We start from the raw sequence: 143049 nt of genomic DNA, 5'->3' as shown, positions 1-143049 counted from the left end.
ATTAGTCCCGAATTGAATTTATGTTCATATTGGACCGCGAGGGCCCATTAAAGGGACGACATCTTAAAACTAGGATGTGTGTAAATATTTATTTTAATTAATGACCGAAATTGACTGCATCTTGTTGGTAATGTCTCGTAACCTGTTAGATGACGGTATAGGGTTAGGGGGCGTTACATTTAGTGGTATCAGAGCTATTTAGGTTTAGCCGATTCTCGGACTAAATCGAACTCGGAATTAAGTTTAGGGGTACATGCCATAATTGAGTCGAAATTGAGTCAAGATCGGATGCTGATATATTTGTTTGGTACTGTTTTATAGTGAAAATGTTAGACAAAAATATCGATGGTATTGATTATGAAATGTGTCTTTGAGACGAATAGTCTCGTGAATTAGATGAAAACTGAATCAACAACACTGGATATAAACTCAATAGGTAATTAATTATTGAATAATGGTGATGAAATAATAGGAAAAAAAAAAGGATACATAATTATTTAGAATTATAACTGATGTTTTTCAGTGAATAGAAGAAATTGTATTTGTTATGATATCTACCCTTCCTGTTTCTCAATCGGTTCCCGAAGTGCTTCAAGGTATAGAGCTTGTCTAAACGGGTAAGTTATATGCTGTTAATGATATGGACATGTATATATATGGTGTGGATGAATTGAGAATTACAGTTGAGAATGATCTTGAAAGAAACTGAAACCTGGTTAGAGAATATTATCGGGATTATGGCGAATTGTTACGATCACCGATTAAATGTTAGAAGGGTATGATATTTCTGTTAAAAGATTCAGCTTACCAGTGGTAGAAAATATTGATTATGTTATGATTAAGAAAGGGTTATTTGAAAGTTTTCTGAGATGAGTTCTGAAAGAAATATATATATATATATCAGTCAGAGATTTCTTGATCAGAAACGTATAGAATTCTTGAAGCTTAAACAGGATCATATAACTGCAACTGTGTATGAAGGGAATTTGTTTGATTAAATAAATATATCAGAGGGTATATTCCAATAGAAACTGTATGATACAAATGGTTTGAAGATGGTTTAAATGAAGACAGAAGCTGAAGAATATAGAATAAGGAATGGAATATGTGTTAGACATGATTCTCCTGATTATTATCTTAGTGATTACTTGAAGAAAATTGAAAAAAAAAAAATTATTCAGAGTTCAAGACCGAGTAATGTAGTTAACAGAGGTAGGATACCCTGTAATCTCAAAAATACGAGTGAAAGCCGAAGTGTGACAAATGACTTCACTGTAAAATCTGGAGAATGAACATCAGCCAGGGTATATGTTAATTATACATGAGAAGATTTATCTCTACCGGATGTCATTACAGGTACTTTCTTCTTTATCGACACTAATATGATTATTTTAAATTGATCTTGGTTGGACTATTCCTATGATTACATAAGTTCAATATCTATTAAAGATTTGCTGTTGGGTTTCTTTGAAATTTTTGGGTTGAAGCATTAAATTTTTCAGATTAGTATTTATGGGTGATAAGATCTGCGAGAACTGTTTGATAATGATACTACTTGTTTTACGAACGATTTGATGTTCTTACTGTTTGATATAATCTCAATAATGGAATGGTTAATTCGCATGATATGGTGGTAAATTATAAGCGAAGTATAATATGTTGCAAGATCAAGATGATGAAATGTTTTGTTGAATCGAGAAGATTGAGCTAATTGTCTATTGTGATATTGAACATGCCAACACGGATATATGCCGGAAAGGGTCATGGTATTTACCTTGTTTATGTATTGAATATTAAAATATTTAAGTTAAGGTTTAAATCGGTGGCAATAGTGCAAGAGAATTCTAATGTGTTTCGGAAGAGTTACCCGAACTCATCGTTGATCGAAGAAGTTGAATGTGCTATAGATTTTGTAACTGAAATGATAGTGAAAAAATATATTTGAAATCAGAGGTTTTCTAAAACTAGTCGGTTATTATAGTAAGATGTGGAATTGGAATGATCTGATAGACGTTAGCAAGGTTCTGATTAGTTGAAAGCTCGATTAAGCTGAAGCACTAGTTACGTTCGATCGAAATCCGATGAAGAAACTTGTGGTTTACTGAGGATAGCAGTGTTTTGATGTAAAAAAAAAAAAAAGTGAAGTAATGGTTTATGTTACGAAATGTTAGAATCACATGGGAAGAATTATTTGATACCTGCTTCGGAAGTGGTAGTTATTGTTCTTGCATTAAAAGATCAAGATATGATAATTAATTATCATCTGAAAAGACAATGAATGTATGTATATTCAAGTTGAAAGCTTTGTTTTGTGTTATGAGCTATGAACATCTGACTGTTATCATTTGAAGATGGTTCAATTTTGGTAGAGATAAAACAAAATTAAACCGACTTCTTTACAGCAGATCTGCGAAGCTCAGAAATGTGGTAATGAGTTATCGATTAAATGGATATAGTATCTGATTTACGATTAAACATTTTGATTGGATATGATGGTTGTTTGCTATTTAGAAATAAAAGTTGAACAGAGAGATTCGAATTTATCTGGGAGAATTTGCATGAAATTATAGTAGTACTATGTCTATGCATTTTGGAAGAATAAGATGTACAGTGATTTGAGGAAGATGTGTTGAAGACTGGAAAAGAAAAGTAGTACTTTGAAATTGTATATAAATGTTTATATCGATCTGAGATATCTTGAAGCTATTCTGACTAGAAAGGATATCATAATGGAAGTGGGATATAATTTCTATGGGTTTGAATTGGAATTATCTCGATCTTTGAAAAAGAAAGACGGTATTTGAGTAATCATCGAAGGTATGGTGAAGCTTGTATATTCTATTCTAGTATGAATAAGTTTCTTACTCAATAATTGTTTGAAATCTAGGTTTCTGAGATTATCAGATTACATGGTATGGTGGTTTCTATTATTTCGATTGAGATCGTGGTTTATACTCTGATTATAGAACAAGTACAAGAAGTTCTGGGTGCGTAATAATAGTTTTCAACACTGTATGAAGTTCTGAATAATGATTGATGTAAAACTGCATGGGATTTGATTAAATACAGTGAGAAAAAGAATATGCAGAGTTGTTTAATTCGTGAAATTGAAGAAAAGTGGAAGTGATTCGAGATAGATTGAAAGTAATTTTGACAGATAAGAATCATATGTGGACTTGAAACGTTGGGATATTGAGTATTTAATTAGTGATATGATATTTCTTAAAGATCCACCTTGGAAGAAAATTTTAAAGATCAGGTTGAAAAATAAATTGAGTTCTTGTTCTGTTGGGCTATGTGAAGTTGTAGAAAAGTCAAATTGGTAAAATATTGCTTGGTTTTGCTTCTAAAGTTACGGAAAGTTTATGATAATTTTTCATGATTTGAAGCTCAGAAGATTATAGAGATCAAATCTCTTGCATGTTATACCGACAAAGGATATTGAGATTAGATGTAATCTATAGTATGAAAAAGAGCCGGTTGAGATACTAGCCCGAGCGGTAATGTCATAATATTGAAGAAGCAATATGGGAACCGAGAGGAACAATGAGATCTTTGTACTTATACCCCACCTCTCTCGTAAATTTCGAGGCGAAATTATAAAAGGGGAGAATTGTAACGACCGAATTTTACGTTACCGAAAAAGTGTATTTTCGGTATCCGTTTGAAAAATGGATTCGTAAATATTTATTAAAAATATTTACGAAGTCAATTGAGTGGTTAATTAGAGTTTAATTAAGTAAATTTAGTTTAATTAAGAGTAATTAGGAAAAATGACTAAATTGAATAAAGGATGAAAGTTGAATTGTAGATTAAAAGAAAATGAAGAGGACCAAAATGGCAATTATGCCATTTGTCCTAAGTGAGGCGGCATAAACATAAAAATCTGAGATTTTTATGTGTTAAAATATATATTAAATTATTATTATATTATAGTATATTATATTATATATTATATTATATAAATAAGTAAAGAAACATAAGAAACAGAATGAAAGCAAACGAAACAGAGAAGAAACAAGGAGAAAGAAAGAAAGAAAAGAAAAAGGAAAATTTGGGTTTCAAGGCTCAAAGTTTAATTTGGTAAGTCAATTAAGTCATTTCTTCTTAAATTTTGATGTTTTAGAAGCTTTGGAACAAGACTTTGATGAAATTAAGTTGATATTTTGAGAGTTTATAGATTTTCAAGTATAGTTCATGTTGAATAGAATAGTGAATTAAGGGTTTAATTGAGTAAATTTCAAGCTAGAATTGATAATAGGATCAAATTGTAAAGTAAGTTATAAGTTTTATGTTGTAGGGACTAAATTGATGAAATTTTGAAATTAGGAAAGTATGCTGGAAATTTAATATTTAAATGAGAGTATGGATGAAATTTTAATAGAAATAAAGTATGAATTAAGATAGAAAAGTAAGTGAATTTAGTTAGAATTAAATTGAAATTAAAGTAAATCAACATTTTGTACTAAGACTATTTTGAACAGCAGCAGTAATCTAAGTTTGAAAAATCACCAAAAATTGTATAAATTGAATTAGAGGATGAATAAAACATGAAATTAAATATTACTGAGTCTAGTTTCTTATAGAAGAAACGATATAAGCAATTGAATTGTAAATTATGAGATATAATGAATTTTGTGAGACAAGGTCAGAATGAATTCGGGTTCCCCTGTTCTGACTTTGGAAAATCACCAAAAATTGAATAAAAATAATTAGAGGCTTAAAGTTATATGTTTAAAATCCCTAATGAGTCTATTTTCATTACAAATCAACAAGAATATTATCCGAGTTCTGTACTGTGAGATAATTAATTTTTAGTGAAGAAGGGACGAAACTGTCAGACAGCAGAATAGGGTGAATTTAAAGAATAAACTGTACTTAATGGCTAAACCAAAATTCTGAAAATTTTATTGTAAGAAAATTTGTGAGTCTAGTTTCAGGAAAATTAGCGGATCTTAATTTAGAATTCTATAAATCAAGATATGAATTAGTAATGTATTAATGATTATGAATTGTATTAATTTCAGTAGTCAATGTGGTACCGTAAATCTTGGCTAAGAAAGGACAAGACAAAGTCAACGGAGTTAGCTCGAAAATTACGGTTTGTATTTCTATAATCCGAACCTAATACTTAATTGTTGAATTTATTTCTTAATATGTATATTAAGTGTTTTGAAGTAAGAATTATTGTGTTTTGCAAATGAAATGGATTGATATAGTATGTGATGAATTTATTGAATTTATATTGATTGAATTGGCGTATATATATATAGATATATATATTGAATATTGAATATATATTGATTATTTGAATTGAATTGAAATATAAATTGTTTGAAGATTTTAAATATGAGATTTGTGATATTTGGATATTTGTTATTGAAAAGTGAATTGAATTGTATTGAATTATGAATTTATGTGATTAATTAAAATGTGTATTGATTAAAAAATTGAAAGTGAATTGAATACCCTATTAACGATATCGGGCTGAATCGGATATAGTTGGCATGCCATAGGATTGGAAGTGTTCAGGATTCTTCGACCTCGAGTCGATGAGACACCGGGTGTCACTATATTTATTCGGATAGATTCGATGAGGTCTTGGGTACCAACTTTACTTGGCTAGGCTGATGAGACACTGGGTGTCAAATATTGCTTGAACTATCCGATAAGGCTTTGGGTGCCATATTGGTGTGTTTGGTTGGATCCGTGTATCCGCCAAGGTCCGAGTCTTGTTAATAGGGGTAAATAAGTGAAAAGATAAGTCGAGTGAATTTGATTGATTGAGCTATTGGAATGAAATGAGAAATTGAATTGAGAATTGAAATTGAGATATGAGATTGAAAACATGAACCAAAAGGTTCATGAAATGAGTGAAGTTCAAATGGATGATGATTGATGATAGAATGAATTAAAATGGTATATTGTTAAGAAGTAAAGTGTGAAAACAAGTGAATTGTGAATATATTGTATAGAATTTATACGGTAAGTAAATAAAAGAATTGAACAAATATGTTATTGTGTTTGTTATATGACTTGTATAGAATTTATATGGTAAGTAATTGAAATTTTATCTATAAAACAAATAAATGAATACTTAAAATTGTTATTGTGATTTTAAGTTTAATTGTTATATTATTAAGTGTTCGGATTATGGAAATACCACTTGAGTATACCATACTCATTGTACGGTTTGTTTCGCATGCAGTTTAGTAAAGATAGAACGTTGAATCAGCATCCCGATTCGATCCCGAATTCATTAAGGTAAAGTGTGTTAATTATTGGTAATGGCATGTACCTAGGATGTTTTATGAGAGTCATTTAGGTTGTAGATGTACTCATGAAATGAGTAAATTATGGTTGGCAACGGTATGTAGCATGAATTTGAAATTTACTAAAATTCGTAGTGATTCTAAATTAGTCCCGAATTGAATTTACTGTTCATATTGGACCGCGAGGGCCCATTAAAGGGACGACATCTTAAAACTAGGATGTGTGTAAATATTTATTTTAATTAATGACCGAAATTGGACTGTACTGACTGGTAATGTCTCGTAACCCTGTTCCGATGATGGTATAGGGTTAGAGGGCATTACAGGTACCCAGTACCTCATCGAATCTATCCGAAGAAATATAGTGACACCCAGTGTCTCATCGACTCGAGGTCGAAGTATCCCTGAACACTTCCAATCCTATGGCATGCCAACTATATCCAATTCAGCCCGAATAGTTAATAGGATATTCAATTCACTTTCTCAATCCTATATCACTTTCAATTCACCATTCAAATCACCAATCATTTTTCAATCAATACACTTTTCAAATAATTACATATTCCATAATTCACTTATTCAATTCAATTTGATTCAACTTGCATCACTTTTATTTTCACTCAATATTCATATCAATTTCACATACTTACCTCAAGTCTTACTTACCATACATAACAATAAAAAAATTCAGCAATCAATAATAATTAAAATTCGAATTATAGTAATACACACCGTAATTCTCCCGTTTTAGTCCTCGATGAATTTCTCCTTTCCTTTCGATGCTGATGCTTCAGGTTCTTTGTTGGCTACGAAAATAATAATTTATAATCATCAATACAACATGATTCAATTTAATTCATGAGCCTAAACATGCAAATTTAACCATTTTTAATGTATATATATATATATATATAATTTCACCATTAAGCTGTCTACATGAGTCATTGTTACTAAATTATTTATATCTTGAACTACGAAACTCCAAATTAATATCCGTAAATTTTCCTTAAAACTAGACTCATATATATTCTAACCATGAAATTTTCAGAATTTTTGGTCTAGCCATTTAGTACAGTTTATTCGTTAAATACTCCACTGTTATTTCATTTGACAGTTCTAACCTCTCTCTACTAAAAATAAATTATCTCATTTTAAAGAACTCGAATAAGGTTCTTGTTTATTTATTTTGAAACTAGATTCATTAAGGAGTTCACATATATAAATTACACTCCATAATAATTTTTGTACAATTTTAATGATTTTTCAAAATTAAAACAGGGCATCTCGAAATCACCCGAACCAGTATTACAAAATTTCAAATATCTCTTGATTCATCAATTAATTGCTTACACTGTTTCTACTATAAGAAACTAGACTCAATAAGCTTTAGTTCCATATTTTGTTCATCCTCTAGTTCTATTTATAAAATTTTAGTGAATTTTCAAAGTCAGACCATTGCTACTTCCCAAAATTGTTTTGATGTAAAATGTTAATAACCAAATTTATAACACCAATTCACACCTTATTCCTATTCAAATTTCATTTAAACTCAAATTTAACTATTAAATTTTCAACATATTTTCTTAATTCCGAATTTTCCTCAATTTAATCCCTAAAACACAAAACTTATAGCTTACTTTGCAATTCAATCCTTATATCTATTCTAACTTGAATTTCATTCAATTAAACCCCTATTTCATCATTTTATTCAACATGAACTTTGTTTAAAAACCTAAGAACTTCCAAACTAACAACTTAATTTCATCAAAAACTTGTTTTAAGACTTCTAAAATATCAAAATTATGAGAAAAGGACTTGATTGAGCTTACCAATTAACTCCAAGCTTCATAAACCTTATTTCCCCTTTTCTTTCTTCTTTCCTTTCTTTCTCCCCTGTTCTTCTCTGTTTCGTTTGCTTTCATTCTGTTTCTTTTAACTTATTTGTTTCTTTTATATATAATAATAATATAATATAATATAATATAATATACTTAATTATTAAATAAATATATATATATATATTTTTAATCAATAAAATCTTTGATATTTTCCACGTTAAACCGCCTCAGCTATAGGAAATGGTTTAATTTCCTCTTAAGTCCTTCTAATTTTTCTTTAATCTATAATTAAACTTTTACCCTTATTCAATTTAATCCTTTTTACTAATTACTCTAAATTAAGCTAAATTTACTTAATTAAAACCTAATTAAACACACTACTAGACTCATAAATATTTTTAATAATTATTTTCGAACTGATTTCACTAAGACGGAGGCCCGATAACACACTTTTCTGGTGCCCACGGATTTTGGGTCGTTAATTTCCTCCCCCCTTAAAAAAATTTTGTCCTCGAAATTTTACCTGAAAATAAGTGAGGATACTGTGATCTCATAATTTCCTCTGGCTCCCACGTTGCTTCTTCTACACTATGGCTTATCCACAGTACTTTTACCAGAGGGACTCGTTTGTTTCTTAATTCTTTCACTTCTCGAGCTAGTATTTGAACTGGTTCCTCTTCATATGACAAATCTGGTCTAATATCAATGTTTTCAGTAGAGATAATATGAGATGGATCCGATCGATACCTTCGTAACATGGAAACATGAAAAACATCATGAATTTGTTGTAATTCTGGAGGTAAAGCTAATCGGTAAGCAACTGGTCCAACTCTCTCTATAACTTCATATGGTCCGATAAACCGAAGACTTAACTTTCCTTTTCGGCCAAATCTTAATACTTTTTTCCAAGGAGAAGCTTTGAGAAACACTTTATCTCCAACTGAATATTCAATGTCCCGACGTTTCAGATCAGCATAAGACTTTTGTCTGTCGAAAGCAGCCTTCAATCTGTCTTTGATCTTCTTAACTGTTTCCTCCGTTTCTTGAATCAATTCCAGCTCAATTACTTTCCTTTCATTCAACTCCGTCCAACATACTGGTGATCTACATTTTCGACCATATAACGCTTCATACGGAGCCATCTGAATACTAGATTGGAAACTATTATTATAGACAAACTCAGCTAGTGGTAAATATCGCTCCCAACCTGCTTCAAAATCGATAATACAAGCTCGAAGCATATCTTCTAGTACCTGAATTACCTGTTCGGACTGTCCGTCAGTTTGGGGATGAAAAGCTGTACTGAAACTAAGTCTAGTACCCAATGACTCATGTAACTATCTCCAAAATCTCGATGTGAACCGAGGATCTCGATCTGAAATTATTGATATCGGAATGCCATGTAGTCTAACAATTTCTCGAATATACACGTCTGCAAGCTTCTGCAACGACCAATCAGTCCTGTCTGCTATAAAATGTGCTGACTTGGTAAGTCTATCAACTATCACCCAAATAGCATTTTTTTTGCTTGCTGACAACGGTAATCTCGTAATAAAATCCATCATGATGCGATCCCATTTCCATTCAGGAATATTAATAGGCTGAAGCAATCCAGTAGGAACTTGATGTTCTGCCTTTACTCGTTGGCAAGTCAAACATTTACTTACAAATTCTACTATGTCTCTTTTCATCCCTGGCCACCAGTATAATTCTCTTAAATCTCGATACATTTTCGTGCCTCCGGGGTGCATAGCAAATGAACTATCATGAGCTTCTCGTAGAATCAACTTTTAAGCTCGAAGTATTTGGAATACAAACCGATTTTGAAACCTCAAGCATCCACAATCATCAATACTAAAATTTTTTCATTGTGCCATTCGTACCATCTCTTTTCTTCAATAATTTGTTATCCTCCAACCGAGTGATCTAATCTGATCAAACATTACCGGTTTTACTCTCAATTCGGCCAAAAGACTCCCATCATCAGTGATACTAAGCCGTGCAAACATTGCTCTTAATTCAATTATAGCTTTTCTGCTTAATGCATCAGCTACAACATTAGCTTTTCCCGGATGATAGTCTATAACACAATCATAATCTTTCAGAAGCTCGATCCAACGCCTTTATCTCAAATTCAATTCCTTCTGAGAAAGAAGATACTTCAAACTCTTATGATCAGTATAGATGTAGCATTTTTCACCATAAAGATAATGTCTCCAAATCTTCAATGCAAAAATCACAGCTACTAACTCAAGATCATGAGTGGGATAATTCCTTTCATGTGGTTTCAATTGACGAGATGCATAGGCTATTACCTTCTCATCCTGCATCAATACACAACCCAAACCACTCAAAGAAGCATCACTATACACTACAAAATCTTTACCCGATTCTGGCAATGTCAAAACTGGTGCCTCGGTTAACATTCGCTTCAATGTTTCAAAACTTTTCTGACATTGATCATCCCAAATAAAAGGAACATTCTTCTGCAGTAGTTTAGTCATTGGTAGTGCTATCTTCGAGAATCCATTTACAAACCTCCTGTAATACCCAGCTAAACCAAGAAAACTGCGTACCTCTGATACATTCTTTGGCGTCTTCCACTGAATAATTGCTTCGATCTTTTTAGGATCAACTCGGATTCCATCTGCAGATACTACATGTCCCAGAAATACCACTTCTGATAACCAAAACTCGCATTTACTGAGCTTTCCATATAGCTGTTTCTCTCGTAAAATTTGTAGAACTATTCGAAGATGCTGATCATGTTCTGCCTCTGTCTTCGAATATACCAATATATCATTAATGAAAACCACTATAAACTGATCTAAGTACGACTGGAAAATGCGGTTCATCAGATCCATGAAAGCAGCTGGGGCATTGGTCAATCCAAATGGCATTACCAAAAATTCATAATGGCCGTAACGAGTACAGAAAGCAGTTTTAGACACATCACTTTCTTTCACCTTCAGCTGATAATACCCGGATCTCAAGTCAATTTTTGAAAATACTGAAGCTCCCTTAAGCTGATCAAACAAATCATCTATACGAGGCAACGGATACCGGTTCTTGATCGTCACTTTATTCAACTGTCGATAATTAATGCATAACCGCATAGAACCATCTTTCTTTTTAACAAACAACACTGGAGCTCCCCAGGGTGAAATGCTTGGTCTAATAAATCCACGATCTAGTAAATCTTGTAACTGCACCTTCAACTCTTTCAACTCAGTGGGCGACATTCGATACGGAGGTATAGAAATTGGTGTTGTACCTGGATACACCTCAATAGCAAATTCAACCTCTCTATCTGGCGGTAAACCCGGTAATTCTTTGGGAAATACATCTGGAAACTCACATACAATCCTAATTTGACTGCACTGACTCCCAACTGAATCAGGATTAATAACATATGCCAAGTATGCTGGACAACCCTATCACCACATCGTGAGCATCACCTTCTTCTCGTTTTCTGACCACATAAGCTCTAGCTGGTACTCTGGCTTCAGACTGCTAAGTAGCAATATCACTGCTCCTTCTACTAGCACCTCCTCTGGAAGCCAAATTACCTCTACCTGACCCTCTGCCTCTAGCAATAGATACTGATCTTTGTGACGATACAGGTGCAGCACTATCAGTATTCAGACAATCTCTGATAAAATGGTCTGTAGAACCACATCTGAAGCAACCTCTAGTTACTTTCCAACATTCTCCTCTGTGTTTCTTTCCGCAGTGCTCACAGTCTGAAATTTCTACACCTCGAGATGGACCTCTCACATGCTAGTAGTTACTGTCATCTGTTTACCTCTGCTTCCACCACCTCTGTCTGAACTAAAACTAGATTTCCAGTCACTTCTTGATTCTTTGAATCTCTTCGGTAATGGATTAGAACTAGTAGTTCCTATCGTTTCCCAAAGTGATTTACCAATTTCGATTTTTATCCAGCCCAAGACTTGTTCTATCATTTTGCTCGCTCGACCAGATCAACAAGTTCAGTAATTTTGAGACTTACCAATTGAATATTGATTTCAACTCGTAGTCCCCGTAGAAATCGTTTACAACTATCAGCCTCGGTTGGAACATATTCTAAAGCATACCGCTCAATCTAGAGAACTCTCGCTCATAATCCAATATTGACATATTCCCTATTTCAACACTAAAACTCTTGCTTTTCTCTTCGATGTACAATTCCCCAATATACTTCTTCGAAATTCTTTTGAAACAAGTCCCAAGTTACCGATCATCCGCAAATGTCTAACCACGATTCCCACCGAGATACGCTTCTCCTTGTAAGTTGATACAAACACATATCGACTCTCTGGGTGCGGTCTAATTGTTGCAAAACTCTTTTGTTGTTTCTATCCAATTTTCAAAGAACAGATGGATTAGCTCCTTTTAATCCTCAAATTCCGTGGCACCATATTTTCGTAGCTCTTTAATCGGGGCCTGTCTGACAGTAGGTACAGATGTAGTAGCAGGTATAGCTCTCACTATATGCTGTAATGCATCAGCTATATCTCTTAACACTTGTGAGGTATTTCTTTCTCTCCCTACGTTAGGAGATTGATTATTTAACGGATTCACACTAGGTGTAGCAGATTCAGTTTCTTCTAATTCTCGACTTCCAAAGATACATTTCTGCTCAACATTATCCATTCTTTCATCTGACATTTTATCTATAAAACAAAATCAAATAAATACATTAGCATCCAAAAATCCCGACTCAATTTCGACTTGACAGTGGCATGTACTTCTAAACTCACTTTTGAGCCCAATTTAGCCCGAGAATCGGCTAAACCTGATAGCTCTGATACCAATAATTGTAACACCCCCTAACCCCAAACCGTTACCGGAACGAGGTTATGAGGCATTACTGGACATATTAGACAACTTACGAATAATTTGCAATTGATATAACTTTCATAGTATAATATAATAATTAAGTCCCTATCTTGAACTCTCGAAGTTCAAACACGTATTAAAAGTAGAACGGGACTTGTTCGAGTATTCCAATTTTTTTTTTTTTTTTTATAAAAAATTTCGGCAGCATTTCTGCTTATTTTTACCTAAACCTCCTGCAAATTCAAACCAAAACAACCAACACCAATATTTCACATTCATATAACTATTATTTATATCATTAACAAAATTTTAACTTAATAACTATCATAGCATCATTCAAAATTGATTAAAAACTTCATTCATTTAACAACTTAATGTTCATATATCAAAGTATCATGTACTTTCCTTACTATTTCATTTAACCATCTAAATTTTATAATTCATCCTTCACTACCCAAAGTAATATACATATTCAAGTGACTAAACAACACCTATGTACATGCCACTTTACCCAAAAGAAAAATATACATCACCAAGTTTGTGTTGGAGTCGGGATTGTTCTGGATGCTGAACCGGGACACTTGACTTCTACTAACCTACGCACGGAAACAACCGTACGCTGAGTATGGATATACTCAGTGGTATTACTATAAATCAAATTATATCAACAATAGTAAAAACATGAATATTAAAATACCTAACAATTAATGTCATATGTACTAATTCATAAATCAATGTATTTTCTCAAACTTAAATTTATATCACTTATGAATATACATTTCATACTTTTCTCATATTATCACAATTCCAATTTCAATTCGTAATTCTTCTCATTTCAATGCCTCAAATTCACATTTCAATTTTTCACCCTATTAACGTAATTTCGAACTTTGGCGGATACACGGATCCAACCAAACACACCAATATGGCACCCAAGGCCTCATCGGATAGTTCAAGTAATAGTTGACACCCAGTGTCTCATCGGCCTAGTCGAAGTAAAGTTGGTACCCAGTACCTCATCGAATCTATCCGAAGAAATATAGTGACACCCGGTGTCTCATCGACTCGAGGTCAAGTATCCTGAACACTTCCAATCCTATGGCATGCCAACTATATCCGACTCAGCCCGACTAGTTAATAGGGTATTCAATTCACTTTCTCAATCCTATATCACTTTCAATTCACCATTCAAATCACCAATCATTTTTCAATCAATACACTTTTCAAATAATTACATATTCCATAATTCACTTATTCAATTCAATTTGATTCAATTTGCATCACTTTCATTTTCACTCAATATTCATATCAATTTCACATACTTACCTCAAGTCTTACTTACCATACATAACAATAAAAAATTCAGCAATCAATAATAATTAAAATTCGAATTATAGTAATACACACCGTAATTCTCCCGTTTTAGTCCTCGATGACTTTCTCCTTTCCTTTCGATGCTGATGCTTCAGGTTCTTTGTTGGCTACGAAAATAATAATTTATAATCATCAATACAACATGATTCAATTTAATTCATGAGCCTAAACATGCAAATTTAACCATTTTTAATGTATATATATATAATTTCACCATTAAGCTGTCTACTTGAGTCATTGTTACTAAATTATTTATATCTTGAGCTACGAAACTCCAAATTAATATCCGTAAATTTTCCTTAAAACTAGACTCATATATCTTCTAACAATAAAATTTTCAGAATTTTTGGTCTAGCCATTTAGTACAGTTTATTCGTTAAATACTCCCTTGTTATTTCATTTGACAGTTCTAACCTCTCTCTACTAAAAATAAATTATCTCATTTTAAAGAACTCGAATAAGGTTCTTGTTTATTTATTTTGAAACTAGATTCATTAAGGAGTTCACATATATAAATTACACTCCATAATAATTTTTGTACAATTTTTAATGATTTTTCAAAGTTAAAACAGGGCATCTCGAAATCACCCCGAACCAGTATTACAAAATTTCAAATATCTCTTGATTCATCAATTAATTGCTTACACTGTTTCTACTATAAGAAACTAGACTCAATAAGCTTTAGTTCCATATTTTGTTCATCCTCTAGTTCTATTTATAAAATTTTTAGTGAATTTTCAAAGTCAGACCATTGCTACTTCCCAAAACTGTTTTGATGTAAAATGTTAATAACCAAATTTATAACACCAATTCACACCTTATTCCTATTCAAATTTCATTTAAACTCAAATTTAACTATTAAATTTTCAACATATTTTCTTAATTTCGAATTTTCCTCAATTTAATCCCTAAAACACAAAACTTATAGCTTACTTTGCAATTCAATCCTTATATCTATTCTAACTTGAATTTCATTCAATTAAACCCTATTTCATCATTTTATTCAACATGAACTTTGTTTAAAAACCTAAGAACTTCCAAACTAACAACTTAATTTCATCAAAACTTGTTTTAAGACTTCTAAAATATCAAAATTATGAGAAAAGGACTTGATTGAGCTTACCAATTAACTCCAAGCTTCATAAACCTTATTTCTCCTTTTCTTTCTTCTTTCCTTTCTTTCTCCCCTGTTCTTCTCTGTTTCGTTTGCTTTCGTTCTGTTTCTTTTAACTTATTTGTTTCTTTTATATATAATAATAATATAATATAATATAATATAATATACTTAATTATTAAATAAATATATATATATTTTTTTAATCAATAAAATCTTTGATATTTTCCACGTTAAACCGCCTCAGCTATAGGAAATGGTTTAATTTCCTCTTAAGTCCTTCTAATTTTTCTTTAATCTATAATTAAACTTTTACCCTTATTCAATTTAATCCTTTTACTAATTACTCTAAATTAAGCTAAATTTACTTAATTAAAACCTAATTAAACACACTACTAGACTCATAAATATTTTAATAATTATTTTCGAACTGATTTCACTAAGACGGAGGCCCGATAACACACTTTTCTGGTGCCCACTGATTTTGGGTCGTTACATTATGCAAATAGCACACATGAGGTACATAATTCCATAGTTAAGAATGAACACATTTATCAAACATATTCCACATTCATATATCAATGTCTTACATTTCCATATATTAATAACCGTCATTTTTCTTGTTTTTCAGATAATTATGTGTAACCATTGATAAACATGTAATTCACTGTTTCTTCCTGTCAATCACAATTTCAAATGACAAATTCGTGTGAATCAGCTCAACCTCATTAGGTGTTTAAATTCTGTCACTTTGATTCACATACTCATAATTTACTAACATATCATGCCAAACACAACCTTTAAATGATAAAATCATATAATTGAGCTCAATAATAATAATGATAACATTACTTACATTTCTTTTTCCATATGTTACATTTACGACTTACCAACTTGTCCATCCAAGGAACAGCTTACGGATTTGAGTACTGTAATATCTTGATTTTGGGCCTAGTCGGAATAGTGGTTTCGTGACCACAAAATCCGAGATAGAAATAATTATTTTATGATTATTTTAAGGTCTATGATATGATTGCATGATTGTGTGAAAATTTCGTGAAGAAATTTTATGCATAAAGTGCCTAATTTGAAATTTGGGACTAAATTGAATAAATTGTAAAACTTGTGTTCTAGAAGTATTTTGCATAAAATTGAATTAGATTATTAATTAGAGGTCCTTAAAGAGTAATTTTACCAATTTCTAAGTCTATGGACAAAAATTGGACATGGATGGAATTTTGGAAAGTTTAGTAGTAAGGGCATTTTGGTCATTTAGGGTAAAATGAATTAAAATACAAAATTAAAGCCAATTTTGCTCATCTTCAACCCCATGGCCGAATATAGCAAGGAGAAACCATGGCTAGGGTTTTTCAAGCTTCCAAGCTCGATTGTAAGTTCGTTCTAGCCTCGCTTTTAATGATTTTTACGTTTTGGAGTCCGTAGCTCGATTTAGCTTATGCTAGCAATAATTTAACCTAGGGTTTATATTTGGAAAAATACCCATAGGTGAAATTTGTGTATTTTGGTGTTTTATGATAGAATATGAAGTTTTAAATTATGTTAGACAACTTGTGCTACTCGGTTTTAAGTGAAAACGAGCAAAAGGGCTTAATCGGTAAAAATACCTAATAGTCATAAGTACATGTTAGAGTGAGAATTTGATGTTGCCATAGAAGGAAAAATGATCAGCATGTCATAAAACATAAGAAAATAGGCTGAATTTTAATTTACGAGCTTTGGGGCAAAAGTGTAAATATGCAAAAGTTTAGGGCAAAATTATAATTTTTCCAAAATATGATTTTGGGTCAATTTGAATAATGTGAGTCCTAATTAGACTATATTTTAAATGATAGAGCAAGGAAAACTGAAATTCGGGCTAAAATAGGAAAATACCAAGTGGTGGACGAAATGGTAAAATAGCCATTTTCGCATACGAGGTAAGTTCATATGTAAATGTTGGTAACATAGTTATTATTTTAAATGTTTTAATGTTTTTAAATGATATGATAATTATTATGAAATATTATACTTGTGATAATTGTTTGATAATATGTCAAATTATGTGATATACTTGGAAAATATGAAATACTACCGAGTATCGGTATCGGCATTCCGTAGAAGATGGTTGAGACACATGATTGGGAAAAAGGTCCGTTGAACCTTAGGAATGGATAGGATACAAGTGACATGTCTTTGGGATATTTGGGCATCCGAACTCGTTGAGTTGAGTCCGAGTTCACTTATGGATGCGGCGTCCCAACTCGTTGAGTTGAGTCCGAGTTCGTGAGATGTAACTAGGCATCCGAACTCGTTGAGTTGAGTCCGAGTTCACTTATGGATGCGAACGCCCGAGCTCGTTGAGTTGAGTCCGAGTTCACTTATGGGCGGGTTACATGGTAGCTTGGCTACATATGTGGCACTTATGTGCAAACTTTCCATGTATCCAATTATATTCCGATGTGTTCAACGGGTAAAGTTCTACTCAAATGGAGGAATACTCAAGATGAAAGGGACGTATTGGTAAGTGTTGTGAAATGGATAATTTGAACAGGTATGTACTTAACCCTCGGGTTGAAAACTCGATATAACAACAATATGGTAAGATGATAAATGAAAAGGTGATATGAATGTCTTGGTGATGATTATGCAAATGATGTTTTATGTTTGCTTATATGGTTATGTTACTTTCTATTTGCATGTGAGCTTACTAAGCATTTATGCTTACTCCTCCTTTTCATTCCTTGTAGTGTTGACAAGCCAGCTCGAAATCGAAAACGGTCGGAGGCACGCTCACACTATCCGTATACCATCTTGGCATAATGGCTTGTATATTTTGAGTATGGCATGTATAGCATTATAATCATTTTGTATATATGGTCTTATGATATGGTTATTGAGTGGTATGGAAATAGAAATGCTTGGTAATGATTAGCCATTGGAATGGCTAATCATGATCATATTTGGTATTATGTATGTCAAATTGCTAGCTAATCCATGGAAACCATGAAATAGGTAAAATTTACCATAAAATAGATTCAGACAACAGCAGTGACGTGAGTTTGAAAAATCACTAAAAATAGTAGAAATGGAATTAAATAATGAATAAGTTATGGAATCGAAGCTTGATGAGTCTATTTTCATATGGAATAAGCGAAACAGGTATATGAGCTATATTTTATGAGATGTTTAAATTTTTGTGAAACAGGGCCAGAGCGATTTCTGGATCCCCTATTCTGACTTTGGAAATTCACCATAAATTTTACAAAGATAATTAGAAGTCACGCTTTATATGTACAGATTCCTTATTGAGTCTAGTTTTATTAGAGACAAACGGCATAGTCATTGAAGCTCTGTACAGGGAGATATCTGATTCGTAATATATAGAGGTCAGAGTAGTTGAACCCTGAAACAGGGGAGACTTTAACTAATAAAATGTACTAATTGGCCCAACCAAAAATTATAGAAAAAAATTAGTAGATATATATATGAGTCTAGTTTCAGGAAAAATTTACGGAATTGGATTTCGAGTTTCGTAACTCGAGATATGATTTTTAAAGCGACTGTGATGCAGTTAGCCAGCTTGTCTGGAAATTTTAAAATGAATTGTATGAGCTGTTTAATTAATGAATTAAGTTCGTTAACACCTCGTGTTCGACTCCGGAAACGGTATCGGGTATGGGGTGTTACAAGTACATCGTGATCTGAAGCCCGAAATCTAGGAGGCTAACTGAAGCACATAAGTGCTAAACGGAAGCCCGAGGCTAACTGAAGCACATAAGTGCTAAACGGAAGCCCGGAGGCTAACTGAAGCTCATCAGAGCTGAACTGAAACCCCAAAAGGGTTAACTGAAACTCATATGTGTTAATGGAAGCTCGTAAGAGCTAAACGGAAAGCAAACACGAGAATTCGCAACAAATGCTGAATCTCGGTTTACTTGGGTAATTTACCGTCAATTCATCTTTTTCTTTGAAAGATTGTACTCATTTCTGCGTTCGTTCCTCCAAAATTCTCGGTTTAATTTCATAACTTTTGTACATAATTTAATTATTTTCAACAATTAACATACATAAATATTAATCACCATTCATAAAATAATATTGAAATTTAATAATATTAACAAATGGGCACTAAATTTAGTTATATAAACTCACAAGTTCAATTTTTGTATTATAGCGATAATCATAATTTCATAATAAATATTCCAAATAAAACATTATATCGTTTCTAATTCAACACTTATCGATTATAATCGGGCGTGTGATCAGTTTATACACGAGTCATTCATATATTTTTGTATATTTTCCTCCTCCTCCTCTCCATCCATATCCTTAGTATAAACAACACACTTGTAGGTAACATTATCTATAATTTTCACTATCTACTTATGTGAATATTCAAGCTGTCCATCTGTGTCATAGTCACTAAATTATTTTTATCTTGAGCTACAGAACTCCAAATTAAGATACATAAATTTTCCCAGAAACTAGATTCACATATCTTATTACCATAAAATTTTCATAATTTTTGGTTAGGCCAATTAATACAGTTTATTCATTAAAGTCTCCCCTGTTCTGCTGTCTGACAGTTCCGACCCTTCTTCACTAAAAATTAATTATCTCCTCGTACAGGATTCGAATAATGTTCCTGTTTGTTTCTCTTGAAAATAGACTCATTCAGGATTCTAAATATATAAATTTAAGCCCCTAATTATTTTTATCCAATTTTTTATGATTTTACAAATTCATAACAGGGAAACCCAAAATCATTCTGACCTTGTCTCACAAAATTTATCATATCTCATGATTTACAATTCCATTGCTTACATTATTTATTCTATAAGAAACTAGACCCAATAATCTTTAATTTAATAATTTATTCATCCTCTAGTGCCATTTCTACAATTTTTGGTGATTTTTTCAAAGTTAGACTACTGCTGCTGTCCAAAACAGTTTTAGTACAAAATGTTGATTTCCATTTTGCCCCAAATTTCACAATCCATACAATTCAGTCCTTGCTCAATTAGCCCCTCAATTAAGATAATTTTCTCAATTAATACTTTTCCTAAACATTATAAGTTATTTCATAACTATTTAATTTCAGAATTTCTACATAAAACTCTAACTTTAAACTCTTTTACAATTAGGTCCCAAACATTCACTTTCTATTCAATTCTTACAATAAAATCAACATATAAACAATTTAAAGCTCTAATTCCATGCCAAATCATCATATACTTCCAGCACATATGTATAGAAACTTTCAATTTCTTTCATAGAATCAAAAACTAATGAATTCAACAATAGGACCTAGTTGTAAAAGTCACAAAAAGTTCAAGAAATAATCAAGAATTGAACTTAATTGAAGTAAAAATATGAAAAACCAGCTTAATAGAACTCTTCCATGGCGTTTTTCTGATGAGAATGCAGAAAAATAAAGAGAAACCTAGATAATTCCACTTTAGTCCTAGCTTTATTAAGTAAATTTTGCAATTTTCCAATTTTTCCCTTAATTCTCCTTATTTTCTTGCTGATTTCATGCCCTTGCTGTCCAGCCCAAATAGAATTTGGGTCTATTTTCCTTTTAAACCCTCTTTCTTTTATCAATTAAGCTATTTAATCATTTCCTATAATTTTGCATTTGATACAATTTAGTCTTTTTTGTTCAATTAACTATCATAACTTTAAAATTTCTTGACGAAACTTTAATACTAACATATTAACACTCTATAAATATTTATAAAAATATTTATGGCTCGATTTAAAATTATCGAGGGCTCGATTTAAAATTATCGCTCGTTTTCGATTCTAATTATTTTAATATTTATTTTTAGTACACTATTCATTTAATGTACCAAATTTTTAAGGTGGTGTCGAAAAGCGGTGATTCGAGATCACTAAATCCGACAGTATGTTTAGAAATTTTAACAAATAATAATTATAGGCCAAGTGCGAACTTAAAAGAATTATTTTAATTAGTGAATTTTGCGATTTTAAAAGAATTAATCGTAAATTTGGTTGAAAATGAGGTATCGAGACCTTGGATTTATAAACCGAGCCATAAATATTTTATAAATATTTATGGAGTGTTATTAAGTTAGTATTAAAGTTTCAGTTAGAAAATTTTAACGTTTGGTTAGTCAATTAATTAAAAAGGACTAAATTGAAAATAGTGTGAAGTTTATTAAATTGTGATTAAATAGTTTAAGTGATTAAAAAGGAGGGATTTAAAAGACAATTGGACCCAAATTGTATGGGCTGGACGGTTGGGCAAGAAAATCAGCAAAAAAGACAAGGAAAAACAAGGGCAAAATGGGAAATTTTGCAAATTAAACATATAAAACAAGACAAATTTGAAAAATCTAGAGATATCATCATTTTTCTTCAGCAAAAACGCCATGGGAGGTCTGAAAGCTGCTGGTTTTTCATACGTTGACATATGTGAGTTCAATTCTTACCCTTTTCTTTGAGATTTTTATATTTTTGTGACTTTTACAATTAGGTCCAAGTGTTTAATTCATTAGTTTTTGATTTTATGAACAAAATTAAAAGCTATCATTGATAAGTGTTAGCTGTTTATGATGAAATAAAATGAATTTGAAGCTTTGATTTTGTTGTTTGATAATTTTATCAAGTAATTTCAATAGAAATTGATTTTAGGACCCAATTGTGAAAAAGTTGTGAATTAAGGTTTAGTGTTAAAATTATGATTTTTAAAGATTGTGTAATAGTTTATAATGATGGAATAAAATGTTAATTGAGAAAAATTAGCTTAATAGATGGGCTAATTGAGCAAGGACTGAATTGTATGACCTTTGAAATTTAGAGGAAAAATGGTAATAAACATCTTGAACTAAAACAATATTGGACAGCAGAAGTAGACTAACTTTGAAAAATCACCATAAATTGTAGAAATCGAATTAGAAGATGAATAAAATATGAAATTAAAGCTTATTGAGTTTAGTTTTTCATAGAAGAAACGGTGTAAGCAATGGATTTGTAAATTATGAGATATAATGAATTTTGTGAGACAATGTTAGAATGAATTCGGGTTCCCCTGTTTTGACTTTGGAAAATCATCAAAAATTGGAGAAAATTAATTAGAGTCTCAAATTTATATGCTTAGAATCCTTAATGAGTCTATTTTCAATAGAAATCAATGGGAACATTATCCGAGTTTTGTACTGTGATATAATTAATTTTTAGTGAAGAGAGGTCAGAACTGTTGGATAGTGAAACAGGGGAAACTTAAATGAATAAACTGTACTAATTGGCTAAACCAAAAATTCTTAAAATTTTATGGTGGAATGATATGTGAGTCTAGTTTTAGGGAAAATTTACGGATCTTAATTTTTAGCTCTGTAGCTCGAATTATAAATAATTGAGTGACTATGACTCGTGTGAACAGATTGATGTGAGTATTAATAAGTAAATTGTGAAATCGTACTTACAAGAATGTTATATACATTAAGGATGTGGAATGGAGAGGCGGAGGAGGAAAAAATATATATGAATATTCAGTTAGCATGGCTAATTTGCATGTTTTAAGCTCATGGACTAAATTGAATAAAAGTAAAACTTTAGGGGGTAATTTTGTAAAAATGTCAAAAATGACTAAATTGAAGGAATAATTTTTTATTATCTAAATTAATAAATTAAATGAAATTATCAATTTAAGATTGGGTGAAATTTGAGAAAATGGTAAATTACCAATATGCCCCTAAATCTTGGTATTTCTGCAATTTAGTCAGGTAGGTTCGGATACCCTGAATGAGCAAGTAAATATGACAATTTAAGTATTGTATCGTATTTTATATGATATTTTGAATTGAATATATGAAAAGGATGTTACATGAAACATGAAAATGAATACTAAATAATATAAATTAATTGAAATTATTCTGAAAATTTCGGTAATGCCTCGTATCCTATCCCGGTCTCAGGTACGGGTATGGTGTATTACAATTAACTATTTCAAAATTTTTCCTAACTTCACATTTAATTTATACTCACTAAATTAATAATATTTCCTGCTCATTTGTCAGATTTAGTGATCTCAAATCACTGTTCCGACACCACTGAAAATTAGACTATTACATGAATAGTCATATTTTTAGCAATAAACATAACTATTTAATAAATATCTACTTAAATAATTATGACTATTTATAACTATTGAAATATTATTTGAAAATTTGTGAGGTTGATGTAGGTCATCTGGTAACTTAAATTGATCCCTGCCCCCTCAATTTTTTTTCTTGTATATTGCGGTTATGAATAGGAAGGAAAATAATATTGGAACCAAGTGAAGGGTAAATTTAATCCCTGATGCCAAGACACCTTTCTCATTTCTGGATTGCCGAAAATCTCAGTCTGAAGGTTCAACATCATCAAATTTGTATCCAAGAAATAACTTCTCCCCTAATCTGTTGAAAAATATTAGCATGCTGAGAGAAAAGCACTCCCTACAAGAAAATGAAAAGGATTGAAAAATATTAGTATTTATTAGATCCCAAGTCGCCGGTCCTACATACACCAAAATTGAATTGAATGTAAACAATCATAATATACGTTACCTAGCTCGGTAATCACCTCTATATCCTTTACACTGTTCTCAACATTGATGAATCTAATAAGATTCCATATCAAAGCCAGTCTATCTCATGCTGGGGCCTCCTTTTCGAAACTTTCTTCATGAAAAATGGAAAAAAAAAATGTTGGAACTAAGAACAAAGATGAATGAAGGTTTGACAGAACCTTGAGCTTGAAGGCTCGTTGCTTGGTGAACAAACAAAACAGAATTTGCTTGAATGATAAATGAAAGCAAAGGAAAAAGAGTTTTGTGATGAATTCTGATAAATTTCATTAACCTTTTCAAAGATGGCATAATGCCAATACATATACCAAACATAAGCTAGTAAAAAACTAAGCAAATTTTACCTGATCACTTACCTACCTCCACTAATTACATTGAAACATGATAACCTATACTTGCACACTTGGTAAAGCTGATTTATCAGCTCAAACGTCAACAAAATTACATCAAGTTGGTAAAGCTGATTTATCAGCTCAAACGTCAACAAAATTACATCAAGTACATTACCAACCTAGTTCTAATCAAACTAAGTTACAAAATATCAATTTGAAGTAACAAAATCAGCAGCATTGCCTTTAACTGCAACATGCATAGCTTGGGCGGCTTGTTTTGCTTCTTGGCTGCTTCATGTGCTGCATGCAGGTCAACTTCAAGAAAAAAGCATACCCTTTCAAATGGAGACTAAAGTTTTCTATTGCTCTTTCAACTCTTACATAAAACGAGGGCATCTACGAAATTATGGATATTTCTATTTTGGCGATAAAATTTAGACCAAGTAAAGCTCCGAGAGATTAAGTCAAAGCTATTGACTGTTGCAAATCCTTGGAAATATAAAGGACGGAAAAGAACTCACAGTTAGATTCTTGATATAAACAAAAATTGATTTTGCCATCTTTTTTTTTTTCTTCTATCAATGGCTGCTACTGCAGTTCTTCGATCAATCCCTATTCTGATGACATTTCTTATGTTGTTAGAGCAGTTTGCGCTATCCCATTCCCAAGTGGAAAACCAGTTCATCTTCAATGGCTTTAATGGAGCCAACCTGCATCACAATGGGATTGCTGAGATTCAACCCAATGGTCTATTACAGCTAACCAACACTTCAAAGAGACAAATCGGCCGTGCTTTCTTCCCTTTTCCCCTCAAGTTCAACAAATCCTCATCTAACATCTCTGATTCCCTTTCATTTTCGACCAACTTTGTGTTTGCCATTGTCCCAGAAGAGACCGATCCTATTGGTGGCCATGGTATTGCGTTCATTATTGCACCTACCATGGAGCTGACAGGGGCTATTTCAAACCAATACTTGGGACTTTTTAATTCTTCAAGCAATGGCCTTTCTTCAAACCATGTGTTTGCTATAGAGCTAGACACAGTTCAAAGCCCTGAATTTGGAGACATCAACGGGGGTCATGTTGGCATTGACGTGAACAACTTGAGATCTTTGGAAACAGCTTCGACAGCATACTTCGTCGAAGATGAAGGGCAAAATAGAAGCTTGGAACTCTTAAATGGAAATCCAATGCAGCTGTGGATCGATTCGAGGAAGTGGACAAGTTGCTGAATGTAACACTAACTCCTATGGGAAGCAACAAACCGAGCCAACTGCTTTTATTAACAACCGTTGATCTTTCTAATGTTTTATTGGATTCTATGTATGTTGGTTTCTCTTCATCGACTGGTGAAGTGGTTAGCAGCCAGTATATTCTGGGGTGGAGCTTCAGTAAAATTGGGAAAGCTCAAAGCCTAGACTACTCAAAGCTTCCTTCACTTCCTCGGAGAAAATTAAAGGCGAATGGAGATTTACAAATTATTATCCCTGTAATAGTTGTGATTGCTTTGCTTGTGACAATCTTTGGTGGTGCATTTGCATATGTTGTAAGAAGGAAAACATATGAAGAGATACGCGAAGACTGGGAAAAAGAATATAGCCCTCAAAGATTTTCTTTCAAGGATCTCTATAAAGCAACAGAGGGTTTTAAAGAGAAAGAGCTACTAGGACGTGGGGGTTTCGGAAAGGTTTATAGAGTAGTGTTACCGTCTTCAAGCCAACAAGTTGAAGTCAAGAGAATCTCCCATAATTCAGAACAAGGAATGAAGGAATTTGTTTCAGAAATTGTGAGCATGGGAAGGTTAAGGCATAGGAACTTGGTGCAGCTCCTCGGCTACTGCCGGCGAAAAGGAGAGCTTCTCTTGGTCAATGAATATATGCCTAATGGAAGTCTAGACAAATTCCTATTTAACAATTCAAAGCCAAACCTTAGTTGGGATCAACGGTTTCAGAATCTTAAAGGAGTAGCATCTGCACTGCTTTACCTTCATGAAGAGTGGGAGCAAGTTGTTCTTCACAGAGATGTATGTTCTTAAATACCAATTTAAGCCTTGAAACCAAATTGAAATAGCAAAATATATGTTTAGTATTTTTTTTCAAACACAAAATATTAATTGTAAGATCATTTGAATTTATCATTGTGAGCAAAGCTTTGATCTTTTAGTTTGTTTATTTATCATCCTACCCTTTAGTTACCATCACTCTTAATCTGTAATACGAGTTATTATTTGATTGATCCAAAACTTACCCATCATCAATCTTGGTTAATGACCAGATTAATCTGAATAGTAGTTAAAATGTCACTATATTTTGTAAATTAATTAATTTTTTTGGTGAACTTTATAATAGGACAAGTTTTAACAGCAACGTAACTAACACGACTCAAATCCAGTCATATCAAAGGCGATAAATATTCTAATAACCATTAAATCAACACACAAACTATCACAATATTAATTAATTTCAAAAAGCTACATATGCAGCTACTCTATCATTTACTTTTACTTTCTCAAATGATGTTGTATTTAATGTTTAAACTCATTGTTCCATCTCACGTCAGTTAAGAAATAAAGAAAGGTGGTTGTTACCATAATATAAATCTAAACAAATATGTATATTTTTATGAAGAATACGTAATCTAACCTTTTAAAAAATAAAGTTGTAAAACTTGAAATTTAATCAATATTTATTAAACATAACCTAAAATGATTGCACACAGATATTTATATTAAAATACGACTTGACAGAAAAAGTAAACAATGTGAAGTGATAAGATTGAAGTCGTTCTCTTATAATCGTCAGCTGCCAGAATTGACTATTGAATTCCAAATTTTCTAGCTCTCATTTTGTTGTTTGACTTAAAAAAGGAGAATAAATAATTGGTGTTTTTTTTTAAAGATTTAATTATAAAATTGTTTCTCAAATTATATCATTTTGCCCCCAAAATATAATACTAATCAATAAGAACACAACACCTGACATGTTCTTGTTGGACATACACATAATACCAGCTTAGATAAAATGAGATGAAATTGATTATTTAGATGCCACTTTTGATTAAAAAAATTTTAAATATAGTTTAAAGGTTAATTTTATATTCAAACCTTTGTAATTATTGTTACTTAATCGAGAAAATTAGGAAATCCAAGGACTTCAAACACATTGAGGATAGGTTTTATGGAACATTAAGATCACATGATTAATTTTATTTTTGTTCAATAAGATCACATAATTGAATTTAACTTAAGGGTTATGGAATTTTGATTACAAACAGATTAGAGGGAAATTTTCTCTAATGTTTCTTTGCATTTTCAAGCAGTTACTAAAATTTTCAGTTAATACAGGGAAAATTCCATTTTCGTCTCTCAAAATATTTATAATCCTAAAAAAAGAAAAAAAAACAGAAGGAACAAATTTCCATTAAAGCACTCATCATCGACCTATATGAAGAACTGTATCTGTACTCGACAAGGAATTCACAGAAAGACCCGTCCCAACTGATGAAGAAAAAGAAACTATACAATCTGAGGCTACGTTACTTGCTAAAGATATGTTAATAGCAGTGCTCTGAGGAGATAATGGTAAGGTTTGAAGGATAGAAGATGGATTATTTTGGGCATTGTCAAGTGGTATGTCAGGCAAACTGGCAGTGCCTTCCAGATAGCTCACCGCTTCTTTAATGGTGGGTCTCAAATCTGGTTTGGGGTTGGAACAAAGCAGGCCTAGTTTCAGAACCTTCTCAATCTCCTCCACCCCGTAATTGCCTTGTAATCTTGGATCGATAACATCAACAATGGCATCTCTTTTCCAGCACCTATTGACTAAATCAACTAGAAAAATGTCTTGGGGTGGTGCATTTGGTTCAAATGGCTTCCTCCCACAAGCAACTTCAAGAAGAAAAGCCCCGAAAGCAAACACATCGGCAGCTTTAGTAGCCCTTCCCATTCGGGTGAGTTCCGGATCGATATATCCTAGTGTTCCTACGAGGCGAGTCGTTTGTGGATCGCCGTCACGGTCGTACAATCTGGCAAGACCGAAATCTCCGAGCCGTCCATTTAGATTGGAATCTAAGAGAACGTTGCTGGCTTTGACGTCTCTATGGAGCACAACTTGTTCCCATTCTTCATGGAGATAAAGAAGAGCCGATGCCACCCCTTTGATGATTTGGAACCTTTGAAACCAAGTAAGGGTGGGTTTATAATCGTCGAAGAGGAACTTGTCAAGGCTGCCATTTTCCATAAGATCATATACCAAAATGAGTTCTTTCTTACGCCTGCAATACCCAAGAAGCCGCACCAAGTTCTTATGCCTTAGCCTTCCCATGCTAACAATCTCTGAAACAAACTCCTTCATCCCCTGATTTGTTTCATGGGATACTTTCTTTACTGCAATTTGTTCATTGGAATAAGGGAGTGTACCTTTATAAACTTTCCCGAAACCTCCCGATCCAAGAAGTTGCTTGTCTTTGAAACCTTTGGTCGCTTTGTACAGTGTCTTGTAAGAGAACCTTTGAGGTCCATATTCCTTTTCCCAGTCTTCATGTACTTCCTCGTATTTCTTCATCCTGTAAACATATGCTGCTCCAATGATTATTAACAGCAAAGCAACAGCTGCAATGATCGAAATCAATCGAACTGTATTTCTTTGTCCACCATTTTTGGGAAGCTTTGGAAGCTTGGATATGTCCAGGCCTTGTGCTTCTCCGCTTCTATTGAAGCTCCACCCTAGAATATAATGGATACTACTAGCGCTTTGAATTGAACCAGTCGCAGCAGAGAAACCAACATACATGACATCCTTTAGAATACCCGAGAGATCGATTGATGTCGACAAGAGAGGTTGGTCTGGTTTTGGGGTTTTATCTGGTGCCAAGGTTACGTTGAGCATTTCTTCTTCACCATTGTAGTCTATCCAAACCTGTATTGGATGTCCATTTTTGAGGTCCAAAGTCTTATTCTTCCTTTCTTCATTGGAAAAATATCCTGCTTTAACGGATTTGTTTGATTTCACGCCATTCAGATCAATTCCTACATGATTGTCATCTATGTCGCCCACGTCAATACTGAAGATGGTATCAAACTCCACAGCGAAGAAATGGTTGGAGGAATTGCCATTGTTTGACTCATTAACGAGTCCCAGAAATTGGACTGCCTGAGCATGGCTAAAATCCGTGGATTCTGATATGACAAAGGCAAGTCCATGGCCACTAGATTCTTTGGATCCAGGAACGATGGCGATTACGAAATTCGTGGAGAAGGAAAGCGATCCAGCTGAACTTGAAGACGAAGAAACATTGAAGTTTATAGGAGATGGGTAGAAAGCATGGCCTTGCAGCAGTTTTAAATTATTGGTGAGCTGCAATAGACCATTGGATCGGATTTTGGCACTCCCATCAAGTTGTAGTTTCGCATCACGGAAGCCATGGTTATAAATGAATTCTTCAGTTTCTTGAGCCTTTGCCATGGAAATCACAGCCACCAGGCACGAAAACGGCCAAAAATGGACTGATGTAAAAGCAGGAGCCATTGTTAAAAGACTGAAAAGCTTCCTAGGTGTTACTGTTTAAGAGAACAACCTGCATAACATATACTTTTTATTTATTTCCTGGACCAACAACTTGCAGCAATTTATTAAATGAATCTGTCATGAATAATCTTATGCATAATAATTCAACGATTTTAATTTTGAAAGATTCAATAGACAAAATTATCGAAATCATGCATGTCACACCAAAGGGAAAATTTAGGTTATATTCACCTAAACATTGGGTCAAACTTAATTGCCCGCTACATGGTTTAAGAAAAATTAAGCTTTTTTTTTCTTTCTAAAAATTAAAAAATATATATATTTGAAGTTTACACTATACACTACCAAAGAACTTCTAAAGGGAAAAAAGTCCAACAATTGCCAAACATTTTCGTGCAATTTTCGAAATAACAACACATTGCCGTAGTGACAAAAAATATATATGTTTGACTTTTGAAAAAGTTTCCTTTCCACTCATCCGCGTACCTGGGAATTTAGATTTTTTTTACTTTAATTTCCACTACTTTTGGGTTTAAAATTTAAACTACAAGTTTTATTATATTTTATTTTTATTAAAAGATAAATAAATAAATTTTTATATGTTATATCAATAAGTAAATTAATTATTTTTGTTAAAATTTTCATCTATTTTATTGTTAAAAATCAATGTAATTGATAGAATAACCAAATAATTACATGTGATGTGTCGTGTATTCCTCATGTTAACATATTTAAATTAATTTTAATTGTAAAATAAATAAAATTTTAGTTTAAAAACCTGTTTACTTTTTTATTTAACATATAGAGACAAAATTGTCTATTTTTGAGCAAATAGACAAAAAACAATCTAATTCTTAATACAATAAACTCCATAATACTTTTATCGTGCAAGCAATAAACTTTTATTTATAAACCTTTAAATAGATAAAAGACATTTAATTGAGACAACTTCGTATCATTGAGCCTAAAAGCTTATAATTATTATTTATATAATGTCAAATTTAACCCACAATATTTACATTTTTTGTCAATTTAGCTGTTATTATTTTTAATTAAATTTGATCTTCAACCTTTTAAAAAATAGTCAAATTATCTTTTTAACGAAGATACTAACTAAAACATTGATTTTTTAAACAATATTGGTGTAACGCCCCTTACCCGAGACCGTTGCCGGAGTCGAGCACAAGGCACTACTAAACTTATTTGAGCACTTAACCAAATTTAGATAATTTATATAATACTTTTCAGACAAGCTGTCCAACTGTGTCATTATTGCTAAATAATTCATATCTCGAGTTATAAAACTCGAAATCCAAATCCGTAAATTTTCTCTGAATTTATACTCATATATATACTTACCAATTTTTTTCTAGAATTTTTGGTCAAGCCAATTAGTACAGTTTATTATTTAAAATCTCCCCTGTTTCAGGGTTTGACTACTCTGACCTTTGTGTATTACGAATCAGATATCTCTCTGTACAGAGCTTCAATGACTATGCCGTTTGTCTCTAATAAAACTAGACTCAATAAGGAATCTGTACATATAAAGTATGACTTCTAATTATCTTTTTAAAATTTATGGTGAATTTCCAAAGTCAGAACAGGGGATCCAAAAATCGCTCTGGCCCTGTTTCACAAAAATTTAAACATCTCATAAAATATAGCTCATATACCTGTTTTGCTTCTTCCATATGAAAATAGACTCATCAAGATTCGATTCCATAATTTATTCATTATTTAATTCCATTTCTACTATTTTAGTGATTTTTCAAAGTCAAACTACTGCTACTTACGAAAACTGTTTTAGTACAAATATTGTTAACTAGTTTATAACATCTTTACTTCAATTCATTCAAACTCTATACATGCCATATAAATCTTTAAACATAAAACAAAAACTACCGAATTGATCTGAATAGTGTGCCCTGTTGTGTTGATCCGATCTACCCACTTCACTTCAAGTCAATCTACATAAAAATATTAAACACACACAAGTAAGCTTATTGAAGCTTAGTAAGCTCATAGGCATATAAACACAAATCATATCAAATATCGTACACAATCATATATCTATTAGTTTAACTATTTCATCCTCCAAATCACAATTTCATTAATAACTCATTGGAATAATTTCCATATGGCAACTCACAATTTAACTCCCTTAGGCCCATTTCTCATTTACTTCATTGTCAAATTAGGGAACAATAAGGGAATTGAGTGCTTCATTATCACATTGCCATAGTAAACTATGGACTTTCACATTGATACGCATCACACACCGAAGCCATAGCCTTGCCATGGTCTTACACGGTTCACATATCATACCGAAGCCATATCCCAGATATGGTCTTATACGGAATCACATTATCACATTATACCGATGCCATAGCCCAGCTATGGTCTTACACGGAGTCACATTATCACATTGCACCGATGCCATAGCCCAGCTATGGTCTTAAACGGGCACACTTGTCACATATGTTTCGTCAACTCATCGTGGTCACGAATAGAAGCACTCAAATCCATTGTTCCTACTAATTTGTACTTTTAGTTACACATTATTCATTAGTTAATGCAAATTGATAGTATTCATCAACAATAAAATACTTTAACAATCATAATATTTTCATATCAAAACATTGAACTTTGCCATATGAACTTACCTGGACTAATTTGTAAAAGTCGTAGAAATTGTGGACTATTCTTGAATTTTCTCCTTTCCACGATTGATTCGTTTTCTTGATCTATAATTATAAAATCATTCCTTCATTAGCATCCATTTCAATTCTATTTCACTTCACAATTTATGCTGTTCAAATTTCGAAATTGCACTTTTACCCCAAAATTTACAATTTTCACAATTTAGTCCTTCTCAATTCACCCATCAATTGAACTAATATTTCTCAATTAACACTTTATTTTATCATTATAAACTATTTAAAAACCTTTTATATTCTTAATTTCAACAGAAACCTTCAATTCACAACTTTTTCACAATTAGGTCCTAAATATCATTTCCTATCAAAATCACTTAATAAAACCACCTTAATATAAAATTAGAACTTAAATTTCATAATAATTCATCATAAAATTCCCTTATCCATCTAGGGTAACTTCCAATTTCACCCATAAAATCAAAAACTAATGAATTCTACAAGTGGACCTAATTGTAAAAGTCATAAAAACATAAAATTATCAAGAAAAGTAAGAATTAAACTCACATGATGTAAAATATGAAAACCAGCTTTCTCCAGACCTTCTATGGCGTTTTAGCTGAGAAAATATGAAGAAATGTCTAGATTTTTCAATTACATCATTATTTAACTATTAACTTTTATGCTATTTCCAATTTTGCCCTTGTTCACATTGTTTTCTTGCTTATTTCATACCCAAACCGTCCAGCCATTAACCTTTGGGTCTAATTGCTCTTTAAATCCATCTTTTAAATACTTAAGCTATTTACTCACAATTTAACAAATTTTGCGCTATTTTCAATTTAGTCCTTTTAATTAATTAGCTATCCAAACGTTAAAATTTTCTAACGAAACTTTAATACTAACTCAATGACACTCCATAAATATTTATAAAAATATTTATAGCTCGATTTTCAACTTTGAGGTCTCGATACCTCATTTTTGACCCGTTTGACCTAATAAATTCTTTTAATTCACTAATTTCACCATTTCACAAATTCTTCTAAATTCTTACTTGACTCATAAATATTAAATTACTATCTTGTTCAATCTTATTTGTCGAATTTAGTGATCTCAAATCACCATTTCCGACACCTTTGAAAATTAGGCCGTTACAATTGGTGTGACAATCCACACCGTAGTCCACGTGTATTTTTATGTTGACATGACATTATTTGTCTCAATAAATAAATTTAAAATATAAAAATAAAAATATTTAAATTCAAAAATAATTAAAAGATTCATAAAAGTTTTAAAAAATAGCATGAAGTACATGTATATTATTGTTCAAGCCATCATGTTTAAAAAATAATTTTTAATAAATATTTTCGTTAAAAGAATAATAATTTATTTCTTTTAGAAATATTAATGGTTAAATTTAATTTTTTTAAAGTTAAGAGTTAAATTTAGCTAAAAATAATGGTCAAAGTGACAAAAACAATAAGCATTAAGAACTAAATTTAATATTATATATTTTTTAAATAAAGCTTATTAATTTTGAAATTGGAGAGTTTGAAATAAGCAAATCGATCTAATAACGTTTATTATTTTTATTTACACGTGATAAAAAACTATATTTTCTAATTAATTTTTCGTTTTTAGAATATTCGTATTATTTTATACATATTTAAATAGAATATAAGCATATTTTTAAAATGTATAAAAAATAACTACACCAATATAAAACACTCACCAGATTCCGGCTGCAATTCTTTATGCTATATTATCATTATTATTATCATTATTAAAGTTGATTTAGTTTTTTGTTTATGTGTCAAAGCTCAAAGGCATGAGGCATGCAATTAATTTTTTTCTTCCCTCTAATGGATTTTTATGTCACTGTCAAAGCATCTTCCTAATTCAGCCACCACATAGTTTACATTATTATAGATAGATGATGTCATCAATTGGTCCATTTTTTTCCAAAGTAAATCAGCATTTATTCAAAATAATTATCTTCTAAATCACTAATTAATTGTTTTTTTCCGAAAAAAGAAGGATAGAATAAAAGAGTAATGACCTTAGCATATGTTGAAGGGCCAAGGGCGGCTTGTCTTCACTTCTTTGGTTTCTGTTCTGTTTTGTAAAGCTGAGGTATAAATATGGAGCATTGGACAGTAACTAGTCCATTTATATTTTCCTTTTAAAAATGTCTTCTTCTTTGTCATATATCATTATCTAAGATATCCGAATATTTTTACATAAAAATGAGAAATTTTTATTTTTATATCAATAAATTTAAATTAATATGATATATTTTGTATTTACTTTGATTTTTTTAGCATAATATCTAAAATTATCTATAATTCATCTCTAATGTATAAATAAGAAGATAATGCACTTCAAGATACATCCTTCTATATTGACAAAAATAATATCCATACTAATCGATTAAGACTCAATTGATAATATTTTTTTAATTATTATATATAATATAAGTTAATAACGTATTTTTGGCATGGATTTATAGAGGAGAAATAATAATTAATTTGATGTGAAAAGGGGGAGTAGAGAAGACACAAGTAAATAATTATTTTTGTATTTAGGAAATAAAAACATTGACCTATGTAGAGCAAGGGGGGTTCAATAATTTGAACACACTAGCCATCAGGATATTGACAAATTCAGGCATTCTTTACAGATTCTCAACCACCTTAATTATATTAATATAGGAAATCCTCGAATCCTTATCTCACTAACTTGCAACCTTCGAGAATTTGTCAGAACATGCATGCCATCATTGCCTTGTTTACCCAGCTCAACAAATACTTGCAGGTAGATGTTTTGCAACCTTGACTGGGGCATGCAAGTAGATATTCACAAATTTAGCCACTTCCTTACCATAATATTTTTATAAAATTTCTACAAATAATTTTCAATCCTTATTTAGCTAGTAACTTATTGAGAAATAGTCTGTTATACAATCTTGGTTGGTACATGCAAATCGGAATATTAACAATTGAATTTTATTTTTGAAATTTGAAAAATAAAAGATTATATTCTTAAAAATAAAAATATAAGAATTAAATTTTAATTTTGTAAAGAGTTAGGGACCAATAATATATTTAACATTTTATGTAATAATTGAAACAACAATCTCAAATTTGTCAAAGTTAGCCAACTTTATTGTTGAGCAGTTGAGATACTGTAAAAAGGTAGAAAAATGTTGGTCTCCTTTGAGTGGGGAATTCTTTTTTCTTCTTATTATGAACAAAGTTTCAGAAAAGGAGGCCTCACCATTATTGAGTAACGTATATTAAGGTAGTTGACGTTAAATTCAATTTTAGTGAATTTTTTTAAGATCAAAAGTTTGAGAGTTTTAGATTTGATGATGTTGATATTTGTTGATACAATTATACAATAAGGAGGGAATATGGATGAGAGAGTGATGATTGTTATGGAAGCTGGTTTTTCCAGTCGGAAGTTACAAAGAGTGGGGGAATATGAATGAGAGAATGATGGTTACTATGTAGGCCGATTTATCCGGTCAGGGTGAAGAGTCAAAGGTTACAAAGAGTGAAGATAAGTGGAATATGAAGGCTAAGGGCTAAAGGTAAGTTAGAAGAATATAGATTTGATTTCTTGGAGAGTCGATCTCTTTTTCCTTATTCCAAGAGGCATTTATAGGGAAGGATTCGAGTAAGGTCACGTTAATGTGTTGGACTTGCATTAAGCCATCATTACGAGATGCATGGGGTGGATGTCTTCGATGAGACAATGATATATGTGATAAGACAGATCTTATCATTTATTCTACCTAGATGGTATGGAACAGTTAAACCTACGTAATATTTGGTGACCAACAATTTCATATTTCCAATGAAGCTTAGGTATTCGGATAGTGCATGGCTTGCACTTGTTTGAATGGTCATCTCGAAAAGAAAAACTCGTAAGTGACCTTCCAGTTTGTTAATAATAGTCTAATTATTTGGACACCTTTCTAACTTGTCACGTGTCTTGACGCGAATGAAAGTATAACAATATTTTAAATTGAAAACAAGCATAAAATTAATTTATGAAACTATTAATTAGAAACTTCAAACACTTAAATAGCATGATACTTGGATGAACAGACTAACTTTTAGCTTTCAATGTACTCGTTAGTACACAACATAAATTACAAGACAAATAAAATCACCATTGGATATTCTAGCTTGTCGAACCTAAGACAAAAGTTCTCCACATACCTGCAAGTCGCGAGCAACCCTAAGCTTCGCCACTTTAATTTATTTGGCATGTTTAGAATTAGTGTTTAAGTTGGTAGTTAATTTTTTCAATAATATTACTTTTAAAATTTAAGTTTATTTTTTTTATTAAAAAATACACTATATCTTACCATTATTCTACACACTTATTTATATCTTTCTTTATTATCTAACTACTAAAATGCTTAATTCCCTCCACCATTATAATATATTCTTTATTGATTCTTTAAAAAGCATCCTAAAACACAGGTATCGCCGCTGCCTTGGTTTACATTTGTCTTGCAAGACATTAAAAAAAAACACAGAGAGAGAGAGAGAGATCATTGACAATAAGAATATTAGAATTGAAATTTATCAGTATCACATTTTAAGGATGGTAAGAACCAAACGAGTATCACTATGTTGATTAATTAATGAATGGAGTTCTGTTTCTGTTTGAAAGAAATCACAGTACTGCAAGAACAACCAGCTTGAGCATTGGTAGAAACGTGAATTTATCCGAGGAAGAGAAAGTTGATTGTCACACTGTGACACCATCACCTGCTTCAATAGAGTCATTTTTAAGATTTTATTGATTAAGCTACCCATGTCAACCGATAAGCTAATTTAGTGACCCACACACTGGCCAAACAATTTTTTACCCTCAACCCCAAAATTCCACTTCCCTCTTCAAACCTCTCGCGCTTGCCTCTGCATCACTCCCATTTCCACCCTTCTCACTGGCGGTGATAGATTACCAGCCAATGTAGTTCAACTCAACAAGGTAAGTGAGTTCAACAAGTAGAAGGTTTCAGATATTTTATTCTTCGACCGACGGCAACGGACCACGATAGGAACTGAAGATTCATTCTTTGAAATGGTTTCACTGAGACCAGGAGTGATCTACACATAAACAAAAGGAGCTTGAAGCTTAGCCCCTTGTGTGATGTTTGAGGAAGTTGATATATATGGAAGGCAAGGCTAACCCAGATGGAACTAAGCCATCTGCCAATAGGTTTAGATGACCCTGATATGACAGATGAAGAGAAATTGTAAGCTGCCATTTTGGAATAGGTTTTGTGTTAGAATTAAGTGACCCAAATTCTTATTTAAATAAAATACGATGGAAAATAAAATAAAAGTAAAATCCATATAGAACTAGACTTCTTTTATTTTATTTTAGAATAAGGTTTTTAAACCTTATTAAACTCCATCTATTTTATATTGATTAGGATAAGGTGTTTCAATCCTACTAGAATATGGCTTTGCAAGCCTATAAATAGACATAGTCTATTCCTCTTGTATTTGAGTAAAAATTTTTCGACATAGTGAATTTTCTTCTCCTCTGCCTGTGGTTTTTTTTCCGAAAGGGTTTCCACGTAAAATTTATGTGTTCTTTATTTTATTTATTTTATTCTATTTTATTTTTCACAAATTGGTATCGAGCTTCCGGGTTATTCATCTCGATCACGGTAATGGCGTCTTTGAAGTATGAAATTCATTGTTGGATCGCAACACAGATTTGCGTTGTGGCAAATTAAGATGCAAGCGTTCTTGCAGATGGATCTAGAGGATGCCCGCTAGGATAGATAAGATGCCTTCGACATTAATGAGATGAAGAGAAGAAGCGTAAGGATCGAAAGGCATTAACACAATTACATCGCATTTGTCCAACGAAATTTTGCGGGATGTGATGAAAGAGAAAACCGCCATTGCATTATGGAAGAGGCTAGAACAAATATGTATGTCGAAAACTCTAACAAGCAAGTTGCATATGAAGCGGCGTCTTTATGCTCATCGTTTGGAGGAAGGTGCGTCATACACGAACACTTAACAGTGTTTAAAGAAATTCTCTCAAACTTGGAGGCCATGGAGGTTCAAGATGATAAGGAAGATCTAGGGTTGATTCTACTTTGTTCGTTGCCCGTCTTATTCAACCTTTAGAGACACGATTTTATATAGCCATGAGTCTCTCACGGTTGATGAGGTTTATGATTCTTTAACCTCGTATGATAAGATGAAGCATCTTGTGGTTAAACCCAACTCTCGGGAGAGGGTCTCATTGTTCGTGGGAGACAAGACCGAATGTTGATGATGATCGTGGTAGAACACGAGAACGGAATCCTCGTGGTAAATCTAAGGGTAGATCGAAATCTTCAAACAGAGGTAAAACTTGCAACTTCGCAAGAAGAAAGGGCACATTAAATCTGAAAGTGCTATAAGCTACAAAATAAGATTAAAAGGAGGTGCGAATCAAAAGGAAAACAAATGAAAATTCGGTGAAGTGATGTTGTAGAAGACTACAGCGATGGTGAACTTCTAGTTGCTTCATCAATGATTCTAAAGTAAGCGAGAGTGGATACTTGATTCAGTTGCACCTTCCACATGAGTCCCAATCGGGATTGGTTTACAACTTATGAAACAAGATTCGAAGGTGTTGTTTTGATGGGAAATAATGCTTCATGTAAAATCGCGGTGTTGGAACAATTAAAGTTAAGATGTTTGATGGAGTTGTCGAACACTTAGTGACGTGCGGCATGTTCCGAATTGAAAAGAAATTTAATTTCGTTGAGTACTCTTGATTCAAAAGGGTGCAGATACACAGTGAAAGTGGGGTTTAAAGATTTCAAAGGGTCCTTGTTGTGATGAAAGGGCAAAGAAAGATTGCCAAGTTATATGTTTCTGAGGTTCTCTTATTATTGGTGATGCAATTGTCGCTTCCTCTTCCTTGTCGATGATGATATTACTAAACTTTGGCATATCGCCTAGGGCATATGAGTGAGAATGGCATGGCGAATTAAGCAAAGAGGACTTCTTAATGGGCAAGGAATTTGCAAACTGAATTTCTGTGAGCACCGTGTGTTTTGGGAAGCAAAAGAGAGTTCGATTCACTAGAGGAATCCATAACACGAAGGAAACGTTGGAGTATATCCATTCGATCGTGGGGGCCGTCAGAGTGCCTTCGAGAGGTGGAGCTAATTATATGCTAACCTTTATTGATGATTTTTCCGAAAAGTTTGGCGTTCTTCCCAAGCGAAAAGCGATGTGTTTTCCACATTTAAGTCTTGGAAAATTATGATTGAAAAACAGACGGAAAGCAGATAAAATACCTCCGCATGCACAATGGCTTAGAGTTCATTCGATGAGTTTAATAGATTGTGCAAGTCGAAGGATCATGAGACACTTGACGATTCGTCATACTCCACAAAGAAAGCGGCGTTGCGAGCGAATGAACGAAGCGATCATGGAGAAGGTTCGATGTATGTTGTCAAATGCCAACTTACCAAGTCATTTTGGGCGTAGCGACCTCATCGCATGTTTTTGATCAACCGATCTCCATCCGTTGCCATTGAGAAAAAGACTCCACAAGAGGTATGGTCCGTAATCCCGCTAATTATTACGATTTAAAGATTTTTGGGTGTCTGCGTATGCTCATGTTGATAATGGAAAATTGGAACCGAGATCCATTAAATGCGTTTTCTTGGTTATAAAGTGGTGTAAAAGGCTATAAGTTATGGTGTCCTGAAAATAGAAAAGTTGTGATTAGCAGAGATGTTGTTTTTGATGAAACCGCTATGCTACCTAACTTATCTCTTAAAGACTCTTCCAATAAAGAAAACCAAAAGCGGTGGAGCATCGATTAATACGAATCAACTCCTCAAGCCAATACAAAATTGAGAATAGAGTTGCTTCTTCACCGCAATACTCTATCGCCAAAAACAGGACAAGAAGAGAAATTAAACCTCCAAAGAAGTATGCCGAGGTTGATCTAGTTGCTTATGCTTTAAATGTGGTGAAGATATAGATGCGAATCAAGAGCCATTTAATTATTCGAGGCGATTAGTGTGAAGACTCGAGAAAAGTGGATGTTTGCTATGCAAGAGGAGATGGAATCACTCCACAAAAGCAGAACATGGGATCTTGTAAAACTTCCTAAAGGTAAAAAGGCATTCGTTGTAAATGGGTGTTTAAAAAGAAAGAAGGGACTCTAGGAGTTGAAGAACCCGGATATAAAGCAAGGCTTGTTGCAAAGGGTTCTGATCAAATTCCGAGTGGACTTCACAGATGTGTTCTCTCCGGTTGTTAAGCATAGTTCGATTCGAGCTTTGCTTGGTATTGTGGCCATGCATGATTTGGAGCTTGAGCAGTTAGATGTAAAACGCATTTTGCATGGAGAACTTGAGGAAGATATTTACATGCAACAACCAGAGGGTTTTATAGTCTCGAAAAAGAGGACTATGTTTGCTTGTCTGAAAAAGTCCCTTTACGGTTTGAAACGATCACCAAGACAAGTGGTACAAGAGGTTTGATTCCTTTATGACTTCTCATGATTTCAAAAGAAGTAGTTTTGACAGTTGTGTCTACTTTAAGAAAAAAAGTGATGGTTCTTTGTGTATCTACTTCTTTATGTTGATGACATGTTGATAGTAGCAAAAGATAAAGAGAGATAAGAAAGGTTAAAGCCCAACTAAGTGAAGAATTTGAGATGAAAGATTTAGGACCAAGAAAGAAGATACTTGGTATGGAGATTCTCGAGATAGAAAAGCAAGTAAATTGTACCTAAGTCGGAAGGGTACATTGAGAAAGTTCTTTGCGGAGTTCAATATGCAGAGTGCTAAGCTCGTTAGTACTCCTTTAGCGACCATTTCGGACTTTCATCGGCCTTATCTCCTCAATCGATAATGAGATTGAGTACATGTCACATGTTCCATACTCTAGTGCAGAGGATCTCTCATGTATGCTATGGTTTGTTCACGTCCAAATTTATCATATGCGATCGGTGCGATTAGCGATACATGGCGAATCTCGTAAAGAACACCGAAAGCGATTCGATGGATTTTAAGATACTTACGAGGCACTACTAATGTTTGCTTACAGTTTGGAAGAACTAAAGATGGAGTTATAGGGTATGTTGATGCTGATTTTCTGGAGACCTTGATAGAAGAAGATCTCTCACGAGTTACGTCTTTACAATCGGAGGTTGTGCAATTAGTTGGAAAGCCACTTTGCAAACTACATCGCTTTGTCTACCATGAAGTGAGTACATGGCGATTCTTGAGGCTTGTAAAGAAGCTATTTGGTTGAAGGGACTATTTAGTGAACTCAATGAAGACCTTCAAATCAACACAGTATTTTGTGACAGTCAGAGTGCCATCTTTCTTACAAAAGATCAAATGTTTCATGAGAGAACAAAACACATTGATATTCGGTATCATTTTGTTCGTGATATTATTGCTCGTGGTGATATTGTTGTGAGCAAAATTAGCACTCATGAAAATCCTACAGATATGATGACTAAGTCACTTCCTATAACCAAGTTTGAGCATTGCTTAGACTTGGTTGGTGTTCATTGTTGAAGTTAAACCCTTAAGGGTTTTTGGAAGAGGTGAAGAACTTGTTTATTGAAAGTTGGCGATGAAGAACTTGTTCATTGAGAATTTGTGTCAAGGTGGAGATTGTTAGAATTAAGTGACCCAAATTCTTATTTAAATAAAATCGATGGAAAATAAAATAAAAGTAAAATCCATATAGAACTAGACTTCTTTTATTTTATTTTAGAATAAGGTTTTAAACCTTATTAAACTCTATCTATTTTATATTGATTAGGATAAGGTGTTTCAATCCTACTAGAATATGGCTTTGCAAGCCTATAAATAGACATAGTCTATTCCTCTTGTATTTGAGTAAAAATTTTTCGACATAGTGAATTTTCTTCTCCTCTGCCCGTGATTTTTTTTCCGAAAGGGTTTCCACGTAAAATTTATGTGTTCTTTATTTTTATTTATTTTATTCTATTTTATTTTTCACATTTTGGAATGAAATTTGCAGGGTTGCTCCTATAATGCTGTTCTTGGCTCATGGCAAGATAGAGCAAACTGTAAAGGAAAATCTTTCGGCGCTATCTTGGACTTCTTTTGGATGATTAAAATTTCCATTAACCCAAAAAAAAAAAGCCCAAATCTGCTTAAACTTACGGCTTCCACTAGTTTGCTGATAGCAAGCATGTCGTCGATGGATTTGTTTAATTACACCCTTCTTATATGTAAAGAAATACTCAGAAAATTACAGATATTCAGCAATCTTGACTGATATATAGCATGCGTGCCATCGATGGGCTTGTTTACACCTTACAAAACCTATAGATGTTTTGTAAGCTTGGCTGCAATCTTGACTGAAGAAAAACAGGTAAGCTTGAGACTTACAAGCACTAAAACTATTTGAGACTTGAAGAAAATTATGCTAAAGACTGAAGAAGAAATCAAATTTTGTATTTGGACTTAAATCTGCCTTTGTACGCTTAGACGATAGTATTTATAGAGCTTTAGAATTAACAGCTCTACAACAGACTTGCTAACAGTCTCGTAACAAACTTAGCTAACACTAACGGCTGGAATAACAACTGCTCATCCTTAACATTGACTATTTGTCCTCTCTGGTGGGTGATTAATCTTTAAACTACCTCTAAACTCTTATTTTGTGCTTTTCACTTAATAAAAAAAAAAGAAGAAGCTTAATGCATGTTTTTGGTTCGAATTTCTCATTTTTATATTTTTATCATTTTTTCTGTCATTTTATTTCTTTTACTTTCATTAAAAAAAATGTATTCCCTGTTCATCCCTTAATAATAGGCTTAATAAAATGTCCACGTGTATTGTTCACATGTTGGTATTTGATTGATTTAAATAGCAAGGTGATTTTTTTAATAAAAATGTTCAAAGGCTAACCTGAGAGATGGAATGAAAATAAATAGATAAAGTGATCAAATAATAAATAAAAAAAGACCAACAGTGAGAATTGTACTACTGTATAAAGGTGAAATAGTTATGAAGCGAATTACAATTGTGCTTTCCTCATATTAAAAAAAAAAAAAAAAAACAGAATCAGGTGTCATTTACATAAATTCCATAACAAGTTTTCCAGCCCTCATTCAAGTTTTTTTTTTTCTTTTATCTCGAACTTCATTTGTATGCGACACTAAAAAATATCTGATATCGAGCAAACACCATATCCGGAATATCAACAATTTTTGTTACAAAGAAGGCCGTAGTTTACTTTAGGTATAGAAAAAGATTATGCAAATATCGGGGGATTCGAACTTCAGTTTTGATGAACTTTTGCAGTTGTTTTGGGTGTTTACGTAATAATCACTGCTATTACAGCAGGCTTGCATGATTCTTTGTATGAATAAAATCTCATTTAATAAAGCAAAAAAGAAAAAGAGAGAGAGAGAGAGAGAGAGAGAGAGAGAGAGAGAGAGAGAGAGAGAGGCTATGACTATAGAGATCTAAAGAGAAATCAGTAGTTAAAAAACTAGTTGAGTGTGGCCGCTGGTGGAATGAAATTCAGGATGTCATCAAGAGGGGAACTTAACGTTCCATTCTTAGCACTAGTAATGCATAAGGTTCTAACTGTAACTGAAGAAAGATGTAAATGTATATATTGACATTGAATTCGTATATTTTGAATGTAGCATAATATTGGCTAATAGAAGCTTATAAACTGTGGCTAACTATACACTGCTGATGTTCATCTTTCGTTCTTGCATTTAACTGACACAACACTTATTTTTTACCAAGATGATCGACGTTATGGATTCAACGGCCGCTGCTTAGGATGGACATGGAGCTAGAACAGGAATTGGCAGAAACTGAATTTTCTTCATATGATGTCGCTAAAGACACAACACAATCTGTAGATGCTGTGTGTTCAACTGTCATCTTATCAGTTCTAACAGTAACACCATCCAACGGTATCCCGGGCGCCAAGGTAACAATTCCTTCCAAATATTGTACCATCTGCCTCGTGCTCGGCCTATTTGCTGCTATGGGGTTTGTACAGAGAAGGCCTAGTTTCAAAACGAACTCCATTTCATCTGCCACATATTCGCTTCCAGTCTAGGATCGGCGGCATCGAGAATAGCTCCTGCTTTCCATAATTCAAGAACCCTATCAGTCAAAAACGTCTCTTCAGGCTCTAGTTGTGGCTCCAGGGGTTTCCTTCCACTTGCTAATTCAAGCATAAAGATTCCAAAGGCAAACACATCAGTGCTGGTAGTAGCCTTGCCAGTTCGAGTTAGCTCTGGTGCTATGTATCCTATAGTCCCAACCGGACTAGTAGTTTGTAGAGTCGAACCATGATCACATAATCGGGCAAGACCAAAGTCTCCTAACCTTCCATTAAAATTAGCATCTAACTGAATATTGTTTTTTTTGTCCAATTAAGTATTTAAATTTGAACTTGAGGTTTAATTTGGTACTAATTTTTTTTGTCAAATTAGGTACTTGAACTTAATTTCATAGTTCAAATTAGTTCAAAAAATTAAGTACTAATTTGGATTAAAAGGTCAAATTCAAGTATTTAATTATATATAAATCAACTTTAAATTAAATTGAACCATAAAGCTAAACTTTAAGTGTCTAATTGGATAAAAAAATAAACTTTATGTACCAATTTGAACCCTGACGTCAAGTACAGGTAGCAAAATTTATATTTACCCCAAAAATAAAAAGTTGAGGCTACAACAGATCTTCCGCAAAACAATTTAGCTGTTGAATGAATGAGTTTGACTTTGAATTAAGCTAAAATATTTTTGCACCCAAATTTGTTAAATCATTCTTCTGTTGGTTCTTACTAAAAAAATACTTGAAATTACAAGCCCTTTTTTTTTTTTTTTTTCTGTTTAGAAACAAAAGCAATTTGTTTGTTGCGGTTAAAAGGAAAACATGTATGGAAAAACAACGATCAAATATCTGACTTTGGATAACTGTTCATTCTTTAATGGAAGAATATTATTAGCCACTAAAATAAAATAATCCCCTAAATGTTAATAATTATGAGTTAAGTGACCGTTGCCCATCAGTTCATAACTGTCTTTGAAATTACCCACCCTGTTATAACGAGCCCATTTTCCCGGTTTCCAAGACAAGTTCTTGATTCACTCACCCAATCATCCCTTTCGTAATTTAACAATTGATTCATATCAATTATTCTCTGCCAAGTTTCAAATTCAATGGAGGGGGGTAACAGCAACATATTTGACAACGTATTTATGGGAATGGGCAATAGCAAAGAAGGGAAGCAACCCACCATGTCCAGGACCAGGCTACAAATGCATGCCCCGGCATCGCTTGAGACTGATTACGTCAAACCAGATTTTGGGTTTTCTGCTGGGACTTGTAAGGCTGCTGCAACTCCAATTCCCCTGCTCACACCGCTCGCCTTATCCCCCCATCCCTTCCCACAGTCTGATGACATGAAAGCTGCTGCAGAACCTGTACGGACAGCATTTGCCTGGAAAGAACCAGTTGGGGGTGGGGCACCATATGTGGACGCTTCCACTTTGTTCGCTTTGTTCCAAACCAGATGTGTTCTTGTCAATGATGAACAGTGATGTTTATGCTTTTGCATTTTATCTATATATGGTTTACCACTTCACCTTTTGTGCTTTTCCCAGCTATGAGGTTGATTTTACGAGATTTGTTCATAAATGATGGATAGGGCTCTTTTCTCCATGGTCAATACTATGATAAGTAGTTGAATGATCAGCTGTTGCCTGCTGTTTTTGCCTGTAAGAACGAATATCATCCGATTTGTGTTACAAGTGATATCATTGTTGATTTTAAGCTCGTGTTAAGTTTCACAATCTCAAGTATCGGATTCTCACAATTACTCTATGTTGTTGCATTACAATAACAGGACTGCCGGCATTTTGATGGTTTTGTATTTTAGCATTAGGCCCCCAAACAAATATCAATCTGTTAATGCTTCAATCAAGACTAGATAAGTTCCGATCAGTGTAATCGTAATTTTTTTCAGCTAATAGCAAGATAAGTAGAAATGAAGTATGCCATAAACGAAATTAGGTATTTCATTGCAGAAAACTTTTAGAACTTAATGGAGCATCTCAGCTAGTAATCCATTCCAATGCCGAAAAAGCTCTTCATTGTTTATGTACAATACCACAATCATCCAACCAAAGTCTTATGGAAGACATTAAAAATAAAGGAATCCCATGCCCGTCCATCAAGCTCTCACTTTAATTTCAATTAAAGAAAATTTACGAAATACCCAGTAATACCCCTTGACTCTCTCTTTAAAAGTAACTGCTGCAATATAATATGGCAAAGTAGACATTTCTCTAACAAAATCAGAAGTCAAATTCGCCTGTTGCCTGCAAAAACATAAGCATTTAGCAAAGGAAACTTGGATTTAGGAAGAGTGACTCAAAGCCAGAAAGCATCCAAGTGAAATAACAAGCCACATATCATTCAGTAAGAAGCACACCTTATTAAAGAGAATGTCCTTATTGTTTATATGCATGATGCCATCCTTCAGGGTGCATTTCCATCGGCTCTTTGTACGTGTTACCTGTTAACAAAAATGCACAACGACTTTGTTTATAGTCAGCACAAGGTGACTATCAAAACTTGCAGAAATACAAATGACCGAATAGGCTATGGGAAACAATGATAGATGCTGCAAATTAGCAAAATCACCTTATCAAATTGAGCCAAAACCAGATGCTGCGTGTTCAGCTCCTCCTGGTCCACATCATCCAAATCATCATCATCGTCATCTTCATTCAATGGTTCATCATCGTCGTTGTCTCCTGTATCATTTTGGGCAACAGGGGCAGGAGTGGCAGCCTGAAGGTCTGGCAATGAAACAAACAAGCAGGTCAACCAGAAAAATAAGGTGCTTAGATGAGAGAGAGAGAGAGTAGCCATATAAAAGATGCAAGCTTCAGTTCACCCATTGAAATTACCATTGGGAGCCGGCGTGTTCGCTACATTATAGTCTTCACCAACAACTCCTTGATAATTGTATATCTTTAAGGTGAAAGAAAAAATAAAAAGGCAACAGCCTGTAAGTTAGTAAACTCTCCAATGATGCATACAAGAAACAAAGATTCCAAACCATATGCATAAGGTGTCAGTTGTAGAATTACACAAATTAGATTAGGAATTGACTTAAGAAAGTATATGATACTTACATTGGGAGTGGAAAGCATATCTTCAAATGGATCAGGAATTGGTCCATCCAGTTGAGAAATCTTTGGTGATGATGTAACAAAGTGAGCTAATATATTGGTTTTGCCAGTGGTTGCTGAGTCATGTCTACCCAGGAAATTACAACCCTTACTTCCCTGAAGTTCAGAACTATGTGATTAAGAATGGTGTAGAACAAATCCAAACTCACATATTCCAACAACGATTCTGGTACGGAAGTACCCTTCTGGAATAACGAAGTCTCATTATAAACATTTACCAAATTATAGCTCAGAGCTTAAACTATGTTTTCTTTTGCATTTTTATTAAGATAGAAGATAAGCAAAAAAAGAAAAGAACGTAGGAATAAAAGAAAAAAGGAACAGCTTGTCACAAGCAGATCTAACAATAATGGAGAAAAAGAAAATAGGGCTAACAGGTGGAGGGATCATTTATAACTGGAGGAAACCAACCTCATCTTATCACAATGACCACAATTAGAATGATAAAGTATCCTTACGAATATTCATCTTATACCTCAGAGCCTGAAGTAAGTTTGCTTTTCCATTTTTAAAAAGATAAAAGGTGTAATAAAAAAAAAAAGAAAAGAATGAAGGGACAAAAAAAAGAAAACATGTCTGAAGCAGATCTAACAATAATGGATAAAAGAATTCAGGTTAAAAGGTTAGGGGATCATTATAAGTTGAGAAAAGCAACCTCATCTTGTCACACTATCTCAAAGACCTGCCACATACTGACTGCCAAGACCTTTAACCTATGAGAGCATTCTGGGTCAACCAAAAGATACTAAAGAACACATTCTTTTAATCCTGGGAATGTTCTTTACAGAACAACAGGAAGTACAAATGAATCAGAAAAATCATAAAACTCTAATTTCAATATTACTATTTAACCCAGATATTTCAACGAAATATAAATGCGGATTTGTAGATATATTACACAAAGGACCACTAACCTCTGTCTTTGCAACTTCAGATGTAGAATCCCCAGCTCCATCTTGTTGGGGTATATATCCACCGTTGTTATATTGTGTAGCAAAATCCTCACGTTTTCTCTTTCCAGGAGGCATCATAAAGAAGTCCTGGTATTTTCTCCAATATTAAAATTAATCACCAACTTACGCAACAACAGTTCATTTTTTGATGGACATATTTCCCAGAAAATTCAGATTAAAGTGTTGCGACACCAATCCCTTTTCACATGACCCATGAGTTTTCAAACCATAAAAAAACCAGATGCCATTATGGAATTGTAATGTTACTCATAACAGGAGTTACCTGTGTCAGGGGTTGATTTGAGGTTCCTCTGTCCACCTCATCCCGCCCTTCCACATAAGCTACAAGAAAATAGTAGTTAGCATCAACAAACCATGTGCATTAGAACTGATTGCTCTTTTAACGTCATACTAACCAACATTAACATCTACGCTTAGTGGGGTCCTTTGATTTGACCAAGGAGAAGGAGATTGCTGCGGAACAAAAAAACAATAAGAATATATCAGAAATAAATCTACAACAAGCCAAACAGCTACTTTTTCCTTTCTGTGACAATTAGAAAATTACAACTACTGTAGCACAATGTTCCCTAAAGGAAGTGGTAGACTGGTAGTTACAAAGCATTTACCATGTAAGGGCTTGGCCTTCCACCTTTCACATCAGCATTACTAGTACCATCATTCACAGGTGTAGGATAATCACTACTTCCAGTAGGGATGTTATACATAGAGCCATCTGCACTTCCTGGCAACGGTGTAGGAGCAGGTGTTTGCAACGGAGTCTACACAATTAAAACCCCCATATCTTAAAATCACAAACAAAAAATATCACCGCAATTTTATCGAATAAAAACAGTCAAAATAGAGCCGTTACCGGAGGGAAAAGCATATCAGCCGTAGGAGTTTCGTACTCCTCAGTCCCCTCGTAAGGGACATTGAGATCGTGCACTGGCGTAATTGGGCCACCAGCAGTGGGTTGCTTCTGACCCGTAGACCTCTCTATAGGACCACATATTGCCCCCGCTTGCATCATCTTCGTCTCCCAAAGCTAAAACCCAATATTCCACGTAATCAATTCAACTAGATCATTTCCTTCCAATAACATTATTAACAAACCCTAAAGTTTCAATCAGATCAAATCTAAACTCATAAAGTCCCAAAACCTACTAGTTTCCAAAACAAATAATCAAACCCTAAAAATCGTATTTTAGAAAAATGGAATAAAAAGGAAATTGGAGAAGGCTTTTACTCCTTGGAGTTCATTGAGGACAGCTTCGCCTGGTCCACCGTTGTTGATGAACTCGTCGCGAACCTTGTTAATGACGTCTTCGATGACGTGGATGTAAACCGCGCTCGTTGTTGACGACGTCATATTTTCTCGAATCTTCTATCTAGCTCCTCGGTTTCCTTTTTTTCTTCAATTATTGGAACAAAGAAATAATTGTTGGATTTATTTTATAGGAAAATGATTTAGGAGAAAAAGAAGAGAAGCATGTGAATGGAATTTGAAGGAAGGAGTGAAATTAGAGAAAGGGAAGCTAGGGTTTGGACTTTGGAGAATGAATCGGAGCTTAACAGAAAGAACGGATAGAAAGAAAGGGGCGGACGAGAAAAGGAGATTAAAAGAGTGCAATATAAATAGGTTTGCATCCGTTTATAAGGCTGCAGCCACGTGGCGCAATTCAAGTGCTTCTTCAGTTTTTTTCTTTTATTTTTCTGTTAACATGCACTTTTTCTAGAACTACGCTAAGCTCTCAATACCGGCGCTTATGATCTGACAAATAGTTTGAATAAAAAAAAAAAAAAAGCGTTTAGTCGGGTTTTAAACTTAAATAATACAAAAATATTACAAAAACAGGTTAAAAAAACATATTATTTACAGGAATGGATTATTTTGAGCATTGGGCACCATTTATAAAAATAATAATATTTTAATAGAAATAAATAAATAATAATATTTTAATTCTAAAAGTGGTGTCGCGAGCAAGGGGGCGGCACTTCTTTTTCCCCATACTTTTACCACCTTCCTTTTTATATATATATATATATATATTTTTAGTTTTATAATATAATTTTATATTTTATTAGTTAGTTTTATATTTATATTTTATAGATTTCATAATTTAATTTAATTTTATAAAAATGGTTGAGTGGTTTTATTTTTATAATTATAATTTTTTATTTTTATAATTATAATTATAATTTTTGAATGTTTTAATAATGTGTATTCCTTGAGGCGAAATGTATCGAATTTTTAGAAATAGAATCAACTTAATAGAATTTATAAAATATTAGGGTAAAATTTGTTATTATATCGTTTTGTTTGGTGACCAAATACATTTTAATGGTAAAATAACTAGAATTAGAAAATTTACTTAATAAACTTAAATAATAAAAATTTTCAATGACCAAAACAAAAATTCGCTAAAAATTTAAGTGACTATTTAAGTAGTTTACCCTAATATTTTTATGTCAATTTTACAAAAAAATTATCAATTTAGTTATTATTCTAAATATTTAAAATTTATAATCATAAAATATTAAAGAATAATAAAATATGAAAATAAAAAAACTTAAACATTTTTATTAAATAAAATAAAATTATAAAAACTATAAAATATAAATATAAAACTAGCTAATAAAATATAAAATTATATTATAAAACTAGAAAATATAAAAGGAGTGCCACCCTTTGTTGGCGACACACCTTTTAAAATAAAATTATTATTCTATTATTTATTTTCTTAAAATATTATTGTCTTTTAAATAATACATTCTTGTAAACAACTTATTTTTATTTTATTTTCGTAATTAATTTTTCATGTAAAAACGATACATTATTGTAAATAATTTGTTTTTATTTTATTTTAGTAATTACTTTTTTCATGTAAAAACCGCTTTTTAGTCGGAATTTTATAAAGATCAATAGTGATTAGATTTATTTCTAAAATAAATTTATTGAACTACTCAATTAAATGTCCCATTTATTTTTCAAAATAAATTCATCGAGTTTTTCGCCCAAAATCACTCATATTATTATTTTTACAATTTATTTTAATCCTAAGAATCACAATGGCTGTATTTTATTTTTGACTGGAATAAATAAGGGTAATTCTTACAATTTTTGGTCCAATTCTAAGCCTTCAACACAACACAACCCAACAAATAAAATTCAATAAACCCAAATTTCAGTGAGACTCGGGCCTGAATAAGGAACAAGCAGCCTCTGCCCTTTGGTTTTATAATTTTCTTTTTAAATTTTTGTCATTAAAAGAAGGTAATGTAATTACCATTAAAGATAGTATCTGTAATTGACAGCTTAGGATTAAGTAATTAATTGAATGTTTATAATATAGTCAACAATCAGGTCCCTTGCTATTATTGGCCCTGCTCCATTTCTAGCTTGACTAATGGTGTAGACAGAAGCAGGTATGGTTCATCGTGCATCGTAAAAGCTAGCAAAGTATACTAGTCATTTTTATATTTTTGGTAAAGAACTAAGTAATATGTAAGACCTCGATGTTTCATGTACGGTTTTCCTTTTTGGGCCATAACAAATGGGGAGACTTGAAATTAACACAAGTTTTTGTAGAATTTTCGCAATTTTTAGATCTTATTTCTATATGATTTCTAAAGCATTCCAACTATTCATTGTTTTTAAGCACATTCATGTTCAGCAAATGTTGAAATATTAAGAAGTTGAACATATTTTGCATCAGTGTGCTAGGAGGTGCAGATTTCACTGGTGATTCCCATGGGAAAATAAAGATGGCCGTATGAGTTTTAAGTGCCAGTTAAGCAAAAGATACTTAACCCAAATAATTGAGAATCAAAACTTTGGAAGAATAAGAGCATAGCATTTTTCAATAGCGGAAGATTAAAAGAAAGTGAGAGCGATTTTTTTTTCTTTTTTGTGACAATTATTGGGTCATTAATCACCGAGTTGCTGCTTTGTTCTATTAGAAGGCGAGTTAGAGCTTGAGCCAAGCCCCCTCAGGCCGTAGCACATCATTCAACAATGAAACAAGCTCTCATTTCACCTTCCTCAGGTCTCACTCACACCCAAAATCCATTTTCTTCTTCTTTTAAACCTCAACTTAACACCCATTCGATTCTCTTTTTCAAACCCATAGCTTCCTTTTCACTTCAATACCGAAGTCCAATTTTGAATCAAATTCGAACCATGGCGCTGAGTAACATAAAATCTAACAGATGGTCACTCCAAGGCATGACAGCCCTGGTAACTGGCGGCACACGTGGAATCGGGTAAAAACAAGAAATTCCCCATTTTTATAAACATGAAAAAGCTTGTCCTTGTATTTGCCATGTAATGTCAAGCAGTAAACTTTGAGCTTTTTTTTTTTTTTTGGATTGGTTTTTGTTTTTTCTGTTTTGTTAGACGTGCCATAGTTGAGGAATTGGGGGGACTTGGAGCAAGAGTGCACACTTGTTCACGTAATGAAAATGAGCTTGACAAGGCTTTGGTAGACTGGAAAAGTTTGGGCTTTGAAGTTTCTGGTTCTATTTGCGATGTGTCCATTGCAGCACAAAGACAGAGCTTAATGGAAACGGTTTCATCATTGTTTGATTGCAAGCTCAACATCCTCGTAAGCTTCTGTCTTTCCTCATTTGAATGTATCTGTTATGTTTGTTTGTTTGCCTGTGAGAGTTACAGCAATATAGCCAAATAAGGCTTGTTTTTGGTGTACTAATTGCTAGAAACGGATTGGGGGGGGGGGTGTTAAAAGTAATACGAACAGTAAGGAGTAAGATTACATTTTACCTTATTTCACTCAAAATATGAGCAAGTTAGTCTCAACTGTTCTTTCCATTAAAAATTTATCCATTTCTACCGATAAAAACTGGAACAACCAACTAGTTAATGTGGCATATCACGACCAGTTTTTAAGAGTAAAAACAGATGAAATTTTCTACACAATAATCAATATGCTCTTTGATCTAATGTTCATGGGCTAATTTGCTTTTTTTTAGTAAAGAGGGCTAAATGCAATCCAACTTGATACAAGGCCTCCATGGTACTTTTACCAATGAATGGGTCTTCTTGTTTGCATTCTTATATGTTAAAACTAAACTGCAGCTTGTTTTTACAGATTAATAATGTTGGGACAAATATAAGGAAACCAATGGTAGATTTCACAGTTGAAGAAGTTTCAACTCTTTTGGCAACCAATTTTGAATCTGTTTTCAATTTATGCCAACTTGCTTATCCACTTCTCAAAACATCAGGATCAGGAAGTGTTGTATTCACCTCCTCAGTGTCTGGATTTGTTTCACTCAAGTCCATGTCACTTCAAGGAGCAACTAAAGGTAGTATACATTTAAGATAAATTCAATGAAAATGCTGATATGTGGAACCAATTTGTATAATCAAATGGTTATTTCCTTTTGTTTTACTTGGGTATTGTGGTGTATTTTGATGCCTAGGAGCTATCAATCAACTCACAAGAAACTTGGCTTGTGAGTGGGCAAAAGATAACATAAGGAGTAATGCTGTTGCACCTTGGTACATCAGAACTTCCATGGTGGAACAAGTAATTTTCTTTTCACTCGTACAATTTTTTTTGAAGTTTGAATTGGATCCTGATTATATTTTCACAATTATGTTGGATTATGGTAATAAATAGTAATAGGCAATGGCTTTGATTCGTCGGCATGATAGCTTACATGCTTGTTTCCCTGTTCAACATTTATTTCATACTTAGATTGTTTCAAGTTGACATAGTACTGAACATGGTGACTAAAGAGATTCAGAGAATACTTTTAAACTTACTCCACCATACACGTTTTTGGAAAGAATCGTTTCTTAGTTATTAAACAGTGTCCTAGTTCTAACAGCTCAGTTTCCTGGTATTGTGAATCTGAATTTGCCAAGTTTCAAGATAAGCTCCAGGCTAATGATACTTGAATCGATGAAGCGGTTTTCAGGGAATGACTTATTTGCCATTTTGAATGTCAATAGCAAATGCTCCACGGATGTGATTTAAGGAATGAAAACCGAAGCATCATTTCTGATTATAATCTTCCTCTCTCGACATCAACATCTTCCATAATCTGTCACATACTAATCACTGTGTTTTGGAGCTTTAGGAATACTCTCTTGTTTTGATCTCACTACTTTCTCTAGGTACTCAGCAACAAAGAATATTTAGAAGAGGTGTACTCTCGAACTCCTCTTGGACGACTCGGTGATCCAACAGAGGTTTCATCCTTGGTAGCATTCCTTTGCCTGCCTGCATCATCTTACATAACCGGTCAGATTATTTGTGTTGACGGTGGCATGTCTGTAAATGGTTTTTACCCAACAAATTACTAGAAATCGACTTAAGGATCAACTGGTCATATGCTCTGTAATTGATGATGTTGGAGAGGAAAGTTTCCGTGCCCTTGCTTTTCTACTTAGTTTTTTATTGGAAAATGGGGTGGTTTGTAGCCAATTTTGTTATTTAAGACCTCTCTATTTCTCTCCCATTATTCTGTAGCCCATATAATATTAAAAAATGAACCATACGAAGAGAAGAGGAGTAATAAAAGCACAATAAAGAGAGAACATATAAAACGAAAAGAAAAAAAACAGTCCTCAATCCTTCACTAACCAAAAAGCTACCAGCAAGTAACAAAATGTCGCCTCTCACCCTCTGCTAAAGAAACAAATCTGCAAGGAAGTTTTAATTAACGATTCTAGACGTCAATCCAATGGCGGGTCGGATTTCCGTCGGTCTTCATCAGCAAACTTCTTCAATCGGACAGGTAAATCATTCCACCAAGTAATATCTCAGGGCAAAAATCAGCCTTCTTGAGTAATTTAGTGGACAAGTTGATTCCCTCTTCTTGGAATAAATTTAAATTTAAATTTGTCCAACGGTTTTGTTATTTGAAACTGGATGGATTTTATCTAAAAAGATATTGAATAAATATTTTTCTTACCAACATTAAAATCCTTACAAAGCAAACTTTCCTTGGTAATTATGGTATTTTTTATTAAATTAAATATTTGAATTTTGTTAACCATATCTATATAAGAGGTAACGTTTTCAACTAAATTTGTCGAATCTTGCGGCATTAATGGTCTACAAGCATTTTTCTAATTGCAATTGGCACACATAAACGACAGCCTTCCTAGGTATATTATATATATATATATTGGCACACATAAACGACAGTCTCCCTAGATATATTATATATTTATATAAAAATATATATATAGGTGTTGGTTGTTTGTTTGTGGTGTGTAATATACATATTAAGCATTCATAATGCAATACGTATGTAAACAATGTTACTGGTTTTAATAAATTTGTTTATTTGTCGCATAAGACAAGCAGCCACCTAATGGCTTATCATAAAATTCGCTGTACTTAACAACTCCTCAAGCTGTTGACTCTGGAAAGATAGGAGAGACAGAGAGTGACCGGTAACCAATGGCAAAGGATTCAACTTCAAGTAGAGGGCGATGGTCTCTCAAAGGAACAACTGCTCTTGTGACGGGTGGAACTAAAGGAATTGGGTAACCCTCTCTTAACAATGATTACATGTTTCAGTCGTGAATTATTCCACCTTTGAGTTAAAACATTTGTTTGTGTTGCTGCAACTTGCGGTTTTAGGTTGGCTGTTGTAGAGGAGCTGGCAGCACTGGGGGCAACAGTTTACACATGCAGCCGCAACCAAGATCAGCTGAATGAATGCTTGAAAGAATGGAAGATGAAGGGTTTTCAAGTTTTCGGTTCCGTATGTGATGCAACGTCTCCGGCTCAAAGGGAAGCCCTCATCAATAATGTTTCCTCCATGTTTAATGCCCAACTTAACATCCTCGTAAGTTCATTTAATTTTTAGGATACTTTTCTCATTATTAATTTATATTTGGTAGGAAGTCTCAAGTCTCAAGTCTCAATTTAATTTACTTATATGCCTTCTTAACTTTTTATTTATTTAATTATGTCTAAATTTAGATAGAATTTAGATAAAACTTATATCAAATCTTTATAGAAGGCTTGTCAACTCCTAACAAAATTATACGAAAATAATTTACCTAAAATTAAATTATATATTATTTGTCTCTGAATACATGTAAAAAGTATATACTTTATAGCAAAGACAAATCTAGAAATAATATCAAGAGAGGTCAAAATTGAGATTTACCTATTATACTGTAGTTCCCTTTTGTGAAAGTTGTTTACTGCAGCCCAATTTGAAAATAAAAATGTTTATATTGATAATTACATATTTCGTATTCAAATAAAAATATTTTTATTATTATTCAAAAACATTATATCTAATTAAGATAATTAAAATATTATAAAATTATTTAATTACAATAAAAAACATAAAATTGCGTATATATATTGTATTAAATATTATAGTTTTTAACTTTTTATAAGCATAACATGAACAATATTAACTTTAAAAATAACATAAAATATACTTGTTTTGATTGATTAAAGAGTAAAGTAACAAAATTAATATTAATTAATTAAATTTAGCCAAAATTCTTTTAACAATTTTACAATATAACTCCCTATTTTACTTCTGTAATTTAAGATATTTAAAAATTGAGGGCCAAACATAAATTTTCCTTATTTTTTAGTAGAATTTTAAAACATTTGTAAGGGCTTGTAAGAAATTACACCAAGGTTGTCATTGTATTCGCCTCTTTTTTATAGGCAGGGTTAATATAATTTTCCCCCTCAACTTAATATTTATGTACTTAAATTTGACAATTAGATTAATTTTTGTTCTTAAACTTGGATTCCATCCAAATTTGATGACATGATACTTTGAGGTTGTGTCATATCATCTACTGAAAATTTAAATACTATTTTTTTAAGTGATGATACTGATAAGTTCGTATATTAAAATAGACTTAATTATCGAATGAAAAAAAATACAAATAATAGTCTTAATCATCAAATTCATGGATAAAAAATTACATTAACACTTGTATGAATCGAAGAGTTGAGAAAAGGTAAAGCTTTTGACATGAGCTGGGCTTTCGTAGATAAACAATGTGGGGACAAACGATTGGAAACCAACTGCGGAATATACAAATACAGAACTTTCGACTTTGTTGAGTACCAATTTCGAATCGGCTTACCACTTCTCCCAACTTGCTTATCCCCTTCTCAGAGCATCGGGACGTGGAAGCATTGTTTTTGTTTCTTCTGTTGCCGGTGTATTCTCAATCAATGTTGGATCTATCTATGGATCAACTAAAGGTACGTAATTACCTGTTTAAAATCATGTTTTATATATATATTAGTTGAATTTAAGCCCTGTAATTAGCGGTATGTTCAAGCAGGAGCGATGAACCAATTAACAAAGGAACTGGCATGTGAGTGGGCAAAAGACAACATCAGGACCAACTGTGTCGCCCCATGGTTCATCAGAACCCCGCTTACTGAACAAGTAATGTCTTAATTTACCAATCACCACCATACTTCAAATTCTGGAGTACTTTTTTAAATTGAATTACTGCAAGTGTGGGTTGTTGTTTGCAGGTTCTGAGTAGCAGTAAGTTCATGGAAGCTGTGGTCTCTCGAACACCACTGGGTCGAGTTGGAGAGCCGGAAGAGGTTGCCCATTTGGTAGCATTTCTTTGCCTTCCAGCATCTTCATTCATAACGGGCCAAATTATTTGTGTTGATGGTGGGCTCACAGCAAATGGGTTTTTCTTTCATAGATCAAACCTTTGAATAAATTACTGCATTAAACAAACACTGACTGGATTGCAGGTCTTTGTTAATGGTGTCTCGTCGCCACTAAATGATATTCATCCAAGGTTTTTATAAACTCTATCATGAAATAATTCATAGTAGATTTTGTCAACTTTGTGAATCATACTTGCATGAGGATGCATGGGTCGAGTCTCTTTTTTCTAAAGAAATCCTTCGACAGAAAAAGTTTGGCATTCAATCAAAAGTATATGTTTTCATTTTTATTTTTTATGTTCATGGAGTATAATTATGAGCCAATAAAAAGTTATATTAACATAATCAAAGGTTAAGTTACAAAAGGAAGAGCAAATACATTAATTACATAATTTAAATTACTCCTTAACGGGAAGACCTCAAATAAGCATAAATTATATGTTCTATGACGAGCTAATTTGACCAGTCTATGAGCATCTTAGTTCTCCTCTTTAGAAATGTATTAATTCATCTTTAAAAAATAATATAAATAATATAATACGTATACACTAATACAGTTAACTTAATCAAATTGTTTTATCAATCTTGAATAAGCATGAAAGTGAATTTGTATAAAAATTTTAAACTTAAACTTTGAGAAAAAATTTTAAAATTTAAAATATTACTTAGATCATAAACACCTCTTATTTATTATGCTGATATAAATAATAATGTAGAGCTTACTAAAATCATCATTAGATTACATAATGAAACATTTATTTAACTTCATTATATTAACATTGAATAAAATTTATATTTTCATCTAAAATTATTTTACATATCCCAGGACTCAAACTTCACCTCCTTTATCATGTGCATTGACGGTGATAAATAGCTCATACAATTGCAACATGCAATGCCTATAAAAGCCAACGGATAAGAATCTTCGACCATTAACTAAAAAGATTACGTCACCCAACACTAACATAATTATACTAAGACCTAGAATTAATGAAGATATTTTAAAGTTTTTTTTTAAATTATCCAAAATTCTCACTTGTTATAAATTTAATGTTTTTTTCTTATTTATTAAGGTATCCATTAAAGCGAATTCAGTAACTATTATTCCATATTTTATAAGCTCGTAAAGTTGTTTCATACTCAAAGCGAATATTGAACTCTTGATCATTGATTAATATAGAAAAAACTATCTTCTTACCTAACTCTTAGGGTTAAATTAATATTTTTAAAAATAAATTTATTATGAGCGGACTTATGAAACGTTTTTTCTTAAAGTTAATTGTACCAAACATCTTCATTCTAAATTAGTCTCCAAACTTCAAATCATTCTAATTGCATCTCTAAACTATTTAAGATATATCAATTAAGTCATTTCGTTACCAAAATTGTTAATGTTATATGATATATCGATCTTATGTGACATAATTTAAAATAATAAAAAATTGAACATTGTAAAAATAAATATTTTAAGAATCTTAGCTTTGAGGTTTTCAAACTTTTATAAACAATTTATTTTTCACTCTCTTTTTTCAATGTTTTTTCCGTTCTAATTATTTAAACTTTCATTTTAAATTTAGCTACATAAATTTGATGTTCCATTTAACAGTTAAATTAATTGTTTTGATAGCGAAAGGACCTTATTGATATAATATTGATAATTTAGAATTATAATTAGAGTTTGGAATTTAAAAACTAAAGAACCCTCTTAAGGAGGAGGGCACTCCAGATACTTCATTTTTATTATCCTTTTCTTATCTGCTCCTTCATTAGAACTCCTTCCCCCTATTTTTCCACTTCTACTGATATTGTATGTAACACCCTTAACCCACATCTGTTGCTAGAATAGGGTTACAAGATGTTACCGAAGTTTACAGAATAATTACACATAAATTCCATTATTTACTTATATTCACATCAAAGTTATCTACTCGAGTCATAGTCACTAAATTATTTATATCTTAAGCTAAAAAACTCTAAATTAAGATCCGTAAAAAGCATTTGAAACTAGACTCACATATCTTTCTACCATAAAATTTTCAGAATTTATGGATTAGCCAAAAAGTACAGTTTATTCTTCAAAGTTACCATTATTCTGTTATTTGAAAGTTTCAGCCTTTATTTACTAAAAATTAATTATCTCATAGTACGAAATTCGGGTGATGTTCCCGTTTGCTTATTTTGAAACTAGACTCATTAAGGATTTTAAAAATATAAGTTATAACTCATAAATATTCTTTAACAATTTTTAATGATTTTCCTAAGTCAGAATAGGGGAGCTCGAAATCACTTTGACCTTGTCTAACAAAAATTCAAGTATCTCATAATATTAAAGTCTTTTGCTTACAACGTTTATTCTATATGAAACTAGATTCAATAGGCTTTAATTTCATATCTTATTCAACCTCTAATTTGATTTCCAAAATTTATGGTGAATTTTCAAAGTCGAACTACTGCTACTAATCAAAAACTGTTTTAGTGCAAAATATTGTTAACTAGTTTATAACATCTTTACTTCATTTCATTTAAACTCTATACATGCCATATAAATCTTTAAACATAAAACAAAAAGCTACCTGGATTGATCTGGATAGTGAGCTCTGTTGTAATGATCTGATCTACCAACTTCCCTTTAATTCAATCTACATAAAAATATCAAACACACACAAGTAAGCTTATTGAAGCTTAGTAAGTTCATAGCTTTAAAAGTAATGCTTACCAAACATAATATTTCCAAACAATAACAAAACATTTACTAAAGCTCCCTACCATTCACAACCACTGTTATAATACTTCACATAGTTGAGCTCAAAATTAACAACTACTCAATCTCTTTCATTTGGTTCACTCCTCTTGTATTACTTATTATCAAATTAGGAAACGGCTTACGAAATTGAGTACGTCGTTGCTCAGTGCCACGATTCACAACTCAGTATGGTTTGCCTCATTTAAATACCATACCTGCATTTCACATTTCGGTATGGGAAATGTCATACCTATGTTTCTTAACTCAGTATGAATAATACCATACTTACGTTTCACAACTCAATATGGTTGATATCATACCTACGTTTCACAACTCAGTATGGATGATACCATACCTACGTTTCACAACTCAGTATGGTTAATATTATACGTTACGTTTCACACTTTGCTATTGTAATGACCCAAAATTCACGAGCATCAAAAAAGTGCAATATCGGGCCTCCATTTTAGTGAAATGAGTTCGCAAATAATTATTAGAAAGTGTGCCTAATTAGGTGAATTTAGCTTAATTAAGAGTAATTAGAAAAAAAGACTAAAATGAATAAAGGGTAAAAGTTGAATTGTAGATTAAAAGAAAATAAAAGGATTAAAATGAAAATTAAGCCATTAACAAGAAATGAGGCTACATATATTTAATAAAAATCTAAGATTTTTATGTTATATTTTAATTATATAATTAATTATTTAGATATAAATTATGTTAGATTAATTTAAAATAATTATATTATAATATTTTTATATGATAAATAAATTGAAATTATGACAAATGGATGGTAATGGTAATGTACAAATGTAAAATACATATGTTTACATTTTTAATACATATATTTGTTATTAAATAGATATTTATTATTATAATTATTAATTATTATTTAATTGATATTATATTATTATAAAATAAATTAAAATAAAGACAAATATATGGTAATAAAATATACATGTGTAATAATTATATTTTACAATTGTAATATATTTATTTAATTACTTATTATTTAAGTAAATATATTTTTATTATATTAAAATATTAAAATATTAAAATAAATAAAATAAGGACAATTGGATGGTGATGATAATAGATAAGTGTAAAATATATATGTGTACAAATGTAATATAAATATTTGTTATTAAATAGATATTTATTATAGTAATTATTATAATATATATATATATAAGATGTAAAGTAAATAAAAAGGGAATGAAAAGAAAGAAGCAGAAGGAAAGAACAGAATAGCAAACGCGAAAGAAAGAAAGGAGAAAAAAGAAAAAACTAGGGATTGGAAGCTTTAAGCTTTAAAAGGTAAGTCAATTAAGTCCTTTTTATTTAATTTTGATATTTTTGAAGTTTTAAAATAAGGTTTTGATGAAATTAAGTTAATATTTTGGAAGTTCATAGGTTTTCAAATATAGCTCATGTTGAACAAACATATGAATTAGGGGTTTAATTGAATGAATTTCAAGTTACAAGTGATAAAGGGATTAAATTGTAAAAGAAGCTATAAGTTTTGTGACTGAGGGATTAAATTGAAAGAAATTTTAAATTAGGGTTTTATTATAAATACCTGATAGTTAGATTGAATTTGATAGGAATTTGAATAAGAATGAAGTAAGAATTAAGTTGGTAAAGTAAATGAGTTAATTGGGACCTAATTGAAAATTAGGTGTAAATTGAATAGAAATTCAATTATTTGTTATAATTATTACAGTAATTAATGGAATAATAATTTTAATTTTCAGATCTAACAAGGAACCCGAGGCATCGGCATCGAAAGGAAAGGAAAAAGTTGTCGAAGAGCAATCGAATAAATTCAAGTTTGTATTACTATAATTAAAATTTATTTACTTAAATAAAAATAATTAAATAAATATATTACAATTGTACAAATATAATTATTACACATGTATATTTTTATTACCGTACATTTATCTTTATTTTAATTTATTTCATAATAATATAATATTACATTTGTACATTATCATTACCATCCACTTGTCATAATTTCAATTTATTTATCATATAAAAATCTTATAATATAATTATTTTAAATTAATTTAACATAATTTATATCTAAATAATTAATTATATAATTAAAATATAATATAAAAATCTTAGATTTTTATTACATATATGCCACCCAATTTTTGTTAATGGCTTGATTGTCATTTTAATCCTTTTTATTTTCTTTTAATCTACAATTCAACTTTTACCCTTTATTCATTTTAGTCCTTTTTCTTAATTACTCTTAATTAAGCTAAATTCACCTAATTAGAACCTAATTAGGCACACCACTAGTTTTGTAACGCCCCTAACCCGAATCCGTCACCGGAATAGAGTTACGGAGCATTACCGGAGTTACCGATTCATTTATCAGATATTTTATTAATCCGATATCTTTTCTTTTCCACGTTCAAGTCTCGTATTCAAGTCATCCGGATTTTTATAAAGAAATTTGATCGTCGTTTCATTTATTTCATGTTATAATACATTCAACTAATGCTCTAAACAAAATTATCATTTTACCCCTAAACTTTTAATTAATGACGATTTCATCCTTAGGTTAAAATAAAATAAAATTATTGCAATTTAATCATTATTTCCAGCTGTTATTCTCACACAAATTGATAACAACCTATGAATTCCATAAAATGTCAGAATTTTCCATAATTTTAACACTTTTCAATTTAATCCTTAAAACATGTTTTTCCCTGATCTTGAGCTAAATTAATAATTTCATTCAATTTTGTAATTTAAATAATAAAATAATTCATTTCATGCAAATTGGTCATTTCTAACTTTTTTTTACAAAATTGCCCATAAAATTTTACTTTTATTCAATTTAGTCCATGAGCCTAAAACATACAAATTAGCCATGCTAGCTGAATATTCATACATATTTTCCTCCTCCTCCTCTCCATTCCACATCCTTATTTTATATAACATGCAACAAGTAACATTATCAATAATTTCACTATTTACTTATGTATATTCAAAACTGTCCATTTGCGTCATAGTCACTAAATTATTTATATCTTAAGCTACTGAACTCAAAATTAAGATCCGCTAATTTTTCCTGAAACTAAACTTACTTATCTTATTACCATAAAATTTTCAAAATTTTGGTTTAGCCAATAAGTACAGTTTATTCTTTAAAGTTTCCCTTGTTCTGCATTGTCTATGATTCGACCCTTCTTCACTAAGAATTAATTATCTCATCGCATTTGAGATTTGGATGATGTTCTGCTTATTTATATTGAAAATAGACTCTTTAAGGATTTTAAACATATAAATTTAATCCCTTAATTATTTTTCTCAATTTTGATGATTTTCCAAAGTCGAACAGGGAACCCAAATCATTCGACATTGTCTCACAAAACTTATTATATCTCATGATTTACAATTCCATTACTTACACCGTTTCTTCTATAAGAAACTAGACTCAATAAGATTTAATTTCATATTTTATTCATCCTCTAATTAGATTTCTAAAATTTTTGGTGATTTTTCAAAGTTAAACTATTGCTACTGTCCAAAACTGTTTTAGTGCAAAATGTTGATTTTCATTTTGCCCCAAATTTCACAGTTCTTACAATTCAGTCCTTACTTAATTAACCCCTCAATTAAACTAATTTTCTCAATTAATACTTTTCCTAGACATTATAAGTTATTTCATAACTATTGAAATTCAGAATTTCCACATAAAACTCTAACTTCAAACTCTTTTACAATTTAGGTCCCAAACATTCACTTTCTATTCAATTCTTTCAATAAAATCAGCATATAAACAATTTAAAGCTCTAATTCTATATCAAATCATCATATAATTCCAGCACATATTCATAGAAACTTTCAATTTCTTTCATAGAATCAAGAACTAATGAATTCAACAAATGGACCTAGTTGTAAAAGTCAGAAAAATACAAAAAATTCAAGAAATAATCAAGAATTGAACTTACTTGAAGTAAAAATATGAAAAACCAGCTTAAGGGAACTCTTCCATGGTGTTTTTGCTGATGAGAATGCAGAAAAATAAAGAGAAATCTAGATAATTCCACTTTAGTCCTAGCTTTATTAAGTAAATTTTGCAATTTTTCAATTTTGCCCTTATTTTCTTGGTGATTTCATGCTCTTGTCGTCCAGCCCAAATAGACCTTGGGTCTATTTGCCTTTTAAACCCTCTTTATTTTATCATTTAAGCTATTTAATCATTTCCCACAAATTTGCATTTGATACAATTTAGTCCTTTTTGTTCAATTAGCTATCAAGACTTTAAAATTTCTTGTGAAACTTTAATACTAACTTATTAACACTCCATAAATATTTATAAAAATATTTATGGCTCGATTTAAAATTCACGAGGTCTCGATACCTCGTTTTCAATTCTAATTATTTTAATATATATATTTTTGTACATTTCACTATTTCAAAATTTTTCCTAACTTCACATTTAACTTATACTCACTAAATTAATAATATTTCCTACTCAATTTTCGGATTTAGTGATCTCGAATCACCGTTCGACACCATTGAAAATTAAGGTCATACAACCCTTCCCCCCTTTAGGGATTTTCGTCCTCGAAAATCTTACCAGAAGAAGTTGCTTTCAACACTCATATGACACCTTTACTAACTTCTCAGAATCACAATTTGATTTAACCTCGAATATATTTTTTCATTCACCTTTAAACTCTAGAACACAATGTTGGAACATCTTGTCAAAATTCTAAATTACCTCTCGGGGATACATATACTCGGTGATCATCAAATGAAAACTTTGTACCCTCTTGAAATGATCATACAGATCTTTCTTTGTCAAATGAACAACCATAAACTAAATAACATTTTCCTTTCCGATGTTAATGACAATCCCAATTCAAATCTATAGTCATTCTATCTCATAACACACTAGTATTATCATTGATCGCAATAATCCTAAATGTTCTTAATGTTCGAAACACTTGCTAACAAATAGACATCGAACATGAACTCAAAGATATTATGTAACGCTTCGTGCAATCACTAGTACATCTAACTCACAAGAAGATAATAAAGATCTTGATAATTTCTCAAAGAAAGCCAGAAGAAAAACACTGCTTATTGACTCTGGACTTCCATCATAACAGAGATAATATATTTCCCGCATGTATAAAACAAAATCATAATCAGTAGAAACATAAGAATAGTCTCACATAAATTTTTACCATTAACTTCATTTCCAACATATTAAAATAGAATTCCAAGAAGATGAAGAAATGACGACCATAAACCGACCAGACCAATAGGGCTTTCGTCTAACATCATAATTAACTAGCATCCTCAAAACATCAGAACTCCACCAGAGACTGAACAACCACACAGACATATCTCTGAGGATAAAAGAATATATAGAATACCCATAAAAGATTATCATATTCGTTTCAACTGTAACTATCACACACAGACATCTTTACTACTCAATTATCATTTTTTTTTTTACTAATTCTGTCATCATGAACCCCGCATCATTCCATTCACTAACGAAAACCAATTCGGGAAAAATTTCAGCAAACACATATTCAGACATTGTATTTGAATAAGTCGACTAGCCGAGGTTAACTTTTTCTTTAACCGTGATATTACGTAATCTGAATGATCTTTAGAATAATCTGATATCTTTTTTTTTTTTAACTGTATTTACTTGTCAAACTATTTTCAACTCCGTCTGCATTATTAATTATTCCATTACTGTACTCATTAGTTTCACATTTGTGAACTTATTCAACATTTTTTTTTGTAAATTTTCATTATAAAATACTACATTGGTAAGAGGGTGAGGTCGTAAAGCCTCTAACTGAGTTCTCATAAATACACACATATAACTTAGCGTTTATCATCAACATCATATCATCACAATTACATAATTCACTTCAAACAAATTAACATACATGATTATGTTACACGAACTTTTCAATTATCCATTTCAAACTAGTGTACTTAAACATACATTCCATGAATTTTGAGTAAATTTACTCATAGCATTTACTTAACCAAACAAGTCAGACACATAATATCATATGAATGCCACACAAACAGAGATAAGTTTATCACAATATAAACTTTCATTTCATTCACGTTTCATCATTTCTCAACTTTTGATTATCTCATTTCGTGCATTGTCACATACATGTCATGAACTTCTATTCTTGCATTTCTAAGTTCCTTCTCATCATAAACACATTTCAAATATCTCAATATCACTAACTCATACTTCTCTTACCATATACATAATTTAAATTTAACATTTAATAATAAATAATTTGAATTATAGTAATATAATTGTCTGTTGAGTATGTTTGTACTCAGTGGTATTACCATAATTCAAATTATAAATACTATAATAAATAATAGACATCAAACATGTAACAATATAAGCCATATGTGTCAATTATGCTTTAATTTCATATCTCGGCAATAGTCTTTCATCAAATGGCATCATATATCATCTATATTATCTTTAATCAATTCATGAACCTTTGGTTCAAGCTTTCAATCTCATATCTCTATTTTAATTCACAATTCACATTTCTTTTCATAATTCCACTTTTTCACACTTTCTATAGTTTAATCGATCAAATTCATTCGATTTTCTTATTTCATTTACTCAACCCTATTAACATAACTCGGACTCAGACGGATACACGGATCCAACCAAACACACCAGTAAGGCACATTGTGCCTAAAACGGTACATAGTACCTGAAACGACACATTTGTTATTAAATAGATATCTATTATTATAATTATTAATTATTATTGTTATTTAATTGATATTATATTATTAAGAAATAAATTAAAATAAAGACAAATGTATGGTAATAAAAATATACATGTGTAATAATTATATTTGTACCATTGTAATATATTTATTTAATTACTTTTTATTTAAGTAAATAGATTTAAATTACAGTAATACAAACCTAGATTTATTCGATTACTACTCGACAACTTTTTCCATTCCTTTCGATGCCAATGCCTCAGGTTCCTTGTTAGCTATAAAAATTAAAATTATTATATAATTAATTACAGTACTAATTATAACAAATAATTGAATTTCTATTCAATTTACACCTAATTTTCAATTAGGTCCTAATTAACTCATTCACTTTACCAACTTAATTCTTACTTCATTCTTATTCAAATTCCTAGCAAATTCAATCTAACTATCAAGTATTCATAAGAAAACCTTAATTTAAAATTTATTTCAATTTACTCCTCAATCATAAAACTTATAACTTCTTTTATAATTTAACCCCTTTAGCACTTCTAATTTGAAATTCATTCAATTAAACCCCTATTTCATATTTTTGTTCAACATGAGCTATATTTGAAAACCTGTGAACTTCCAAAATATTAACTTAATTTTATCAAAACCTTGTTTTAAAACTTCAAAAACATCAAAATTAAGTAAAAATAACTTAATTGACTTACCTTTTAAAGCTTAAAATTTACAATCCCTAGTTTTTCCTTTTTCTTTTCTTTTTCTCCTTTCTTTCTTTCCCGTTTGCTATTCTGTTCTTTCCTTCTGTTTCTTTCTTTTCTTTATTTTCATTCCCTTTTATTTACTTTATATCTTATATATATTATAATAATTACTATAATAAATATCTATTTGATAACAAATATTTATATTACATTTGTACACACATATATTTTACACTTGTCTATCATCATCACCATCCAATTGTCCTTATTTTATTTATTTTAATATTTTAATATAATAAAAATCTATTTACTTAAATAAAAATAATTAAATAAATATATAATTGTAAAAATATAATTATTACACATGTATATTTTATTACCATACATTTGTCTTTATTTTAATTTATTTCATAATAATATAATATCCATTAAATAATAATGATTAATAATTATAATAATAAATATCTATTTAATAACAAATATATGTATTACAAATGTAAACATATGTATTTTGCATTTGTACATTAGCATTACCATCCACTTCTCATAATTTCAATTTATTTATCATATAAAAATCTTATAATATAATTATTTTAAATTAATTTAACATAATTTATATCTAAATAATTAATTATATAATTAAAATATAACATAAAAATCTTAGATTTTATTACATATCGCCGCCTCATTTCTTGTTAATGACTTAATTGCCATTTTAATCATTTTTATTTTCTTTTAACTACAATGCAACTTTTACCCTTTATTCATTTTAGTTCTTTTTTCTTAATTACTCTTAATTAAGCTAAATTCACCTAATTAGAACCTAATTAGGCACACCACTAGTTTCATAAATGTTTCTAATAACTATTTACGAACTCATTTCACTAAAACGGAGGCCCGATATTGCACTTTTCTGATGCTCGTGAATTTTGGGTCATTACAGCCATGGATCAACCGTGGTCTTATTCGTTAATTCATCACATGTCACGATACGAACGTACTCAATCCTGCGTTTTTCCTAATTTGAATTTCCACCTTATTCTTTCATTTTAACATAATTTTCACAATCCCACAGTAAATTCATATATAATAACACATTATATCATTCAATCATTCACAAATAAACATGTAAATTCAACCATATGAACTTACCGGCTAGTTTGTAGAAGATATTAAATTTAGGGATTATTTTACAACTTTTTTTCCTCGTTCTTCTTTGGATTCTTATTCTATAATGTAAAATATTTTCACTAATTAGCATTTATTTCATCCCTATTTTACTTCATAATTTATGCTCTTTAATTTTCAAAATTACACTTTTACCTCAAAATTTATATTTTTACAATTTAGTCCCTGCTCAATTCACCAATCAATTGAACTAAATTTTCTCAATTAACATTTTATTTTATCATTATGAACTATTTCACAACCTTTGATATTCTGAATTTCAACACCAACCTCTAATTCACAACTTTTTTTTAAAATTAGGTCCTAAATACCATTTTCTATCAAAATCACTTAATAAAACCACTTTAATGTGAAATTAGAACTTCAATTTCATAATAATTCATCATAAACTTCCCTTGCTTAGCTAGGGTAACTTCCAATTTCACCCACCAAAATAAAAAACTAATGAATTCTATAAGTGAACCTAATTATAAAAGTTATAAAAACATAAAAATTATCAAGAAAAGGCAATAATTAAACTCACATGATGTAAAAATATGAAACACCAGGTTTTAGCAGACCTCCTATGTCGTTTTGGCTGAGAAAATATGAAGAGATCTATAGTTTTTTCAATTTTGTCCTTATTTTATATGTTAAAATTGTAAAATTTCCAATTTTGCCCTTATTTCTCTTATTTTTCTGCTGATTTTCTTGCCCTTGCCGTCCAGCCTATTCACTTTTAGGCTTAATTTTTCTTTAAATCCTCTTTATTTTAACACTTGAGCTATTTAAACCTTCTAGCAAATTTTTCATTTATTACAATTTAGTCTTTTTTTTTAATTGATTGCCCAAACGTTAAAATTTCTCAACCTAACTTTAATACTAACTAAATGACACTTCATAAATATTTATAAAAATATTTATGGCTTGGTTTTCAAATTTAAGGTCTCGATACCTCGTTTTTGACCCATTTACCCTAATAAATTCTTTTAATTCACCAAATTCAGCATTTCACAAATTCTTCTAAATCCTTACTTGACTCATAAATATTAAATTACTATCTTGTTCAATCTTACTTGTCAAATTTAATGATCTCAAATCACTGTTTTCAACACCATTAAAAATTAAGTCATTACATTATGTATCAACACATATATTCAAAATAAATGGTTACCAACCTCCGTGACATTTGCATATGATTAAGGAAGCCTCAGAGAAGTTCAATCTAAGCAGGGGCCTCTTCTTTTAATGAGGCAGTAGAGAGAGGAAACCTAACTCATTACAACATTCAATATTCCACGTTTTCAACCATTTAAACGCCAACAAGGATAATAATGTTGGTTGATATTTTTAAAGAAGTGATTACTCCATCTAGTAATGGAGGGAGAGGCCTGATTTCAAGGCCTTTTCGGGTTTTATCTGATAGGAATTTAAACTTTAAAATCCTCGATTCCTTTATAGTTTTATTCGCCTTTGGTTTATACCAAACATTTTATTTTCATAATTCTTATAATTTGATCCCTAACATAAGTATGGAATGAACTTTTTTTATTTTTTATATACAATATTCAAAATATAATAGAATATCAACTTATTTTAAACAGGTGCCCATATAAGAGTTTTCACTTTTTTAAAATATATATGTATGTAAGCAACCCGATTTTTAGGACAAGTGCCTTTATGACACATGCGATAACAAGTAAGAAAACAAAAACATTTAGTTACATAAAATTAACAAAAGTTCAGTGACACGTCACTTGCCTACCTAAAACTTTATAATTTATTGACAAACCAATAGAGAGCATAAATGCTGGTTGAAGAATTGAATCATGTGACGACAACCCTCGTGCCATTAATCAATATCATGGTAACGTTATCACATTATTTTTAACTACGTACGTGCTTCTAACTACTTTAAAATTTCAACCAATTTTATGTTGATGTAAACAAATCTCCTCTTCTTGATGAAATACTAATAATTATTTACAATTAATTACAAATAAACTGTATCTATTTTAGTAGTGCTTATTTTTAAATGAATATATATATATATATATATATTTAAGGTCATTTATCTCACAGGTGTGATGATGCGATGAAGCCTTGACAATTTTGTAATGGAATTTTTCTTTTCAATCTCGACACAGTAGCCCTTTGGATGTCTACTAGCGAGAAACTCACCTCACTGGCCTTCAATTCCTTTTTACCCTTGATTAATTTTATTATATTATTTTCTTTTCAAAACCAAGATATTTATAATTGGTACTTGTCTCAATTTTAACAATTTATTTTCAATATAAATATAATTATTAAATAGAAATATTTTTGCTATTTATAATATAAATTTGTATAAAATATGGTTTCAATGATTTTATTTTTTAATATGTATGAATAAATTTTAATTTAACGTTTTTAATGATTATTTTATATTTTCACAATTAAATCTGAATACATATTTGTTAGAATTAAGTGACCCAAATTCTTATTTAAATAAAATCGATGGAAAATAAAATAAAAGTAAAATCCATATAGAACTAGACTTCTTTTATTTTATTTTAGAATAAGGTTTTAAACCTTATTAAACTCCATCTATTTTATATTGATTAGGATAAGGTGTTTCAATCCTACTAGAATATGGCTTTGCAAGCCTATAAATAGACATAGTCTATTCCTCTTGTATTTGAGTAAAAATTTTTCGACATAGTAAATTTTCTTCTCCTCTCGCCCGTGGTTTTTTTCCGAAAGGGTTTCCACGTAAAATTTATGTGTTCTTTATTTTATTTATTTTATTCTATTTTTTTTCACAAATTGGTATCGAGCTTAGGGTTATTCATCTCGATCACGGTAATGGCGTCTTTGAAGTATGAAATTCATTGTTGGATCGCAACACCGATTTGCGTTGTGGCAAATTAAGATGCAAGCGTTCTTGCAGATGGATCTAGAGGATGCCCCGCTAGGATAGATAAGATGCCTTCGACATTAACAGATGAAGAGAAGAAGCGTAAGGATCGAAAGGCATTAACACAATTACATCGCATTTGTCCAACGAAATTTTGCAGGATGTGATGAAAGAAAACCGCCTTTGCATTATGGAAGAGGCTAGAACAAATATGTATGTCGAAAACTCTAACAAGCAAGTTGCATATGAAGCGGCGTCTTTATGCTCATCGTTTGGAGGAAGGTGCGTCGTACACGAACACTTAACAAAGTGTTTAAAGAAATTCTCTCAAACTTGGAGGCCATGGAGGTTCAAGATGATAAGGAAGATCTAGGGTTGATTCTACTTTGTTCGTTGCCCGTCTTATTCAACCTTTAGAGACACGATTTTATATAGCCGCGAGTCTCTCACGGTTGATGAGGTTTATGATTCTTTAACCTCGTATGATAAGATGAAGCATCTTGTGGTTAAACCCAACTCTCGGGAGAGGGTCTCATTGTTCGTGGGAGACAAGACCGGAATGTTGATGATGATCGTGGTAGAACACAGAACGGAATCCTCGTGGTAAATCTAAGGGTAGATCGAAATCTTCAAACAGAGGTAAAACTTGCAACTTCGCAAGAAGAAAGGGCACATTAAATCTGAAAGTGCTATAAGCTACAAAATAAGATTAAAAGGAGGCTGCGAATCAAAAGGAAAACAACCAAAAATTCGGTGAAGTCGATGTTGTAGAAGACTACGGTGATGGTGAACTTCTAGTTGCTTCATCAATGATTCTAAAGTGCGAGGAGTGGATACTTGATTCAGTTGCACCTTCCACATGAGTCCCAATCGGGATTGGTTTACAACTTATGAAACAAAGATGTCTGAAGGTGTTGTTTTGATGGGAAATAATGCTTCATGTAAAATCGCAGTGTTGGAACAATTAAAGTTAAGATGTTTGATGGAGTTGTCGAACACTTAGTGACGTGTGGCATGTTCCGAATTGAAAAGAAATTTAATTTCGTTGAGTACTCTTGATTCAAAAGGGCAGATACACATTGAAAGTGGGGTTTTAAAGATTTCAAAGGGTCCCTTGTTGTGATGAAAGGGCAAAGAAAGATTGCCAAGTTATATGTTTTCTGAGGTTCTATCATTATTGGTGATGCATTATCGCTTCCTCTTCCTTGTCGATGATGATATTACTAAACTTTGGCATATGCGCCTAGGGCATATGAGTGAGAATGGCATGGCGAAATTAAGCAAAGAGGACTTCTTAATGGGCAAGGAATTTGCAAACCGAATTTCGTGAGCCTGTGTTTTTGGGAAGCAAAAGAGAGTTCGATTCACTAGAGGAATCCATAACACGAAGGAAACGTTGGAGTATATCCATTCGATCTGGGGCCGTCGAGTGCCTTCGAGAGGTGGAGCTAATTATATGCTAACCTTTATTGATGATTTTTCCGAAAAGTTTGGGCGTTCTTCACGAAGTAGAAAGCGATGTGTTTTCCACATTTAAGTCTTGGAAAATTATGATTGAAAAACAGACGGAAAAGCAGATAAAATACCTCCGCATGCACAATGGCTTAGAGTTACATTTCGATGAGTTTAATAGATTGTGCAAGTCGAAGGGATCATGAGACACTTGACGATTCGTCATACTCCACAACAAAGCGGCGTTGCGAGCGAATGAACGAACGATCATGGAGAAGGTTCGATGTATGTTGTCAAATGCCAACTTACCGAAGTCATTTTGGGCGAAGCGACTTCTCTTGCATGTTTTTGATCAACCGATCTCCATCCGTTGCCATTGAGAAAAGACTCCACAAGAGGTATGGTCCGTAATCCCGCTAATTATTTCGATTTAAAGATTTTTGGGTGTCTGCGTATGCTCATGTTGATAATGGAAAATTGGAACCGAGATCCATTAAATGCGTTTTCTTGGTTATAAAGTCGGTGTAAAAGGCTATAAGTTATGGTGTCTGAAAATAGAAAAGTTGTGATTAGCAGAGATGTTGTTTTGATGAAACCGCTATGCTACCTAACTTATCTCTTAAAGACTCTTCCAATAAAGAAAACCAAAAGCGGTGGAGCATCGATTAATCTGAATCAACTCCTCAAGCCAAGACAAAATTGAGAATAGAGTTGCTTCTTCACCACAATACTCTATCGCCAAAAACAGGACAAGAAGAGAAATTAAACCTCCAAAAAGTATGCCGAGGTTGATCTAGTTGCTTATGCTTTAAATGTGGTGAAGATATAGATGCGAATCAAGAGCCATTTAATTATTCGAGGCGATTAGTGTGAAGACTCGAGAAAAGTGGATGTTTGCTATGCAAGAGGAAATGGAATCACTCCACAAAAAGCGAACATGGGATCTTGTAAAACCTCCTAAAGGTAAAAAGGTCATTCGTTGTAAATGGGTGTTTAAAAAGAAAGAAGGGACTCAGGAGTTGAAGAACCCGGATATAAAGCAAGGCTTGTTGCAAAGGGTTACTGATCAAATTCGAGTGGACTTCATGAGATGTGTTCTCTCCGGTTGTTAAGCATAGTTCGATTCGAGCTTTGCTTGGTATTGTGGCCATGCATGATTTGGAGCTTGAGCGGTTAGATGTAAAAGCGCATTTTGCATGGAGAACTTGAGGAAGATATTTACATGCAACAACCGAGAGGGTTTTATAGTCTCGAAAAAGAGGACTATGTTTGCTTCTTGAAAAAGTCCCTTTACGGTTTGAAACAATCACCAAGACAAGGTGGTACAAGAGGTTTGATTCCTTTATGACTTCTCATGATTTCAAAAGAAGTAGTTTTGACAGTTGTGTCTACTTTAAGAAAAGCAGTGATGGTTCTTTTGTGTATCTACTTCTTTATGTTGATGACATGTTGATAGCAAGAAAAGATAAAGAGAGATAAGAAAGGTTAAAGCCCAACTAAGTGAAGAATTTGAGATGAAAGATTTAGGACCAAACAAAGAAGATACTTGGTATGGAGATTCTCGAGATAGAAAAGCAAGTAAATTGTACCTAAGTCGGAAGGGTACATTGAGAAAGTTCTTTGAGTTCAATATGCAGAGTGCTAAGCTGTTAGTACTCCTTTAGCGACCCATTTCGGACTTTCATCGGCCTTATCTCCTCAATCGATAATGAGATTGAGTACATGTCACATGTTCCATACTCTAGTGCGAGAGGATCTCTCATGTATGCTATGGTTTGTTCACGTCCAAATTTATCATATGCGATCGGTGCAGATTAGCGGATACATGGCGAATCTGGTAAAGAACACCGGAAAGCGATTCAAGAGATTTTAAGATACTTACGAGGCACTACTAATGTTTGCTTACGTTTGGAAGAACTAAAGATGGAGTTATAGGGTATGTTGATCTTTGATTTTCTTGGAGACCTTGATAGAAGAAGATCTCTCACAAAGTTACGTCTTTACAATCGGAAGTTGTGCAATTAGTTGGAAAGCCACTTTGCAAACTACGATCGCTTTGTCTACCAATGAAGTGAGTACATGGCGATTCATGAGGCTTGTAAAGAAGCTATTTGGTTGAAGGACTATTTAGTGAACTCAATGAAGACCTTCAAATCAAGACAAGATTTTGTGACAATCAGTGCCATCTTTCTTACAAAAGATCAAATGTTTCATGAGAGAACAAAACACATTGATATTCGGTATCATTTTGTTCGTGATATTATTGCTCGTGGTGATATTGTTGTGAGCAAAATTAGCACTCATGAAAATCCTGCAGATATGATGACTAAGTCACTTCCTATAACCAAGTTTGAGCATTGCTTAGACTTGGTTGGTGTTCATTGTTGAAGTTAAACCCTTAAGGGGTTTTTGGAAGAGGTGAAGAACTTGTTTATTGAAAGTTCGCGATGAAGAACTTGTTCATTGAGAATTTGTGTCAAGGTGGAGATTGTTAGAATTAAGTGACCCAAATTCTTATTTAAATAAAATACGATGGAAAATAAAATAAAAGTAAAATCCATATAGAACTAGACTTCTTTTATTTTATTTTAGAATAAGGTTTTAAACCTTATTAAACTCCATCTATTTTATATTGATTAGGATAAGGTGTTTCAATCCTACTAGAATATGGCTTTGCAAGCCTATAAATAGACATAGTCTATTCCTCTTGTATTTGAGTAAAAATTTTTCGACATAGTGAATTTTCTTCTCCTCTGCCGTGGTTTTTTTCCGAAAGGGTTTCCACGTAAAATTTATGTGTTCTTTATTTTATTTATTTTATTCTATTTTTTTTTCACAATATTTCTTGTAGTTAATATATAATTTCAAAATTACTAAAATTAACCTCATTAATGATTTAGATGGCCATTTAATTGATGAATAGTACTCTTTTATCACTTTCTCAAAACAAGTCATTAACATAACTTTCGGGCACATAATCATCAAATGGGAAAACTTTCGAGTACATAAATGCTTTATTGGGATTTGCAACTATCCAAATAAACTATAAGAATTCATTAATTAATTAAGGGTTCAGCATTGTTAACTACTCCATTCTACAAAATTTCAAATCCTAAATGCATGGTCACGTCTCCTAGAAATGTGTAAATTACAATGATGAAACATTAGATTTTTGGAAAAGAAAAAAAGTATTAAAAGCTTAATTGCCTACTAGCTTTGTCTCTCGAACTCGAGGGAACTGAGCGTCAAAGATGATATAAAACTACAAACATTTAATATAAAGAAAGAAAAGGAACCCCAAAACCCTGCAAAATCCGCTTGTTCGAGGTTGCCAGATATAACATGCAAGGTGTCAAGTGCAAAACCCTACAACCCCAACCTTTTTTATTCTTCATGCAAGCATGCATGCAAGTTTAGATCGGTAGCGCCAAATGTAATCAAAATCATGCATTCACCCCCACCCTTTACCACGTAATCCCTCCCCTACCTCAACTCATCAAAACTTTTGTCTTTATTTTCCATCAAACCATAACACCCTTTCCTGCCCTCTTTCCCCCTTCCTACTCCCCACCCCTATACGTGTCATCTTCTTCTTTCCACGTATCTATCTTCCCTTTCAAACCCTTTTAGCCACGCGGCATCCTTTTCGTTCCCCTAGGAGAAAAGACGAAACAACAAATATTAAACAAGTCTCTCCTCATTAATATCTTCTTCTGTTCTGTCAAAGGCCTTTTGTCTCTTTTCCTTTTTTTTTTTTTTTCATCTTGAGGTAAGAATTCGGTGGAGTTTCATTTCCAAACAAGAGAAGTTAGGCCTTTGAAACCAAACCCAACCTAATTTAACCATACATTCCTACTCGTGGTTCTATGATAACTAAACTCTGGTTACCATTTTCCTTTTACATGTTAACTCCCAACAATCACGTGGCAACCTCACCTTTTTTTTTTCTTCAAAGTGTCGACTTCATGCAAACCTCCCTTCAGTTACTACAAGTTTTGCTTGCCAGCTTGATTTTACACGTGTACCCATCTCCAAGGGTTCTCTCACTGTGGTCCCTACGCGACCTTTACTCTCCCCTCTCTCATTCACACGTTTTCCAATCCATATTCCCCACGTGTCCAGCAGAATCCAGTTTGTGTGATTTTGTTGCTGCCTACCTGAAAATATGCTCCCCCTTTATAATTGTGTACGGTAAAGAGTCTCTTCCTCTTCCTTTTGGGGGGCCAAAACTGTAAAAATAATAAATTCTGTGGACCGACCTTTTAAATTAAAGTCGTGATTCGGGTCGGGTTAGACACGTGTTCTAGATTGATGACCCAAACCGGGCTCTTGATATTAATCTACACAGGCGTCAACTATATGGACATGGGACCCACAAGTCAAAATCATCAACTGATACGTAGATGGGTTTGATTGGCCCACGACACCCTAAGCGGAATAAAGTTGGAATTTTGAGTGTGAGAGAAAAAAATCATGCTCTATCTCGTATTCCACGATGAAGACACGTGGATAGCAACTCCAATTCTTTTTTATTTTTCTTTAATCCCCTCTCTCTCGCGTCTTAAAAAGAGTTCAAAATGGGAAGATTAAAAATAAAACAATCTTTGGGGAGGACCACATGCGTGTCAGGAAAGGAAGCTCCTTGAAGAGCGCTGTTGAAATCTGATTGGATCATGTAAGAAGGTACCGATTAAAAGAAACACGTGGTAGATTTGAAAGAGCAAGAGATGTGAGATCAGCGGTGGAGATGAGTTCATTTAGGGGCAAGAGCACTACGTCACGGTACAAAATAGAGTACTACCTGTTTTCTGCTCTACCCGGGACGATATCGGGCAGCTGCCCGTGGCAACCCAAAATGGAGCTCCTTCACATACCCAAACCTTCTTCAGTTTAAATGCCTCCCTCTGTAGAGCGCGCGACTGTCCTTTTCTATTTCATTTTCGTATTCGATTTTGCGTTGATTTCTTTCTTTCGTTCTTTTTTTTTTCTTTTTAGGTAAAAAAAAACGATAATTAGGAATAGAAGTTTTATCTTTTGATATTATCGTAGATTTTCACGATAATAATGGTGTGGTTCTAGTCCTTGCTATGGCGGAGATCTGTTACGGAGTTGTGGGCGAAGGCGAAGCATCAATACCGCGCGAGCCGAGTTCACGTGCAGCAAGGAGGCGTAGGATGGAGATTAGACGAATTAAAATCGTCGACGTGGCTCCAGCTGAAGCTGAGAATGGCCGGAAACGCAAGAACCTGCAAGGTTACGGAGCATCATTTTCTCTGGACTGTGAAAACGCTGTAGAAAATTGTGCCTCCTATGAGGACGGAAAAAAGCGAACTGTTAAACCTAAAAATGGAAGACTAAAAACAAAAGGAACAATAGTGAAAAGTAACTCGAGTCCCTCGCTTTTGATACCTGAAATCGATTCAGAGTTACATCCTAAATTCGGTGTCGCTTCGGTTTGTGGTAGGAGAAGAGACATGGAAGACGCCGTCGCTATTCATCCGTCTTTCCATCGTCAAGGCCAGGACTCTGCCGCCATTGGCTTCCACTATTTTGGCGTCTATGATGGTCACGGTTGCTCTCATGTACGAGACTCTAAAATTTAGAAGTTAAAAATAGATGTTCTGTTGGTTTTTTTTTTAATCTCTGAAGAAATTGAATATGCTTTTGGCGGTTTTGGTTACTGTTTATTAGGTGGCGATGAGGTGCAGAGAGCGTTTACATGAGCTGGTGAAAGAAGAGTTAGCCAGTGAGGAGGAATGGAAAGGTGCTATGGAGCGTAGCTTCACGCGCATGGATAAGGAAGTGATAAAGTGGAACGAGAGCGTGGATGGTGCTAATTGCCGATGCGAGTTACAGTCACCCGAGTGTGATGCGGTTGGATCTACAGCTGTTGTCGCTATCGTAACGCCTGATAAAGTTGTTGTTGCTAACTGTGGTGATTCGAGAGCTGTTTTGTGTCGTAACGGCAGGCCTGTTGCTTTATCGTCAGATCATAAGGTTAGCACTCGGTAGTTAGCTCTGTTAATTTAACGTAAAAAAGTTCTAATTGTTTGAAGCCTGATAAATCCTGCCAGTTTACAAGAAAATGTTTCTTAGCTGTATCCGTATTTCTTTCTTGATAACAAAAATTTGGTTCTTTTTCTGGTTAACCAAACAACAAGCTTTAAGGAATAAGATATTCTCCGGAAAATATCTTCTTTTCTTTTTAATGTAGAACATAGATTAGGTGCACTGCTCATGCATATCATGCGGAAACAATGAGATAAGCTTAATCTGATGGTTTGGACTTGTTTCGATGTTTTAACGGCCAAAATTTGGAAGAAATATTTGGAATTTTGTTTACTATAATATGATATTAAGTAAATAAAACCTCCTTTCTCCCCTACGTGTGAACAGCCGGATCGTCCGGATGAGCTGAACCGGATCCAAGAAGCGGGAGGTCGGGTTATTTTTTGGGATGGTCCTCGAGTTCTGGGAGTCCTCGCGATGTCAAGAGCCATAGGTAAAATTTATTTAAAAGGCAGATCATAACTTTCATTCTATTTAACATCAGGAGTTCGCCGCTAACTTGAAAAACATTGTCTACGCCACAGGTGATAATTACTTGAAACCCTACGTGAGCTGTGAGCCGGAGGTTACAGTTACTGATCGAACGGCAGAGGACGAATGTTTGATTCTGGCGAGTGACGGTTTATGGGACGTGGTATCAAATGATACTGCATGCGGGGTGGCGCGCATGTGTTTGAGGGGAAAGTGTGATGTACAGGCGCCGCTATTGTCGCTGGAAGGAGAGGCGGTTGTAGGGTCGATGATGGGAGGAGAGATCTCGGACAAGGCGTGCGCTGATGCGTCCATGTTGTTGACAAAGCTGGCGTTGGCCAGGCATAGTACGGACAATGTTAGCGTAGTCGTGGTGGATCTAAGGAGAGCCACGTAATAGGCGTCTGAAAATTCAATGTTTTTCTCTCTCTAATTCTCTTTTTAGTTGGTCGGGACTTGGTAGTGAAAACTGAAAAAAAAAAAAGTTGGGGGGTATTTCTTTGTTTAGATTTAAGTTTAGCTTTTTTTTTTAAGGAGAAGAGAGAGAGGGTTGAAAATAGTGGGGTGAATGTTGGAAAAAAAATTTAAACACAAAAATACTAGTAAAATGAAAACGTTAGATCAGTTTTCTTGCTTCACTTTCAAGAAATCAAAATGCTTTAGCCTACAAAAAATGTATATTTTCTATTAGTAATTTTAAATAATGATTTGAGTTTCATTTTACTGCTAATATTATATTGCTCTAAAAATAGTTTGATTAGAAATAAAACAAACGAAACCTCATGTATAATTAGAAAATAATTGCTGTTTAAATTATATATTTTAATTTTCATTTGGTTTGGTATTATAAATGAATAATTGAATCCTAAATGAATGAGATAATATCTATTAAGAGATAATCTCTTAAAAAGTTGACCATCCGCAGAAGTGATGCTCTATTAACACAAAATTTTGATTTTTTTTTTGTACTTGGTGCCGGGTCATTGACAGGTCAGCACTAAATTTTTTTTTTTTAAAAATTTGTATTCTGATGTCGGCCATGTAATACCCCATACTCGTACCTAAGACCGGGATAGGATACGAGGTATTATCAAAATTTTTAGAATAATTTCAATTAATTTATATTATTTAGTATTCATTTTCATATTTCATGTAACATCCTTTTCATATATTCAATTCAAAATATTATATAAATATGATACAATACTTAAATTTTCATATTTACATGCTCATTCAGGGTATCCGAATCTACCTCACTAAATTGTAAAAATACCAAGATTTAGGGGCATATTGGTAATTTACCATTTTTCAAATTTCACTCAATCTTAAATTGATAATTTCATTCAATTTATTAATTTAGATAATAAAACAATTTATTCCCTTCAATTTGGTCATTTTTGATATTTTTACAAATTTACCCCCTAAAGTTTTACTTTTATTCAATTTAGTCTATGAGCTTAAAACATGCAAATTAGCCATGCTAACTGAATATTCATATATATTTTTCCTCCTCCTCCTCTCCATTCCACATCCTTAATGTATATAACATTTTTATAAATACGATTTCACAATTTACTTATTAATACTCACATCAATCTGTTCACACGAGTCATAGTCACTCAATTATTTATAATTCGAGCTACAGAGCTCAAAATTAAGATCCGTAAATTTTACCTAAAACTAGACTCACATATCATTCCACCATAAAATTTTAAGAATTTTTGGTTTAGCCAATTAGTACAGTTTATTCATTTAAGTTTCCCCTGTTTCACTATCCAACAATTCTGACCTCTCTTCACTAAAAATTAATTATATCACAGTACAAAACTCAGATAATGTTCCCATTGATTTCTATTGAAAATAGACTAATTAAGGATTCTAAGCATATAAATTTGAGACTCTAATTAATTTTCTCCAATTTTTTGTGATTTTCCAAAGTCAAAACAGGGGAACCCGAATTCATTCTAACATTGTCTCACAAAATTCATTATATCTCATAATTTTCAAATCCATTGCTTACACCGTTTCTTCTGTGAAAAACTAGACTCAATAAGCTTTAATTTCATATTTTATTCATCTTCTAATTCTATTTCTACAATTTATGGTTATTTTTCAAAGTTAGTCTACTTCTGCTGTCCAATATTGTTTTAGTTCAAGATGTTTATTACCATTTTTCCTCTAAATTTTAAAGGTCATACAATTCAGTCCTTGCTCAATTAGCCCATCTATTAAGCTAATTTTTCTCAATTAACATTTTATTCCATCATTCTAAACTATTACACAATCTTTGAAAATCATAATTTTAACACTAAACCTTAATTCACAACTCTTTCACAATTAGGTCCTAAAATCAATATCTATTGAAATTACTTGATAAAATCATCAAACAACAAAATCAAAGCTTCAAATTCATTTTATTTCATCATAAACAGCTAACACTTATCAATGATAGCTTTTAATTTTGTTCATAAAATCAAAAACTAATGAATTAAACACTTGGACCTAATTGTAAAAGTCACAAAAACATAAAAATCTCAAAGAAAAGGGTAAGAATTGAACTCACATATGTCAAAGTATGAAAAACCAGCAGCTTTCAGACCTCCCATGGTGTTTTTGCTGAAGAAAAATGATGATATCTCTAGATTTTTCAAATTTGTCTTGTTTTATATGTTTAATTTGCAAAATTTCCCATTTTGCCCTTGTTTCTCCTTGTCTTTTTTGCTGATTTTCTTGCCCAACCGTCCAGCCCATACAATTTGGGTCCAATTCCTTTTAAATCCCTCCTTTTTAATCACTTAAACTATTTAATCACAATTTAATAAATTTCACACTATTTTCAATTTAGTCCTTTTTAATTAATTGACTAACCAAACGTTAAAATTTTCTAATGAAACTTTAATACTAACTTAATGACACTCCATCAATATTTATAAAAATATTTATGGCTCGGTTTATAAATCCGAGGTCTCGATACATCGTTTTCAACCAAATTTACCTGATTAATTCTTTTAAAATCGCAAAATTCACTAATTAAAAATAACTCTTTTAAGTTCGCGCTTGGCCTATAATTATTATTTGTTAAAATTTCTAAACTTACTCGTCGGATTTAGTGATCTCGAATCACATTTTGACACCTTGAAAAATTTGGTACATTACGGGCCATTAATGAGCCAAGACTAAATTTTTTTAAATACTGATATTTTTGTATACCAGTATGATACGATTTAAAAAAAATACATTGGTGATGACCATTGACACGCCAAAACCAAAAAAAATAATTTTTTAAAGTCTGACACAATTATCAGGCAATCATGGGTCTAAAATACGAGTTGGTGGTGGCCATTGACAAGCCAAAACTCCATTCTATTATTCATTTCAGGTCATTTTGATAATTGTTTTTGAACCTAGGTTATTTTTGTATATATTAAAATTTTTAGGTCAATTTAGTAAAATAGCCAATAAGATTGTTGCTCTATCAATTAAGTGGGGACTTAATAATAAAGATTGAAATATATTTGTTATTATTTTTATTAAGTTTTGAATTATTATTTTATTTTGTTTTTATTTTAAATGTAATAAATTATATTTACCTCTATAAATAGAGATTTTGTTAATAAATCAAGTGAAACTTTCTATTATTTCATTACTTGTTCTATTTATTTTGTGCGAGCTTAAAGTCACTATCCTTCAAAGCTTTCACTTGTATAAATTATTGCCTTTTTAAGTTTTTTCCTCGTATGAAGATTAGATATGAACACTTGTAATTTCTTTGTTATGAAATAAAATTAATGTCTCTATGCCTAAATGTGGGCACCAACACTTAAACACCTGAACCACTACACTAGTTCATTGTCGGTATTATCATTCTTCAATTTAGAAAACAAATCGTGTGTTTATGTTCATGTTTTTTAATATAATTGTATATTAATAATTGGTTTTATATAAATTTTGTAGCTTCATGTAGTATTCACATTATCTCATATTGCATATTGTTATTGTTTTTATTAACTCCCAAATAAATTATAGTTAAATTTAAATTCATTTATAATTAGTAATATAAATTCCCTTGGGATGTAAAATCTAGTCATTAGTTAATGTTGTAAACAAAAAACCATTAAAGGAAACACAAAAACAAAGATGCAGGGACAAATATGTGGAGAGAATTTGCAAAAGCTGTATTAAGAATTTAGAGGAGTGTTCGTGACACTCGAAACACTTCAATTGGTTATAAGTTGGAAGTTTATAACTTTAGAGTCAGTCATATGAAACATTTGGTGGTTTGGTCAATTACTCGAGATTTACTGTTATTTCATTTTCTGATATTAGTAATATACAGTGATCAAATAGGATCATTTTCTTCATGAGACTTTTTATTTTTTTCATCACGTGGGAGTTTGAATTAATTCTCGTTTATCACATGGAAAAGAAATGTATGTATGTACTGGCTATAAAATTTATTTTGTACACTGCAGAAGGTTCCATTTTTCTATTAATAGGGGTTTTGGGTTTCATTTTATATAGTTCTAATAAACCAACATTAAATTTTGAAACATTTGTCTCAAAAAATAAAAAGAATTAAAACATTAGCTAATCAATCATATCCTGAGGCACTAAAATAAATTTCTATATTGAATTTCTTATTACTTTTGCTGTCAAATCACCGATTATACCTTTATATACGTGATTAGATATCCACAGAGAAGTCCATTAGAGTACTTGTATGCTTCTGGCCAGAATTTTATTAAAAATGGGAGTATATGGATTAGTTCGGATCAATAGGAAATTATTACCCCAACCAAAATCTTACTCAACATGTGATGTCAGTCCAAATGGTGAAAAAAACAAAGCATATTTGTGTTTGGTTTTGTCTGGGGAGAACAATATCAAAATTTCAAATGATCTTCAATCTTATTCGGGAAACAAGAACGATTAGACGTTCAACTGGAAATAAAAACCAGTAATCCCAATCCACAACTTAGACTCGGGGGAAAAAAAAGAACACCAAAAATATAAAGATGAAAAAAACAAGCAACTTTCATGCAAGATGAAAGAAAGATTCTGAAATCAATATGATGAAGAACGCCAAAGGCCAAAAACTGAACCAGCTTTTTTGAAATAGTGTCCGGCTATCAGCCGCCACCACCACCACCTGCATGACAACCATCGCAACCACTTCATTCCACAGCGGAGGCATGTGCTGTAGTGGCACCCACTGCTACAGCAGCAGCCACTCCAGCATCACTGCTGGCTGCCGTAGTAGTAGTAGTGGCACCCTGATAATCAGCATCATCCACATTCCCTTCCTTTTTCCCACTTTTGTCCGACTTTTTATGGGATTTTGCTTTGTTAGAAGAACTGTCTGAATCTTCTTGCTTTGATCCTGGGATGCAAAAACAAAAGCTTCTGAATTTCATGGCTACAAATGAATAAACCCTCAAAACAGGTAATACTTGAAGCAAAAGAACTATGTACGAAGTGGCAAAACACCATATCATTTATTTATTTAGCTCTAGGTTCCTTGGTTGACAAGCATTTTCAAGATACAAACAGGGATATTTCTTTTTTAAATTCTTAATTATTGGGTCCAATTATTCTTCCTCATCAGTATAAAAAGGTAAAGCCCCACTTGTCTAAAATGAGGGTATAAACCAGGTTAATTGAAAAAACCAATCAGAAAAGCTAAGCTGTAAAGCTCGAGAAATTGGGATGTCATATCATTAAATAATAAAGGTAAGCACTCCTTTTCTAAGCTACAATACAAATAGCAATCTCAAGAAAGAAAAAAGAAAAAATAAAAGAATTGTAGATTCGATAATTCAAACTTGGAACATAAAAAACCTTGGGTTCCAATTAATCTGTTTTAAAGCTGATTAAAGAAGCATTTTAGACTGTACGAAGGGCTTATATCACGGGAAATTTAACTGTTGGTGATTGATAGATTGCACATGTAATGCACATGCATGAACTGAAAATGAAGCTGCATCAATAATTTTACAGACAGGCTGTTGACATATATAATCATAACCCATTATTCTGTTTCCTACCTAAAATTATTTTGGCTAGCGTGGTTATCCAACAAGAATGTTTATTTATTCTTTTTGGTAATTCTTTTCCTTCTGTTGTAACAGGTACCCTTGTTGTTAAAGGTACTGAAATCCGTGGGTTTGGTGGAATATATGCTATGGGGAGTTCACCAAATCAAGTACAAGCATCGAGTTTGCTAATATTAAAACCTGAATTCCAGGTTATGACGAGTCATTGTCAAGGCAAGCTTGGGTTTCTACCCTGACTCAGAATGGGGTTTAACAAAACTTATAATCGACATACATCTCTATAGTTCTAGTTTTGAATCAGTACTCTAAGCAATATCCACTTGATGACACCGAGACTTCGACAGAAAAATCAATGTCCATTGATATATGGTACAAGAGAAACTATACAACAGTTACAAGGCAGCAGAAAACCTGAAATTTCCATGACAGGGCAGCGCATATCCAAGGTCTGATTAAGTTGTTGTGGGATCGTTAATCACACCCAAGAAATCATCTTTTATGGTACCAATACAGAACTGCAAGGAAAAGGCCATTAAGATTAGATGAGACATGAATCAAATAGTTTTAAACCTTAAAAAAAATTACATAAAATACAAAGTAGCCTAAATGTCGTAATATTGACTCGAAATTAGATCATCTTTGATCTCATAATCGCAACACAACCACATTCACGGATGTGAATTTTCATTATGAACAGCACGGCTCTTAAATCACATGGTTATAAAAAGTGTGATACAATCGCAATAATTGCCTCATTAAGAAACTTGAACTCGAATGCTACCTAGTGAAGGCAATAACCTCTTCCATTAGTACCGGCCATCCTCCATGCAACTTATTATTTGACCACTCACTGGTTTCAGTAATCAGTTACCAGTTGCATTAAGGAATGCTTGAAATTCTCAGTGAAACGAGCTCTTTATCAGGTTAGCATCTAAACATCTAAGTTAATCACACCAACAAGATTGTGAATTGTGATTCATTTTGCTATCAGGAAAATTATATTCAAATATGAAGAAGCAACACAAATGATTATAAAACTATGAGTTGAGATGATAATGGGGAGGAAGAAAAGGTCAAAGTGTGTACTTTTTCCGTAGCATCTACTTGGGTTCCAATTATCTTCAACCTCACTTCACTATCTTTTTCTTAACCTGTAAAAGAAAATAAATATCAAAGTGAAAAACTAAACTTCTGCAACAGAAAAATTAACCATTACTTGTCTTAAATGGAACTGAAGCATACCGATCCACCAGAGGTAGTATAATTTGGCAGATCTCCGGACTGAAACTCCATATCATCGGGAGTCAACTGAGAAAACACGCACAAAAAATTATTTCACATTTGTGGAAGAGATATACAAAAAATTATTTCACATTTGTGGAAGAGATATCATAGAAAAGGGAATTTACGAGCCCATCCAGCAATTCAGAAATGAAAGAATATGGCAAAGCTACTATAATTGACAAAGAAACTTCATTACAATTAACAAGTCAAATATGCAAGTACATAATCATGTATAAACATCACCATGAAATGAAAGTTTGCTATCTATGAATGAAACCTATCTTGAAACATATCGAAACAAGCATACTTAGAGGAAAGCAACAACTTCTTCCGCTTTGCAATGGTCAGATAGCGAATCTCTAAAAACAAACTCATGTTTTCTCCTATGTGACATTAGAAATAGAAAATCTCCCCCTAACAAAGAAACTAGACCGATAAAACAATTAAATATAGAAAATCCTAGATTCTATCATTTATATAGTCTTCGGCTATGCTTCTCATAATCCCTACTTTATCTTAATTATAAGTTATCAAATAATTACGATAACTCCATAACTTTGAAAAGGAAAGCAAAATTTGAACCTTGGAAGACATCATATATAAGAAAATATAAGGAACATAGATCTAAAAGGGATTATGATAAATAAGTTGATGACGAAAGACATGCAATTTCCTAACTACGCTATTAGGTAAAGGAAAAAAAAAACGAAAGCTTACATGGTTAGAAACGAAAATTTGAACAGGTCCAGCTTCTGCAAAGAATCCCATCTGTATGCAAACCATAAACCACAAATCTAGTTATAATCACACACACACAAAAAAAAAAAAAAATGGTGGCAGAAATCTAATTACCCGATTAACAAAAGAATCAAACAAAGTGAAAAAGAAGGAACGCATGCCTTGTTCACCTTGGTAACAACAGCTTCCAAGATCTCCCCTTTAAATGGTCTAAATACAATACATTGATACTTCACAGGGAATGTCACAAACCCTGCCCCGTCTCGAATCAAGCCTTTCCCTACGTTCTCTATGCCTGTTATTGCCACCACAAAACCATGTCTACCACTGCACATTTACCAATTACACTATTCAGCTATGTTTACCCCTAGATTGCTTTTAGAACCAAGCAAATAACTAGAACCCATTGGAAGCTTAAAAGGGAGCCGCCATGTTAGAACCCCCCATCAACTAGGTATAAAACTACAGCTATAGCATCACCTCAAAAAAATCAAACAAACTGAATTCAAAGGGGGAAAAAACACAGAACCCAAAACAAGCAAAGGTTGTAACTTTTCGGAACCCTGTTGGAAATTGGAATTGTAAAGGAAAGAACGGAACCTGCGAGTGCCCTCAACATCTTTCATGAGCTTGGATACAATGTTTTCCCGTAGATTACGACCAAAGTGGCGAGGATGCAATTGCATGTTCCTCTCCAATACTATGTGGAAAAACACGCTCCTTTTTGGTCTCTTCGAATGAGATTGAGAACAAAGATTTTCCCTGTCTGAACTTGTCTTAACATGATAGTCAGTAAGGACTGTAAGGTCAAAAAGTTGAAGGTGCTTAATAGGATACGGTTCGCCTCTTTTTCTTTACTTGGGCTCCATTATGTGGCATTGATCTTGGGCCCCTTGGGTTTGATTTCTGTTTAGCTTTTTCGTTTCACAGCCTTGTGCTTGTAGATCCTTTTCTCGGTTATCAATTGCCATCGTGTTTTGGGCTTTTGTCCAGAAACTATAATTCAACGTCTTATTTTATAGTTCCACAAAAAGCTTCATCATCGGTACTCGGTAGGAAGAAAGACCTGTACCAATGGGCAATCTTGATCCCTCCCTTTACATCAAAATTGGGACAATTGAATGCTTGAAGAGGATCGGGAACTAACCCAACAAGTTTTTGCATCTTTTATTTCTCTGATGATCTCAAGTCTCGAACTTTAGCTTGCTTAGCCGATTGAAATATTCAAGCAAAGTAACCCTTGTGAGATTGGAATGTGCTAAGAGAGACAGAGAGAAGAAATCACAAGGAAAACTTTCTTGTGTTATAATTTTATGGCCTTAATTTTATATAGAGAGCAGAAGAAATGACCAAACTTGAAAGAACTCTTTTTCCTTGACTAAAAGATACCCGTTTGCTTTATGTTTACGAGTCGTTTTCTTCTTACAAAAAACGTGTAAGAAAACTTCTATCGTTTATAGGATAAAAGTAGTATATGTTTCACTTGATTGGCTTAACTTATTATCATAATATCATTAAGAGATATAAATTGCCATTAACAGAGTACTTTTGTTGACGTGCCTTAATTTTTTGTCTTGTTTCTTTCTATTTCGCATTTCAAAAACATAACATGCATGAAGTTATAGTAGGACACGCACATATTATTAATAATATTAATATTAAATGATACAAAACATTTATTATTAATATTAAATATATACGATTATACCATGGTTAAAACTTACAAAAACAAGCAGCAAGGTGATTACTTTTATTCATTATATATAGTCCCAACTTCCAAACTTTAGGGCTTGTTTGAAGCATCCCGAGGTTCAGCATTGGGACGTTTCGTTAGAGATGATACTTTACGGTACGGAGATGGCTAAGTATGGAGGAGAATAGCCACCTGAAGGTGGAGTGTATTGATATGGTGGTCCATAGCTAGGGGGAGATTGAGGAGGCTGCGGAATAATTTGAGTAGGTGGTGAGTACTGCATTGGTGGTGGATGACTTTGAGTGGGCGGCAAGTATTGACTTGGTGATGGATGAACTTGAGTAGGTGGCGTATGACCTTGAGTGGGCGGTGAATGTTGCGTTGGTGGTGGATGAGCTTGAGTAGGTGGTGTACGACCTTGAGTGGGTGGCGAGTATTGGGATGGTGGTGGATGAGTTTGAGTGGGAGGTGAGTATTGCCTCGGTGGAGGATGAGCTTCAGTAGGTGGTTCGCAACCTTTAGTGGGTGGCGTGGATTGCACTGGTGGTGGATGTGTTTGAATGGGTGGCGAGTATTGCCTTGGTGGTGGATGGGCTTGAGTGGGTGGTGAGTATTGTGTTGGTGGTGGATGTGTTTCAGTGGGTGGTGGATGAGCTTGAGTAGGTGGTGGGTATAGCTTTGGTGGTGGATGTGTTTGAGTGGGTGGCGGGTATTGCCTTGGTGGAGGAGTTTGAGTTGGTGGTGGATGTGTTTGAGTGGGTGGTGGGCATTGCCTTGGTGGAGGGTGAGTTTGTGTAGGTGGTGGATGAGCTTGAATGGGTGGTGGGTATTGCCTTGGTGGAGGATGAACTTGAGTGGGTGGCGGATGGCCTTGAGTGGGTGGCGGGTATTGCCTTTGTGGAGGAGTTTGAGTTGGTGGTGGATAGCCTTGAGTGGGTGGCGAGTATTGCCTTGGTGGAGGATAAACTTGAGTGGGTGGCGGATGGCCTTGAGTGGGTGGTGAATGAGCTTGAGTGGGTGGCGGGTATTGCCTTTGTGGAGGAGTTTGAGTTGGTGGTGGATGTGTTTGAGTGGGTGGTGGGTATTGCATTAATGGTGGAGGATGTGTTTGAATGGGTGGTGGATGGCCTTGAGTGGGTGGTGAGTATTGCCTTGGTGGAGGATGAGCTTGAGTGGGTGGCGGGTATTGCCTTGGTGGAGTTTGAGTTGGCGGTGAGTATTGCATTGGTGGTGGATGTGTTTGAGTGGGCGGTGGGTACTGCCTTGGTGGAGGATGAGTTTGTGTGGGTGGTGGATGTGTTTGAGTGGGTGGCGAGTATTGCCTTGGTGGTGGATGAGCTTGAGTGGGTGGTGGGTATTGTCTTGGTGGAGGATGAGCTTGAGTGGGTGGTGAGGGAGGATGAGATTGAGTGGGTGGTGAGGATTTTGTTGGTGGTGGATGAGCTTGAGTAGGTGGTGTGCAACCTTGAGTAGGTGGTGGATGAATTTGGGTGGGTGGCGGGTATTGCGTTGGTGGTGAATGAGCTTGTGTAGGTGGTGGATATTGCATTGGTGGAGGATGAGTTTGTGTGGGTGGTGGATGGCCTTGAGTGGGTGGCGAGAATTGCCTTGGTGGAGGATGAGCTTGAGTGGGTGGCGGGTATTGCCTTGGTGGAGTTTGAGTTGGCGGTGAGTATTGCATTGGTGGTTGATGTGTTTGAGTGGGTGGCGAGTATTGCCTTTGTGGTGGATGAGCTTGAGTAGGTGGTGGGTATTGTCTTGGTGGAGGATAAGCTTGAGTGGGTGGAGAGAATTGTGTTGGTGGTGTGCAACCTTGAGTAGGTGGTGGATGAGCTTGAGTGGGGGGCGGGTATTGCGTTGGTGGTGAATGAGCTTGTGTAGGTGGTGTGCGACCTTGAGCGGGTGACGAGTATTGCATTGGTGGTGGATGACTTTCAATGGGTGGTGAGAGTTGTATAGGAGGAGGAAGTCGATAAATAGGAGGTGGGTAGTCTTGAGATGGTGGTGGATATCGTATCTTTGGTGGAGTTTGAGGAGGTAGAGAGGCAGGAGGATACACGTATAAAGGTGATGATCGACCATACTCTATTCCATCTTTCATGAATACAGACTGAAGAGCAGTGGAATGCTTTGCAAAGCTAGGTTTAGCATCACCATTTTGCCTCCCATATACATTGGTGAAAGAAGCAAACGAAAGGGCAATGCTTTGATCTGCGATCACTAGCAGCACCACCAATGTAATTTGTGGAAGCAAAGCAAACAACTTCATTTTAAAGCATATATGAATGACTGTTTTTGGTACAGTGAAAGAGCGGCGAACTCACTGTATAAATAGCCTCTCAAAGTGACAATAGCTGACAAATGTTCTAACATAAACAACTTGTTCTCTTTATCATATCTAAAGTTTCAGGTTTATTCACACACAGTCTCTTATAATTTCTGGTTTATGCACAATCCGACGTTAAAGTTTATGTTCTTTTGTTCCGTTATACACCGACATGCATCTCGCCCATACCCTGTTTCATATCAGATTTTGAATTTTTATTTTATAATTTCAGTTCAAAAAATAAGAGCACTTTGATATAGCCATTGTCCACGCCTAACGTGTGCCTTACACTGCTTCAAATTTCGCCTGTCTATTTACCTGTATCACTAAAAAATTCTCAAAATATTAAACTAATCTTCTTTTTCTAATGAAACAATCAAACAGTTCTTTTTTAAAAGAAAATTTACCCACTCTCTTCTTATTGGAAAAACTCAAAGAAAATTGCAGAAAAGGAAGAAGCAATCTAAAACTTGGATTTGATATATATGAAAATAAGCTGCCACCTAAGCAAGTTACCATTTTTTATTGAATTTCCTACTATGATTTGATATATATGGTATGCTACTATAAATATATATATATCATGTATATGAATAAGTTACCAATATATATTTTACCATTTATATTGACAAGTAGGACATACCACTTGTCAAAAAAATATTGAGGCAACTAAGCAAATTACCATTTTATTTGAATATCCTAATATATGGAAACTCATTGTAATTAGTTTATGATAATCTTTTACTGTTTAAATTTTATCCACATTTATTAAAATGTGGTTTTAAGGATTTTATCCACATGATACCTTATTTTGAGGCTCCTTGATACCTTAAATCTTTGATTATCAGGTAACAGTGTATGAAGGTATAAGTGATATTTACATTTAAATTATTTTTTTACGATGTTATAATTTAAGTTGTTAACTTACGACCCATTTATGAATCGAATATTTGAAGTCTAAAATATTAAACATACAACCCCACCGACATGTAAATTAATGAGATGTTTTCTTTATCGTGTCAATTAGCATACACGTTTCCTATCAGCTTTAGTCACATGCAAAGTTTGAACACTAAAATATGTTGATTATGAAATCCAATCCAATTGTTCGACATGGGATATGATTGCTGAAGCTTAAAGAAATATTTCAATTAGTCTAAAATTCACTCATTGGCATGGTAAAAACACCGCATACATATCATGTTTTCCTGAAATTATTTTATATTTAAACTATCGGGGTTTTTCTTCTTTTCTTTCACTTTAAAAAAAGGGACGTCATTTGATTGACTATTCGGAAGGGGAAAATACACGAGGAATCTGCTGACACTATAAAGGGAGACTGTTGCCACCATTTTCCGGTCCAAGAGTAACCGAAATGTATGATTCAATGCATGAATGCTTTTGTGATGCATGCAACTCATCTCTCCACGCCAACTTTTCATCTAAACCCAAATACCTTTCAGATTACAGCACCCACAGCCTTTGAGTTTTCTTTCTTTCTTTCATTCTTACTACCTTCTAACCAGGGAAGGTTAAAATAATATTTTAACGGTGGAATAAAATTTTAATTTTTGATAGTCAATAATTTTATAATTTTAAATAATTAAATTAAATTTTTATAATTTTAAGAGGGTTTGAGTGCAATTTTATCTCTACTAATTTAAAATTTTAAATGACCTAAATAGTAATTTTCTATTTTAGGTGGGTCGGGGCCCCTGCCAGTTCCTCTAGATTCGCCTCTACTTCTAAGCTTAATACAAAGTAACATTTTCAAAAGGGATAAATTCCAAAACTATACGTGAACTTTCAAGTTTATATATTAAATTTTGATTTGATCCAATTCTTGTAAATTATTAATAAAATTATTGATATAGCATCATTTTATGTTTATATATTGCATGCATAAATAATTATATTTATCTAATATAAAAATAAATTAATGTATTTTTCTTTAAATGTGTATGATTAAATCAAAATTAAATTTTAAATATATATTTGAACCACAATTAGAGTTTCATGTGTATAATTGCACCAAATTAAAATTTATTTATATAACTACACATTAAATCAAAGTTCATGTATAATTTTGAGATTTATCCTATTAAAAATAATAATTGATTGACATGATTAACTATAATATTAATTAAGTGATAATTAAGATGCTTAAAATTCTATTCAAACAATAATTCTATTTTACATCAATAAAATTAGCACAACTTTTATTTAAGTCACAATTTTTAAACTAATAATTGTAAATTATAATTATAATTATCACAATATTTTTCTTATATTTTATATTTACAGTACTATTAAAATAATAATAGCTCTATCTTAAAATTAGCTCAACTCTTTTAATTAATAATTTTAAATTAAATTCTAATTATTTTTAAATGTGTAATTATCACAAGTTCTATTAAATTATAATTATTTTTAAATATATAATTATTACAATTTTTAACTAATAAATTTAAATTAAATATTATAATTATTTTTAAAAGTGAATTCAATTCGTAAGTTTCTCCAAATTAACTCATATTTTATAGATTATAGATAGATAATTATTATAAAATTCAAATTTATTTATGAAAGAATATTTGATGCATAGGTCTAATGCATCATTATTAAATAAAATTATTGAAGAACTTGAAAATAAATACAATTAATTTTATTTAAACATAATTAAATATTAAATTTTAATTATTTTATTCCTCTTTCGAGTTTTAGGCTTTGAGTTTTACATTTCAAATTTTTAACTTTGAGTTTCAAGTTTCAGATTTAATTTTTTCACTTATTTATGTTTAATAATTATAATTAACATTTTTTAAAGTAAAATTATTTACATTAATGTTTGAATCCTACAATATTTTTATTTTACATCAATCATAACAGTTATTATTAACTAACAAGGTATCAAATATTCTCTTCTTAGTTATTATAATTTAAATCCAAATTAAGTAATATTATACGTTGAATTTCGAAGTCCATTAGCAAATTCATTAAGATACTTTTTAATTTTAAATTTTAAAATAAATTAATAATGGTATATTTAAATTAATATATCTAAATTTATTATTTGTAAAAAAGGAATATCAAATTATCAAATAATTAATATTTGCATTTATTTTAAATCTATAACAATAATAATTAAGATATTCAAATACGCACACACAAATCTTGGTTTTTTTTTTCCCTTTTCAATCTTTTCGGATATTTTTTAATACAAGGAATAAGGAAAAATAGAAGAAAAAGAGAATAATTTCTTTCTCACAATTTGGTATTTTATCTTTTGACTAAAATAATTATTAAAAATTCTAACATTTAAAAAAATAAATAAAATCCTATTTTCACTACTCCCAAACAAATCATTTGCCCTTAATTTACAGCCAAATAACCCAACAAACTTTTAATCGAAATAAACGAACATTTCATTCAAAACAAAGACTTATTTGTATACAAATGAAAGTGTAAATTTTTATTTAGGTACAATCAAAACATAGGAAATTCATAAACATGAAATAGTTCAAAAGCTCTTTCAATATTTTAGCTTTTTTTTCCCCTTCCTCCTAATTCCTAAACCCTCGTTATTTCCTCCAACTCTTCTCCCTTTCCTATGATAAAACAAAAGAAAATATTGAAAATGCCATGGGTTCTAAAAAAATGGGTGAATAAGGAAAAAAAAAAAAAGAATCAAAGGATTTCAGTGGCTGAGTCCTTGTCAACATGCCTTATCTTTCGATTCATATGGTTATAAAATAGTGGTAAACAGATAACCTGTACCCTTTGATATAGGGAAGGATATGGTCATATTTCATTATCACATGGAGCTGCAAAATCAGCATCAGCATCAGCATCCTTAATCTTTGGACATTTCTTCTCGAATCACTACTGAAATTGCAACAAATATGTTATAATCAACAGAGACAACACAGAAATTAGGTTCACATATGAGAAAAATAAAAGTTTATGATGAAGGTTAAAGACATTGTATGATCTGACAAACATCATAAAATATGTGCAAGTAAATTTTCATGGGAAGTCTATAAATAGAATATATGAACACAAGAAATGGTGGCTGAAGATAACAAATCAAAATACACAGTTTACAATGAATTTGTAACCTAGGCGATCGATCTGACAAGTATTGTGGGTAGAATTATATGATACAGTTACGTGATAAAAGTTTGATTAAAACTTACTTCAGCAGTTCAATGTAGGAACAAAGACAGAGTAGTATCTCTCAAATGAACCTGGACCTTTTATCTGCAGGCTTAAGAATTTGGAAAGAGCACATCAGGCTTTCATCAACACTCATCATGGCCCCGGCATTATCAAATTCGCCACAATAATTGGGAGCTGAAAATATTGTCACGAGTTGTCTGTCCGAAAAGAACTCGTATCCATCTTCAACAACCTGACAGAAGCATTAGGGTTAGCTGCTTTGCTTACACCACCCACACACATAAAGAAGGAAGATAAAGAGCAAATAACCCTAACCTGATGGGCACGGCAAACAAGGTCCATATCATTTTTCATTAAGAACTCCGAGACTCTATCTGAGCCAAATGTGAATGAGACTCCTCGATCATTCATACCCCAGCCTTTTATATCCCTACTAGGATCAGACCAAAGTAAATCACAAAGGAGACCAGAATCCGGAACATCGGTTGGACGAATTATGCTCCTAATTTGATCTAAATTTGTTAGATCAGGGGAAAGGCCACCATGCATGCACAATATTTTGTCATCTATTACAGCAGCCACGGGAAGACAGTTAAAACACTCAGTAAAGATTTTCCAAAGCCTCACATTGAACCTTCGTTTGCACTCATCATAAAATCCATAAATCCGATTAATAGAAGCACATTCATGATTCCCTCTCAAGAGAAAGAAGTTCTCGGGATATTTGATCTTATAGGCAAGCAAAAGGCATATTGTTTCTAGACTCTGCTTGCCACGATCAACATAGTCACCTAGGAATAAATAATTAGCGTCAGGGGGGAAGCCCCCATATTCAAAAAGCCTCAGAAGATCAGTGTACTGCCCATGAATGTCACCTGGAAGAAGAAAACAACAAAAGAAAACAGATTATTAACATTTCTTTCAAAATGTTAAGACCAATTGTCAAAATTAGGAAGATAAATTTCCAGAACTGATGTTCAAAGTAGCACCCCAATCTTCAATTTGCTATTTTGATATAGCTGTTACTTCCACACAAATCGAAAGTGAATGTAGTTCAATAATAACCCTAACACTAGATAGCTACCATAATCAGCAGAACATTTCCAACATTTCATTAGGATTTAGGTGAGTTGCTTTATCTGTTCATAAATGGAACCACCAAGTAGTACGAAACAAGTATTATTTCATCAGTTTTCTGGTACTATGGTGGAAGAAACCTTTAAAGAAAGATTCAAATAAAATCAAAGGTAAGAGCAATCATTTAGTCCTCTGTACTTATAATGGATATTTTTAGAGAATGGAGGCTTCAATAATGATAGGGCGCCTTGTTTTCTTATGTGGTTTTATCATTTTCATGATCTTCTCAATGTTCGTCATGTAAAAATATACTAATAAATGGCTTCTGCTTTAAACAATCGATAATCTTTGTAGTAATCATTGATGATTAACATAAACATTCTGGTTTCCCCTTCCATCCTCTGCCATCTCGGAGTTTTCTCCACCTATGAGTCTTTCCAGCCAACCCACTACCCTCGAGTAACCAAGATAAAAGGAATGCAGCGCCAGTTTAAAACATTCTTGCATCTCAACAGCATTAAAATCCTAAGAAAATCTAAACATTTGATGCATCAAAACGTTACAATTCACAGCATCACTATCCCATCAAATTCAGATTATATGCAATTATGTATCACAGAGTCGATCAATAGCTTAGAAACTACATACTCAACCTCATTTTCAATCTTATTCTAAATTAAGAATCTGGGTAATAACCAACCATACCAAGAACATCCAACAAAAAATTCAATTTTGGATTAATGCAATTTAAGCAAAGAAATCAAGTACTCCAATGCAGCCGCTACGAACAAACATAACCATAATCATTCAAAAAGCTAAAACATACATTTCCTTGAAAATTTTTCAAATTTTCCTTAATATAATCAAATTCCCAAATAAAAATAGAACATTTCTTCAATGTTTTCAACTTTTGCCTCATCCATTCGAAATTCAAAACACCCAAATCCTAAAATTAAAACGTGAATTTCCATCATTTTCAAGTGGGAACAAAGAAAACAATTACTAAATAAAAGGCGTACCACAGATCTTGATGGGAGCTTCAAGCTCAAGAAGATTAGGCTGTTGAAGAAATATTTCTCTTGCGACAGTGCAAAGCTGACGGATCTCGCCTTCCAACAGCTGCACTTGCTTCCCTGGCCTCGCTTGTTTTAAATCCAATAAACGATATATTATATCATCCAAAACGGCAGGTTCCATTGAAACGGATCCCATAATTTGGGAAAGTGACTTTTTAAAAAAAAAAACAATAACAGCAACAAAAAATTCTTTGTTCTTCTCTCTGAGTTTTGGTTTGGTTTGGAGGTTCTTTGAAAAAAGAAAGAGGCGGAAAGCGAACGCCTAGTCTTTTTTAATTAATACTTTTTTACTGCTATATTTAAAGAAAATGATTAAAAAAACATTTATAATTTTGTAATATAAGGGCGGCGGTGATTGGCTGACTGAAACTCCGATGTGGCGGAGAAGCGTATGATTTTTTTTCTATATGTTTGTGAATAATTCTCATCGGGGTCCATAAATCCGCTCCTTTTTATATTAATAATAGCCTTTGGTAAAACTAAAAGCCGTTGCCTTTGTGATAAAATTTAGAGATATATTTTTGGATTTCTTTTACTTTGTATTATGTCCGATATATATTTTTATTTATATATATATGCTAATTAAGATCCATCAAAATTATGTAAATGGATTTTCCATAAAAAATTAAAATTACTTTATAATTATATATTAAATTCGAAATACTAGTAGCAATTTTGTTTTGAAATGTTGGGTGATGTTTGTGCACATTAAACTGAAAAGGAAATAAACTACAACATGAATCTAATCTAATCCAATTAAAAACAACGTATGACAACAACCAAACAAATTTTGAGTGGATATCAGCTTGGCTTTGTTTGATTTGATTTAGATCCATTCAATTTTTTATTTTTTTTTTAGAATTTGCTAAAGAAAAGAAAGAATTAATTATCGTATTCACATTTAATACTCAGTCAAATTCGGCTATCGTAAAAAAGGTTGATCTGCAGAGTACCACTCTGTTCAAATGGGATATTATATCTGATATTCTAGATTAAAACATAGACGATTATCGACCAGTTGTTTTGTCTACCTTGATGTGTATTCTACATAAATTATATATAATTGAGTCAAAATGCCAGGCGTTGGGTGTGGCCCTGTAATGTGCATGCTTATCGGGCGGTCGCTTTGTTTTATTCCCCATTACCCTAACTGTCAAAGACGATGGACAGCACGTTGGAGTCGGTTATGCTCACGTTACGTCCCTCCTTGTTCATGCCACCATTCAGATCTTCCCAATATTTCATGCCTACTCTTATTTTGGTCAGACAGCCAAACTCGGTCTATTTAAATATCATTTCTTTAACATGAATTACATGGACCGGCTTAATAAAGCCCTTTTTCAGATTAAAAGGTTTTTTACTTGAATCTATAACTATAAATATAACACAATTTAATATGATTATAGTACAATCGTAAATATATATCTGAATAACTGTAAAATAAAATCAAATTAAAAACTAAAATCAATCCATCAAAAACCGGTCAAATGTCAATTTTATACCTTTTAGTCCTACATCCGCAAACCCAAAAATTTTAAAAGAAAACCCAAACATGACATTTAACGCATAAACCTTAGCACTCAAGGTCACAAAGCCTCATTCATTGTCAACACTGCCAATGCCTCATTTACGCGCATCATAAACTTTAATTAAGCCATGCATGTTAAAAGAGGTACAGGGAGACACTTTAAAGACAAGTGTGCCAGATCAGATAAAACCAATTACGCTTCCTGCCGTTCTAATAGCGACATCTCACCAAAACAACTTTTGAAGTAACATGTTGAGTAACAGTGCAAAGTAAAACCAGGCGTTCCATTCTATTTCTACTAACAATTTATGGTTGTTTAAAACATCACAAGCTTCATATCACAATTCAAGTAAAATATATATATGTATTTTACATGTCTCTCTCTCAGCCAAAAATTGACAAAAACATGAAAAGGGCCTACTTCCTAGCAAATATTTTTTACCTTCTCAAATGTAACCTATCACCTTTTTAAGTAGAACAGCATCAAATGTAACCTATTACCTTTCTAAGTAGAACAGCATCCTCTCTTAGTGTTTCCTGATGTATCAGTGACATTAATGGTAGTTCCTTGGCCGGGAATTGCGGTACTAGCAGCTGCTTCCTGGGCTGCCAATGCCTTTTTGCTTATGATATGGTAGATCTCAGTCAATATAGTTTGGAATGCCTTCTCAATGTTGGTTGCTTCCAGCGCTGATGTCTCAAGAAATGAAAGACCTTCCCTCTCAGCCAGAGCTTGACCATCCTCCTCGGTAACAGCTCTGAGATGATTCAAGTCGGATTTATTTCCAGCCATCATGATGACAATGTTAGAATCTGCATGGTCCCTCAATTCACGAAGCCACCTTTGAACATTATCAAAGGTTTGCCTCTTCGTTATGTCATAGACCATAAGTGCACCAACAGCCCCTCTGTAGTAAGCACTGGTGATGGCTCGATATCTTTCCTGACCTGCCGTATCCCAAATCTGTGCCTTGACAGTCTTTCCCTCTACCTATATCAGCAAAAACAATATAAATTCATTGCAAAATACAAACAACAATTTACCAATCTGCACCAACATGATTGCTAATTAACAAAGAACCCAAAGAAGGTTCTAATAAATCTGACATGACAGGCTGGAAAACACAGGAAAATGATGTTTTTTTCTCTGAGTCAAATGCTCAATCATGTAATGAGCCAATAAAAGCAACCATATACTCCCTGCCAGTGTAAATGAGAATAAAGCGATATAAAAACAGCCTGGAGTAGTACAATAATGGAGAGTGGAAAAATTGCAAACGACAGACAAGTCGTTTGCTTGTTTTTTCACTAACAAAAGCCTTCTCATCCTTCCAACTTTGTTGCTCCAGTAAATAAAAGATTTTGCTTGCGAGGGCACTCTTTAAGATTACTATAAATAGTAATATCTCAACCTATGTATTGAAAATGATGAATGAAGACAAGCACTTCATTTAATACAATACTCATTACTATATAATATATTAACAATCCTTAAAGAGTGGCCCAATGACCCTTGTTACTTTGTTAGCAAAACCCATAACTAAAATAGTTGAAACATGTAAAAAGACTCTTTGTATTGATCAACTTTTCAACACATCTTACATCTACAATTTGTTCCTAAAAACAGAAATGGAATCCCTCAACTCAACCGTATGATTTAAGACTTTCACAGTAAAAGAACGACATAAAGCACCTTTGATGAGCATCATTATCCAGATATCTTTTCTCTTAACATTCAAAATGAACTTCCAAGTTAAAATCACAGTGTAGGATAAGGCAATCGGAATCATCACGCGATATTTATTGAGATGATTTTTTATTTACTGAATATACAATTAAGTGAACATAAGATTTCACAATCAACTTAATCATGCAAAAATTTACGAAACTAAATCAGATCAGAAGTATTCAAGCACACTTCAAAATATCAAAGCTGAAGATACTTTTCAAGAGCTATTCATTTTTAGCAAAAGAAAAGAACAGAAACTAAAAAACATACATGAAGATGAATAAACATGGAGTCGATTAAATAGATGAAAAACCTGGAGGGTTCTAGTAGCGAACTCGACGCCGATAGTGGATTTAGATTCCAAACAAAACTCGTTTCTGGTGAACCTAGAGAGAATATTCGTTTTTCCAACTCCAGAATCGCCTATCAACACGATCTTGAAAAGGTAATCGTACTCGTGATCTACTCTATGCGCCATTTTACCCTCTTTTTCTCTATGTTCTTTATCTCTTCTCTCTCAAACCTGGAAGATCCATAAAATTCAATCAATCCCACACAAAAAGTAAACGAATAATAGAGAGATAGATCTTGAAACGATTAAACTTACCCGAAGCGGATATATCGAGAAGAGAAGATTATCAATGTGAAAAACAGATAATTTTAGAGGATTTATTGTAATAAAATTTTAGGTGGAAAAAAAGAGAGAGAGAGAGACTGAAAAAAATGGAAAAAGTGTAATCAAATGAGAGGAGACGGAAAAACCAATGACGAGTGGAGAGAGGTGGAAAGGGGTGCCAGGGGCTTTGATTTTGATGATTTTTCTATAAAATAATAGGTCAATTTCTGTTATTAGACCCTTTACTTTGTGTAAATTGTGAATTTAGTACCTGTATTTTAATTTGATCAATTTTAATCCTTATATTTTTCAAAATTTGAAACTTTAAATCTATTTGATTAAATTTATGTCATTAGTCCTATATTATCTGTAAAGTTATAGATTTAACTCACATTCATCAATTGAATCATTTTTAGTGGTTATATTTTTTAATTTCAAAATTTTAGTCTTAATACAAACGGCAACCATTAAATTTATTAACTAGTTCTTTTGTGAACAACATGTAAAATTAATAGTAAGACATAAATAACAAGGGCGAAGGTAGAAAATATTTTTAGGAGTCGAAAATAAATATAAAATTATATGATAGTAAAATATAATTTTACTATTTGAATAGCTTATATTTTTATAATTTTTAAAGAACTAAATTAATTTTTATTATTTTTAAGGGTAAAATATAATTTTACCTCTACTAAATTAAAATTTTAAAAATTAAAAAGTTTAAATGAAAATTTTTCCTATAAATTTTAGGGGTTAGAACACCTATCAATCCCTGACTACTTCCTGTATAATAATATATTTTTTAAATTTAATATTTATTATTTGATTATAATTAAAATTTTCAAATTCTAAAAATATATTGAAAATGAACAAATTGAATGTAATAATACACAATTTACGCAAAGTGCGCAGAATTTGACAAAATATAATATGTTATTGAGGTTTTCGCGTCCTCTTTTTCCTTTTAAATTTTGGGGTGAAAACGGTGCCGCTTGAGTGGTAATTTTGTAAATTAAAAAGAAAAAAGAAAAGATAAACTTGGAAGGACAAAAATGAATATTACGAGGCTGGTTGGCTGATTGATTTGCTGTGATGGTGGATGTAGCACTTGGCAATATCAGCTAAGCACGTCTCTCTTCCTTCAATGTGCAATCCGGTCATTGAAAAAAAGCGAAAAGCAACTCAGCATGGTACCGTAATATATTAGATATAGTAGTCGGCACAAATTTTAGACCCTTTTATGTTTTTTAATAAATTTTATATACTTAAATAATGTTTAAATTATAAATATTTCAGTAAATTATACATTTAAATGATTATTATAAATTCTAAAATATAAATATGTATAGAGTTTAAATTTCTTAACATTCTTTTATTGCAGATAAAAATATAATTTTATCAATATTATTAGATCTGAGAGTGCTAAATTATAACGAGAGCTATTTTTATTTGTAATCAATCAATTTCATTGTACTTCATTTTCCGTTTTTGAGTTAAAATATATATTTGAAAGCATTTACTCAAACACTTTGTATGCATTGCTTTCTTGTAGTTTTTTTGTTCAATTCAAGTTTCATTCTCTTTTGAATTGTTTTCGTTTTATTTTCAATGCATTAGAGAATTTTTATAATAATTCTTATATTTTCAAGAGTTAAGCGGATTTAAAACATTTTTAACATTATTTTATTTTTAAACTATGTTTTAATTTTTAAATTTTATCATGATTTGAAAATTAATTTTATAATTAACATGTTTCAATATATTAGTTGTATTTTATATTTTTAAAATTTGCGTTTAACTTTTTATATTTATTAATTATATTTTTAAAGAAATTTTGAATGGTTATTGTTAAGAAACCTAGTGAATTGTATATAAATTTTTTAATTGCTAAAGTTATTATATTGTTATTTTAAAATTATTACGTTAAAAATAATAGTAATATTAAATATTTTTACAATACTTTAAAATTTGCAAGTCTCAATTATTTTAAGTTAATAAATATATAATTTTTTATGGCATAAATATATAACTATTAAATATGTTGTTATAAAAAAATCATAGTATTAAGCAAATAGATCATGACAAAAAAATTTGAAAATTTAATAATTATTTAAATTCCATATATTATTTCCAAATTTAAAATAAATATAATGTGTATGTATGTAAATGGTAACACAAATTTGTAATATTATTGGTTAAGAGATAAATAAGGAAACGACTTTTGTTATGGGCTATGATGCAAATCTCGTGACTATCGTATACAATGTATTCCATGGAAGTTTATAATTGAAATTGGAATCATTTAGTTGACAAGAACTAACATGATTTCAATAACTGATAAAGAAGCTTGGGTGGCCCAAACCAACTGATCCGTTGCTTTGAGAGATTAAAGGCTCATTTATAAAGTATGACCAAGTCAAAGATATACAATTTTGGAGATAACTTATAACTTTAGAAGATACAATAAATGTAATCTTAGAGATATGATTTGTAGATAACTTTTAATCTTAGCAGTTGATGTAATTTAATCTTAGTTTTGGGAGAGTTCAACTATAAATAGAGAGCATTCCCCTCACTTGTAAATTATCCATTGTATCTTAAATTCTTAAGAGAAATAGAATTCCGAAAAACATTCTCTCAAACTCTCTCCTGTGTTCTTAGCTTTTTCTGTGACTTTGTTCTTATATTTCATATTCATTTATATTTATTATTCGTTTGTGTCTTAAAGGAATTATGTTGAATCGTCAATTGTTGAGAGTGAAATTGACTTATACAATTTTTGAGTGAAGAAACTGCACAAGGCCACATGAATTGCATGAGAAAAATCTATGTCAGTGAAACTATCACCTTCATAAATTTTGAACCTCGTTTTAATTAATTTAATATATTAATATTAAATTAAAATTTAAAATGTAACTTATTATTTTTGAAAATTGCTAGGATTTCTTAATTATTTTACGTGTGTAAAATTTTAAATGAAATATAATTTTTTAAAAATTAAATGTTTTGAGAAACTTAAATTTTAACAACAAACTGATTAAATCCTTAAAAGACTTTTTACATGTTGAAAAGTCATCGCCTAAATCAATTTTTTGTATAATACATACGTGGAAGGTTTATAATAAAACAAACTTGAATATGGAAATTAAAATTTAGACATTGCTGTAAATTAAGCTATTTTAATTAACTAAATATTTTTGAAATATATAGGTTTTATATATCTAACATATAGTACAAATAAAAGGTAATATGATCATCTATAATTTGTTACTTGTTTTAAAGCAATATGACCATACATTTTTTTATCATTAAAAGCAAGCTTTTGGGTATAGGTAGAACTCGGCTGAGTTGGGTAGTGGAAAGGTTTAAGGAAAAATGTAGGAGTAAAAAATAGGTTTGGATAAAATAAATGAGGTCCATTTTTTAAGTGAATTTGGTTTCAAGTAAGTAATTTTTTTTTCTCGGGCTCTGCCCGTATTTGTAAAAAAAAACATGCTATTTTTTACTCCTGTTTTTACTATTTTGTTATTGTGTTGGTTTCGTTTTGTTATTATATTACTATTATTTTATTATTATTGTTTGGATATTATATAACTATTATTTTATTATTAAATTTGTTACTATTTTATATGTATTTACTTGTTAAGTTGTATCTATGTTAGTATTATTCTAAGTATAAATAATTTTTTTAATTTATTTCTAATTTGTTGAGAAACATTTATTTCAATGTTTTTAGTGTATTTGATGTGTTATATATATATTTTTAAAAATTTGTTTTTATATAAAAAATGTAACGCCCCCACGCCCGAAACCGTCACCGGAGTCAAGCTTGAGGTGTTACTAAACTTGTCTTACCTTTTAAACAACTCTAAATCACTTATTTTAATTTTCGGAATAAACTGTTTTTCTGCGTCATGGTTGCTTAAAAATTCATTTCCCAAGTTTCAAAACTCGAAATTAAGATCCGTAAATTTTTCCTGAAACTAGACTCATATATCTGTCTATTAATTTTTTTCTAGAATTTTTTGACTTAGTCAATTAGTACAGTTTATTAGTTAAAGTTATCCCTGTTTCAGAATTCGACTACACTGGCCTCTACTTACTACGAACCACTTTTCTCTCTGTACAAAATTCATATGACTATACCGTTTGTTTCTATTAAAACTAGATTCAATAAGAATTCTAAACATATAAAGTACACCACCTAATTATTTTTGTAAAATTTATGGTGAATTTCTAAAGTTAGAACAGGGGATCCAGAAATAGCTCTGGCCCTATTTCACTAAAACCCAGATATCTTATAAAATACAAAACCTTTACCTGTTTTGCTTATTCCATATGAAAATAGACACAATGAGCTTTAATTTCATATATTATTCACCATCAACCCATGTCCCTACAATTTCTTGTGATTTTTCAAAATCACGATATTTCCGATACTTGAATCTGTTTTTAAGTTACTTTCACATTTTTCATAGTTTTCATGTGATAGTTACTACTTAATCATACATACTATTAAACATGTATATCATCAGCCATTCTATTAGTTAATCACTAGAAAGTATTTACACATCATTCATTGATCATATCATATTAAAAGAGACCAAGTTCCTATACATGCCATACACAAAAGCTAAACGCTTAACTATACCAATGTGGTTTCTTCGATAGTGTAATCGGTCTCGACGTTTCCTTCGATCCCGAGTGGCTTGATAAAACTATAAGAAAAAGAAAATAAAGAGAGTAAGCACTAGGCTTAGTAAGCTTACAAGCAAATAAATTACAACATTCAACATGTTGAATAAATATACATAATGTCACCTAGCCTCAAAACTTCCTTTACTTCTCATTTTCTACCTTCTTCTTTACTCACTTACCTTCTTTCTTACGACCTTTCACTATTCATAAATATAATCTACCTTCCTTTTTGCTGATAATTCACTGTAATTTAACATGTACAATGACCCGTTGAACCACTCGGAATACTAAGGATACTAGGGTCGTTCTCGCTCATCAATATCTCGCCAATGCCATGTCTTCGACATGGACTTACAAGAATTATTCCTGTCTCCAATGCCATATATATATCTAATATGGGCTTATATGGCTCATTCCTGTCTCCAAAGCCATATATTTGATATGGACTTATATGGCTCATTTCTGTCCTGTCCTGTCCTGTCAACCCCAATATCCTAACATTCCTAAGGTTCAAACGGGGCTTCCTGATGCTTTTTTTTTGTCACTTCGCCTTTAATTCGACTTTAAATATTCTAAAAAAAATAAGTATATAAATGTTGGAAATTGACAATAATAATGTAAATAAAAGAATATTGCATTTATTTAATGTAAACTTACATTGATACAAAATGTGACTAAACCTTACAATTTAGTCCTTTACTTTTTCTTTTCCTCGTTCTTCTTTGGATTCTTGATCTATAATATAAAATATTTCTACTCATTAGCATTTATTTGATTTCTATTTCACTTCACAATTTATGCTGTTCAAATTTTGAAATTGCACTTTTACCCCAAAATGTACAGTTTTTACAATTTAGTCCCTGCTCAATTCACCCATCAATTGAACTAATTTTTTTCTCAATTAACACTTTTATTTTATCATTATAAAATATTTCACAACCTTTGATATTCTGAATTTCAACACCAACATCTAATTCACAATTTTGCTCACAATTAGGTCCTAAATACCATTTTCTATCAAAATGACTTAATAAAACAACCTTAATATGAAATTAGAACTTCAATTTCATAATAATTCATCATAAACTGCCCTTACTCAGCCAGGGTAACTTCCAATTTCACCCACCAAATCAAAAACTAATGAATTAGATGATTGGACCTAATTATAAAAGTCACAAAAACATAAAAATTACTAAGAAATAGTAAAAATTGAACTTACATGGTGCAAAAAATATGAAAAACCAGCATAGGAGACCTGATACGGCGTTTCTGGCTGAGAAAGATGAAGAAATGTCTAGATTTTCAATTACATCATTTTTTTAACTATTAACTTTTATGCTAATTCCAATTTTGACCCTTGGTCACATTGTTTTCTTGCTTATTTCATACCCAAACCGTCCAACCATTAACCTTTGGGTCTAATTGCTCTTTAAATCTATCTTTTTAAATACTTAAGATATTTACTCACAATTTAACAAATTTTGAGCTATTTTCAGTTTAGTCCTTTTTAATTAATTAGCTATCCAAACATTAAAATTTTCTAACGAAACTTTAATACTAACTCAATGACACTCCATAAATATTTATAAAAATATTTATAGCTCGATTTTCAAATTCGAGGTCTCGATACCTCGTTTTTGACCCGTTTGACCTAATAAATTATTTTAATTCACTAATTTCACCATTTCACAAATTCTTCTAAATTCTTACTTGACTCATAAATATTAAGTTACTATCTTGTTCAATCTTATTTTTCCGATTTAGTGATCTCAAATCACCATTTTCGACACCACTGAAAATTAGGCCGTTACATTCTATCTCGAATTTGTGGTTTCGCAACCACTGTTCCGTTTAGGCCCTATTTCGGGATGTTACAAAAAATAATAATATAACAAAATTTTAATACAGGTGGGCTGAATCGAACTCAGGTTTTAGCATTTTTATCTAGGTCAAGTTTAAGTAAAATGTAAGCCCACTTTTCGTCTCGAGTCAGGCTTGAACCTAAAAAACGAGCCTAAAATTCTATTGAGACTTGTTCTGATCTATGATCACCTCTAGATATAAGGATAAATAAAAATAAAGATATTGATATAAAATACAATATTATGCTTATTTTAAAAAATTGATTTAATAGTGCTTGTAACTTAATGTATAATACAATAAAAATATTGCATATGAGTGAATTATTGTAGGAATAATTATAACGTACTATTGTTTTTGTAAAAATGTACCTAAAAGATATTAATATAATACAAATATTTAAAATGCGAAGCAAAATATGGTTTGAGTATAATAAACATATGTTTAATTAAATTAGAATATGTATAAAACTTATAAATTTTAAGCTAATTATAAATAAATTATTGTTAAGTAAATAAAACTGAAATATAATTTAATTTTAAAATCATTATATAAAAACGAATGAAAATAATAATTAAATTACATTGGTTATTATGTAAATTAATAATAACCAAGATGTTGCTAGAAATGTCTCATGTAGTGGGTTTTTTATTCCCTTGGGCCGTGCAACTATCGGCCCTTCCTCTTCAACTGAAGTAGGTTTCAGGGTCAGTAAAAGCCACATGTTTAGGGGCAGGTTTAACCAAGTGAAAGCCCAATTTTTTTATTCATTTCTTTCTTAGTTAGTTGAGTTGTTCATGGGTTGGGCCGGACAGTTAATTCGAAAAATGAGATGATTTAAGTAAAAATATAAATCCAAAATTGGGTTTGAGAAAAAAATAAGACCTATTTAGAAAATGGGTTAGGTCTCGATAAAGTTTTCGGCTCAGGCTTGGTCCGACTCAACCCAAATTTGCAATAAAAAAAATCATGTTGTTTTGCCACTTTTTATCATTGTTTTGTTATTATTTTATTATTATGTTGATACTATTTTATTGTAATATTTGGTATTGTATAACACTTGTTTTATTATTAATTTTGCTACTATTTTAGAGGTGTTTGCTTGTTAAATTACACTTATCTTAATGTTATTTAAATAAGTATAAAAACTTTTTAATTTACTTTCATTTTGTTAGAGAAACATTTGTTTTAATATTTTTAGTATATTTGGTGTATTATATTTTTAAAAAAATTACATAAAAATATAAAATTAAATAAAAATTAATAAAAGTAGGTCGAGCCAGATTTTGGAAAAACTTAGGTCTAAAATTTTGTCAAGGACTGGCCCGACCTGAACCATTGACAACTCTATGATAGTGTAGTTGGGATAAATACCAAAACTGTACATGGACTAAGGTTTAATGTGCAATTGTATACATGAACTTTGATTTTATCTAATTTTATATATGAAATTTTGATTTGATTCAATTCTTGTATACACAATTATTGATATAACATTATTTTATGTTCATATATTGTATATATAAATAATTATATTTATCCAATATAAAAATAAATTGATGTTTATTTCTTTAAATGTATATGATTAAATCAAAATTAATGGTTCAAGTATACATTTGAACCAGAATTAAAGTTTCATGTGTATAATTGAACCAAAATAAAATTCGTGTATACAATTACACATTAAATCAAAGTTCATTTATAATTTTGAGATTCATCCCTACCGTAGTTCCAAAAATATCAATTTATTTCTTTCTATTTTTTCTTCACTGAAAACCCCTAAATTAACCCTAGCCGTCTTCTCCGTTGTACTCAAATGGTCCTTTTCGACAAATACAACTGTCAAAGATTCTGCTCCGTCTCCCTTTTCTCCATTGTTTACATGTGACACCACATATTGGTTAATAGTATCATATCAGTACAAACCACATATTGGTTAATAGTATCATATCAATACAAACTAACGATATTAATGTGGAAGTGTCAACTTAATTGACAGAATATGAATTCAGTAGCTAACTAAATTCAAAAAAATTTTAGAGAACAACTAGGTACAAATGGACAATTCTAGGGACTAGATTATATAATTGATTTAATATAAAATTTGATTTCATATGTATTAGAACTGAATTCCAAAGTTGAATGGATTCATGTAATTGAAACAAGATAAAACCATTCCAGCTAAGTCTTGAATCAATTATCTTTTTTATTAGTACAACTTAAACCCGATTATGGTATAGCAGATTATAAATCATGTTTGGACATTTCAAAACCAATGTGTTCAAATCTGTTGAAGTTCAGCAAACAAGTAGAATTAGGCTAAAATTTGGCAATTTTGTCAAATTCACATGAATGGCAAAAATGAGTACAGATACCAGAAAGGAGTATACCAAATCTCAATGATTTGTGTGCTTTTAATGGATTTTATTTCATAAATCTCAATTAACGTAGTAATTGATATTCTTTAATTATATTATAGGAAGTAGACATTTTACAGATGACAAAAAGTCGAAGAAATGATTTGTTTTTAAGGAAACTAATCAAATTATGCTTTATTTGAAGATTCACAAGGGATTGCTAGATGTTGTAATTCATGAAATTTATTTACTTATATGAAAGAACATTGAATTACTTAATTAGCCCTAAATTTCTCTCCAAAATAAATTGATAGAGAAAATCCGGGATATTTGATACTGGATCATGTGTTGAACCCCATATAAGAAGCACCAACTTGTCTGCATACACTGCAAATATACCAATGGCCAGTTACAGGTTTCAGCTGTTTCTAAACATTTCCTTCTTCCTTATACTTGCGATTGGCCAATCGTCCATAGCAGCAGCTAATGATGATAGAAAGGCAAGTGTTGTGTTTGTGACTTAACAACGGGTAATAAATATGATGATACTGTCTGTGATTTTATTTGATTAAGATAATGATCGATGCAGGCTTACATTGTTTATATGGGATCGGCTCCTGAGGGGGAATATCTTGCAACTTCCAGGCAACGAACTATGCTTCAAAAAGTTATCAGGGGAAGGTAACCTTTTATTATCATTATTTATTTATGGATTTAGAGATGAATCTTAACTCTTACTTGATCATATTCTTTCGAAATATATGTAGTTCTGTGGAAGAATCCATGATCAGAAGTTACAGAAAGAGTTTGAATGGGTTTGCTGCCAAGCTCACTGATGAGGAAGTAGAAGAACTGGCCAGTACGTGTTGCAATGTGTTTTTCAAACTGCTGTTATAAATGATGATTATTGTTGTAATTGAGTGTAATGAGACCTGTTTAATTTAAAATTATAATATTATATGTGCAGACATGAAGGGAGTAGTCTCTATTATTCCTAATCGAATTTATCACCCTCGGACAACGAGGTCATGGGATTTTATGGGTTTTAGTAATACTGTTAGACGCAATCCCACCGTTGAGAGCAATGTTATTATTGGTGTCATTGACAGTGGGATCTGGCCTGAGCTACCAAGCTTCAGTGATGAAGGTTTTGGTCCCCCTCCGAAGAAATGGAAGGGTGTTTGCAGAGGCGGCAAAAACTTCACTTGTAACAAGTACATTACCTTCAGATTTTTCTTACTTTATTTATTGATAGTTTCATATGTTGATGAATAATTTGATATATAAATTGTCTTACTCGACATGGTTTCTGCTACAGCAAGGTCATCGGTGCTCGGTTTTACAAGTCAGTGGCATCTGCTGATGAGTCTGCAAGAGATAATTCGGGTCATGGTACCCATACAGCGTCAACAGCAGCCGGGAATGTGGTAAAGGATGTTAGCTTTTTCGGACTTGCGCAAGGTACAGCAAGAGGAGGGGTTCCTTCTGCAAGGATTGCTGCATACAAAGTTTGCCATAAAAAAGGGTGTGAATCAGTGGATATCCTTGCAGCTTTCGATGATGCTATCGCTGATGGTGTTGATATTTTATCAGTGTCACTAGGATCAGCTGAATCAACAGAATTCTTTGATGATGTCATCGCCATTGGTTCTTTTCATGCAATGGAGAAAGGAATACTTACTCTGAATTCTGCAGGCAATAATGGTGTAGCAGGACCACTTGGGGTTGAAAGTGTTGCTCCTTGGATGGTTGCTGTTGCAGCAAGTACCACGGACCGTAGATTATCCACCAAAGTTGTTCTCGGGAATGGCAAGACCTTAAATGTAAGCAGCATCTTAAACTCAGCCTCTTGCTCATCAATACTTTCATGCTCTTTCATAAGCTTTATAACATAATCTTTGATCCAACAGGGGTTTTCAGTTAATCCCGATACTTTCAATGGAAAAAAGTTGCCTTTACTTTATGGACGTGAAGTTTCAAGTATCTGCTCTGAAGATGATGCTAGGTTTGCGCAATTTAACAAAATATGTTTAATTTCGTTTGTTCCAATAAACAATAATCAGTGAATTAACCAAAAATATTTAACTTTCCTTGCAGGTTGTGCAGCGAATCATGTGTGGACAGTAAACTAGTTAAAGGAAAGATTGTTTTGTGTGATAATACCGGAAGTGATTCTGTAGTTTATAGTGCTGGTGCTGCAGGGTCAATTGTTCTAGATGACCTACCTGTGTCTTTTATTACACCATTGCCTTCTCCTTCTTTAAACGCTAGAGACTATGATTTGCTCTTGTCCTACAAGAATTCAACCAAGTATGTTGTATGCTAAAGTTTAATTTTTCAGTGTGGCTAGCAACCTTCCAGGATTGTTTGAATGACTTTGTTTCTATATCCTATGTTTTAGGAACCCTGTTGCAGAAATATTGAGAAGTGAATCCATTAAAGAATCGTATTCTCCGGTGGTTGCTCAATTCTCCTCACTTGGGCCTAATTTTATTGCACCTGATATTCTCAAGGTATACAATTTTTAATTCGCATTTCTAATAAAGTTGAAGAATTGAAACTTTTTAATATTACGTATCTTATACCGATCTTTATTTTCTACAGCCGGATATAACAGCTCCAGGAGCCGAAATTTTAGCAGCCTATTCGCCAGTCTCATCACCTAGTGGTTCACCTGTAGATAAAAGGCGAGTAAAATATAGTATATTGTCAGGAACCTCAATGGCTTGCCCTCATGTTGCTGGTATAGCCGCATATGTTAAAACATTTCACCCAGATTGGTCTCCCTCAGCCATCAAATCTGCTCTCATGACTACTGGTATATAAATTTTGTATATCCATGGTTTAAACAAATCAATATTCATGTCTGACCATTTTTTTCTTTGTTGTTAGCGTGGGCAATGGATAGAACCAAAAACCCAGATGGTGAAATATCTTATGGATCGGGGCATGTCAACCCTGTAAGAGCCATCGTTCCAGGACTTGTATACGAAACTTCCAAGGAAGATTACATAAAACTGATGTGCAGTTTGGGATACACTCGAGATAATATAAAGCAAATTTCAGGAGAGATTAGTGCTTGCCCTGTGAAATCTAAAAATGTTCCACCAAGGGATATGAATTATCCTTCATTGGCAGCTTCAGTCCCTGCCGTCAAGTCTTTTACCGTTAGTTTTCGTAGAACTGTCAAGAATGTTGGCCTTCCAAACTCTATTTACAGGGTTCAAATCTCTCCAAACCCAAAACTTAAAGTTGAAGTGGTGCCTAAGGTTTTGGCTTTCAAGGCACTGAAAGAGACCAAAACCTTTACTGTTACTGTTAGTGGTGGAGGTTTATCAGCAAAGTCTATGGAGTCTACTACATTGGTCTGGTCGGATGGGACACATATTGTTAGAAGTCCAATTGTTGTACATACATATCCTAGTATTAAGTCTAGTTAATTCTTTGTTTAGATTGTCATCTTTTTTGTTCTCTAATGGCATTGTAATAAGGATTCCTTCACGGATTGCGTAATGTATTTGCATTTTATTATGTCATAAGTCTATAAAATATTTTTCCGTCTATATAATATTCTGTTATTTTATTATGTATATATTACCTAATTACTTATATCACAACTATGTATAATCCCTAAGCTTTCATTTTTTAATAAAAAGTATAAATATGAGTAGAATACTGGGTTTGTATCTGCCTTCCAAAAATTGAGTAGCGTAACATAATTATTAATAAATTATAGGATAAATTAAAATATTTGCAAAAGGTATAAACTATGATAACACCATTAACTTAGTAGGCCTTACTAAAATTTTTTTGAGTGATGATGTCAGTGTGATATATTCATCTAACACATAGGGAATAAGTGACTAAATTTTAAAAAAATTTAAAGTTAAAGGACTAAATTGGTGAACAGTCCTTAACCTTAGGTCCTGACCTGGGTAGAAAAAACATTTAAGGATCAAAATGAGAAAAACGGAATTAAATTTAAGGACTAAAAGATGTATTAAGCCAAAGGAAGTGAAGTTATTTCTTGTTCCGTACATAAAACCCACGTGCTTGGACTTGGGAGTATTGTTCTTCTCCTAAACCCTTCACATTCCCGTATTCTACCGGCTCCAATGGCAACTCGCGCCTTTTCAAAATCGAAGTTCCCAATTTTAACGTCAATCCTCCTTCAAAACCTCACGAAAAACAGTACTACGAGGTCCCCGTTTCTTGTAAAACCTGAAATTCCACCTGTACAACCCGATATCCATAAACCCATTTCAGGGTTTAAGCTATATCATGATGGGAGACCGAGAGGTCCCCTTTGGAAAGGCAAAAAGCTGATAGGGAAAGAAGCCCTTTTTGTAATATTGGGTTTAAAGAGATTTAAGGATGATGAAGATAAAGTTCTGAAATTTATCAAAACCCATGTTTTAAGGCTATTGAAGATGGATTTGATTGCTGTTCTTTCAGAGCTTGAACGTCAGGAGGAGACTTCTCTGGCTGTAAAGGTGCTCCTTACATTTTCACTTCCATTAATTCTTTTAATTTTCTCTTATTTGGGTTTTTATGGACTCTTGCATTCTTCGTTTTTCTCTGAGTTAGAGTGAAATGAGATTGCTTTTATTTTGTTTGATCAAATGCTCGAGAGAGATTTTTAATTTTTCTTGGTGAACATTGAATTTCCGGCCCATTATCGAGAAAACCCTAATGCCTTTTTGCACTGAAATTATATAATTCCTTTTTCAGACACTAATATATATAGTTTTTGAGCGTGAGAATGGGTGTTTTTATTGTTACATACACAGAGTACTTAACCGGGTTTTCTCCTTAGTGAATTAGATAAAATTGCTTCTGAATTATAATATCATCTGCTTGATATTTTGTATCTTGCTGCATTTTCAGGTTTTTGAGGTGATTCAAAAGCAAGACTGGTACAAACCTGACGTCTATTTGTATAAGGACTTGATTATTGCATTAGCGAAATGCAGGAAAATGGATGAAGCAATGAAGTTATGGGAATCTATGAGAAAGGAAAATCTGTTCCCTGATTCTCAGACATACACCGAGATCATTAGGGGCTTCCTGAGGGATGGTTCTCCTGCCGATGCAATGAACATATATGAGGATATGATAAAATCTCCGGATCCACCAGAGGAGTTGCCATTCAGGATTTTACTAAAGGGGCTTCTGCCACATCCTCTTTTGAGGAACAAAGTTAAGAAAGATTTTGAGGAGCTCTTTCCAGAAAAGCATGCTTATGATCCTCCAGAAGAAATTTTTGGCAGATGTTGAGGTTTGCATAGGGACCCTTGCTCTTTCTAGTTTTTGTGTTTTCTTTCTTTCATTTCAATTTTTAAAGAAATAACAGTAATAATTGGTGACGACGAATTGACATTTTTTAGGGTAGTTTGGTTAATAATTCATTAAGAAAGCTTTGTATGCAAGCAGCTAACTTAACCATGTCAACTCTGAAACTATCAACTTTTTCTTACCAGGATGTTGACAGCAGCTATTACTTCTGTTGAACCAGTGCTTCTTGTGCACTCAAATGTGTTACTTATTAGGTGATCTATGCATATGATGTGTCCTAGTGCTTGACTGAATGGATCTTCTAGGATCATTGCAATCTTTATCTGTTTTTGTGAGAACCAATAGTTTTTGTTAGTTCAGTGTTATTAATTAATCACTTGATGCAACTAAACTAATCATTTGGAAAAGAACTGGTAATGCAGTTCTCCATTTGACAAATGCACTGGGTTACACTAATCTATTATATGACGTGTTTTTCTATTATTCAATGTTCATTGGTTTCAGGGCTTCAAATGAGTGATCTTGATCGCATAGGGTTGATAGAAACTCGTACGGTGAAGACAGCAATGCTTTACAAGGAGGAAGAAAAGAATGAGTTACTCCATTGAAGAAGAAGATTTTATAGTGGAGATAATTTCCTGTTCGGAGATAGCATGGTCGACATGTCTGTGTCATTAAGGAGTTCTCCCATCTTAAGACTGCGGCGTACCTTAGAACATGTCTTGGACTCATTCACGTTAAAGTTTGCCCTTGATTTATTGCTAGGTGCACATGGAAGATGGATAACATTTGCTGGGCTTATTCTTGAGACCTAACAGTTGCTGTATAATGTCCTCTTCATGTTATAATGGTGACAATGTTTATATTTACATTATAACTCGTATTATAAATTTGTTTGATGGTCATGCTATGTTAGGTGTTTTCACTATTTTTTGTGTTATGTTTGCATTATGTTATCATGTCGTTATCCTCTAGCAGGTTGCCTAAACAATGATAGCCAATTGGCCATATTGCTGTAAGATCGATAAATAAATAATTAAAGAGTTTGCTTTTTAAGGAAGGAGATGAAAGGAAAAAGAGGATGAGATACTCGAACTATTGTTGAAAGTTTGAAACCTTCATCAAGGAAAAAAGTTGTTTGTTTCAAGCTAATACATTTGGGTGCAAGAAGAATTTTGATTATTCTTGGTGAACCTGATTCTGCTTATTATTTCTCACAACTCGTTATTGGATTCACAAATTTGATATGGATTCCCCCCCCCCCTCCCCCTCAAAAACAATGAAAGTGTAGTTCATAAGATAAATATCAGTAGATGGTAAAGTTTTTTGATATGATTGAAACTAAGATGTTTTTTTAAGAAACATGATATGTTAATAAAATTTCAGTTTACGGATGGAAACATGTTGCATGAGATTACAAAATGAAGCTCCATCAAACAAAATCGCAGCATGCTCTCTCAACCATTACTTCCCAAGACGAAATCGTCATGATTGAAAATGACCACAAAGCTGGATATTTTTTGCCAGGAAAATTCAGTCAAACTATCACTCTCCAAATTGGTTGAGCTGACGCATCACCTTTATCTCTATGAATATTCAATCTTATTTTAGTCCCAAAACATCACTAACTTTGCTCTTAATAACATGCAATTTGCATATAATAAATGAGACTGGATAATGATATCTCAAAACCCCCCAATCGGAAGTCGATTTCGATTTGGATAAGTTTAAAATGCGGATAAGTGATGGTTTATTCCTAATGGAAAATCTGACTCCTCTTAATTGAACCCATTTTCTTTAAAGTAATGATTATAATAATAAATAATTGAACCCATTTAATGACAGACAGCCAAAAAGGAAAGCAGAGAAGGCAAAGGGTATTTGGTGGTAAGCATTTTAGTATCTTCGTCATGCCAAGTACATCAATATGATTAGTTAGGTAGCTTCAATTTCAAGTATAGATAATAATCTCATTTTAATGCTATTTCAGTATCGAACTTTGGTATTTAAAAGAGAATAATTAAAGGTCAACAACTATTAAGGGCACATAAAAAGGAAAAGGATGAGTGAGTGGGGAAATTAAACCTTATCATCTTGTTGCATGTGACTCAAAAGAATAGAGATCTCTTCAAATCTTTCATTCAACCCTTTTTGAAGCTATATCCAAAGAATTCATTCCCTGAAATCGGGTTTAACACTTTTGGTTCATACAAATCATATTATTAAAAAGTTGTATATATTCACTAAAAATGAAATTCGATGTAAAGAAGAAAAGAAAATCATTCCCTGGACATGAAGGGTCAAGTACTTGTTAGGGAAGGACGGTTTAGTTGGGTTTGTTTTTGACCCTATAGAGCCAAGAGAGGCTGCATTTATCCATTAGAGTACAGATGGCAGTAAATGGTAAGCTAGTTAGGATGCCAAGTGGACCACCCGTGGCACTTATCCCTTACTATAGTTGAAAAAAAAAAGTAAGATTGAGAGAATAAACTGTGACTGAGAGGAAACTTAATAGCAAAATTCCTTCATTTCTTTTGATTTTAAAAGAGAAAACGAAAAAAAGAAAAAGAAGGGAATTCTTTACCATAGTCATACAGCACCTTTTTTGGTTTGATGATGATAGGCACATGGGCTGCACTGCAATGTCAACTAATTTTGTGTGTATATATTTGATGGTCTACTGAGACAGTTATACATCCCTCCCATATACTGTGATCTTCACGTGCACTGCCGATTTCCCTTTGTATTTTCTCTGCAAATCTTATCTGTTTTTCTTTCTTTCTTTCAACTGGTGTAGTCTTTTCTTGGAAGGCGTTGGTACATTGTATTTGATTTAGTTTTTGGACCTTTGTTTTACTTCGGGGCTGGTTTTGACAAAGAAGAAAAAGCAATGGAGACTAAGAGACAAGTTGGTTCTTCTTCCTCGTTCACAGCTGATCTTTTTGGCTCCAAAGATTCATCATCTTCATCATCAAAAGGGATTTTCAGTTCCATTTTTCCACCTCCATCTTCGGTATATACATATACTTTCTTTTTACGTTGGTGATTGTATTTGTTAAGGTTTTATTTCTTTTGAATCTTTTCAGTTCCTTTCTTGCTTCTCTTCGTATATTCAATCCTGCTGATTAGACAATAGACATGTTTTAGTACATTATTCATGCTACCAAGTTTTATTGTATTATGGTATATATAAGGTTAACAGTTTTAAGAAAGATTGAAAAGGTTAACTTTTGTCTAATAAGGGTATGAGCTTTTCAGAATGTTTTCCCTTTTTTTTTTCTGACATATACACAAGTCTTTAAAACTGAAGCTGAAAGGTCTCATATTTCGAAGTTACTCAGACTTTTCAAATAGTATTGGACAATCATGGCCGACACATATTTTTAGTCTAAATTAGAGGTTTCTTTGTATGAAATTTCAGATTGGAGGGAAGAACTCCTCAGGCTCCAAGGTGCTGGAATCATGGCCAAAGCAGCCTTTAGAAGGTTCAGCTTGGAGACAAGGTATGCAAGGTTAGTGATCTGTGTGTGTGTAAGTACTCTGTATATATATGTTTGTTTCACTAATCTCCTATGACTGACTTTGTCTGATTAATCTTTTCTTTTTTGGTTCATGTAATGTAGCTCCACTGCAAAACAAGGAAGAAAGGGTTGAACCATGCCATTTAAGTTCATCTCTTTACTATGGTGGGCAAGACTTGTATTCCCATCCCTCGACTTGCCAAAGTACATCTACAACATCGTATCCAGTTGTGAGTCTCGACATATCAAACTCTGATATGAAAACTAGTTTCTGATATATGTGTATATATGAAAGTAATTATTGTATATATTTTGGTGAATGACTATAGTTTAAAAAAGATGGGGGAGAAGATGACACTAATGGAAACAATTCAATGGATGCTTCTAGAGGGAATTGGTGGCAAGGTACTGGTTTTCTATTTGAAAGCTTCAAGTTGGTGATCAGCGAAAATCTGGGTTTAGAGTTATTCCTATATCTCAGACACTTGACTTGGATTTCTACAGGTTCGCTTTATTATTAGGGCCTATATTTCCCATGCACCTGAAATTCTCCAAGGTATTCGGATTCTCAATAAACTTGTCTGAAGATTTCAGTTGAGTTTCTTACACTAACACACTTTGTTAATCCTGAAAATTTGCAGGAATTCATAAAGCAAAGCAAAGCCAATAATCATGGAAGAACATAAAAGCATGAATAAGTTGCCGACTCTTTGGATTTCAAATCGTTTCAGTAATACCTTTTTCATAATTTTTCTCTGGAAAATGAAGCTTGAGAAGTCCTTTATATGTAAAAGATCATGCTTGAGATTCTGCATCAAAAATACCATATTTTTGCTTTGTATCAAAGTTACACAGCAAAAATTGAAAAACAAGTATCTTTTTCCACAATTCATGCAAAGGCACTACTCAAGTCAATACTCATCATCCGTCTCCATATCCAAATAATAGAAATAGAAGGAAAAAACTGTAAAGACTCCAACAACTCAAAAAAGTCCTCAAACTGAAATCTGCAACGAAGCCAAAACCGACCTCCAACAACAACGAAAATCTGAAACCAACACAAGACAGGCACGAATTCCATGCCCAGTGATGTCTTTGCAGGGGGAAAAAAAGGCGTTTCGCCGTTGCCGGGGATCGAACCCGGGTCGCCCGCGTGACAGGCGGGAATACTCACCACTATACTACAACGACTTAGTTGATGTCGGGGCTTCAAAGTTAATTTATAAACGAGAATCATTTAAGAGAAGCTTTAATAGAACAACGTCTACTTTGATACACGTTGTAACAACTGATACTGTTTTTTTTTTTTTTTTTTTTTTCAAGATAGGTACTGAGTTTTCTTACAATAACTTGTGCACTAGGTCCTTGTTGTCCAACTGGCTTGGTCGAAGGAGGTAGAGGAAATGGGAAATGGCAAGAATAAATGCAAGTTGGTTGCATCAGTGATGTGACCAAAGGATCCAATAATATTCATCAAGGCACCATTAGTTTCTGCATGATATCCATCTATGATTTAAGAAGCCAATACAATATCAATCAAGTTGAAAATTCTGTCGTACTCTTTTATCTTTCTCTGCCTAATTGGACTGCCTGTGTTTTAGAGAAATTGGGCTTCAGAGCCTTAGATTTTGGCCCCAAAATGAAGTTTCACGCTCTTTAACCAATTTGTGAAAAACAGCCCAATTGAAGGGCCATTGAACTTAAATAAGTGAAAGCCGAAAGCTAAAAAATGATAAACCACTTTTAACTTTTATGTACCAAATCTTTCCAACCAAAATCTCTATTCATTCTCACCTGCTCCCATTAATCAGCTTTAATTTTTTTTTGTTGACTAAATTGCTAATCCTTAAAAGGAAATATAATAAAGGCAAACCAAAATCTTCTCTTTTTAACAAAGTCCAGTTACTACAAAACCTTTTGTTTTGGGTACAAATGGAATAAGTTGTTCTATTTACACTCTTGAATGTGAAAACAGAACAAAAGCACTGATCCTCGGTCAACCACATTAACCTTTCTTTTGTTTGTGGAAACAATCAACCTCAAACCCTCAATTTGTACCTTATTCAACAATTTGCTTATATTTTAAATTAGTAATTCTAAATATTATTATTAAAAAATAAAAAAAATTAATTACCCAGAGTGCAGCTCCCTAACAAATGGCAGGTGAGATGAATTTTGCTGAGTTTGGACAAGTCTAAAGTCCTACCTGCTAGAACCAACATACATAACACAAAACAGGCACCACACATAAATGGAAAAACAACATTATATTAGTCTTCCTTTGCTCAACCTGTCTTGTTTTTTTTAATATTGGCTGTATCTTAAAAAGAACCCAAGAAGTAACCCAAAATTCCCATATTTCTATTCCTTATAACATCGGTTACAAAGTCCCACAGGATTCTCTCCCACACCCTCTCTTTATTACTCTCTCGTTCTCTCTCTTTTTTTTTTCAGTGTTCATGTGTTGTAGATCAGGTAATAATTGTATCTTGTCGAACCAGCGACATCCATAATAGCAAATCATCAAGCCATTCACCTGATTTTTCCAGTGTCACTTTAAAGTGCAAAACTTGTAGTTCCATTAAATGATGGCTGTTGACCTACACAACTTTGAGTTATTGCTTCCTTCTCAGTTTTTCACTCCTCAAGATAACCTTGGATCAGGGTTGAGTTCACCTATTGGCTCTGATCAGCCGAGTTCAAGCTCAACAGACAGCACTCGAGAAGAAGACGATTACATTGGTGAGTTGACTCGCCAGATGGCTCAGAACATGCTTCCTGATGATGATAAACTTGAAAAGGTATCCCATCCTCTATTCTTCTTGATCATGTTACTAACACCAAATATTCGATATGTTTTACATTAAAAAACTGATCCTTTTTATTTTTCCTTTACTGTTGTTTTCAAGTCATGGGGTTTGGCTGGTTCACCGGAATCAACGCTGTGGTCACAGTTTGGCTCGAACCTGGATGGTCCAATAGGACCATCTAGGGAGCCATCTCCTCCAATGGCACCTTGGGTTGGGAATTTTGAAAAGATGAAGATAACTGAAGAAACGGCAAGATATAACCAAGGTGAGAGATTTTTAAGTACATCCAATTCAATCCAAGTTTCTGGGGGAAACCTGAATGCTGGAATTCAATCAAAACAAGCCCTTATTGATGATCAAATAAGAGCAATCCAAGTAAGAATGAACATCATTACTTTTGAAGACTTAATTTACAGATGAAACAGCACTAATTTTTCTTCATATAATATTTATAGCTTTACAGGCTTAAACAGGAGCAAGCTATGAAGCAAATGGAACAAAAGGCAAGGGTTAAACATTATCATCAAAACAAAGGAAGAGTGTTCGGTGGGTTTAACAATGGCCAAAAAGCCGTCACTAACTCTAATAATCCCTGGTATAATCTGCAGCAGCAGCAGCAGCAGCAACAACAACAAAGCAACCAACAAGCCGGTTCTCATATGAGAGCGGTTTTCCTGAGTGCATCCGGTTCAAGAAATGGTTCTTGTGGAACCGGGGTATTCTTGCCTCGTGGAATAGGAGGAACCCCTACTGAGTCACGCAAGAAACAAGGTTAAAAAAAAAAAGTACCTTTCCTTAGCTTTTTATTTTTGACTTTTGGTCCTTAAAACAATTGAAAGGTTACTTTTATGTAATTTCTGGGTGTGCCTTTAGGATTTAGGCAAAAGTTTGGTTGGATTTGTTGGGGGGAGTGGTTAAGTGTTCAGTGGACTATCAACTCCCAATTCCATTCCATCTTCTGATTAGGTTTATATTTTACTATGTTGGGTTTCCTTAGTTTTGACCATGTAATCTGATAATTTTCTTTTATATTCCCACCCATGTTCTCAGATTCCATTTCATCAACAAATCTTTACTCCATTGCTAGTGTCCAAAATTTTGATTAACGTGAACTGGAATCTTCACCTTGTCATGGTCCCCCCTTAGTCCATTTGCATGTTGCTTTAAATAAAAGTCTGGTTTTACAGATGTTAGAATTGGAAATCTAGATTCATGATTTCATGAATTTTGCAAGAAAATTGAGAGCCTTATAACAGATATTCCTTTCTAGATATTTATACCTGGATTTTGTTTTGATCAGGATGCGCCACAGTTCTGATTCCTGCAAGAGTAGTACAGGCACTGAAGCTCCACTTCGAGAAAACAGGTGTTCCAACAAGGTCCAGTAATAGTCCTTTTCCCCTACAACACGGTGAGAAAAAAAATCTCTTTTTTTTTTGCATATGTCTTCATCCTTTAGCGACTTAATTTTGAAAGAATACTTTTTTTTTTTTTTAAATGATTCCCATACAGATGCTTGTGTAAGTGGGAGGAATAATAGCATGCATTCACTGCAAAAGTATCAGTCCAAGACGGTGCCGGCTTTGAACCATCAAGAAATGAATCTACCTCAAGAATGGACATATTAAAATAACAATCCCCTCTGCCTCTCTCAATCAAAGCTAAATGTATGAAGGGAACAATACAAAACAAGTTCAAGGCAGAATAAAAGAGAAAAAAAAGCCAAAATAAAATACAGACAGTGGTCAAAATATAGGGAATCTAGGGTTAAGAATATGTATTTTTCTTCTTCACTTTCCCCCTTGTTTTAAAGGGTTTTAATTTAGATGGGAAAATGAAATAAATTTGCTTTATGAAAATGATGGGTACAGACAGTCTTTGTACCTTCCTCTGGCTGGCTTAAGTATTTTTAAGCTTATTGGAGATGTCTTTTGTAAAATCCTTGTAATAAAATCAGCCATAAGCAATTTGAAACTTCCTTTGCTTTCTCAAACCCATCTTTATATCATGGGATATCATTGTGATGATTAAGTACTTTGACAAATAAAGGAAATTGATTGGTTTTTCATTTACACATCATTAAAAAGTAAACAAAATTAAAAGTGAGAATAAAGATGACATGAATCATTAGCAGCAGTGAACTTCATCTCATTGAAACAAAATTTCTGGCCTCTCGTAAACATTCTATACAAGTTTCTTGTTGCTTGCCAATGCTATAGCCCAGACCCAGAAACCAAATTCGTGCCTTTCACTCAAATTCTAGAGAGAAGACCCACTTGGCCCACTTGTAACATAAAATAATAGACAAATATACCCAGAAGAGAAGAACACTAATCCATATGTGGCCATGCAATCTCTATCACTATAAGCTTGAAAATAGCTTTCAAGTGTCACTTGGAAAGTTCCAATTTTTTCAAAGTTTCTTGGACGAAAAGACTGAACTTCAGACTTTAGCCTCTTTTTAGGTGCTTAACCGGTAAGACAGGGTGGTTTTCTGATTTGCCAGCGCCCCTCGAAGTTTTGTCATTTGTGCACCCTTTGCTGTATTTTTTTCGTTTATCAACTGTTGCTGTGTGGGAGAAGTTGGAAAATAAGTGCTTGCTTGTGGTTTGTGGGGTCAGATTCTTTCCATTTCCAAGATCTAACGACTCCTTACAGATTGTGTCTTCTGTGTTTATGTATATGTGCATGTGCGTATGTGTGTACGTATGTCGGTATTGAAATGATCCAAATCTTCTTCATAATTCTGTTGAATGTGATCATTTTTCTGTTTCCATTTTGACTTGTGATCTATGTTTCTGGCAAACATAAGGATAAGATCCAGTGCTACAGCTTGCAATGATGAAAGCGATTGATCAGCATTCATATTGCTTTCTGTTTTTCCATTCAAATTCTTTGAATGCGTAAGGCGTGCAATTTGTAGGGCTAATTGTTGGATCATTATGCCCCATATGTTCATTGCAAGTAGATGATGGCTTGATTTCTTTTATCAAGTTACCAAAATTCTATTTAAGTATTGAATGCGAATATATGTCGGTGCAAGCTTTAGTTCGAGACCATTGCACTTATTCAATAAAACGGGCCACTGACCTTGTTTAGAAGCCTGTAAATTGTTTTGGTTCTTTTATGATCTTATCAAGTGCGAAGTAAAAGAATGTTCAAATTGAAGCTTATTTCATTTACTTTTATCCGATAGTCTCAGATTTAACATTTTCCATATCCTACATTGCTATAAATTTCACAAGTACTACAAGGAGATATAAATTTAATTAAGGAATTGAAACAAAAGGATCCAATACACTTATGTCAACAATCAGCAGCTCATGGGAGGAAGATCAGATGTTTTTTCAGAAGACAATATATCCATATTTCTCTTGAAAACCCTACTACCAAACAACAAAAAGCCTAACATATGACCAGCAATCGCCATCAAAAACACCCCACCATTAAAGGACATGACAGCAAGCATTACCAAATAAGCAAGACCAACCCGCACCGCATGCAACAAACTTTGCACCACGCCAGCCCACACATTGTGCGCTCCACCTGGCTTGATCAACAGAGAATGAGAGATCCATTCAACAAGGAACGCAAGAAAAAAGATGAATGTCAAGGCTAATGCATACATGCCGCCACCCAACCGCCTGCCTGGCCACCCCGAGAAGAGGATCTCGGCGTCCTTGCCCCAGAAGAAGGTCATATGCATCATCATCATCTTCTTGCCGTAGTGCATCCCCGAGGTGCCATTCATTGACAATGGTGGTGCTGCCATGCCATGATCATGATTCATTGTGGTTGCTATGCCAAGTACTGTAAAATTTTACTTTGATTGCATATAAATTTTATCAATTTTTTGAATTTGTATAAGAAAAAAAAAAAACCTTTGTTAATAAGAACAAAATTTTAGGGTTTTTAGCTGTACAGTGTATAGTACATTATCCCAATTTGTACTGTTAAATTTGTACTATTTAATTTTAATTTTCTTGGCACCTATACATATATGGCAAGCTCCACTTTGGATTTCTTTTCCTTTTAAAAATATTATGCTGTAATTTCAATATAAGAAATCATAAATAAGTAGACTTGGGCCCAATTCGGACAGCAGTAGAATCCAGATCGTTCGAGCTAATTCTCTAATGTTCATGAAATATAATTTAAAATTTTAAAGCCCAAAGTTGGGGAAAATACTAGATTCCTCTTCAGCTTGTTATAAATACCCAACATGACATAGTTCATTAGCATCAGCAAGATTATCTGAAACACTCAGCAATCAAAAACTTTCAGTTTCCATTATCTTTTTCTGTTTTTCGTTGATCATTGTTTCGGTTGGGTAAGCGAGATGGCTATGGTCCCGAGTTTATTTGGTAACCGAAGGAGCAGCGTCATCGATCCTTTCGCTCTTGATGTATGGGATCCTTTCAAGGACTTCCCTTTTCCTTCTTCACTGACGACAGGTTCCTCAGAAACCTCGGCTTTTGTCAATGCCCGTATGGACTGGAAGGAAACCCCTGAAGCTCACGTCTTTAAGGCTGATCTTCCAGGGCTAAAGAAAGAAGAGGTTAAAGTGGAGGTTGAAGATGACAGGGTGCTTCAAATCAGTGGGGAGAGGAAAATAGAAAAGGAAGACAAGAACGACACCTGGCACCGTGTGGAGCGGAGTAGTGGGAAGTTTTCGAGGAGGTTTAGGTTGCCGGAGAATGTGAAGATGGATCAAGTCAAGGCTTCAATGGAAAATGGAGTTCTTACAGTTACTGTTCCTAAGGTGGAAGTGAAGAAACCTGACGTCAAAGCAATTGAGATTTCTGGTTAAAGAGCTTCAATGGTTTTGTTGTTGACATACTAAAGCTATTATAAGGTACTCTGTGTCTTCATGTTTGGCGTGTGTTTTATGTTTTCCATGTCTTGTTTAGATGAGTAGACAAGATCCCTTGTGTGTGGATGACAGGTTGAAGTAATTATCAAATTACAGTTTGTAATGTTATCAAGTTTCTATCAATCAATGTAAATTGTTCTTTCATTTTTCCACTCCTCTGTTTATTGATTCAACCTTGCTGTCAAAATGATGGGAGAACTGCATTCGTCTTCCTTGAAATAGCCTCTTTTTGGTTTTCAATCTTTAAAACTATTTATGAAGGTGCTTGAGAACATCTCCTCTTGTAAAGAGTTCATGTACTATGCTGAAGCTGTGGTAAATCAGCTGCATTTCTCGTAGTCGAAGACTATAACCATCGAAGACTATAACAATTATGCCCATGTATTGTTGACTGCTCAAAAGTAGGGTTTAAGACAGGGACGTCGATCAAATGGAGGGAGAAACATTCAACTTTTTATCATTCATGTTGATTTCACGTTTACGGTTCATGTTTAAAGAGTACTCTCTTCAAGTTCAAACGAGAATAAGTGGCATTACCAATTAATACGAAAATAAAGTTTACAAAATAGATTTTAATATACTTAAATTTTTAGTTCTCTTATATTTTTAAGCAATTTAGGATGTGAAATGTGTATATATGAAGTTATGAATAGGTTTGTAATTTATTTTTAGTGAAATTTTTCCTCTAACTAAAAACATAATATAACTACATTATATTTTATAATTTTTTACAAAATAATTTTTATATTTTATATTTTTTAATATTTTATCATATTATAAAATTATCTTTTGAGATATTTAATTTTATTATATTTTAGAATTATTAGAATATTACAAAAGGACTATTAAAAAAAGAAAGAACAAATTGTATGCATTAATTTTAAATGTTTAAAGTTAAATATTCATGTAATTTTAATTTTTAAAATAATTTTTATTATTTTAATTTAGAAGTTATAATTTTATTTTTATTGTTTATTTTATTTTATGTTATGAATTTTTGTTTAATAAATAAATAGCGATTGTTTGGAACTTAAATAGTATATTTTTATAATTTTAAAAATTAATATATTATTTTTAAATATTTATTTTTAATATTTTATTATACTCAATAATTTTTAATCTTAATTTTAATTTAATTTTCATCATTTAATAAATATTGATAAATTTATTTTAAATGTATTTTAACTAGATAGATAATCTATTTAAGCATAGTATATAGTTATGTTAAATAAGTTTCTTTTATAGTAATATATAATATACATAAAATATAATAATTATTTTTCATATTTTTATATCTAGATTGAATGTATTACTAGTCTCTTAATTATAATTTTTGACTATTGAATTATAAAAATTTACAAAATAATCACTCAATTATTAGTAATTTTTAAATATTTTATTATACTCATTTTATATTTTATAATTTTTTACTTATAGAGTTTAAAAATTTATTTATGGCGTAACAAATGTTAGCTTTTTGTAAAAATATTTAAAGTAAAATAATATAAAATATAGTCTAGCCTTTAATTTTATGTTGTTAGTTAAAAGAGGAAGGAATTCAGTATTGTTTAGGAACAAGTTGTAACCTTATTCATGAGTTTATATATACACATATCTTACATCTTATATTGCTTAAAAAAAAGAGGAAAATGAGACTTTAGGTTTATATAAATATCTGTTTTGTAAGTTTTATTTTCACATTAATTGGTAGCACCAAAAATAAAAATGGTGCGGTCTTTATAAATGTTTATTTTTACGAATTTTCAAAAAATTCATCTATTTTTATAATATTTAAAAGAAAAGACCTTTTTTAAAAATTTAGTCCAAGGACGGGTAAAAGTGTGCCCATGTCAGCGTGTTTTTTTTGTTGACATGGGGTAAAGCGTGTCCCCGTCAGTGTATTTTTGTTGACACAGAGTAAAGAGCATTCTCGTCAACACGTTTTTTATGAAATTTCTTCTTAAAACGATTCCACGTAAGCACTATTTAAATTTTTTGACCCATTTTGATAAACAAAGTTAAGTGGCCCATTTCTGTAAATAAAATTAAAAATGAGCTTGAGCACGTTTTTATGAAATTTCTCCTTAAAACGATTCCACTTAGGCACGTTTTGGATTTTTTGACTCATTCTGATAAATAAAGTTAAGTGGCCCATTTTTGTAAATAAGATTAGAAATGAGTATTTTTTTAGTAAAAGAGTTTCCTTAATCACTTATTTGAATTTAAAATTTTTAATATATAATTAAAACAGTTGAATTTTAAAATATATAAAATTCAATTTAACAAATTTATACTATTTAGATTATAATGTTATCTAAATTAACCATAAAAATTTGAAATATATCCGGCAGAGGACAATATCATTGTAGACAATTTAAAGAGCTTTTTTTTATCAGAATAAAACTAATATCATAAGTTAAAATACAGTTTAGTACAGATCACGATCATAGATATTAGATTTCAACAATATCTCAATACAAGTAAAGGTTTTCTACATATACACAAAAGATTCTTAATAAAAAAAAATCTAGAAAGCTACTCCCTAATTGAGTTAACTTGTTCGCATATCGATTCCCCTCCCTGAATATGTGCTTGAGCGAAACAGTAGTCAACTTAAGCAGTAACGACCTGCAATTACCAACAGGACCCCATCTAAGGGTGTCAATAGCTTCATCATTCATTGAAAGCTGGAGACAAACAATTTTATCAACTCTCTCTAGGGGGCATGTTAGAAACTAGAGTGTTGCCTTTTTCTTCAATACTCGTTTCGGTGTCTTTAAATTGCAACATATCTTCACTCTTGGACAGAGGACCATGTATGTTGTCAGGCAAAGGACCATCCCCCAACCACTAGTCTCACCAAAAGTTTGTATCTTTCGATTCTTTCCCAGTACGCATCTGTCTTCTCATCCCTTTTTCCATAGAGGGGCCGAGTTTGGCAATAGAAACCCAAGTAACAGACGCCCTTTTACCTTTGTTGGGTTGTCTTCTACCCATCACATATTTCCCATACAGAACTTACAGCCCAAATCTTCGATTTTTCCTTAACCAAAAGGCAGCCCAATTTCATGATATATCCCTTTTTCTAGCACTGCTTTTTCTTTTTTTCCTGAATTAGTCAACAGTGGCTCCAGCTTTGTTTACTAATGCTATGTTTGGTTATTAGGAAAATAAAATGAGGAAAAAGCTTTTAGTATATACTCTAAAATAATTAGATATAAAATAAAATATAATTAATTTAAATTTAAATTTGAAATTAAAATGATGAACAAAAACTCTTTGCAAAATAGAATAACTTTTCAATATAAGTAAAAAGTTTTTTTTTTGGCAATAAACAAATCATGTAAGTGGTTAAAAAGTTTCAATTGTGATTAATCTATTAGTAAATCAAAACATGTGAAAATAATAATATTCTTATTAAACCTAGCATAAATGAGATTTTCCATGAAAGCAGCAAAAGGTCGGTTTTATTGGAGGAAAACATGATTTATATCAAAAGAAATGCTTCCATCATCTAGCGTAACTCTTGGATATCAGCAACTACTGTTATATTTCAATCATGTTATACTTTGTATCGTCTTTTTCTTAACCATACTTTGTAGTGTTTTATATGCTATGGGAATCGAGTTCCGTAATTATATGCAAATTGTTTGGAAAGCATTCTGGATTACGTTTTTATGGTGCGATATGACAGCTGTCCAGCTTAGACTGCGGTTGATTTTTTAAGCTTTGGGCCTTTGGCTAATGGTGCCTTGTCAAAAGCATAAAAAACTGCAGGACATTTTCACCGAGAAGATGGATTCTACATAAATTGGTGTTGGTTCCATGTCTCTTTTCATGCCATGGCTTCTAAACTTTCCTAATCCAAAACAATCACCTTGCTTTCTACCAATATTAATGCCATCGATAGTCTTCCCCCGTGTCTTAACATCAGCTGCAAAGCAGGGCTCGAGAGATCATTGACCCAGATTTTTTAGCGAGCTGAGAAAGATCATAATTAGACGCTCCCCTGGATTGTTTATGATGGATCCATGCAGTGGCGGAGCCACGTTGAGGCCCCTAGGCCATGACCCGCCGAAGTTTAAATTATTTTAATTTAATTCTTTGTAAATTCACACTATGGTCCTACTAAAAATATAAACAGGCATTCTAAAGTTTAAGATTTTTGTAATTTTTCTCGTTGTATATATATTATAGCCTTCCTAAAAATATAAGTAGCCTCTCCAATACTTTTATGGGATTAAAAGTAATATTAAAAATTTATTCTTGATAAAAATAAAAAAAATCTTATTGAAGAAGTTAAATTACTCATTACGACTTTTGAATGATATTTTTATTAAATAATAATAAATTAATATTTATTTAATAGTTTACGTAACATAATAATATTTTATAAGTAATATAATAATATATATAAAAAGAAAAAAATATTCATATCGGTGCTTAGCAAGAAAAGAAGAAAAAACTACTCTATCAATTTTTTCTCCAAATTTGAAGTATAAAACTTGTTTTATATATGCAGTAATAGTTTTTTGTTTTATCAAGTATATTAAAAGTTACCACTAAAGGATATTGATGGAACTTGGAAGCTTATAAAATTAAGTAAGATGTATATGTTTTTAGATGGAAAATGATTAGGAGAGGTTTCTAACTTGTTAGAAATGTAAAAACGAAACACAGATAGTTAGATAACATTGTAGTAAGTTTCAGCAAAAGTGAGATAAAAAAAACCTTGGTCATTTTGTTTAAAATTATGTCAAATGATAACTTGTAAAGTAATGAGCATTTCTGTGAAAACAGAATAAAAAATTGTTAACGAAGTCAAATGATAACTATTTTGTTTTAATTTGTTAGTATCTCAAGGCTGCAACTATTTTTTTAAAAAAATAAGACTAAGTCCTAAGAAGATTTGTTAGCTTGTTAGTAGGAGTAGGAGTTGTTAGCTTCTTAATAGGAGTAGCAATTTGAATTTTTGTTGAAGTTTTACTTGAGACTTGTGTATAAGGGCTGCATTGATAATGAATTAAATCATCCTTTCATTTCATCTTTTGTTCTATACTTCAATTAAGTCTTTGCTAAACCAACAGTGGTATCGAGAGCCATTTTTCTTGAGGGACTTGTGAGAAAAGTTGTGAGAAAATTTGAGAGATACACTTGTGAGGTTTTTGAGGAAAATGGAATCGGGATCGAGTAACCTGTCCATCTTAGCCCCACCTATGTTTGATAGAGAGAATTATCAAGCATGGGCCGTGAGAACGCAAGCATCCATGGAGGGTGTGATTATTGGGAAGTTGTCGAGGAAGATTATGAGGTGACTCCACTTCCCAACAATCCAACTATGAACCAGATCAAAATGCACAAGGAGAGAACCACCTGGAAGGCTAAGGCAAAGTCTTGTCTTTATGCTTCAGTTTCACCAGCCATATTCAATAGAATTATGGCTTTTGGATCAGCTAAGGAGATATGGGATTATCTCAAAGCCGAGTATCAAAGAGATGAGAGGATCAAGAGCATGAAGGTGTTGAACTTGATCAGATAAATCGAGAGGCTACAAATGAAGGAGTCTGAGTCAATCAAAGAATACTCAGACAAACTGATAGATATTGCCAACAAGGTAAGAGTTTTTGGGACTAATCTCTCTGATTCTAGACTGGTGCAGAAGATACTTGTCTCTGTGCCTGAGAAATATGAAGCAATTATTGCCTCTTTTGAAAACACTAAGGACTTGACTCAATTGAGAGTAGTGGAGTTGATCAGTGCTTTACAAGCACAAGAGCAGAGGAGGCTAATAAGGCAGGAAGGAAGCATAGAAAGAAGCATTAAAGGCTAAGATGCAGTAAGGCGAAAAAGGAGAGGAACAAAAGTGGAATAGGAAGAAAAGTGATTGCAATAGTGGTTCAGAAACTGTTGCAAAAGGTAATAGTATTGAAAATTATAATAATTATTCTTCATGTACGTATTCTGGAAAATAGAATCATCCCCATTTCAAGTGTTGGAGAAGGCTAGATGTGAAATGCAGAAGGTGTAACTTGATGGGGCACATTGAGAAGTTCTGCAAGGAATTAAGATATCACCGGCAAGGTGGAGCACATGCTGTAGTTAAAGAAGAATAGGATCATTTGTTTGTCGTCTCTTGCTTCTCATCAAGCATTTTATGTGATAGTTTGTAATAGCCTAAAATTGGGTCTAGTTGGAACAGAGGTTTCGGGACCACAAAATCCGAGATAGAAATAATTATTTTATGATTATTTTGAGGTCTATGATATGATTGCATGATGTGTGAAAATTTCGTGAAGAAATTCTATGCATAAAGTGCTCAATTTGAAGTTAGGGACTAAATTGAATAAGTTGCAAAATTTGCATTCTAGAAGTTTTTAGTATGAAATTGCTTTGAAATATTAATTAGGAGGTCTTAAATAGAAGTTTGACCAATTTCTAAGTGATGGAAAAAATTGGACATTGATGGAATTTTTGAAAGTTTAGTAAGGAAGGGCATTTTGGTCATTTGGTAATTAAAAGAAATAAAAAGGGAAAATAAAGCCAAAATTGACTCATCTTTCTCATGGAGGCCGAAATTAGCATGGGGGAAGCCATGGCTAGGGTTTTCAAGCTTTCCAAGCTCAGTAGTAAGTCCGTTATAACCCCGTTTTTCAAGTTCTTTACGTTTTTGGAATCCCGGTAATTTGATTAAGCTTATTCTAGCAATAATTTAAGCTAGGGTTCATATTTGGAAAAATACCCATAGGTGAAATGTGTTTATTTTGTTGTTTTATGATATAATATGAGGTTTTAAATTATGTTAGACAACTTGTGCTACTCGGTTTTAAGTGAAAACGAGTAAAAGGGCTTAATCGGTAAAAAACCTAATAGTCATAAGTATATGTTAGAGTGAGAATTTGATGTTTCCATAGAAGGGAAAAGTGATCAGCATGTCATAAAACATAGGAATAAGTGATGAAGTTTAATTCCCGAGCCTAGGGGCAAAAGTGTAAATATGCAAAAGTTTAGGGGCAAAATTTTAATTTTGCCAAAGTTTGAGTTAAGGACTGTTTTGAATAGTACATTAATTAAATAAGTAAAATATGATGTTTTAGATCCTGAAAAACGAGATTTGAACCTAGAATGAGAGAAAAAATCGAAAATTAGAAAAGTTGGTAAAATGGTCGTTTTAGTATCGAGGTAAGTTCATATGTATAATAAGCATTAATTTATTCATGTTTCAATGTAAAATTGATATATTCATTATGATTTTCGAGGTGTTGAAAGTATGTAAGTTGGTATGATAATAATACAGCAATAATGCTGTAATTTATATTTGGAAGTTAAATTTAGTGAATTAATTGAATTATATTAAATTAAATGATTATTGTAATACCTCATACCCGTACTTGAGACCGGGATAGGATACGAGGCAATACCGAAATTTTCGAATAATTTCAATTAATTTATATTATTTAGTATTCATTTTCATGTTTCATGTAACATCCTTTTCATATATTCAATTCAAAATATCATATAAAATACGATTCAATACTTAAATTGTCATATTTACATGCTCATTCAGGGTATCCGAACCTACCTCACTAAATTGCAGAAATACCAAGATTTAGGGGCATATTGGTAATTTACAATTTTCCCAAATTTCACCCAATCTTAAATTGATAATTTCATTCAATTTATTAATTTAGATAATAAAACAATTTATTCACTTCAATTTAGTCATTTTTTACATTTTTACAAAATTACCCCCTAAAGTTTTACTTTTATTCAATTTAGTCCATGACCTTAAAACATGCAAATTAGCCATGCTAACTGAATATTCATATATATTTTTCCTCCTCCTCCTCTCCATTCCACATCCTTAATGTATATAACATTCTTGTAAGTACGATTTCACAATTTACTTATTAATGCTCACATCAATCTATTCACACGAGTCATAGTCACTCAATTATTTATAATTCGAGCTACAGAGCTCAAAATTAAGATCCGTAAATTTTCCCTAAAACTAAACTCACATATCATTCCACCATAAAATTTTAAGAATTTTTAGTTTAGCCAATTAGTACAGTTTATTCATTTAAGTTTCCCCTGTTGCACTATCCAACAGTTCTGACCTCTCTTCACTAAAAATTAATTATATCACAGTACAAAACTCGGATAATGTTCCCATTGATTTATATTGAAAATAGACTCATTAAGGATTCTAAGCATATACATTTGAGACTCTAATTAATTTTCTCCAAATTTTGGTGATTTTCCAAAGTCAAAACAGGGGAACCCGAATTCATTCTAACATTGTCTCACAAAATTCATTATATCTCATAATTTTAAAATCCATTGCTTATACCGTTTCTTCTATGAAAAACTAGACTCAATAATCTTTAATTTAATATTTTATTCATCTTCTAATTCGATTTATACAATTTATGGTGATTTTTCAAAGTTAGTCTACTTCTGCTGTCCAATATTGTTTTAGTTCAAGTGTTTATTACCATTTTTCCTCTAAATTTCAAAGGTCATACAATTCAGTCCTTGCTCAATTAGCCCATCTTTTAAGCTAATTTTTCTCAATTAACATTTTATTCCATCATTCTAAACTATTACACAATCTTTGAAAATCATAATTTTAACACTAAACCTTAATTCACAACTTTTTCCCAATTAGGTCCTAAAATCAATATCTATTGAAATTACTTGATAAAATCATCAAACAACAAAATAAAAGCTTCAAATTCATTTTATTTCATCATAAACAGCTAACACTTATCAATGATAGCTTTTAATTTTGTTCATAAAATCAAAAACTAATGAATTAAACACTTGGACCTAATTGTAAAAGTCACAAAAACATAAAAATCTCAAAGAAAAGGGTAAGAATTGAACTCACATATGTAAAAGTATGAAAAACCAGCAGCTTTCAGACCTCCCATGGCGTTTTTGCTGAAGGAAAATGATGATATCTCTAGATTTTTCAAATTTGTCTTGTTTTATATGTTTAATTTGTATAATTTCCCATTTTGCCCTTGTTTCTCCTTGTCTTTTTTGCTGATTTTCTTGCCCAACCGTCCAGCCCATACAATTTGGGTCCAATTGCCTTTTAAATCCCTCCTTTTTAATCACTTAAACTATTTAATCACAATTTAATAAATTTCGCACTATTTTCAATTTAGTCCTTTTTAATTAATTGACTAACCAAACATTAAAATTTTCTAACGAAACTTTATTACTAACTTAATAACACTCCATAAATATTTATAAAAATATTTATGGCTCGTTTTATAAATCCGAGGTCTCGATACCTCGTTTTCAACCAAATTTACCTGATTAATTCTTTTAAAATCGCAAAATTCACTAATTAAAAATAATTCTTTTAAGTTCGCGCTTGGCCTATAATTATTATTTGTTAAAATTTCTAAACTTACTCGTCGGATTTAGTGATCTCGAATCACTGTTTCCCACACCACTGAAAATTTTGGTTGTTACAATTATGGTGCCAAGTTTATGAATTGATTTAAAAATATGTCTATGGTACATGAAGTGCATTGAATTATCATACATAAATGTGATTTCTATGATTATGGATATTATGGGAAATTGTAAGTTCATATGATTTTTAATAAGGCAATGTGTAATTTAATGTTATTGCCTTGATATTAAATGAGATGTAAGTTTATATGTAACTAATACATCAATATTACTTGTATTATGATATTTTATAATAATATTGGAAATATGTTTATGGATAATTACTTGATTGGTGAAATTGTTGGAAAAGAGAGAAATTCGGTTGAACCTTGGAAAGATTGAATGATCTGAGATAGTATGTAGCTAGGTCACATGTATGGTCTTGAGTGCACATCATGTGTACAAGAGAGCTACAAGACATTATGATGTAGCTAGGTCGCATGGGTGATACTATGTGTACACCATGTAGACAAGAGAGCTACGGGATATATGTAGCTAGGTCGCATGTGTGGTTCCAAGTGAAGGACACCATGTAGACAAAAGAGCTACGAGATAAATTGGCTAGGTCACATGGGTGGTACTGAGTGTTCACCATGTGTACAAGAGAGCTGAACTATATGATGGGTGGAGTTATGTGCTGAAACCACCAAGTATCGAAGATTGATCCAAAGTGTTCAACGAGAGACTCTCTATGTATTGCTTTGTGAGTTTTGTGATGAATAAGTGCAGGAACTTGATTATGTGAATGATGTGTTCATTAAGTGACCAGGATGTGGTGAGGTTATAAACAAGTAAGTTATACATGAGGATGATTTTATGGTGACCTTGTGATCATGGGCCTATACTTGTGATGTATGAAATGTGGTGAAAATGATTTGTGATATGTATGTTAAAATGAGGTTAATACAAAGAAAGTGTGAAAGAGTGAATTAGCAATAAAACTGTTTTGGACAGTAGCAGTGACGTGATTTTGAAAAATCACCAAAAATAGTATAAATTGAATCAAAGACTGAATGAGATATGAAATTAAAGCTTAATGAGTCTATTTTTATATAAAAGAAATAGAGCAAGAAAAGGAGTTCTATATTTTGAGATATTTATGTTTTTATGAGACTAGTTCAGAATGATTACGTGATCCCCTGTTCTGACTTTGGAAAATCACAAAATTTAGGATAAAAATAATTAGAGGCTTAAACTTATATTTTTAAAATCCCTAATTCAAGATAAATCAACAAGAACATTATCCAAGTTCTGTACTGTGAGATAATTAATTTTTAGTGAAGAGAGGTTAGAACTGTCAGAAAGTGAAATAGGGGAAATTTTAATGAATAAACTGTACTAATTGGCTAGACCAAAAATTATGAAAATTTTATAGTGGAAAGATATGTGAGTCTAGTTTTAAGGGAAATTTACGGATCTTAATTTGGAGCTCTGTAGCTCGAATTATAAATAAGTAAGTGACTATGACTCGTGTGGACAGTTTGATGTGAGCATTTATTAGTAAATTGTGAAATCGTACTTACAAGAATGCTATATACATTAAGGATGTGGAATGGAGAGGAGGAGGAGGAAAATAAATATATGTGGAATACATGGAAACTATGGTATATGAAATATTGATATAATGAAATAAATGATATGTGTTTATAAGAAAAGCAAGCGAGAATGATATGTATCATGACATGTATATATATATATGACTAGTCTCAATGTAATGCTTGTTGGGTATGGAGTTGAATTGAAATGTTTTAGGCAAACATGTTATTTTGCGTATCTGAATTGTGGTATTTTATAAAGATATGATCTAGTTTTAAATATGAATGCTTGATGATTAAGCTGAAGATATTTTGTAAGATGATAATCTTGGTATAAATGTATAAGTAGTACTATAATAAACAAGGTAAAATGAGTATGAGAGACACATGCATGATGACATACAAATGCTATGTTTGTGGTTTAATTGAGAATATTTAATCATTAAATGAATACCATGTTATATGCTTTTGATTTTGTATAAGTGTATAAGAGATTAAGGTTGACCAAAGCTTGGAAAATAGCCTACGTATATTCCACACAGGCAGAGACACCACCATGTGTCTCAGCCGTGTATGGAACAAGACTTTGGGACACGTGCCTGTGGAGCCTCAAAGCATGAAATTTCCAAGATTTTCGTAAGTTTTTGGTTTAGTCCCAAACCCTTTCTAAAGTATGTTTTGGGCTTCGTAGACTCAAATAAGGGACTATGTGTAAGTGAATGAATGTTTTGAAATATGAATGAAATTTTATGGCCCGTATTTTAGTTTAATGTTTGTATGTTTGTCCGGTAACGCCTCGTACCTTATCCCAGCCTCGGGTATGGGTAAGGGGTGTTACATAGTTGGTTAGTTGATAGTGGTTGTATCAATCGCATGACTTATAATGAGAAGCTGTTTAAAGACCTTGACAGGTCATTGAAGTAGAAAGTAAGGATAGGAAATGGAGAATACCTAGAAGTGAAGGGAAGAGTCACAGTAGCAATAGAGAGTTGTGCTGGAACTAAGTTGATTTCAGATGTTCTGTTTGTACCTAAGATTGATCAAAACTTGTTGAGTGTGGGGCAATTGGTAGAGAAGAGATTTAAGGTGATGTTCGAAGAGGGAATTTGTCTGATCCTTGACTTTAGTGGCAATAAATTGTTTAGGATCAAGATGCAGAAGAAGAGTTTCTCATTAAATCCATTTGAGGAGGAGCAAGTGGCATCCGAGTGTCAGGAAGGAATGACATCAATGCAACAAACAATTATGAAATTGATGGCACAATGTAATGAAAAGAGTTTTGAGCTTGAGATAAGATCGACAGATAATCGTATCGTGCAAGAACAACTGCAAATCAAGTGTTTTGAGAATGAGGAGTTGCATGCAAAGGTAACTCTTTTGGAGTAGCAGTTGACATCTCTCTCTGATAAACTATCATCTTTTGCACATGAAATATCTAAAAAACATGCTGATGAGCCACGGAAAAAGAATCTATCTCAAGAGATCAAGAGTAATGTGCAACTTTTAGAAGAGAATAGTAGGTTATCTTTCCAAAATCAAAAGCTGACTGAAGAAGCTTCATATGCGAAAGAATTGACATCTGTAGATGTTGTTGAGTTTAAGAATTTAGTGGTAAGGTGATCAAGTTTTCAGTGCAAAATAGGCTATTTTACCAAACTGACCAAAAAAAATTTGACATTTATAAAAATGACTCAGATTCAAAAACAATCACCAAAATGACCTGAAATGAACAGTAGATTAGGGTTTTGGCCTGTCAATGGCCGGCACCAACTCGTATTTTGCACACATGATTGCCTGATGATTGTGTCAGGCTTTAAAAATTTAATTTTTTTGGTTTTGGCCTGTCAATGGCCGGCACCAGGGTATTTTTTTTCAAACCATATCATACTGGTATACAAAAATACGAGTTTTTTTTAAAAAAATTTAATTTAGTTTTAATAATGCATACTTCATCCGGATAAAGTATGCATTATTAAAATTAAATTAAAATATTAAACAAGAAATAAAATTATAAAACAATATGTTATTTGGAAAATAACTATTATTGTAATGAGATACATGTTTTATTAGGTATAAGCATTTAAAATTTTGTTTTTGTAATGTGATACGTGCGTAAATATATATATATATATATATAATCATATTAGTGAATCTGCTAATGCGTATTTTTTTGGATAGTATGCATTATTAAAATTAAATTAAAATATTAAATAAGAAATAAAACTAAAAATAATATGTTATTTGAGAAATAACAATTATTGTAATGAGATAGATGTTTTATTAGGTATAAGTATTTAAAATTTTGTTTTTGTAATGTGATACATGCGTAAATATATATAATCATATTATCGAATCTGCTAATACATACTTCATCCGAATAAAGTATGCATTATTAAAATTAAATTAAAATATTTTTTAAAAACTTGTATTTTTGTATACCAGTATGATACGGGTTGAAAAAAAATACCCTGGTGCCGGCCATTGACAGGCCAAAACAAAAAAAAATTAATTTTTTAAAGCCTGACACAATCATCAGGCAATCACGTGTGCAAAATATGAGTTGGTGCCGGCCATTGACAGGCCAAAACCCTAATTTACTGTTCATTTCAGGTCATTTTGGTGATTGTTTTTTAATCTGGGTCATTTTTGTATATATCAATTTTTTTAAAGTCAGTTTGGTAAAATAGCCTGCAAAATACAAAATTGAAAAAGGAATTATTAGCTGTAAGAATATTTGTTAATCAAACTATAAATGGTATTAATCGCAAGTATAGTGACAACACAAGACGTTAGAAGAAAGGAAAACACTCTGGCCACTCTCATGACTTTTCTGGAGCAGCTTGTGATGATTTTAAATTGCGGAATTTTGATTTAGATTGCATTGCATGCTAGGAAACTATTAGAGGCAACTCTTAAAGCTATACTAGTCAAAAAGGAATTCATAGAAGGCAAATATTGAAGAAACTGGTTTATTGCAAATCAAAGGTCAAATGACGAATATTCTAACTAAATTTTCATGTTAGTCGTCTTTGAGTTTCTAAAGGATAAACTTGGTGTCTGCAGCACTTGAGTTAGGAAGAGAATGTTAGCATCTCAAGGCTGCAACTATTTTTTTAAAAAATAAGATTAAGTCCTAGAGAGATTTATTAACTTTTTAGTAGAAGCATTAGCTTGTTAGTAGGAATAGCAATTTGAATTTTTGTTGAGGTTGTTACTTGAGACTTGTATATAAGAGCTGCATTGATAATAAATTAAACATCCCTTCATTTATCTTTTGTTCTATACTTCAATTAAGTTTTTGCTAAACCAATATGATTGTTAGAATATTACTTCTTTTAAATATATTTTTATATATTTAAATTAATTATCATATTAAAATACTGATTTTTTTGAATTCGGTTGTCTATATAATTAAATAGTATGTTACATAACACTTCTAAATTTAGCTTTTCTCCCTAATAATAATATCCTGACTCCATCACTAAATCCATGTCCTTGAACAGAAACCGTGGCGCATAAGCAGGCTAGCTTCGAAGCATCCACCAGTGCTGCCATCTACTCACATAGCATTCATTTCCACAACCCCAGCAAGAGGTTATATGCCCTCGCAAGGTATATTTCCTTA

At 32.3% G+C, this 143049-nt stretch overlaps 16 protein-coding genes, 3 long non-coding RNA genes and 1 other non-coding gene across 32 annotated transcripts; 9 read left to right on the top strand and 11 right to left on the bottom strand.

Moving 5' to 3' along the window:
- Positions 1-13465: 13465 nt before the first annotated feature.
- On the bottom strand, positions 13466-15544 carry LOC128292955 (uncharacterized). The gene is made up of 3 exons (XR_008282954.1): positions 15450-15544; positions 14360-14433; positions 13466-13548 (listed from the first exon to the last, which is right to left on the bottom strand). It is a non-coding gene; the product is annotated as an uncharacterized LOC128292955 (long non-coding RNA).
- Positions 15545-24776: 9232 nt separating this feature from the next.
- On the top strand, positions 24777-26499 carry LOC108488512 (L-type lectin-domain containing receptor kinase I.8-like). Its single transcript, XM_053028914.1, is given in 2 exon segments — positions 24777-25571; positions 25574-26499. Coding segments are annotated over 2 exon segments (1452 nt in total). The 5' UTR covers positions 24777-24946; the 3' UTR covers positions 26401-26499.
- Positions 26500-27639: 1140 nt separating this feature from the next.
- Positions 27640-30081, bottom strand: LOC108488511 (L-type lectin-domain containing receptor kinase SIT2-like). Its single transcript, XM_017792788.2, has one exon. The coding sequence runs from the start codon at positions 29888-29890 to the stop codon at positions 27797-27799; it is 2094 nt and encodes a 697-aa protein (XP_017648277.1). The 5' UTR covers positions 29891-30081; the 3' UTR covers positions 27640-27796.
- Positions 30082-46612: 16531 nt separating this feature from the next.
- On the bottom strand, positions 46613-50558 carry LOC108487289 (transcription initiation factor IIA large subunit-like). Its single transcript, XM_017791590.2, has 11 exons — positions 50020-50558; positions 49645-49818; positions 49400-49552; positions 49187-49244; positions 49054-49112; positions 48732-48857; positions 47761-47913; positions 47533-47596; positions 47264-47421; positions 47052-47135; positions 46613-46938 (listed from the first exon to the last, which is right to left on the bottom strand). The coding sequence occupies exons 1-11, from the start codon at positions 50140-50142 to the stop codon at positions 46915-46917; spliced, it is 1176 nt and encodes a 391-aa protein (XP_017647079.1). The 5' UTR covers positions 50143-50558; the 3' UTR covers positions 46613-46914.
- Positions 50559-52175: 1617 nt separating this feature from the next.
- Positions 52176-55225, top strand: LOC108487068 (tropinone reductase homolog At2g29260, chloroplastic-like). Of its 2 annotated transcripts, none has more exons than XM_017791293.2 (6): positions 52176-52199; positions 52490-53036; positions 53170-53377; positions 53882-54098; positions 54216-54322; positions 54916-55225. In XM_017791293.2, the coding sequence occupies exons 2-6, from the start codon at positions 52789-52791 to the stop codon at positions 55102-55104; spliced, it is 969 nt and encodes a 322-aa protein (XP_017646782.1). In that variant the 5' UTR covers positions 52176-52199; positions 52490-52788; the 3' UTR covers positions 55105-55225. The 2 variants fall into 2 exon arrangements, with proteins under 2 accessions (XP_017646782.1, XP_017646783.1); XM_017791294.2 differs by lacking the exon at positions 52176-52199 and having other exon boundaries at positions 52335-52819; positions 52904-53036.
- Positions 54865-55748, bottom strand: LOC128293110 (uncharacterized). The gene is made up of 2 exons (XR_008283172.1): positions 55424-55748; positions 54865-55021 (listed from the first exon to the last, which is right to left on the bottom strand). It is a non-coding gene; the product is annotated as an uncharacterized LOC128293110 (long non-coding RNA).
- Positions 55749-56077: 329 nt separating this feature from the next.
- Positions 56078-58574, top strand: LOC108487069 (tropinone reductase homolog At5g06060-like). Its single transcript, XM_017791296.2, has 5 exons — positions 56078-56295; positions 56393-56600; positions 57784-58000; positions 58084-58190; positions 58283-58574. The coding sequence occupies exons 1-5, from the start codon at positions 56210-56212 to the stop codon at positions 58475-58477; spliced, it is 813 nt and encodes a 270-aa protein (XP_017646785.1). The 5' UTR covers positions 56078-56209; the 3' UTR covers positions 58478-58574.
- Positions 58575-78709: 20135 nt separating this feature from the next.
- Positions 78710-81438, top strand: LOC108489437 (probable protein phosphatase 2C 24). Its single transcript, XM_017793991.2, has 4 exons — positions 78710-79750; positions 79860-80165; positions 80565-80670; positions 80762-81438. Exons 1-4 carry the CDS (start codon positions 79256-79258, stop codon positions 81103-81105), a joined length of 1251 nt encoding a protein of 416 aa, XP_017649480.1. The 5' UTR covers positions 78710-79255; the 3' UTR covers positions 81106-81438.
- A 5734-nt stretch (positions 81439-87172) lies between these two features.
- Positions 87173-89611, bottom strand: LOC128293177 (DNA-directed RNA polymerase II subunit RPB7-like). The gene is made up of 6 exons (XM_053028784.1): positions 89384-89611; positions 88954-89110; positions 88763-88813; positions 88004-88069; positions 87848-87912; positions 87173-87276 (listed from the first exon to the last, which is right to left on the bottom strand). Exons 1-5 carry the CDS (start codon positions 89467-89469, stop codon positions 87889-87891), a joined length of 384 nt encoding a protein of 127 aa, XP_052884744.1. The 5' UTR covers positions 89470-89611; the 3' UTR covers positions 87173-87276; positions 87848-87888.
- Positions 89612-90627: 1016 nt separating this feature from the next.
- LOC108487060 (proline-rich extensin-like protein EPR1) lies at positions 90628-92745 on the bottom strand. The gene has a single exon (XM_053028876.1). It carries the CDS (start codon positions 92743-92745, stop codon positions 90628-90630), a length of 2118 nt encoding a protein of 705 aa, XP_052884836.1.
- Positions 92746-96203: 3458 nt separating this feature from the next.
- LOC108486997 (serine/threonine-protein phosphatase PP1 isozyme 2) lies at positions 96204-99668 on the bottom strand. 5 transcript variants are annotated; one of them, XR_008282984.1, is made up of 5 exons: positions 99078-99668; positions 97297-97856; positions 96999-97213; positions 96580-96684; positions 96204-96410 (listed from the first exon to the last, which is right to left on the bottom strand). XR_008282984.1 is itself a non-coding variant. In XM_017791187.2 (4 exons), exons 1-3 carry the CDS (start codon positions 99268-99270, stop codon positions 97040-97042), a joined length of 927 nt encoding a protein of 308 aa, XP_017646676.1. In that variant the 5' UTR covers positions 99271-99668; the 3' UTR covers positions 96204-96684; positions 96999-97039. The 5 variants fall into 5 exon arrangements, 2 of the variants coding, with proteins under 2 accessions (XP_017646676.1, XP_017646675.1); XR_008282983.1 differs by having other exon boundaries at positions 96574-96687; positions 99078-99665; XR_008282982.1 differs by having other exon boundaries at positions 96580-96687; positions 99078-99665.
- Positions 99669-100967: 1299 nt separating this feature from the next.
- Positions 100968-103209, bottom strand: LOC108486910 (ras-related protein Rab11C). Its single transcript, XM_017791070.2, has 3 exons — positions 102999-103209; positions 102705-102914; positions 100968-101653 (listed from the first exon to the last, which is right to left on the bottom strand). The coding sequence occupies exons 2-3, from the start codon at positions 102867-102869 to the stop codon at positions 101168-101170; spliced, it is 651 nt and encodes a 216-aa protein (XP_017646559.1). The 5' UTR covers positions 102870-102914; positions 102999-103209; the 3' UTR covers positions 100968-101167.
- Positions 103210-112015: 8806 nt separating this feature from the next.
- LOC108488844 (subtilisin-like protease SBT4.13) lies at positions 112016-115473 on the top strand. The gene is made up of 10 exons (XM_017793127.2): positions 112016-112422; positions 112512-112603; positions 112690-112781; positions 112890-113136; positions 113241-113745; positions 113833-113927; positions 114020-114232; positions 114324-114435; positions 114527-114740; positions 114815-115473. The coding sequence occupies exons 1-10, from the start codon at positions 112324-112326 to the stop codon at positions 115360-115362; spliced, it is 2217 nt and encodes a 738-aa protein (XP_017648616.2). The 5' UTR covers positions 112016-112323; the 3' UTR covers positions 115363-115473.
- A 474-nt stretch (positions 115474-115947) lies between these two features.
- LOC108487381 (protein THYLAKOID ASSEMBLY 8-like, chloroplastic) lies at positions 115948-118277 on the top strand. The gene is made up of 3 exons (XM_017791709.2): positions 115948-116415; positions 116810-117200; positions 117722-118277. Exons 1-2 carry the CDS (start codon positions 116038-116040, stop codon positions 117197-117199), a joined length of 768 nt encoding a protein of 255 aa, XP_017647198.1. The 5' UTR covers positions 115948-116037; the 3' UTR covers position 117200; positions 117722-118277.
- A 254-nt stretch (positions 118278-118531) lies between these two features.
- On the bottom strand, positions 118532-119945 carry LOC128292896 (uncharacterized). Its single transcript, XR_008282877.1, has 3 exons — positions 119818-119945; positions 119303-119396; positions 118532-118803 (listed from the first exon to the last, which is right to left on the bottom strand). It is a non-coding gene; the product is annotated as an uncharacterized LOC128292896 (long non-coding RNA).
- Positions 119370-122286, top strand: LOC108487493 (uncharacterized). Of its 8 annotated transcripts, none has more exons than XR_008282876.1 (7): positions 119452-120230; positions 120639-120729; positions 120841-120968; positions 121068-121143; positions 121243-121294; positions 121380-121426; positions 122100-122286. XR_008282876.1 is itself a non-coding variant. In XM_053027894.1 (6 exons), exons 1-5 carry the CDS (start codon positions 120108-120110, stop codon positions 121406-121408), a joined length of 546 nt encoding a protein of 181 aa, XP_052883854.1. In that variant the 5' UTR covers positions 119370-120107; the 3' UTR covers positions 121409-121426; positions 122066-122286. The 8 variants fall into 8 exon arrangements, 3 of the variants coding, with proteins under 3 accessions (XP_052883854.1, XP_052883855.1, XP_052883856.1); XR_008282875.1 differs by having other exon boundaries at positions 119453-120230; positions 121380-121952; positions 122066-122286; XM_053027894.1 differs by lacking the exon at positions 121243-121294 and having other exon boundaries at positions 119370-120230; positions 121068-121242; positions 122066-122286.
- TRNAD-GUC (transfer RNA aspartic acid (anticodon GUC)) lies at positions 121858-121929 on the bottom strand. Its single transcript has one exon. It is a non-coding gene; the product is annotated as a tRNA-Asp (tRNA).
- Positions 122287-122911: 625 nt separating the features above from the next.
- Positions 122912-125522, top strand: LOC108482378 (uncharacterized). The gene is made up of 5 exons (XM_017785508.2): positions 122912-123539; positions 123648-123923; positions 124004-124319; positions 124849-124959; positions 125061-125522. The coding sequence occupies exons 1-5, from the start codon at positions 123324-123326 to the stop codon at positions 125174-125176; spliced, it is 1035 nt and encodes a 344-aa protein (XP_017640997.1). The 5' UTR covers positions 122912-123323; the 3' UTR covers positions 125177-125522.
- A 1181-nt stretch (positions 125523-126703) lies between these two features.
- LOC108488743 (copper transporter 1) lies at positions 126704-127484 on the bottom strand. Its single transcript, XM_017793027.2, has one exon. It carries the CDS (start codon positions 127336-127338, stop codon positions 126862-126864), a length of 477 nt encoding a protein of 158 aa, XP_017648516.1. The 5' UTR covers positions 127339-127484; the 3' UTR covers positions 126704-126861.
- A 275-nt stretch (positions 127485-127759) lies between these two features.
- Positions 127760-128565, top strand: LOC108488565 (17.3 kDa class I heat shock protein-like). Its single transcript, XM_017792854.2, has one exon. The coding sequence runs from the start codon at positions 127888-127890 to the stop codon at positions 128356-128358; it is 471 nt and encodes a 156-aa protein (XP_017648343.1). The 5' UTR covers positions 127760-127887; the 3' UTR covers positions 128359-128565.
- The last annotated feature ends 14484 nt before the right edge of the window (positions 128566-143049 follow it).

The sequence above is a fragment of the Gossypium arboreum genome, chromosome 5, assembly GCF_025698485.1.
Source record: "Gossypium arboreum isolate Shixiya-1 chromosome 5, ASM2569848v2, whole genome shotgun sequence".
NCBI classification, from domain to species: Eukaryota; Viridiplantae; Streptophyta; class Magnoliopsida; order Malvales; family Malvaceae; genus Gossypium; species Gossypium arboreum.
The sequence above is the reverse complement of the archived record's forward strand: the minus strand, read 5'-3'. Positions and strand labels throughout refer to the sequence as shown.

Excerpts from the sequence above, each read along its gene's own strand:
- LOC108482378 (XM_017785508.2), top strand. The coding sequence starts at position 123,324 with ATGATGGCTGTTGACCTACACAACTTTGAGTTATTGCTTCCTTCTCAG. Across the intron at positions 123,540-123,647 it reads ATGATGATAAACTTGAAAAG|TCATGGGGTTTGGCTGGTTC; the intron begins GTATCCCATCCT and ends GTTGTTTTCAAG. Across the intron at positions 124,320-124,848 it reads TGAGTCACGCAAGAAACAAG|GATGCGCCACAGTTCTGATT; the intron begins GTTAAAAAAAAA and ends TGTTTTGATCAG.
- LOC108487493 (XM_053027894.1), top strand. The coding sequence starts at position 120,108 with ATGGAGACTAAGAGACAAGTTGGTTCTTCTTCCTCGTTCACAGCTGAT. Across the intron at positions 120,231-120,638 it reads TTTTTCCACCTCCATCTTCG|ATTGGAGGGAAGAACTCCTC; the intron begins GTATATACATAT and ends ATGAAATTTCAG. Across the intron at positions 120,730-120,840 it reads TTGGAGACAAGGTATGCAAG|CTCCACTGCAAAACAAGGAA; the intron begins GTTAGTGATCTG and ends CATGTAATGTAG.
- LOC108488511 (XM_017792788.2), bottom strand. The coding sequence starts at position 29,890 with ATGGCTCCTGCTTTTACATCAGTCCATTTTTGGCCGTTTTCGTGCCTG.
- LOC108486997 (XM_017791187.2), bottom strand. The coding sequence starts at position 99,270 with ATGGGATCCGTTTCAATGGAACCTGCCGTTTTGGATGATATAATATAT. Across the intron at positions 97,857-99,077 it reads AGCTCCCATCAAGATCTGTG|GTGACATTCATGGGCAGTAC; the intron begins GTACGCCTTTTA and ends TTCTTCTTCCAG. Across the intron at positions 97,214-97,296 it reads TTGTTTGCCGTGCCCATCAG|GTTGTTGAAGATGGATACGA; the intron begins GTTAGGGTTATT and ends TGCTTCTGTCAG.
- LOC108487069 (XM_017791296.2), top strand. The coding sequence starts at position 56,210 with ATGGCAAAGGATTCAACTTCAAGTAGAGGGCGATGGTCTCTCAAAGGA. Across the intron at positions 56,296-56,392 it reads GGTGGAACTAAAGGAATTGG|GTTGGCTGTTGTAGAGGAGC; the intron begins GTAACCCTCTCT and ends TTGCGGTTTTAG. Across the intron at positions 58,001-58,083 it reads TATCTATGGATCAACTAAAG|GAGCGATGAACCAATTAACA; the intron begins GTACGTAATTAC and ends ATGTTCAAGCAG.
- LOC128293177 (XM_053028784.1), bottom strand. The coding sequence starts at position 89,469 with ATGCAATTGCATCCTCGCCACTTTGGTCGTAATCTACGGGAAAACATT. Across the intron at positions 88,814-88,953 it reads TGGAAGCTGTTGTTACCAAG|ATGGGATTCTTTGCAGAAGC; the intron begins GTGAACAAGGCA and ends GTTTGCATACAG. Across the intron at positions 87,913-88,003 it reads ATACTACCTCTGGTGGATCG|GTTAAGAAAAAGATAGTGAA; the intron begins GTATGCTTCAGT and ends TTTCTTTTACAG.
- LOC108489437 (XM_017793991.2), top strand. The coding sequence starts at position 79,256 with ATGGCGGAGATCTGTTACGGAGTTGTGGGCGAAGGCGAAGCATCAATA. Across the intron at positions 79,751-79,859 it reads ATGGTCACGGTTGCTCTCAT|GTGGCGATGAGGTGCAGAGA; the intron begins GTACGAGACTCT and ends ACTGTTTATTAG. Across the intron at positions 80,671-80,761 it reads CGCGATGTCAAGAGCCATAG|GTGATAATTACTTGAAACCC; the intron begins GTAAAATTTATT and ends TCTACGCCACAG.
- LOC108488743 (XM_017793027.2), bottom strand. The coding sequence starts at position 127,338 with ATGAATCATGATCATGGCATGGCAGCACCACCATTGTCAATGAATGGC.
- LOC108488565 (XM_017792854.2), top strand. The coding sequence starts at position 127,888 with ATGGCTATGGTCCCGAGTTTATTTGGTAACCGAAGGAGCAGCGTCATC.
- LOC108487289 (XM_017791590.2), bottom strand. The coding sequence starts at position 50,142 with ATGACGTCGTCAACAACGAGCGCGGTTTACATCCACGTCATCGAAGAC. Across the intron at positions 47,914-48,731 it reads CTGAAGTTGCAAAGACAGAG|GGAAGTAAGGGTTGTAATTT; the intron begins GTTAGTGGTCCT and ends TCTGAACTTCAG. Across the intron at positions 47,136-47,263 it reads TTTTGGCTCAATTTGATAAG|GTAACACGTACAAAGAGCCG; the intron begins GTGATTTTGCTA and ends TTTTGTTAACAG.
- LOC108487060 (XM_053028876.1), bottom strand. The coding sequence starts at position 92,745 with ATGAAGTTGTTTGCTTTGCTTCCACAAATTACATTGGTGGTGCTGCTA.
- LOC108486910 (XM_017791070.2), bottom strand. The coding sequence starts at position 102,869 with ATGGCGCATAGAGTAGATCACGAGTACGATTACCTTTTCAAGATCGTG. Across the intron at positions 101,654-102,704 it reads TCGCTACTAGAACCCTCCAG|GTAGAGGGAAAGACTGTCAA; the intron begins GTTTTTCATCTA and ends TTGCTGATATAG.
- LOC108488844 (XM_017793127.2), top strand. The coding sequence starts at position 112,324 with ATGGCCAGTTACAGGTTTCAGCTGTTTCTAAACATTTCCTTCTTCCTT. Across the intron at positions 112,604-112,689 it reads CAAAAAGTTATCAGGGGAAG|TTCTGTGGAAGAATCCATGA; the intron begins GTAACCTTTTAT and ends AAATATATGTAG. Across the intron at positions 112,782-112,889 it reads GGAAGTAGAAGAACTGGCCA|ACATGAAGGGAGTAGTCTCT; the intron begins GTACGTGTTGCA and ends TTATATGTGCAG.
- LOC108487068 (XM_017791293.2), top strand. The coding sequence starts at position 52,789 with ATGAAACAAGCTCTCATTTCACCTTCCTCAGGTCTCACTCACACCCAA. Across the intron at positions 53,378-53,881 it reads ATTGCAAGCTCAACATCCTC|ATTAATAATGTTGGGACAAA; the intron begins GTAAGCTTCTGT and ends TTGTTTTTACAG. Across the intron at positions 54,099-54,215 it reads ACTTCAAGGAGCAACTAAAG|GAGCTATCAATCAACTCACA; the intron begins GTAGTATACATT and ends TTTGATGCCTAG.
- LOC108487381 (XM_017791709.2), top strand. The coding sequence starts at position 116,038 with ATGGCAACTCGCGCCTTTTCAAAATCGAAGTTCCCAATTTTAACGTCA. Across the intron at positions 116,416-116,809 it reads AGACTTCTCTGGCTGTAAAG|GTTTTTGAGGTGATTCAAAA; the intron begins GTGCTCCTTACA and ends CTGCATTTTCAG.